Source organism: Castor canadensis, chromosome X (genome assembly GCF_047511655.1).
Source record: "Castor canadensis chromosome X, mCasCan1.hap1v2, whole genome shotgun sequence".
In the NCBI taxonomy this organism is placed as follows: domain Eukaryota; kingdom Metazoa; phylum Chordata; class Mammalia; order Rodentia; family Castoridae; genus Castor; species Castor canadensis.
Window position 1 is genome coordinate 115,301,778 of NC_133405.1, and position 144,179 is coordinate 115,445,956.

At 37.0% G+C, this 144,179-nt stretch overlaps 1 protein-coding gene across 2 annotated transcripts; it reads left to right on the forward strand.

Annotated features, from left to right (window-relative positions):
- The first annotated feature begins 6,336 nt into the window (after positions 1-6,336).
- Nr0b1 (nuclear receptor subfamily 0 group B member 1) lies at positions 6,337-85,131 on the forward strand. 2 transcript variants are annotated; one of them, XR_012444194.1, is made up of 3 exons: positions 6,337-6,442; positions 29,908-30,021; positions 84,588-84,717. XR_012444194.1 is itself a non-coding variant. In XM_020160876.2 (2 exons), exons 1-2 carry the CDS (start codon positions 80,692-80,694, stop codon positions 84,830-84,832), a joined length of 1,407 nt encoding a protein of 468 aa, XP_020016465.1. In that variant the 5' UTR covers positions 80,671-80,691; the 3' UTR covers positions 84,833-85,131. The 2 variants fall into 2 exon arrangements, 1 of the variants encoding a protein (XP_020016465.1); XM_020160876.2 differs by lacking the exons at positions 6,337-6,442; positions 29,908-30,021 and adding an exon at positions 80,671-81,853 and having other exon boundaries at positions 84,588-85,131.
- The last annotated feature ends 59,048 nt before the right edge of the window (positions 85,132-144,179 follow it).

Here is a 144,179-nt window from a genome sequence, read left to right on the forward strand (position 1 = left end):
GTAGAATTTCATTGTGTTTAAATATCACATTTTCTTAATCCACTCATCAGTAGTGGGATATCTTGGCTGTTTCCATAACTTGGCTATTGTGAATAGCACTGCAATAAACATGGGTGTGCAGGTGCCTCTGGAGTGGGATTGCTGGATCATATGGCAGATCTATGTTTAGTTTTTTAGGAAGCCCCATGTTGTTTTCCATAATGGTTGTACTAGCTTACATTCCCACCAGCAATGTACTAGGGTTCCTTTGTCCGCACATCCTTGCCAACACCTGTTGTTGGTGGTGTTTTTGATGATAGCTATTCTAACAGGGGTTAGGTGGAATCTTAGTGTGGTTTTGATTTGCATTTCTTTTATGGCCAGAGATGGGGAACACTTTTTCATGTGTTTTTTGGCCATTTGAATTTCTTCTTTTGAAAAAGTTCTGTTTAGTTCAGTTGCCCATCTTTACTGGTTCATTGATTTGGGGGAAGTTTAGTCTTTTGTGCTCCCTGTATATTCTGGTTATCAGTACTTTGTCTGATGTATAGCTGGCAAATATTTTCTCCCACTCTGTGGGTAGTCTCTTCAGTTTAGAGACCATTTCTTTTGTTGTGCAGAAGTTTTTAATTTCATGTTGTCCCATTTGTCCATCCTTTATCTTAGTTGCTGAGCTGCTGGGGCTCTATTGAGGAAGTCCTTGCCTATACCTATTGCTTCCAGAGTATTCCCTGCTCTTTCCTGTACTAACTTCAGTTTCTGGTCTGATATTAAGATCCTGGATCCATTTTGAGTTGATACTAGTACAAGGCAATAAACATGGATCTAGTTTCAGTTTTCTGCAGGCACATGACCACTTTTCCCAGCAACATTTGTTGAAGAGGCTGTCTTTTCTCCATTGTATGTTTTTGGTGCCTTGTCAAGAATAAGGTGGGCATAGCTGTGTGGATTCATATCTGGGTCATCTATTCTGTTCCACTGGTCTTCATATCAGTTTTTGTGCCAGTACCATACGTTTTTATTGTTATTGCTTTGTAATATAGTTTGAAGTCGGGTTTTGTGATACCTCCAGCATTGATCTTTTTGCTAATTGCCTTGGCTATTAGCAGTCGTTTGTGTTTCCAAATGAACTTTAGTATAGATTTTTCAATCTTTGTGATGAATGTCATTGGGATTTTGATGAGAATTGCATTAAACATGTAGATTACTTTTGGTAGTATAGCCATTTTTACTATGTTGATTCTACCAATCCATGAGCACGGGAGATTTTTCCATCTTCTGTAGTCTTCCTTGATCTCTTTCTTCAGGAGTTTGTAATTCTCCTTGTAGAGGTCATTCATATCCTTTGTTAAGTTTACTCCTAGGTATTTGATTTTTTTGAGGCTATTGTAAATGGAATTGTTTTCATATATTCTTTCTCAATTTGTTTGTTGATGGTGTACAGAAAAGCTAATGATTTTTGTAAGTCATTTTGTATCCTGCCACCTTGCTGAAGCTGTTTATGGTGTCTACGAGTTTTGGGTCTTTGAGGTATAGGATCATGTCATCTGCAAATAGGGATTCTTTGACAGTTTCTTTACCTGTTTGTATTCCTTTTATTTCTTCTTCTTGCATAATTGCTCTGGCTAGGAATTCCAGGACTATGTTGAATTGGAGTGGTGATAGTGGGCACCCTTGTCTCCTTCCTAATTTTAGGGGAAATGGTTTCAGTTTTTCACCATTAAGTATGATGTTGGCTGTAGGTTTGTCATATATAGCCTTTACAATCTTGAGGTACATTCCTTCTATTCCTAGTTTTCTTAGAACTTTTATCATGAAGTAATGTTGGATCTTATCAAAGCTTTTTCTGCATCTATTGAGATGATCAAGTGGTTTTTGTCTTTGCTTTATTAATGTGCTGTATTACATTTATAGATTTGTGTATGTTGAACCACCCCTGCATCCCTGGGATGAAGCCAACTTGGTCATGGTGTATGATCTTTCTGATGTGTTGCTGGATTTGCTTTGCCATTATTTTATTGAGGATTTTTGCATCAATGTTCATTAAGGAGATTGGCCTATAGTTCTCCTTTTTGGATGTGTCTTTGTTTGGTTTTGTGATGAGTGTAATACTGGCTTCATAGAATGAGTTAGGCAGTGTTCCTTCCCTTTCTATTTCAAGAAACAGCTTAAGGAGAGTTGGTATCAGTTCTCCTTTAAAGGTCTGACACAATTCAGCAGAGAACTGTCAGGTCCTGGACTTTTCTTTTTTGAGAAACTCTTTATTGCTACTTCAATTTCATTTTGTGTTGTAGATTTATTTAGGTGGTTAATATCCTCTTGGTTCAATTTTGGATGGTCTTAAGTATCTAGAAATTTGTTCATTTCTTCAAGATTTTCAAATTTATTGTAATATATGTTCTCAAAGTTCTCTGATGATTTCCTGGATTTCTGTGGTGTTCATTGTATCACCCCTTTTGCATTTCTGATTTTACTAATTTGGGTTTTTTCTTTCCTCATTTTAGTCAGGTTTGCCAGGGGTCTATCACTCTTCTGTATTTTTTCAAAAAGCCAGCTTTTTGTTTCATTGATTCTTTGTAGTTTTTTTTGTTTCTATTTCATTAATTTCTGCCCTTATTTTTTATTATTGCTGTCCTTCTGCTTGTTTGGGATTCTTGTTTTTCTAGGAGTTTAAGATGTAGCATTAGGTCATTGATTTGAGACCTCTCTGTCCTTTTTAATATATGCACTCATGGCTATAAACTGTCCTCTTAGGGCTGCCTTTGCTGTGTCCTACAGGTTCCGGTAGGTCATGTTTTCATTTTCTTTAACTTCCAGGAAACTTTTAATTTCCTCTTTTATTTCATCAATGACCCACTGATCATTGAACAATGTGTTGTTCAGTTTCCAATTGTTTACCTATTTTCTGCTGTTGTTTTTGTTGTTGACTTCTAGTTTTCATGCATTGTGATCAGATAGAATGTATGGGATTAGTTCTATTTTCTTATATTTGCTGAAGCTTGCTTTGTGCCCTAGGATATGATCGATTTTGGAGAAGGTTCCATGGGCTGCTGAGAAGAATGTATAGTATGCAGATGTTGGATGAAATATTCTGTAGACTTCAGCTAGGTGTATTTGATCTATGGTGTGATTTAGTTCTAGAATTTCTTTATTGATTTTTTGTTTGGATGACCTATCTATTGATGATGGGGGGTATTAAAGTCTCCCACTACCATTGTGTTGGAGCCTATATGTGCTTTTAAGTCCCTCAAAGTATGTTTGATGAAATTGTGTGCACTGATGTTGGGTGCATATAGATTGATAATTGTTATTTCCTTTTGGTGTATTTCTCCTTTTATCAGTATGGAGTGTCCTTCTTTATCTTGTTTGATCAATGTAAGTTTGAAGTCTACTTTGTCTGAGATAAATATTGCAAATCCTGCCTATTTTTTAAGGGCCACTGGCTTGGTAAATCTTCTTCCAGCCTTTCACCCTAAGCCAGTGCTTATTTCTGTCAATGAGATGGGGCTCCTGTAAACACAGACTGTTGGATCTTCCTTTTTAATCCAGTTTGCCAAACAGTGTCTTTTGATGAGGAAGTTGAGTCCATTGACATTCAGTGTTAATATTGATTGATATGAGGTGATTACTGCCATTTATTTGTTTATGTTCTTTCAGGGTTTGATTGTGTGCAGCTGAATCAATGTTATTCTCTGTTTCCTTGTCTTTTCTTCTTCTGTGTTTTGGTACTGCCTGTCCTCTCATGGTTTTGTTTGCTTTCATTTTCTGTGTGCAGAATTTCTTGGAGAATCTTTCATAGTGGTGGCTTGGTGGTCATATATTTTTTAGTTTCTGTTTATCGTGGAAGTCTTTTATTGCTTCATCAATTTTGTATGATAGTTTTGCTGGGTAGAGTATCCTAGGGTTGAAGTTATTTTCAGTCAGTGCCCGAAATACTTCACTCCCTGCCCTTTTTGCTTCTGAGGTTTCCATTGAGAAATCTGTGATTTTGATGGGTTTACCTTTGCATATTATTTGTTTTTTCTCTCTTACAGCCTTCAATATTCTTTCTCTGTTCTCTGTGCTTGTGGTTTTAATGATAATATGTTGTAAGGAAATTCTATTTTGGCCAAGTCTGTTTGGTGTCCTGGAAGCTTCCTGTACCTGAATGGGCATAACTTTCTCTAGATTTGGGAAATTTTCTGTTATATTTTATTGAATATATCATGAATCCCTTTGCTTGTACCACTTCTCCTTCAATGCCCACGATTCTCATGTTTGGTCTTTTGATGGAGTCTGTGAATTCTTGCATGTTCCTTTTGCAGGCCTTGAGTTGTTTGATTAATAGCTTCTCAGTTTTTCCTTTAATTTCCATTTTATCTTCAAGTTCTGAGATTCTGTCTTCCACTTGTTCTAGTCTGCTGGAGTGGCCTTCCACTGTGTTTTGCGTTTCTTTTTTTTTTTTTCTTCATTTTTCTTTTATTATTCATATGTGCATACAAGGCTTGGTTCATTTCTCCCCCCTGCCCCCACCCCCTCCCTTACCACCCACTCCACCCCCTCCCGCTCCCCCCCCTCAATACCCAGCAGAAACTATTTTGCCCTTATCTCTAATTTTGTTGTAGAGAGAGTATAAGCAATAATAGGGTTTTTGCTGGTTGAGATAAGGATAGCTATACAGGGCATTGACTCACATTGATTTCCTGTGAGTGTGTGTTACCTTCTAGGTTAATTCTTTTTGATCTAACCTTTTCTCTAGTACCTGGTCCCCTTTTCCTATTGGCCTCAGTTGCTTTTAAGGTATCTGCTTTAGTTTCTCTGTGTTAAGGGCAACAAATGCTAGCTAGATTTTTAGGTGTCTTACCTATCCTCACCCCTCCCTTGTGTGCTCTCACTTTTATTCTTTCATTCTTTTTTCTGAGGTTTTCCATGTCATGGGTCACTTCCTCTTTAATATTGTCTATTTTCATCTTTAATTCATTTATCTCTCTATTTATAGTGTTTTCTTTCATTTTGTTGTTTATTTAGGGCTCTTATGAGTTCATTTATTTGTTTCTGTGTCTTCTTGTATTCTTTATTTTTGGTGTCTTGAAATTTCTTGAGAAATTTGGTACATTTTGGTTAACCATATCTTGTACATTTTGGTTAACCATATCTAATATCATCTCCATGAAATTCTCAGTGATTACTAGCACAATTTCTTCTTTGAGGTTGTTCTTGCGGACATCATTGGGTTCCTTGGCATCATTTATCTTTGTTCTGTTGGAATCCAGAACTTGGTATCCATTTTCTTCATTTCCATTTGAATCCTGTATTAAATTACTTTTTTGGGGAGAATGGTTTCCATCCCTTTTCTTCTTCCCATTGCTCCACTTGGTATTGTGAAACTATGTTCTTGATGGGCTAGTTGGTGGTTTCAGTGACCTGTTTTCTTTCCCTTGATTTAATTTTTGTTTTGTGGCTGTCTTGAGATTTTAGCTAAGTGTGTGTGTGTGCTATTTCTGTCCCTGGTCTGGGTGTAACTTAGTATTAACTAATTCACAGGTTTAATACTTACCAGTAGTTTATGTGTTATATACAAGAGCCCTTGGTGGTAATATCTATAAGCAGTGGGAGTTGGAGGGTTAATGTTTGTAATGCTAGCTATCGAAACTTGGGCAGTTGGATAGGGTGGCACTAAAGGTGGAGATGGGATGTGGGGTGCATTTGTGGGGAAAGCAGTGTGGGGGCTGCTGTTTTTGTGGTCCTTGTGTGTGTTTGGGTATCTTTCTGTTGTAGAAGAGGGTGTTTGTGTTAGGGATTACAAGGGTTTGGGGTTGTATAAAGTTGGTATAGTAAGTTATTCAATGGATGATGAGTGTGAAGGAGGGAGGGGTAGTCTGGTGACAGGTTAGGGGAGAATGGGAGGGAAAAGTCAGGGCTGGGAGAAGAGAGTGGGTGAGAGGGAGCAGAATGAGTTGTTGGATGGGGGCACTGGGTTTTAGCACAGGGGAAGGATGGAGCATGAAGGGGGTGAGAGTAAGGATGAGAGGTTGATGATGGTTAAGTTGATAGTATAGAAAGAGAAAAGAAAAAAGATAATAGAAGTAAAAGTAAAAATAGAAAACCCACAATAATAAAACTAACAAGAAACAAGCAAACAAAAAACAAAGAAATCAACAAGGAGAGATGGAGAAACAAACAAGAAAGAAAAGAAACAAAGTAACAAACGTACAAAAAAACCTCCGGGTTCAGGAACAATAGAATTTTAGTCTTAGTTTAAGTTCTGGTATTACTCCTCCAGCATCCAGTCCTGGTGTTGGTATTTAAGCAGAAGCTCTGTCATCTTGCCAGGTGGTTGGCCTGTGGGTAGTGTTTTTTTCTTCTGTCTTTCAGTGGCAGCTGCTTGGTCAGCTCTTCCCTCAGTGAGGTATGGCAGTTTAAGTTTGCATGCTGTCCCAGGCTCAGATCAGCTCTGTAGTCCACCAGCTGTGTTGCTTTGGAGGTAGGTGACTTTTCACTGTGCTTGTTTACTGGGGGCTTGTTTCTTTTCCTTGTCCCCTTTCTCTGGAGCAAGATCAGTGATCCGTCCACTGCACCCCCTGCCCACCTTCCCCCTTCCCCACTGTCAGCATGTTGTGATGGTTAGCTGTTTGTTTTTAAATTTTGCGGAGCTGTTTGACTTTGAGTGTTGCTCACTGGCTCAGGAGATGAGTTTTGTGGTCTGTTACCTGCCCTGCTTCAGGCAGTGGCTTATCACCTGCCTGCTGTCAGCCTTCCTGCCTTTCTAGCTGTTTGTTTACTGATAGTTTGCACAGAGATTAGCTCCTTTCCCCTCCCCACTTCTCTGGTGCACTTTCAGCATTCCCACTCCTTCCACTGTGTGCTAATTTTTGGTTCTTTGTTTATCATTCAGTTTTTTTTTTTTGTGGGGCGGTCAGTCTGCCCAGGGAACTATGCTAGTTTATCCCAAGGGTGTCTAGGAGAATACTGCATGACGCTTGGTGCTCACTTGCCGAATGTCTCCCAGGCAGGTTTGGAGCCGCTGGTGGCAGTGGTAATGGTGGTGGCAATGGCAGCCCACCTGTTTTCTCAGTGTAATGTGGTGTGGAGAAGCTTTCTACAGGCTAGGGGTTGAGGGTGTCAAAGTTTTGATTCTCCTTGGTGCTTTATTTCTGCCAAGTGTTACCTCCAGCATCTCAGCAAGGTTTTGGAATCATGGAGCTCACGGTTTCTTGTTCTGCACCCTAGTCGCCATCTTCGTTCCTTTTACTTTCAGATCTTTTGAAAGCTCAGCAAAACTGGCTGTCTTGGACTTTTCATTTCAAGTTTACTTCTTCATTTCTGAAATTTGCCTTCCTCATTCCTTTCCTGAAACTATTTCCCCTAAGATACCTCCTGATCTAGTTGCAATTCTAATGTACATTTCTCAGTCTTTTATAAATGAACTTGTCACTGTTTTTGACACTGCTAATTGCTTTCTCTATTTAAAATGTAATATCATTTTATGATTATAAGAGCAGTACTTGTTCACTATAGAATATTTAGAAAATACAGAAAAATATTATCTGTAATAACATTAATTGGTGACAATTGATGTTAACAGTATGTAATGCATACATATATTCATCAGTACTTAGAGATATTAGTGTAGACATAGATATATGCTATTCTGTACAGTAAATTTACCTTCTCCACCCTCCTTTTGTTGGCAGTACTGAGATTTTAACTCAGGCCCTCACACTTGCTAGGCAGGTGCTCTTTCACTTGAACCACACTCCCTGTGTGTTCAGTTATTTTTCAGATATTGTACAGCATTTTTGTCAAGGATGGTCTTAAACTTCCACCCTCCTGATCTCTACTTTCTAAGTATATGGGATTACAGGCATGTGCCACTTCACCTGGTTTACCTGCTCTTTCATATGTTATATTGTGAATACGTTCCCATCTCCTCAAATATTTTTTGAAGATGCTTATAACTACTGCATGATAAATGGATGATTGGATGAATTGTTATCAATTTAGTCGTTTGCCTACTATTGGATATTTGATCTGCTTTATCTTCTCTACTATAAATAATAGTGCTATATACATCCTTGTACATAAATCTTTGACAATTTCCTTGGGAATATTTGTTTAGAAAAAAAGTATTATAGAAGAATTATTGAACCCTAGTAAATAAATCTTTTTTAGGTTTTACCACACAATGCTGAATTGACTCTCAGGAAAGTTGTTGTGATTCATAATCCCATTTACAATGAATATGAGTGCCTGTTTTTCTTTTTTTGTCTTAAAACTTTCTACTCTATTTCCATTATAATGTCACTTATTTCCATAATAATATCCTTTTTGTTTTCCTCATTCTTACTTTGTCCCCCCTTTTGAGTTTATATTCCTACTTGTTAAAAGTTGATACTTTCCATAGTTTATATTCTTAGTCCAATGCCCCTTTCACTTTCTTATTCCCTAGGGTTAATTCTTCTACTTTAATAGTTTCAATTTCTTCCATTTATGCTGAAAATTTCCAAATGTAAAACAGTAGACCTGGCCAATCTCCTGAACTTTAACTCATGGATAGAACCATCTATAAGGCATCACTTTTCTGGTATCCTACAAAAAATCAGCAACTCAGTCTAGCAAAAAATATGTGTTAGGAGCATAACCTGTCAAGGGCTTGCTCAAACTTAAGACCTGGGATAGAGGGCACATATTTACCTTTTCTCTCTTAGCCAACTCCACCGCCGCAGTCCATGCCACAATCACATGGAGAGAAGACTCAGTTTAATGTTCACCTAGCTGAGAAGAGAATATATTAAAGATTGGAATATTCTCAAGTTGATTGTTTTTTCTCATTTGAGAAAGAAATATTTGATGGATTTGGTTGTTGGTCAAAGTTAGTTAAGGATAAAAGTGGGGCTGGGGGAATAGCTCAGTGGTAGAGTGTGAGCAGAGAATGCACATAACCTTTGCTTTTCTTGGCTTGATGTCCAGCACCAAAAAAGTAGGGTTGAAATTTTATTTCTTCTAGCTCATAATAGTGCTCTTTCCCTTGAAATTTATGTTTAGCCTATATCTTTGCATATGCTTGAAAAAAATCAGCAAACTATATAAAAATTATAAAATTTAAAATCAAATTACCTTTAAGCTGGAAGGCATACTTTACACAACCAGTTGGATGCCTTCATTTTGTTAGTTAATCATCTGGAACCTAGAAATGTTGCATGACTAAGTCAAGAAGCATGGTTAGTTGGCAGCAGAGATTACTAAAATTCAAATCTTCTACCTCTTGTTCTAGTATGCATTTCACTACATGGATGTTTCCACATGTTCTTAACCCTGGGGCTCTGAGAAATATCTACAAAAAGATCCTTAAACACAAGTAAATTTTGGAAAATCTTGTATCCCTAGTATCATAACTTTTAGAGAATCATAGGATTTCATTATGGCATTCATGTACTCCAGGCACTTTTACCTTTGTGGGCCACTTCTTCCACAGAAAAATAGTTATATATATGTATATAGATAGATAGATAGATAGATATATGAGTGTGTGTGTGTGTGTGTGTGTATCGCTGATATAAAGACTAATAAAATCCAGGCTAGGCTAGATTTGTTATATCATCACTATTATTTTTATTATTTTCATTTTAAAATACACTATTTTGAGGACTCCTAGAAGTGTTCTGGGCCACAGGCACTGTGCCTGTTGTGATTAGTGGACAAGTCACATTCACAAGTCCTATTCATAATGCATGATAAAGAAGTCTTGCAAAGAAAGAACCTTTTTAGTTTTGTTTTATTTATCACTTCCCAAATTTTTACTCACAAGGTCCTATTACCATATCAAAGCACACTGGTGTTCTATAGAACCTGATTTAGAAAAACATTCTGTCTTCTCAAACTGCAGTGATAATCACTCAGCAAAAACGTACATAGTGATACAAAATCAAGTTATTCTGGATTTGGCTGTGGTTGAGATCTCTGAATTAGCTGTAAAATACTCATAAAAGCCTCTTTAAGATGTTTTATAGACCATGCAAGCACATCAAATTCTCACAAATAGTTCATATTAATATATGGAATATTTGACAATTATATTTTATTAACACATCTTTCTAGTACATGGGAATGGTAATGCTATACCATTAACTCATGCTTTTGCTTCTTAAGATAATGAAATAAAATTAGAGTGCCTATAAAACTAGATTTTCAGCTAATTTTTAGAAGATGGTAATAGAAATTTCATGAATTAGAAATGACAGTATTCATTGCATATAGTGACTAGTTTAAGAAGTAGCCCCATTTTCTGTGTTTTTATGATTCTTTTGACACATTAATGTGGAACAATCAATTAGTATCTGAAATGCTTTTGATAACTGTTAACATTTCTTTTAAGAAGGTCTTAACTATTTGTTATGAGGTATAAAAGATCAGTTATTAACTTATAATAATCAAATACATTTTAGAACCGTACTTTGATAGAGATCCTGTGGTATATTGCCAGGTGATGAGTCTGGACAATACCACAGTGACAAATAAACAAATAAATAACCCAGTATTTAACATGATATTTATGTTTCACTCACAAAGGTGCCATGCGTCTAAAACTCTGATGCAGGTTGTTATGATCTTGCATCTCCATCAACTCAACATGAGAACACTTCCACAATTACTATGAAGAGAACCCTGGGAGGTCAAATACTGATTATTAAGTACTTTGGTCTGGAAGTGACAGCTAATATTTCTACCCACAATCTATTGGCCAGACCTAATTATAGTCCTCCCAAGGTGTAAAACTCCCATGTATCTGGAGGGAGGACAGAAGTGGATATGGGGAACACAGTTGTCTCTATCACAGCAGTCTTTAGATAGAAGCATTGCCTTTTTGCTTGCTCAAAGACTCAACTTTGGTGCTCTTTCAAAAAAATATTTTTAAAATAGAGTAAGAGCATTTACGTTTTCTACATGAATTTTGAAGCAATTAATTAACTGTATATGCATAATTTTAGGCTTAAAATCAATGGTCACCTTTATGTGACCATATTATTATGAAAAAGTTAAGGTTAATAACCACTATGAGTACCTAAATTTATTTTCCTAGTATAATATCATATTCAGCATTTTTATGGTAATCTAGATTTCTAGATCTAGACTTCTCGAAATGGAACATTTTCACCAAGATCAACTGGGGTGCCTGGTAAAAATGAAAATATTTATCCCAACCTATATAATTAGACTCTGTGGAGGTAGGAAATTACATGCTGTCTTTGGAATTACTATGCACACTGGTGCTTAAGAATGTTTGACAAAGAAGGACCATTGATGAAGAGGTGGTCAGTACTGGGGAAAGGAAAATAATAGGCTTTCTTTAAATCCATCTGTAGAGTAGAGTTTGCCTGGTTGAAAACAAGATCTGATTTGACTCTTGTTAGTCTTGATCAGCAGAAATCTCCAAGAGCAGGCTTCTCATGGGAATACCCAATTGTCAGTTTAAAAGGCAGATCCATTCACTTTCATAATCCTTGGATCTACATTGAGCAAAAAGCTAATTCAAGGATCTTCAGTTTACTTTGATGTTTTTATTTTTGCCTATTACCTTTTCTAGATACCTTTGTTCCCTAGATGGTCTCATCCCATCTCATTATTTCAATACATTCTGATTCTAACTATAAATGCATTCCTCCACTGAATATCTTTGCTAACCCCAAACAATTCCCTGTTCAACATTTCATTCATCTGGCTAGTAGGATTTTTGATATTAACATGTTTAAAATTGATCTCCTGATGTTTTTCCCAAAAACTTGTTCTTCCCATGAATTCTCTCCCTATCTCAGTTTATGGAAACTTCATTCTATTATTGGTTCAGGCTAAAGTTCTTAGAACCATAGTTGACTTCCATTTCTCCCACATATCTACCAACAAATTATCTCAGCTTTGCTTTTAAAATATACCCAGAATGTGATCATTTCTCATCTACCTTCACAGTTACTGCTCCAGTCTAAGCTGCCAGCATTTCTTGTCTGCCTAATTGCAATAGTCACCTAAATGGTGACTAAATTCCCTTTAGTCTATTCTCAACACGACAGCCACCATGATGCTGTTAAAACATTCAGACAGATTATAGCTACTGTTACTCCCAAAACTCCCCACATGATGCAGAAGAAAAGCCAAAGTTCTTCAAATGGCCTGCAAGCTCTTGCATGATCTGGCCCTTCTTTCAAAAAATTTCCTTCTATACTTTTTCTTATTCACTAATTTAAGACATCAATTTTTTTTCATTTCCTTAAACACACAACTCATGGTGTCTCCTTGGAATGTCCGTATGTTCTATTGCATCAGCTTGGATGATTTCTCATAGGTAGTTGGTGGTTTACCTTATGATCTTTGTTCAAAGAGTATCTTCTCAATGATATCTTCCTTGTATACCATGCCTAAATGTCATCCTCTTCCCAAACACATATTCCTTTTCTGCTTTTCTTTCTCCTTAGCACTTGTCACTATGAAATACACTGCATTTTATTTAAATCATGTTTATTATCTGCCTCTGTGTCATCACATTTAGTGGTTCATGAAAGCTTTTGAAGGGGATTTGTAAACTGATGTATATCAGTGTTGAGAACAGTGCTTAGCAATGCGGTCAGTCATTCAACAGATATCTTTTGAAAGAATGAATATTTATCTTCTAATGATACCCAGTCATAGATTCACACAGCTCTCATATCTACATTTTATTGATGTGTTCATGAGCTGCTGTTTGCAATGGATTTCTGTACATCTTAAGACTGAAAATTGGCCAGGCGCTGCTGGTTCACGCCTGTAAGCCTAGCTACTCAGGAGGCAGAGATTAGGAGGATCACAGTACAAAGCTGGCCCGAGAAAATAGTTCACAAGACCCTATATTGAAAAACCCTTCACAAAAGTAGGACTGGTAGAATGGCTCAAGGTGAAGGCCCTGAGCTCAAACCCCAGTACCACACAAAAAAACCCAGAAACTTTTCACTCAAAATTGTCAAAAATAATTCAGAGCTAAGTGCCAGAAGGTGAACATAATGACCAGAGTTTTAACTGCCAAGAACAGAAAATTCCAAGGAATGAGATAAACAACTTATGAAAACACAGAGATATTTGGTTGTGGTAAGCAGTCTTTAAAATGGTGCCCACTTATCTTTGCCTCCTGATAGTCAAGAGAAATATCCTTCCTTTCAATGTGGGCTCAACCTAATGACTAACTTCTAACAAAGAATATGGCAAAAGTAAAAGCATGTCATTTCTGAGATTAGGCTACAAAATGAGACCAGTTTTGTGTTGCTTGCTTTCTCTCATTTTCTCATTCCGATTATACAAAATTTCAAGTTATGAGCTACCCTATGAGAAAGAAAAGCTCATATGGCAAGGAACTAAGGATCACCTTGGCCAATAAATACTGAAGGACTGGGACCATCAGAGAAACTGCCTGTGAATAGCTGAATCTTCCAACAATCAGAAGGAACTACAGAGCACATTCCTCCCCTTCAAAGTTTTTAGATGCCTGGTATCCTAATACTTCAATTGAAACCTGAGGGAACTTGAGTGAGAGAAAATCCATTCCCAGTTTCTTGACCCACAAAAACTATGAGATAGTAAATATTTGCTGTTTTAAGCTGGTAAGTTTTTGAGTAAATCATAGATAACTAATACAGTGGCCATAGAGAAAAATTTATAATCACATACCAAAATATCTTTTAAAGAAATATGAGTGTGTGGTGATAAATGGGTGATAATTTTGAGGGAGGAACTATGCTCATAGTATTTATCAAACTGGTTATAATTTATTAAGTTCACAAGTAGTTTATTGAGAACCAATGTAGCAACAGTAGAGTTCAAGAAGTGATAGAGTGATGAATAAGTATGTACTGTAGTAGAATTTATAATGCAGTGTGGGGTGAGGATAATGGGCACATTATTAATAATTTCAGGCAAAGAATAAAACTATCTGGGTGATGTTTTATAGACAGACTGGCCATTGGAGTTGGGACACCTCCATTGAAGGTCTCTTTGTGTTTGCAACTATTGATTTGAATTCTGACTGACAAGAAAAACCCAGCAATGGGAAAATTTCTGTACAGAACACTACAGGCAAAGGAATGGAAAATGCTGAACTGGCAATAAATGTGTCTAAGAGTTAAATCATGTAACTTGTTTAGATGCAGTAAAAAGCTCTTAGACAGTTTAAATAGGGAAAAGCAATTTATCATTTTAAGTATCTGGTCATTCTGGCTTCTGTGTGGAAAATGTGGTGAATGAGGGATTAGGGAAAAAGACACAGTTATCTGGCAATGACATTGAGAATGGTATCTCATGGAAACAATAAGTAGTTGGTTTATTCACCAGGATTCAGGTACTTTTATCAACAATGGAGCACACACTACCAACTTCTTGGCTGAGGAGAGATTGAGACAATGAAAGTCTCCTAAGTAAGTCTTATGTACTTATCGGTATAACTTGACTGATGGACAAATTGATTTGTGCAAAGGGTGATATTAGGGGAATACAAAGAAGCCAAATTTGTTGTCAGCCCATTTGTTGTTAGGACAGTCAGGTTTACTTCTTTTATTAGCCAAAAGAACATTTAGAGATATATTAGACTTAATGTTTTGTACAACTTCTCATTGCTCAAGAAGAAAATGTGATTGCAATGGTTTTAAAACAGCTGTTAGAATTTTCTTTTTGCATTCATAAGTAAGATTTTTATGACCTTGAAGACTAGCTTCACAGCACTATAAGCCAATTAATGTTAAGCATCGTCTCGTTTAACCTTGGTAATAAGTATTCCACATAGAAATGGTTCTTCAACTCCCGTATATGCTGATTAGGACTCTAAGTCAAAATAACTTACAAGAAGTGATATACTTTGTTGATTGGACTTATCAATTTCAATAAGAAAGATAATGATGAAACGAATCGTGGGATGAGAAAGTTGAAATGCTTCTTCGACAAACTGCTAGCTTGATGCTGACTCATTGTCTGAAGGTCTCGTGGGAAGTGAGGTGAGAGAGAAGTGGATTAGGAAGTAGACACAGACTTTCCAAGTCACCAGAGTACTTTAAGTATTGTAAAAACAAAAAAGTCTGGAAACATAACTTTTTGTAATTTTAGCACTCAGGTGGGGAACATCAATACTAAAACAGTATACCTTTGAGTATGTGTGTGAGGAGGGATGGTATATTAGATTCCTATAGCTGCTCTAACAAATTACCACAAATTGGTGACTTAAAGCAATAGAAACTTATTCTCTCACAATGCCAGAGTTCAGAAATCTGAACTCAGGGTATCAGAAGAATTGGTATATCCTGAAAGTTCTGAAGGAGAATCTGTTCCATGCTTCTTTTCTAATTTCTGGTAGAAGCAGCAAACCTTATAGACACATAACTCCAATTTCTAATTCTGAAATCATATGGCATTCTTCCTTGTGTATCTTTGAGTCTCAGCTTTCCCTCTTTTGTTTTAATGGACACAACCACTCTGGATCTAGGGACTACTTCAAGTCCAGGTTGACCTCATCTTGAGATCCGTTACTTAATTGCATCTGCAAAGACTCTATTTCCAAGTAAAGTCACATTCACAGGTATTAGGGTCTTTGGGGATGAGATACAATTCAGTCCCCCTAATGATGGCATATAAGTATGGTTAAGTTTAAGATGCAAAATGTAGAAGAATAATTTGGGAGGTGAGTTAATGAACTTTTTCTAATCACAAAATAAGTTAGTTTTTATTTTAGCATATTCACAAATAGAAGTAAACAGAAAATAAACATTTAATTTAAAAAAGATTATATCTTGGTCCAATAGAAAAGAGTTATTTTTATGTGACCACTAAATAGAACTAATTTAAGGTTGTTTTCAAAGACAAAAATGAAAGAATAACATATATGGCACATGTCTATAATTTGTAATTGCACTGCTTGATAAATTTTCACAAAGTGCTACATGCACATGGTGAACAAAGTGAACATACTTCATGTAAATATAACATATACAAGGTAATGAACGTTAACAGCACCCCCAAAGTCTTTCTTGTGATCCCAGTCATTATTTGCATCCCTGAGTGTAACCACAATCCTGATTTGTAACCCTTTATAGAACATTGCTCTCTGTTATATATGCATATATATACATGCACATATATACATATATGAATACATAACAAAGAAATGTATATATATGTGTGTGTATGTATATAATTTTAGACAGAATCTCACTATGCATCTGAGGCTGGCCTTAAACTCATAACCCTCCTGCCTCAGCCATGGGATTAGCAGTATGTACCACCACACTTAGTGATAATATACTCTATTTTCTTTTATTTATTTATTTTTATTTTTGCATTGCTGGAGATCAAGCCCAGAGCCTTTGCATGCTAGACAAGTGCTCTACCACTGAGTTACATCCCCAACATATTTCTTCCCATTCAAAAATTCTGTATAAATGAATCATACAGTATATTGCTCTTTGTAACTACTTATTTTTGTCATATACAATTTTGCTATATTATTATATCACAATTTATTAATCAAATCTACTACTGATGAATATTTGAATTGCTTTCAGATTTAATTATTACAAATAGTGCTACTATGGGCATTACTGTATATGTTTTTGATATATATGTTCCCATTTACTTTGGGTATTTATGTGAGAGGAGAAAAATTGGCTCATAGGGTATGCACATGTTTGGTTTTAGTAGAAACAGCCAAACTTTTTTTCCAAAATGGTTGTACCAGCTATCATTCTCATCAACATTGTTTGAAAATTCCAGTTCTTCCATATCCTTGATAGCATATGATATTAGCACTTTCATTAAAATTTTAGTCAATATGGCAAGAAACTAAATTATTATATGTTTTGAATCAACTAATGAGCTATACAAATGAGAATGTATTTGACATTGATGCTAGGAACAAGAGTTACAGGGATAATGGTATTCAATCTATAGAAAAGTAATACTAGTTGAACCTGGAATGAATGATATTTTCACTATCATAGTAGCATTCTTGGTAGCTATACTTAACAATCTTTAGATAAAAGATATAAACTGAATATTAGATGGAAAACACTCGCAGCCTTGACAATGTAATATAAAGAAAAATTGATAAAAGGTGGGAGGTGGAAGGAAGAAATGGAAGAATTTTATATCTCCATCTCACAAGGTGGGTAGTAGAGAGATAACAGTTAAAAGTTGATAGAATATGAAATAGAGTTTAATTATATTCTTTAAAGTCAAGCAATAGAAAAATCCTGAAGGTAATATACTTAAGAAAATAGAATAGATGCATAAACATACTAAGTTATCTATAATTACCGAGGTAAACATCCAAAGAACTAGAGAATGTTAAAAGAGGTTGTCACTGGAGAATGCTCTCAAGGATGGGATTGGTGAGGCCTAGTGGTAGTTGCCTTTCATTATGATCCTTTCTATAATACTTGTTCACTATGTGCATGTAGTACTTTGATATAACACAATGAAGTTTTTAAAGTAACAATTAATTGGAGAGATGATCATCTTTAATCCTAGTGTCAGTGATTTCAGATCTTATTTTGGAAAGAAGGAAGAGAGAGAAAAGAGAGAATCATGAGTGACAATGAAAATATACTATGCTATTAAAAAACTGTGATACCAGAAAAGAAAATTAGGAAAGATAAATGATGGGAAAAAAAATCAATGCCATGTTGAAAGTAAATCTTAAATTAAAACTCTTATTTTATTTACTTAGGACATTTCCTTCAAAATTCCATCTGGATTGAATTAGTTTATAGCTTGAATACTTGGACAACAGACATATGCTCCCTGTATGGGAGAATATGATGGTTGCCCCATCTTTTAACTTTCTAGGTCAATCCACTGTTTTCAGATAAATCTTACTATCATACTGATCTTATTATTCCCTGCTTATAATTTTCAACTGGGCCCCTCATTACCTATTCAATTAAGTATTAAATCCTCATTTTGGCATTCTATGCACTGAATAATATGGCTTCAACATACAGATTTCATGTCATTGTGCTACTGGCAAGTATTATGATGGAAATTTGAACTGAGGCATGTCTTTGAGCCTTGTGCACTTTTACTCTATACTCATGTGAAACTTATATGTGCATATAGAGATAAGCATAATAGTCATTGCAGCATTGCTTGTCAGAATAAAAAATTGGAAGTAACCTAGATGTCTAATAGGAGGAGGTGTTAATAAATTGGGTTAAGGTTCATATAATATAAGAATAGGAAATAATTAAAATAAATGAAGTAGGTCTCTACCTCTCAATGCAAATGAACGGGTAAAACAAAATCTTGATTGAAAATAGCAAGGTTGCATACAATCCAATTCTGTTTACAAAATGTTCAATAATATGCATATGTTACAACCCACCCCAAGAAACTATCAGTAAAATTTAGATCAAAATAAGGAAGGTGGTTATTTCTATGGAGAAGGGAAAATAATTGAATCGAGAAGGATAACAAACAGGCATCAATTCTAGTTAAACTGTACTTCTTTAAAATGAAAAGTCCACCAAGCACTGGTGGCTCATGCCTGTAATCCCAGCTACTCAAGGGGCAGAGATCAGGAGGATGATCATGGTTCAAGACTAGTCCAGAAAAATAGCTCATGAGACCCTATCTCAAAAACACTTAACACAAAGAAGGACTGGCAGAGTGACTCCTGCCTAGTAAGTGTGAGGCCCTAAGTTCAAGCATGAGTTCCACCAAAAGACAAAAAGAAAAGACCAGCTGGGCATAGTGGCTCAAGCCTGCAATCCCAGCTACTTGGGAGGGGAAGATCAGGAAAATCACAGTTGAAAGCCAGCTCAGGCAAAAAATTCTTGAGATCCCATCTCAACTGATGATTGCATATGGTGACATAACCCCTTTCATTCCAACTATGTGTAGAAGCACATATAGGAAGATCACAGTTCAGGATGGCCTGGGCATAAAGCAAGACCCTATCTCAAAAATAACAAAACCAAAAAGGACTGGTGATGTGGCTCAAGTGGTAAAGCATCTGCCTAGCAACCACCAATACTGGGAAAAAAAAGAACAAGAAAACAAGGTGGCAAAGAATTAAAATTGGTAATTATAGCATCCTCTTATGTCTCCTCTGCATATTTAAAATGCAAAAAACTGTAAAAATACATATGTAGAAAAACAATAGAAAATACATAATATTCAAATATTTTCTTGCAGTAATGGTATGATAGGTGATTTTGTTCTCTTTTGCTTATATATTTTTTCATAATTAAAATACTTTTGATTTCTAGTTTATACAGTCTAACATGGAATGAGTTTTGGAAGTTATCCCTTCCATTTTCACAAAAAGAAGAAAATCTTATAAACAAACTGAAAACCTGTAAGTCTCACTAGGTCCATCAGAAATTTGTGGTCACATGGCAAATCACTTTCTCATAACCTGGAGACACATATGATACAGAGAATCACAGTTTATCAAGAAGAGAAGCTGTTGCTGTATCTTAGTAGGAACACTTAAGGGATGACAGTCTAATTACTGCAACTTGTGTGTGGGTTGGATTGAGAGAAAAAAATCCCTTGTGGCCGCTATATTAGAAGAACTCCCATATATTGATGATTATTACCTCTGGAATCTTGTCCAAGTTCTTAGGCTGAAACCTGGAGAAAATCCACTTGTGCTTCTGGTATGGGTAATGGTGGTAGGAGTAACTATAATCAAAGAGCCCAGAGCATTTTGTTCTTAATCCTTCAAGGAGATTAGCTTGCCAAAACCAAACCCACTTTTGTTTTCCCATAGCCTAATGGAGGAAGGTAAATATCCAAGCAGCCACTCTACAGTTCCTATATTTCACCTCATGGGAGAGGAAAACAGAAAAGCACTTTTGAAGGTCACAGACCAGAGACACAGGCTTACTGAAAGATTGACAGAATACTTCCCTTCTCCTCACAGCTAATCACCACTTCAATCTGGTCCCTGAATTATAATAGGGCACTATAGCTGAAAATACTAAAGGCCTCACTCTATTTCAGGACTCTAGGCAAAGGTCACACACACACACACACACACACACACACACACGTGGACATTTTAATCTATGATGCCACAGCTACAGAAAACAGTAAACAGAGCCTAACTCCTACCTAAACATAAAATCTTGCACTAATGCTTATTTACCTCAGTTACTTCTACCCAATATATCATGTCTGCCTTTTAAAAAAGTTACAAGGCATGCTATGAGTCTGAAATCACAATCTAAATATGCAAAGCAAGCATCAAAACCAGACTCAGATATGGAGGAGATTTAGAATTATCTGACTGAGAGTTTAAAATGACTACGTTTTTAAAAATATTATTTTTGACTGAATTATGTTCCCACAAAATTATTATATTGAAGTCCTAACACTCAGTGCCTCAGAATGTATTTGGAGATAGAGTCTCTAAAGAGGTAATTAAGTTAAAATGAGATCATGAAATTGAGTCCTAATGTAATATAACTGATATTCTGAAAGAAGAGGAAATGAAGACACAGCCACAAATGATGAGAAGACCACGTAAAGACACAGGGACAAGGTAGCCATCTACAAGCCTGGGAGAGAGGCCTCAGAACTACCTTAATCCCCTGCAAAGGCAGGGCCCCCAATCCCCAACAACTTCTCCCTAAACCCCAACTCTTATTTAACGATTCTGTCACCTCTTAATATCACTACATTGGAGACCAAGATGCCAACACATGAACAAACAACAATAATAAAAGCAAACAAACAGGAATGAAGAATAGCCTTGATAGCATCATGAGCAGAGAGGACACAACAGAGAAAAACATCAGTGTTGAAAGGAAAACTCACCAACCTAGACTTCTGTACTCTGCAAAATTATTATGCAAAAGTAAAAGAAATAATTTTTCAGACAAGCAAAACTTGAAGGAATATTCCAACAACAGACCTGCCTTGTAAGAAATGTTAAAAGAAACTTCATAAAGAAGGAAAATGATGTAAGCCAGAATCTCAGGTCCACCTAAAGAAAATATGAGCCTTAGAATAGAAATAAATGGGGCTCCAGGTGTAGCTGGAGATATAGAGTACTTGCTTAGCCTATTGAAGACCCTGGGCTTGATCCCCAATACCATCAAAAAGGGGTGGGATAAGTGAAAGTAAAATAAAATACTATATGTTTTCTATTCATAATTGATCCAACAGGTAACAGTTTGTTCATAATAATAGTAATAAAGTATTTGGTGATTATATCTTGTCAATATGTGAAATGACTAATAGCAATATAATAATGAATGGGATGGAAAAATTGGGTATTCTCTGTTATAAGCTAGCTGCACAATTCATGAACTAGTATAGTGTTAGTTGAGAATGTGTTATATTATATGTAAGTGCATATTGCAAACTCTAGGGCAAACACTAAAAAATTAAAAAAAGAAGTATAGAGAAATAGAATTATATAATATGCTCAATTAAAACCTGAGAACTAGTGGAATACAAAAGAAAAGAAACAAAGAACAAAGGCAAAGAAAATAATTGAAATTATGAAAGATAATCTATATCAATAATTATGCCAAATTGGAATAGTCTGAATACATGAATTAAAAGAGAGAGCTGTCTGAATGGGTTGAAAAAAACAAGACTAAAGTAGATGTTGTTTATAAGAATCCACCTGAAATATAAAGACATAGAGGGGAAAATACATATCATGCTAACACTAATTGAGAGAAAGCTGCAGAAGCTAAATTAATTTTAAACTTAGCCATCTTTGAGCAAGAAAAATGATCAGATATAAAAAAGAGCGTTATATAACTGTAATGGGGTCAATTCTCTAAGAAGACATCACAATCGTTAATTTTTCTGTTCCTAACCAAAGGGCATCAAAATACCTAAGGCTAAAACTGATGGAACTATAAGAAGAAATTGACAAACTTATTATTATAGTTGGAGACTTCAACACTCCTCTTTCAGTAATTGACAGATCCAGCAGGTTGAAAATCAGTAAGGATATAATAGAATTGAACAGCAACATCAGTTAGACCCAATTAATATTTATAGACTACTTATGCAACAAAGCAGACTACATGTTATTCTCAAGCTGATATTAGATGTTTGCCAAGATAAGACTACAATCTGGGTCATAAAACACACCTTAACAAACTTAAAAGAATAGAAATCATGCATGTATACTCTCAGACGACTATGGAATTACAATAAAAACAAAAACCAGAAAGCTAGATGGAAAATCCCAAAAATATTAGGAGTTAAATAGCATGTTTCTAAAAATGAACATTCTTATTTTGTAACAAGAAAATAAATAACAATACTTAAACCTATAAACCCATGCTTTAATTCCTTAGGAGTAAAACATAAATTTTCCTCTAACCATCGAGAAGTATTTTCTACTTCCTCGGCAGAAGAAGTTAAAAGCCATAATTTAACTTTCTCTAAGCCTATATTGTAAATCACTATTTTCAGTTTCTCATAATTTTATGGAAATTTCTTCTTTGAGGCTTAACTATTTTCACTTGACCTTATCCCAGAGGTGATACACAATTTGGAAGAGTTCACATTTCTAGGGAAACACTACCTTTTCATTTTCAAACTTATATGTAAATTGGTAAACTGACCTAGTGAATCTACATTTAAAATACTTGCAATGTGCCTCTGGATAAAATATGAGACATTATCTTTAATAGTGTGACGTGCCTCTTTAATCTTTCTTCCTATTCACCTATAAAGGAGGTAGCAGTGTTGGAACATGAATCCTGGAGATAAGTTTCACTATGTTTCCTTAATGCTCCAAATCTAACCATTTCAAAATCTGATTGTATGGTCAAATCAGTTGTCACATGAATTTGAATTATCAAGTTCCTTCATTTAGAAAAGAAATAAAATAAGGCAAAAGACTTATTTTTGGCCAATTGCAGAATGGAGTGGAACATATTATTTAGAATAGGTCTAATTCCTTTAAGAATAACCCCAAGTATCAGTTCTTGATAATGTAAACTTTACAGCAATTATTTCAGGCCAAGCAGCTTTTATGGGCAACCTCCTATAATTAGTGACTCTAGTATTAAGACATTTCCTTCTCATGTATTAGCTTAGGGATCTTCTGCTGGCTGCTCTCTATTGAGCCAGGAGACAAGGGAAGCTAGATTTGATTGGTGTGTGATGTATTGAAATATCCACACAGAACCCCATTAATATGTACAATTAATACATATTAATCAAAAACAACTTTTTAAAAAGGGCAAAAAAAGAACTTAGAAAACCTTATGGGAGATTTTAATGGCCTACCCTCCAACTGAGAGTATATAAAGTGTCTACCACTCATTGTACAGAAGAAGATATTTATAGTCTTTCTTTTTTTTCCAGGAAGAAAACGAAATGGATGCATGAATATGCACAATTGTTTCTGCCACAGGAGGAAAATATAGAGAGCTAAAATGATGTCTTCTTGTTTGTGTTTCTGTTATGCTTAATGGGCTGCAGAATCTCATACTAGGGTTGGGCATGTTTTCCTTGCTTTAAGTTGAAACCAGAATGTCAGTCTTCTATAAAAATTCCAGAGGGAAAATCAAGAGAGAGGAAGGCACAGCTCTGTCACTTACAGATAGTCAGATGATGAATACCCAATGAAGACCAGTCTCTACAATCTTCACTCTATACTTACTAGTTAAGAAATTGAAAGTCAGTGGTTATGGACCACAATAAAAAGCACATGTTGAGACATTGGTAGATATATACTAGAGTACAAGCTTTCCATCTCCTAGCCCAATAATTGACTTTTCACTCATCCAGCTTCCCAAGATGTTCACACAAAGCTCAATAAACAACTTTGCTAGGAGGATAGAAGTGGCTTCTCCATACATTTCTAACAATACCCAAATTAGGTCAGTCATTTTTATTCCACATTATTATTACCATATCTTGAAATGATAACATTGACTATAATTCCTAAAACAAGGATTTCAACAAGCAAACTAAACTTTAAATGACAAACTGAAGAATTAAATAAGAAAATGTTTAAGTCTTGTCCCTCAAAGTCCTTAAGCACACCTGGCATCTTATTGTCAAAATGTAGGCTTCTACTTAAAACACATGGAAATTTAAAAGAGAATTCATCAAATTTAAATAGTGTCTAAGAAAAAGTGAAAATTGTTATGTTTATTATATTTTTGAACAGTCCATGAATATTTCATAATTTAATAATTACATTGATTTAGTTTGCTCTTTTCTCCTGATCTTCAATGCTTCTATTATTTTCAAAGAAAAATATCCCTTACCAATTAAACATGCTATTATCATAGGATATTCTACTATTTGCCCATCTCTTTTTTTTAATCATGGAAAATGTTATTATGTTAATGTTAGCTTCTCCAGTAACATAGATCTAAAATATTTATCAATAACTTAAAATAGAACAAAACTGTCATTTAACGCATTTTCCATGAATTGTATAACCAGAAAGGACCTAGACCTTGTTACCCCAACCCCTCAATCTACACACTCTTTCAAATCATTCAGTAAGATAGCACTGACTTCCATGTGTCATGCTCTAGATATAGCAGGGTGGGCCAGGTGCTGTGGCTTACATCTGTAATCCTAGCTACTCAGGAGACTGACAGCAGGGGGATCGTGATTCAAGGTCAGGGTCAGTCTGGGGAAAAAGTTAGCAAGATACCCCCCCAACCAATAAAGCTGAGGGTGGTGGTGCATGCCTGTCATCCCAGATATGTGGGACATATAAGCAGGAGAATCACAGTCTGAGGCTGGCCTTGGGCAAAAACACAACATCCTGTCTGAAAAATAGCTAAAACAAAAAAGTGGGGGAGACCACGGAGCATGGCTCAAGTAGTAGAGCATTTGCCTAGCAAGCAAGAGGCCCTGAATTCAGACTCTAGTACTAAAAAAAAGCAGAAAAGGAGCAGGGTGCCCAATAAACAAAATCTCTTCTTTCATGAGGTTTATATTATAAAGGGGTAAGCAAAATAGAAACTAAATCAAATAGTAAAAGAAAGAAAACAGCATGGCAGATAATAAGCTATCTAGAATTCCAGGGAAGAGAGGGTTTGCAAATTTAAATAGGTATTCTGGCTTTGAAGAATGCAAGAGAGTAAGCCATGTGAATTTTGAAGGGAAAGCATCTTGCTATGTGTGTTCATGCCTCTGTGTGTGTGTTTGTGTGTGTGGAACTCAATGCTATAGAGACTAAACTCATTTAACGCCAAAGAGTATTGGGGTTAGAACCCAGATATCCTAAATCTGAGTTTGATTTTCTTTATAAGATGCTATGTTATCAATGTCAAATTAATTTTCATCAAACAATTAATCATATGTTGGCATTTATTTTATTTCTCAGCTCATGTTTATTTATTACCCTCTGTGCATGGAGCATTGAACCAGATGCTTTGGCAGAGAAAGGGCAACTTTCTACTTTTTTATGAATTTTCACTTATAGATTCTCATTTAATCCCTAACATGGCCCTTTGAGGCAGCCATTATTATCACTTACAGACAAGAAAATGGGGTCAATGACATTAGCTAACCTGCACAAAAAACCTCCTAGCTAATAAGTGACAATTAGAATTTGAACCCAGTTGACTTACTCCCAAACACATACAGTTTCTACCACATCATGCTGATTGTGCATATATATGTGTGTTTTATTGGTTTTGTCTATTATTTGTTTTACAAAGGAAAAATTTCTTAAGAATAACTATGACTCAGTAATTTCACATTCACATCACTTTCAAACTGAAGTTAAACGTATCAGTTATTTGGTGATTAATAAACATGCATGGAATTTAGTTAGACCTAGAATCATTCAATTCAGCACCAGAAAACTGTATACAGAATTCTAAAATGTAGTTCAGCTTGCTTCATCTTGAGTCTTTCCTCCTCCTTAGCTGAGTGTTTATTTCTTATTTAATTTGAATTGCATCATTAGTTTGTAAATTAATAATACATTCACATGACTCAAAATTCAAAAGTTTCAAAGGGAATGGGATAAAACATCTCTCTGCCATTCTGCTCTCCAGCCTTCCAGTTTCCCACAGAGGAAATCAGTTTGTCCTCCAGTTCCTCATGCAACCTTACAGATAAACATTATGTGTACATCTAACTTCTTGGATGAAACTGGAATTTCCAAGAGCAGATCAGAGTGAAGCCAAGAGAAATAGGATGTGACTAAAATTCCTGTCAACCCATAGAAAAAAGTTACTCAAAGAGAACATAGCACATATTATTTAATTTGGAACATCTCTGTCTTACATTCTACATCATACTCTCAAACTACTCTTTCCTAAAGTGCATCTCCAGTCATGTCAGCTACCTCTCAGTCTTCCAGTGATTTCTCATTTCATACCGGCCCCACAGAGGCCCCCGCCCTATTGTCCTGTTTTGTACATAATCTTTGGTTTTTATTTTTTCTCTGCTTTCGAGTAGTTTCAGTAAGGTTTGCTTGGCATTGACCATGAATTAGTATGACAATACCTAAAGGCTTCCAAATTTTTTTGATGCAGACAATTGATTTTTTTACCTTATGGGCCATCAAGGGGATGGAAATTATCCTGCGGGGTCAAGTGTTCATGACTGAGGGATTTCTGAAGATGTGAGAAACTCCCAGGCAAACCAGGCAAGTAAGCTACCCCACCCAGGATACTGGCAGGTGTGCTCTTTTAGGGTTTTCCAAGGCACTGGAGAGCACTATGAACCTTTTCGCTCCCATGCTTAAAGAAGACAAGAGGAGGTACAGCAGGTGTGGAGTACAGTTTTAGTCCTGGAAGCGCTGATATCGCCATGCTTTCTCTGTGAAATAATGTGGAGTTTTACTGCCATGGGTGATGTTCTTACTCCCTGTCTGCTCACCAAGAATTATCTACTTCTCATTTCCTCTAAAGTCAGGAAAAAGACAAGGGTGTCCACTATCTCCACTGTTATTCAATATAGTGCTTGAATTCCTAGTCATAGAGATAAGACAAGAGAAAGAAATGAAATGAATGCAAATGGGAAAGGAAAAATTCAAATTACCCCTATCTGCAGATAATATGATCCTATGCTTAAATGACCCTACAGACTCCGCGAAAAGCTATTAGATCTGATAAACACTTTTGGCATAGTAGCAAGATACAAAATCAACATACAAAGGTCAGTAGCTTTTATATATGCCAATAATGAATAGGCTAGAAAAGAAATCAGGAAAATAATTTTATTTATAATGACCTCAAAAATACCTAGGAATAAACATAACAAAAGAGGTACACAGCTTCATAAGAGGAGTACAGACAGGATTTCATCCTCCACTCACCAGCTAGGTTTGGTGCCTTTGTAAAATGCACACAATGAATACTTGGCAATCTTGGAGTAAAAGGTACCTCTACATCTTCTTTCTCTGCCACACAAACAATAACATGAGGACCCTTTCAAATCTGCAAAAGTATTGAATTTTGCTTGGGTTCTGCTTTACAAAAAAAGATGAAACAAAGACATAGACAATTCATCATTTCAGGAGAAAACCAGTGTAGGAAAGCCAGGGTAATCACCTATTTTCTAGATATGAGAGCATAAATCGTGCTCTTGATTTCTCCCAGGAAGCTTCAAAACTTTTAAAGTTCCTGTGATCCATCTTCTATAAAGTATGAGTTAGAGCCACTTATTTGACACATCTGGAATTGCTACCATCACTTGGAAGGGAGGCTTTCAAAAAAACCATAATCAAGTTACAAATGTTTGACACCAAATTGACAGCACAGAGCTGCTACCAATTCTCATAAAATGTTTGGCTTGCACGGAGAAATAAGACATGTTTTAAAACTACCAATTTCAAGCACTCAAATAATCCTAACATAATTAGCTCATCCCTAAAGTGGAATCAGATTGAGAACTATCTCACTGTAACATATTAACTTGCTCCAATAAATCTTCATGAATTCTAGTATAGGGCTCTAAGTTATGGAGAAAGGTGATTTTTCTTTTATACTTTTTGGGATATGGTCCATAGGAATGGGACAAAAAAGACATCCTTTAAAGCAACAAAAAGTTAATGACCCAGGAGTGATCAAGACCATGGGAGGAGTGAACTTTGCCTTATTTCCAGTTGAGCTTTACAGAAAGAGTTAGTCTTTGCCAAATGCCTTTCAAAGCTCTGTGTTCAGCCCATGTCCAATAATACTGTAACTGGGTCATTACCCACACACTGCCAGACCAGTGTTTCAAAAAGAACTGATACAATCTCATAGACAGTTAGTCAAAACTCCTCTCCTGACATCTCCAAAATCCATACTGGTTGTCAGGAGTTATTTTACTTGTGGAGGTGGAGTGGGGAGAACTGACTTAAGAATTAACTGTTCAGTGAGTCAGGAAACAGTAGCAGAATTAGATGTGTTGGAGAAATATAAAGGAACTACAAGAGGAGGATGCTCTTGGAAGCTGAACGTGGTAAACAGGGCATGTGCATTCACAGAAAATGAAACTATTGCTCATGCAACATCCAGGTGGACATTGTATAACTCATTTCTCCCAACTTCTGGATACTTTAGTATTCCAAAGAATTTTTGCCAGGAAAATTAACTGCAGAGAAAAACTAAAAGCAAAGCAGAGCTTCAGTTATTTCAGCTTTCTCATATCTAGAAGATTGTATTCTAGAAGATGGCTGTTCATCCTGCCTTTTCTCAGCAAAACCCACCCAGTTAATAAATACCTTTCAGTGTATTTTGCTTGAGATCATTTCCTTGATGAGAACTTAGAAACTGAGGCTGACTTTTACCTGTGATGCTTCCCACTCTCCCAGTTGCTTGCCTCATGGTGTATAGTGGGAAATAAAACAAATAATCAGAAAATTTACAGCTCGGGGGAGGTCTAATAGTTTCTGGGATCAGGAAATAGGGTATATTAACTTAGACATGATAGTTTTTATCTCATGCTTAGCACATAACCTAGTATACAAAGGGCAGTCAACAAATGTTTGGGGAATAAATGAAATGTTTTTGCTAAATTCACACAGAATTTACACTTTCCTCATGCAAGTCATTCAATCTCAACTCATATATTAAAAATGTTGTCTGACAGAAAAGATGGGTTTTATTTATTTATTATTTTTTAATATCCAGAATAGCTTTCAGTAACAATCACAGGAAGCTAAAAATAAAGAAATAGTCAATATCAAATCAAAGTTTTCAATTTTATCAAATAAGGAAGATAATGCTACTTCTAAAACATCAGAAAGAAAGGAAAAATAAATTTCAATTAAGGTATCACTTTTATAATGCATTTCAGCTTGATACCTTTTATTTCCTCAGAAGAATGGGAAGCTCTCTAGAGGAGCCACACTGATATAATTCTGTAATGTACATGGTAGGCATAACCAGCAAGTGAATGATCTGGTGGATAATGACTTTTGTTGCTTAACAATAAGTGTGGGCACATAAGGCACTGAAGTCCAGTGGCAAAGTGTCTGAATTTTGGAATCTGGTATCCTGAACTTGATTCCTGAAAACCTCTGCTAGCTGGATTCCTAATTCTAAACGTTTAAAATGAGATAAGGCAAGTGACATGTCAATACCCTGCCTCACATGCAATAAATGTGTGCTCATGCTTGATACCATCATTATTTGCTACATGAATCATGAAGAAATGAAATGGGACTATTTTAACCACTAGGTGATTTTTTTCTGTGACAATAGAGTCCAATCTTTAAATCTAATTGTAATTTCTAGGAGTGTTAGTTTCCTTCAAGAAGCCATAGCTTGTGCAATAATAAAATAATAGGCATTAGGTATAATGCAAGTCCAAATAATTCATAATCTGAACAATTACTACTTTCCATCTGCCTTTTTATTTTCATTTTCAACTAAGTGCCACTTTCTTTTCATGCTGTTATCTGAATAAACACTTAAATAAAAATAAATGAAAGAGAAATTCTCAGGGCAACAGTCATGCCCAGGATTAATGCAGTATTGTGTTTGCCCTTTAACATAGGTGGAGACATCTCTGAAAGCAAGGATTGATGGCTGCAGGAAACAGAAGATGCACTTCAACTGTACACGTTTCCTGACTGATCAGCTTTGAATGACCTTCATATAAAACCCAAAGGTATTTATTGGCCTTGTGCACTAACACATCTCAAGTGAAGACAGCTGCCTTTCCTCACGGCACAAGTGAAAGGTTTTAGATTAGGAAGCAGATGAGGTTAAACTACTTCATTATTTACTCATTGGGGGAAAAATCAATTTCTGGAATATAATCCTATGGACCTGACTGGCACCAACAAGGAGCATAAGTAATCACAACCCTAAAATAAATATTCGTTCATGCCTCAAAAAGACTCTTACACTAACTATTCACCTTTATGCATTAAGGTATCAAATAACCATGCAAACCAAACTCAAGGTTAATGGGCCTCTTTTTTGAATATGTCACTGAAATGGGATGGTGAAAATTCTGCTTATATTTTTCTGACCTTGCAAAATTCATACATTATATGATCAAGGCTATATATTTCTTATCTCCAGTTAATACTAAAATTTTTATGTATCAGAAAATATTGAAACAATAAACACCACAGAGCAAAATAAAAACCAATTACAATAAGGAATTCTCATGTTGAAATTCAATCAGCCACAAATTATGGTACAGTATAATATGTATATGAAATTTTAACCCTATCTCCAGAGCTGGAATCCATAATGACCCAATCCTACTTTCCTTCTCATGGAAATTTGAAATACTTTTCCTTCCAGGTTTGCCCTTTAGCAAGGATGTCCTAAGCTTCCATCATGTCGAATTTAGCCTTGCGAGGATTTTTAATTAACAGCGATGATCCACAAGCCATGATTTATATGCAAGAAAGATGCCCTATTTTATCTTCTTTTCCCAGGCTATGATATATAGATGCTTCTAATAAGCTAAAGATAAAAGTGGTTTGGACCAAAAAGCACCTATTTTCTCAAAGATGCACATTAAGACTACAGCTGTCAACAAGAGAATAAAGTAGAACCCAAATGACAGAAAATATAAAGGAAGTAGAAAATGATCAAGGTTTAGTTTATATATTTATGATAACACTTTTTTTCTTGAATTACTTAATTTGCATTCCACATAAAGCACTGTATTTAAAAACTTGGGTGAGGGGTTATATGAGGTATTTCTGAAGAAATATTCTATCTTAAAGAAAGATTCTTAAATTCACTTATTCAAGTTCATACTTCTCATGAGGCTGTCCACTTACTGCAATCATATTGCTCTAATTGAAAATATGGTAGCATTATCTTTTCTGGTATAACCATCAGAGACCATGGCATATTCTTTTGAATATCATATTGGGAAATCATATTTTGTGGATAGACTGAGAATATGAAAATCTATCCTCTAGTCCTAGCTCTGCTACAAATTAGCTTATAGCACTTACCTTGTGCTGTCACTTAATTTCTCTGGGGTCATGGATTACTTTAATATATGAAGGTGTGATTGTACTATATTACTGCTATGGGCCTTTCCAACTATAAAATTATACAATTTTGTGAATTGATATTTAGAAATAGCCAGAAAGTAGTGTTGAAACTGGAGAAATATTAATTTCTATATTCACAAAGATAAATTCTTATGAAGTCATTCATTCATTCAACAAATATTTTTTCATTGTCTTGTGTGTCAGGCTCTCCACTTCGTGTTGGAGATACATCAGTGACCCAAATAACAAGCACTGTCTTTACAGAACTTTAATTCTATCTGGAAAACACATATGATAGACAGTGACTGCAGTAAATAAATCAACTATGATATATTGTAGAGTAAATACAATGGCAAAACTAAAAGTAGAGTGAAATAAGGAGAATGGGGAGTGTGGTGGTTGGGGACTGGGAAGGGATGGGTAGGTGGCAGTATTAAGTAGAGTGATCAGAGACATGCTCATTTAAGAAAGTGAGTTCCAAGACATGGAGACCAGGGAATTAACAAAATAATATCTAGTTGAAAATGATGCATACTGTATAGCTAAGGCCAAATCCCTCAGATAGAGTCATGCATGTCTTATTTGAGAAGGAGAAAAGACATCAGCTTAGCTGCTTAGCTGGAGCAGATGGTGCCTAGAGCAAGTGGTAGTGGAGGAGGAGAGATAGCTATCAGGCATGATCATGGAGGACCTAGTGGGCCTCTGTAAGGACTTTGGAATGTATTCCAAGTGAGACGGGAGCCATGCCAAGGCTTTGAGTGGAGGAGTGCTATAATCTGACTTATATTTATAGTGGATCACCCTAACTGCTATGTTGAGAATATTTATGAGAGAACAAGGTAAAACCAATGAGGACATATTTGTGCTTATGTATTCTGTAGAATGTCTATGAAGCTGATACCAAAAGGGTTGCAGCAGTACTTTGTGGAAGACATGTTGGAAAAGTAATTTCAAATACTAGCTAGATTCATAAATTCTCAAGAATTTGCAACAAAATCAATTATAAAAGCTACACCCCATACATTTCTATTCTCTATATTCCCATGATATTCTGTTTAGGCTAATGATAAAAACTTTCAGAAGTGAAGACAATGATCACTATTTAAAACTATTCTTGGGTAAGTAGTCAAATCTTCCAGCTCTGTGAGAGCATTTCAGTGGGCAGGAGGCCACTTGTTCATAATAGAATGATAACTGTTCCTTGCATTCTCATGTATTTGAAGTATAAAGAACCCTTTCCAATTCTTCAAAGTGCTTTCTATTGTCTCACCTTGCTCTTTCATTTAATAACAAATTCCCTTTCTTTAATCTTGTTTAATAGGTATTAAAGCACATTTATTCTTGTCCTTGGAGAAAATTAATAAGACCTCTGCATATCTTAGTAAAGTCATGGTTCTGGCTTTAATAAACACCTTGAAACTGTTGCCCTATTGGTCATTGTCAGAGCATACCTTGAATAGAAGATTGTTCTGTGATTATTACAAGCTTGGCTGAGACAAGTTTGCTTAGAAAACAGTCAGCACATCTGTTTTGCTTTGTTTTGAAAAATCGAGATCAGCACTGTCCAATGGAACTTCCCGTAGTGATGGAAACATTTTTTAATCTATGCTGTTTAAAACTGTGGGACCAGCAACAAGTAGCTACCTAGAACTTGAAATGTGGCAATGAATTTTTGATTATATTCAATTTTAATTTAAGTGGTCTCATAAGGCTATTGGCTACTGTATTGATTAGCTTGGTCCTAAATCATTATTATAGATTATGGCAGACTAGCCAAGAGACATTCCTATCCCATATTATTTCAGTATCTCTTAGAAATTCTTCTATTGAGTGGTGTTTGATATTATTTCACAGTGACTCATTTAAGAACATTTTAAAAAGTAAGTAGTTGTATAAAATCCATTGCTATATTCTCCAAAAGGAAGGTGTTGAGGTCATTGGTAACCATGTAATATACTATTACTCAGTACTAGGAAAATATGTGGTTGTGCTAAAAACCTTGTTTTTATCATGTAACTTACTGTGTTACATTTTTACATTAGCCAATCCATCTCTAGCAAGTATCTACTATACAGAGCCTCTTGAGCTACTTTCCTGTGCTTATTTTACTCTTAACCTTTTTGCCTTGTTTCTGACCTTATATCCTTTTTGCCTACTCATGTTTATTTTAAATGGCACATGGTAGTATTGTATTCATTTCTATATTACACAAACAAGTATGATAAAAAAAAATTAAAATTCTGTTCTTTTGGAAAATGTATTCAGTCTCCTCAAAGTGCTAACTTCCCAAATCTTTAATTTTTACCATTTTTGTTTTCTCTAAATTATTTTGAACTTTTACATATGATGTGCCAATTGTTGATCCAAAACTGAAGCTATGACACTCACAACATCTTAAAGATGAAAATGAGAATAAAAAAGAATTATCATATATGTAAGTCAAGTTAGATCACAATGCATTCATTTCAATATCATGCTTTCTATGTTAGTAAGACATTTTGAAATTATAAAACTTTCATGTGTATTCATTTTTGTGAAGATCTTGAGCTATAATAAGAAGGTAGCATTTTCATCAGGATTGAGAGCATGTTTTGTTTAAGAAAATCGACATGTCAGAAAATGGACAAGAGTGGTTTAGTAATGTGTTTTTACAACATGTGTGAGTGGGTGACATAGTAATCATTAAATAAAATTAACCATTATTCATCTGTCTTGGATTGGGCTTGCTTTATGATTTTTCAATACAATGATATATGACTGTTTTCAGAGCCAAATTGCAAACAACTTGATAAAATTCATGATGTAGTTTCTGTCATCAGAGTTTCAGATAATTTGCAAAAGTTTGACTCAGTTCCTTATTCCTCGGCTTAAAGAAAATTCTATCACTTGGAAAAATATCCATCACTTGCTATGCTTACAGCTTGCTGAGGAGTTACAGAGTCTTTATCTAACTGCTTATCATCACAACATGAATTGGGCATTTCAGTTCATCACTAAGAAATCAATTCACAAGATGAGAGAGTGTTTGTGTATCCAGATGTGTTCAAGTGTTCTAAAGGGCCATGGACTGATGAAATACAAGAGCTAAAGATTTGAAGCAGGTGAATATTCTAGAGTTTGAGAGGCAGAGACAATGGTATGCACTTACTCAACAATTTAACTTCTTTTTAGGCACAAATCACATTTTCAAATCTCCTTGCATATACGTTGGTACCATTCATGCCATAAAATTTGATTAACTATTTTTTATCTCATAGAATTTCTAATCAAAAGCAATTCTGTCTCTCACTGAATTAATCTACTTAATTTGAGTATACTCTGAAATTTTAGTCATAAATTTATCTTTGCTTTCCCCAAATGCCATATTTTCTATCTTGATTTTTTACAGATGTTTCTAAAATGAACACATTATTTTCTTTTTGTCTCTATTGTAATAAAGTTGTTGCACCCTTTCTGCACTATGTTCTGTCATTTTCCTAGGATGGCCCAGGCACACAACACTCCATTGATGTGCTGGAGTGAGCTTCTGGTTCCTGATAGCTGAGGGTGTGCATCTCTTCTCAACATTATGTTCAGTGATGTGAAGTTGATAATTTAAAATAACTCATAGTATTTACACCATAGGAACTGGCAAAACTCTACAAATCAGAATACTTATTTTACAGAGAGCCCACTACACACTATTGATGATAGCCCAAAGACATGCTACAGCAGCTGAAGGTACAAGCAACACAAATTTGGTGTTACTGAATAGGGGCCTGTGAGGTAGACAGCAGCAATAGCTAATAACGTGCTAATACTTAAGAGACCAAGTCAGTGTTTGACAAAGGGAGAGTGGGTGCATTTTGTTCTAGTGAAATTCTTGCTTTTTTTCTTTGTTTTTTTAAATTGGGATATACTCATTATACAGGGGAGGACTCATAGTGACAATTTTAATTAGACTTATATTGTACATTATTTACATTGCCCCCATAATCTCTTCCCCTCTAACCCCTCCCCACCCCACTTAAAGCAATTATAAGACATTTCTTAGTTCTGTTTCATATAGGTATATGAAGTCCATCTGCCATATACCATCACCTTAATCTCCTTCCTTCACCCTCCCCCCTCCCACTAGTACCCTCCACACACACTGTACCTAATTTACAGTCCTGGTTTTTGGTATTAGTATTTAAGTTGATGTTCAAAGGGGTGTCTCAATGTATGCCTACTGTGGGTGTGCTTTACTTTGATCTGTTCAACACTTTCCATTACTCTCCCTTATCCCTTTACCTCCCACCCCCTATTTTTCAACAGCTTTCAATACACATCCTTATATCCTCTACCTTTTCATCTGATGTTATACAATATTACTGATGCTCTATCATTTACTTTTCCTTTCCTTCTTTGCCTGAATTCCATAGAGTAGTTCCACAGTTACAAACATGTTCTACATCTGAGTTTGTATATGATCATGCTTGTTTTTGTGTATATGTTTATCTTGGGATCTATCTTCCACATATGAGAAAAAATATGCAGCTTTTGTGTTTCTGATCCTGGCTTAGTTCACTTAGCATGATGTCCTCCAAACCACATGTCAATATTCCTTATGGAATAAGGAATTTCTTGATCCATTGATCAGTCGTAGGGCATGTGGGTTGTTTCCAGAGCTTGGTTATAATGAATAGTGGTGCAATTAACATTATTGTACAGGTGTCTCTACTGTATGCTGTCTTGCGTTCCTTTGGTTAGATGCTCAGGAGTGGTATCACTGGATCATTTGGCAGTACTATCTCTAGTTTTTTGAGGAATCTCCATACTACTTTCTAAAATGGTTGTACTAATTTGCATTCCCATCAACAGTGTATAAGAGTTCCTGTTTCACCACATCCTCACCATCATTTGTTGTTCTTATTACCCTTGATTATGGCCATTCTAACTGGGATGAGATGAAATCTAAGTGTTGTTTTGATTTGAATCTCTTTTATCACCAGGGAAGTTGAGCACTTCTTCATGTATTTACTGGCCATTTATTCCTCTTCTTTTGAGAATTCCCTATTTAGTTCATGTGCCCATTTCTTCACTGGGGCATTGATTCTTTGGGGGCTGAGTTTTTTTTGAGTTCCCTGTAGATTCTGGATATTAGTCCCTTATCAGATGAGTAGCTAGCAAAGATTTTCTCCCATTCTGCTGTGGACTGTCTCTTGAGTCTGGTGACTATTTCCTTTGCTGTGCAGAAGCTCTTTAGTTTGATACAGTCCCATTTGTTTATTGTTTCTCTTAGATGCTGAGCCTTTTGAGTTCTGTTTAGGAAGTTGTTCCCTATACCTATCTGTTCCATTGTATTTCCTACTGCTTCCTGGAGTTGTTTAAAAGTTTCAGGCCTTATGTTAAGATCTTTGATATACTTTGAGTTGATTTTGGTAGAGGGTGAAAGACAAGGATCTAGTTTCAGTCTTCTATATGTGGATATCCAGTTTTCCCAGCAACATTTGTTGAAGAGACTGTCTTTTCTCCATCATGTGTTTTGGGCTCCTTTGTTGAAGATCAGTCAGCTGTAGATGTGCAAGTTTATGTCTAGATCTTCTATTCTGATCCATTGGGTCTTCCTGTCTGTTTTTGTGCCAATATCATGCTGTTTTTATTATTATGGCTTTGTAGTATTGTTTGAAGTTAGGAATTGTGATGCCTCCAGCATTGGATTTTTTGCTCAGAATTACTTTGGCTGTTTGACATCTTTAGTGTTTCCCTATGTAGTTCATGATTGATTTTCTATTTCAGTGCAGAATGTCATTGGTATTTTGATAAGGATTGCATTGAACATGTAGATTGCTTTTGGTAGAATGGCCATTTTCGTAATGTTGATTCTACCAATCCTTGAGAATAAAAGCTCTTTCCATCTTCTGATGTGTTCTTCAATTTCTCTCTGCAGTCGTTCATAGTTTTAATTAAAAACCTTGGTTTCTTTTGTTAAGTTTATCCCAAGGTACTTTACTGTTTTTGAGGTTATTGTAAATGGGGTTGTTTCCCTGGTTTCTTTCTCAGTCTGCTCATTGTTGGTATATAGAAAAGCTGCTGATTTCCGTATGTTAATTTTGTATCCTGCTACTTTGCTGAAAGAGTTTATGATTTCTAATAGTTTTTTGGTAGAGTTTTTGGGGTCTCTTAGGTATAGAATCATGTCATCTGCAAATAGGGATAGTTTGACTTCTTTCTTCCCTATTTAATTCCCTTTTATTTCTTGCTCTTTTCTTACTGCTTTGGCTAAGAATTTCAAAACTATATTGAAAGGGCATAAGAAAGCATGAAAGAATGAGCCCTGTCTCATTCCTGACTTTAATGGGAATGGTCTCAGTTGCTCTCCATTTAGTATGATGTTGGCTCTAAGTTTGTCATAGATAGCCTTTATTATGTTGAGGAACATTCCTTCTATTCCTAGTTCCTTTTGGGTTTTCATCATGAAACAGTGTTGGATTTTGTCAAAGGCTTTTTTTGTATCTATTGAGGGGAGCATGTGGTTTTTATCCTTGCTTCTGTTTATGTGCTGTATTATGTTTATGGATTTATGTCTGTTGAAGCATCCTTGCATCCCTGGAATGAAACTGACCTGGTCATAGTGTATAATCTTTTTGATATGTTGTTGAATTCTGTTTGCCAGTATTATGTTGAGAATCTTTGCATATATATTCATGTATTGATTTATATATATATATATATATATATATATATATATATATATAAAATTATATTGGTCTATAATTCTTTTTTCTTGTTATGTCTTTATTGGGTTTTAGAATGAGTGTAATGCTGGCTTCATAGAATGAGTTTGGCTGTGTTCCCTCCTTTTTTATTTCCTGGAAAAGTTTGAGGAGTATGGGTGTTAATTCTTCTTTATAAAGATTTGGTAAAATATGGTCATGAATCCATCAGGTCTTGGGCTCTTTTTGTGGGGATAGGACTATTTGAGTGTTTAATATCTTCTTGATTCCATTTTGGTTAGTTATATGCATTTAGGAATTTATCCATTTCATCTAGATTTTCCAGTTTACTTGAATATACATTTTCAAAGTCCTCTCTAATGATTCTCTGGATTTCATTAGTATTTGTGATTATGTCCCCTTTTCATCTCTGATTTTATTAATATGGGTCTTCTGCCTCCATTTTGTCATGTTGGCTAAGGTTTTTCCAGTCTTGTTAATCTTTTCAAAGAAATATCTTTTCATTTTATTAATTCTTTGTATAGTTTGTTTGGTTTCAATATCTCATTAATCTCAGCCCTGATCTTTATTATTTCTCTCATCTGCTGGTTTGGGGTTTGGTTTGTTCTTGTTTTTCTAGGAGCTTAAGGCACATCATTAAGGTTATTTATTTGAGAGGTCTTTATTTTTTTAATGTAGGCACTTATAACTATAAACTTTCTCCTTAGCATGGCCTTTGCTTTGTCCCACAGATTCTGGTAGGTGGTTCTTTCATTTTCATTGGATTCTAGGAACTTTTTGATTTATTCCCTTATTTCTTTAGCCACCTATTGGTTTTTCAGCAGTGTGTTGTTCAGTCTCCATGTGTTTGAATATTTCTAGGATATCTTTTGTGATCTGATGTGATTCAGGGGGTTATTTCTATTTTCTTGAATGTGTTGAGACTTGCTTTGGGTCCTAAAATATGATCTATTTCAGAGAAAGTTCCATGAGCTGCAGAAAATAATTTGTATTGCCTGGTTGTTGGGTGAAATACTCTGTACATATAAACCATGTCTATTTGGTCTAATGTGTGGAGTAGCTCTGAAGTTTCTTTGTTGATCTTTTGCCTGAATGACCCATCTGTTGATGACTCTGAGGTATTCAGGTCTCCCACTGTCACTGTGTTAGGGTCTATCTATGCTCTTTGGACCATTAGAGTTTTTTTAATGTAGATGGGTGCCCCTGTGTTTGGTGCATATATGTTAACATTTGATATGTCCTCTTGATGAAATTCTTGCTTTAGTCCCAGATTGGGCAGTGAACCAAGAGGCTGATCATCTTGAGTATAATGGGGAAAGAAATCAGGCTTTTAATATGAAAAGCATAATACCTAACATCATCTAGGAGAATTGGATAAGTAACAAAGTTCAGCTTTTGCTATACATGGGAAAGGCGATTCTCCTGTCATTTCAACCTCAAAATGACTTTATATTACTGAGAGAAATTAAAATGAGAGACACATCAATCTTCACAATTTTCTGTGTATGTTCTAGATGTGAATTAGTACTCAGAAGTAAATAGCTAGGAAGCTAAGCTGTTTAACATTAAAAATTTAGAAGCATAATAATCAAATGGTAATATAAATTCTTCATACTGGAAAAAAATCAATGTTTTACATATCTTTTGATTTACTTATATATTATTTGCAACAGATCTCTTTGTTATATGAATCCTGTAATTTTGACTTAAAAAGTACAACAAATTGGAGTCCTGTTCTTCACATTGCAAGGACAAGATTCAGCTAACAGCTAACTCTTAAATAATTGAAGAGGAAAGTAGGTCAATGCCATGTATTAAATGACTAGTGCTGAAGATAGCTATATCAGCTATTGTGATTTTAGAGATGCATCTCAAAGATGTAAAGTTATAAGCTACCTTTGGAGCTAGTCTTTTGCTTCATTTAAATGTATGGAATTGACCTCAAAGATTATCCTCATATTGAATTAAATATTAACTTGGTTCTGCTTCATCATTTAATACATGGCATTTATGTTTCAAGACAGAAAATAACTTTTATTGATTTTAAAACTCTAATTACAATAGAGCTCCCTAACAGTCTGTCCTTGGAACATGATAATTACCCAGACACTTTTACCAACTGTGCACTATATTACACTTGGACCTAATTAAAAGTCACTCACATGAAGTCATGCCCCTCTTATTCCACCACTCATGAACAAGAACAATCATGAAAGAATCTACACATTATCACCTACTACTCTCAGGCTTTTAGTTCCTCTACTCTGAAAAGGGTCATGCCATGGTCACCAGTAACCTACATCAAACCAATCCCTATGATCATCAGTTCCTACCTTCCTTGACTTCTTGAAAACTTTTCTTCCCTTGGGTTTCCAGATTTTCTTCCCACCTCCCTGGTTGCTCCTTCTCAATTTCCTTTGCTAACCCATCCTCCTCTTCCTGACCTCTAAATGACAGAGTATCCTAGAGTAGTCTTTGTCCCTCCTTGAAGGTATGAAATTGTCTTTATCTGTAAATGACAAAATTTTATACATAGAAAACCTTAAGGCATCTCCAAAATCTACTAGACTGATGAGTTAGTTCAACAAATTTGCAGAGTACCTGGTCAACATATGAAAATGTTTTGTATTTTTGTATGTAGTAATGAAAAACAATTGGAAATTGAAATTTATATCATTTAAAGCAGCATCCAAAAATAGGTTTGTCCCTCTGTTTTAATCCACAATCTATTCTTTGGTGATAGTACAAGTTTGTAACTTTAATATTATCTTTAAGATGATAGCTCCAAAATTTACATCTCTTGCCCTGGTCTCTTTCCAGAATACCACACTCATTTATGAAACTGCTTGCTTCATATTTCTACTGAGATTAAAAAGCATAACTTCTTTTTTTTTTCAGAGTAATTTGTCTTTTATTTTTTAATGTATTTATTTTTCTCTTTTACTATAAGAAAGCTTTACACAATAAGATGACTGTCCCACATGGACTCAAATGTATTTCCTCTTCATGTGATTCTAAAATTCTGCTTAAAAAGCATAACTTCTTAATTCCTCTCTCAAACTTGTTGTTCATCAGTGTTTCCTACCTTATGTAGTAACTCTGCTTGTCCATATGTTCAGATTCAAAACCTGTGAGTCATCTTTAATTCTTTTCTTTTCCACCCCTCTTCCAATCTATTAAATCATGTTTTCTCTTTCTTCAAAATATAGCTTCAACTTGATCACTTCTCACTGCTTCTACTTCATTGAGATAAGACTTTTACAGTGTGAGCACAGAGCTTGAAAAACATGTTTTCTCACAGACTCTTTATCTCATCCATCAGCATATCTTGTCAAGCCTATTTTAAAATATATTGTCAATCTCTGCTTCTAATAACTACATAGCTAGCATTTAGCCCAAGTCACTGGCATCACTGGCCTGGAAACCATCCATAACTTCTTACCCCTACTTTCACACTTACCTCCCTTTATATAGGGTGAAAAACATGAATCAGATGAATTATTTCCCTACTTAGAATTCTTCATAGGTTTTACAATATTGCATACTTCAAATAAAATCTAAAGTTCCCATTATGAATTCAAGAGCTCTATATGATCTAGGATTGTCTACTTTTCTGAGTTGTTTATCTCACCACTCTCCCTTTCATTCTCTTTGCTCAGTCACACTGGCCCTCTTGCTACTCTGTGAACACACAGATCTGCTCTTGCCTCAAATGCTGTGCTGCATGTTTCTTACACTTATCTAGCATATTTCCACTGAAATTCACCTGGTTTACTTCTTCCTTTCATGTTGGCCTGAAATGATAACTCCTCAGAGAGTTGTAAACCTCTGCCATGTAGGTTCAGTCCTTACCACATATATAAGTGGAGAATAAAATTAGAGTAGATATTATTGCTGTTACAGAGTTCAAAAATAAGATAGCCAAACCTTTAATCATTCAACTTGGAACACTTTAAGTTTTCTCTGTGTTTTATTTTATTTTTTAAATTTACCATAAATTTAACTTTTTCATTGTTATACAACTGTGTGAATTTTCCTTTTTTTTTTTTTTGGTGGTTATACTGTGGTTTGAACTCAGGGCCTCATGCTTGCTAGGCCGGTGTTTTACCACTTGAGTCATGCCTTCAGCTCCAAGCCTATGAATTTAATAATTTGTATTACCAGCATGACAACCATTACATAAAACACTGCCGTAATCTCCCTTGTGCTTGCCCTTATAGTTATATTGTCTCCCACATCTACTCCTGACAACAACTGATCTGCTCTCTATCAATACAGTTTTTAGGGAATGACATATAAATGGAATCATACAGCTTTAGTAATGGCTTTTTCACATTGAGCACAATTCCCTTGTCATTCACCCAAGTTTTGTTTATCACCAGTTACTTCTTTCATTGCTGACTACTAGTGCATTGAATGAATATACTACAGTTTATCCATTCACCCAGTGAAGTGTAGTAGAGAAGGGGGCCGGAAAAGAAGCAAGTCTGTGTTCTGATAATGTAGCAGGGGAAGGGGGTGGCAAATCAGGGAGATAAAACTTAATCTAAACGTGAAGAAGGTGTGGGGGGGAGATGAAGTAGCCCATAGAGTTGCATGCAACCACGTATGGGTTAAACCTTGCTTTTTGTTTCTGTAACCTGCTTGCAAAGGTATATGAGGTAAGGCCCCTTTGTTCTTGGGGCTTAGCTTTTGGGCTCAAGTCTGCTGAGTCTGTGCCAGCACAATAAAATGTTCCTTCCTGTGAACTGCCTCTATGTCCGTTTCCCTGCTTGAATGTCCTGCAACAAAAGTACATTAAGGTTGTTTCCAGTGTTTGGCAGTTTATGAGTAAAACTTCTATGGACAGTTACGTACAGGTTTTTGTGTGAACATAGTTTCTATTTCTATAGGGCAAGGATCAGCAAACAAAATACAGTACTCAGGCCAAATCTGACCCATCATCTGTTTTTATAAATGTTTCATTGGAGTTCAGCCATATCCATTCATTTTCGTATTGCCTTTGGTTGCTTTTACTCTATAACAACATAATATAGTAATTGCTACAAAGGCCATGTGGCTTACAAAGTTTAAAGGATTGACTATCTACCTCTTAACAGAAAAAAAGTTTGCGAACTACTGCTCTGGGATAAATACACAAGAGTGTAATTGCTGTGTGTCATATGGTAAGTGTGTGCTTAATTTTAAAAAGAAATTGTTAACAATGGAATTCTATGCAGCCATGAAGAAGAACGAAATGTTATCATTCGCTGGCAAATGGATGGAATTGGAGAATATCATTCTGAGTGAGGTTAGCCTGGCCCAAAAGACCAAAAATCGTATGTGCTCCCTCATATGTGGACATTAGATCAAGGGCAAACACAACAAAGGGATTGGACTATGAGCACATGATAAAAGCGAGAGCACACAAGGAAGGGGTGAGGATAGGTAAGACACCTAAAAAACTAGCTAGCATTTGTTGCCCTTAATGCAGAGAAACTAAAGCAGATACCTTAAAGCAACTGAGGCCAATAGGAAAAGGGGAACAGGTACTAGAGAAAAGGTTAGATCAAAAAGAATTAACCTAGAAGGTAAAACCCACGCGCAGGAAATCAATATGAGTCAATGCCCTGTATAGCTATCCTTATCTCAACCAGCAAAAATCCTTGTTCCTTCCTATTATTGCTTATACTCTCTCTACAACAAAATTAGAAATAAGGGCAAAATAGTTTCTGCTGGGTACTGGGGGGGGAGAGGGAGGGGGCGGAGTGGGTGGTAAGGGAGGGGGTGGGGGCAGGGGGGAGAAATGAACCAAGCCTTGTATGCACATATGAATAATAAAAGAAAAATGGAAAAAAAAAGAAATTGTTAAACTATTTTTCAGAGTGACTGTACTATTTGCATTCCCATGGGAAATGTGTGAAAGTACTTGTTTTGCACACTTACTTGGTATAGTCAGTATTTCTAAAATTTTTCTCATTCTAATAGTTGTACAGTTGTATCACATTGTGGTTGTAATTTGAAATCCATGAGAATTAATGACATTATGCCTTGTTTCTTCATAGTCATATTGTCCCCCACATCTACCCATGATAACCACCAATCTGTTCTCCATCACTATAGTTTTGGATATTTTTGGATGTCATAAATGGGCTTATACACTATGCAACATTGATAATAGCTTTTTTACACTGAGCATAATTCCCCTGCCATCAATCTATATTGTGTTATTAGCAGATAGTACTTTTATTTATAAAAATTATTTTCCATTCCTACATTGTCTTCGGTGAAGTGTCTGCTCAAGTCCTTTGCTTATTTCTTACTAAGGTTTTTTTTTTTCCATTTTTTAAGTTGAGTTTTGAGAGGTCTTTATATATTCTGGATACGTGTAATTTTTGTAAGCTTGTACTCATCAATGTTTTTCTTTTATACATCATATGTTTGGTGTTAAGAAATCTTCACCTATACTCAAGTCACAAAAATATTCTCCTATGTTTTTTCCTAAAAACTTTATAAGTAAATTTTTTAAAAATTTAAGTGTACAATTCATTTTAAGATAAACCTTGTATAAAATATAAGGTAGATTGAGGCTAAATTTTTAAATTTTTTTATTATTATAGTTGTGCTGGGTGGGGATACATTGTAGCATTTACTGTTTTTTGCACATGGATTATCAATTGTTCCAAAATCATTATCTTTTGTTGATAAGGGTATATTTTCTCTATTGAATTCTTTTGTACTTTTGTCAAAAATTAAATTGCCATATTTGTCAGTTTCTTAACTATTTCTGTCCATTGATCTATGTGTCTATACATCACCTAAGGCCACACTTACTTGATTTCTGTTGCTTTACAGTAAAACTTATTATTGATTACAGTGATTGTTTCCCACTTACTCTTCTTTTTCAGAATTATTTAAGCTATTCTACTTCATTTTTACTTCTATAGAAATTTTAGAAAGTTTGCCTATATGTACAAAATTATTTTAGTTGATATTATTTTAAAACTATCAGGAGAATCAACATTCTTAACATGTTATTTTCCCAATCCATGAACACAGTATGTATCTCCATTTATTTATGTCTTTGATTTCCATGTTGTTGCTATTGGGGTTTTTTTGGCAGTACTAGGGTTTGAACTCAGGGTTTTGCATTTGCTAGACAAGTGCTCTTCCTTTTGAGCCATACCTCCAGCTATCTTTGATTTCTGTTTTAACTTTTTGTAGTTTTCAACATGCAGATCATGTACATATTTTCTTAGATTCATTTAAAAGTTATAGGGATATTCAGATTCTCTAGTTGACATTGGATGAGTGTTGGTGATTTTTTAGTTTACAAGGAATTTCTCCATTTCATCCAAGTTACTGGAATTTATGTTCATAGAATTCTTAACAATGTTATCGCATTATTCTTTTCTTGTGCATGGAGTCTTTAGTGATACTACCTTTTCATTTCCAATATTGGTTAATTTGTTTCTTTCCTCTTTCTATTTCTTTATAAGACTTGCTAGCAATCTATTTTTACTTTTGTCAAAAGCCAGATTTTGTTTTCATTTTTCTCTGTTGGTTTTGGTTTTAATTTTATTGGTAGTGCTCTTATATCTGTTATTGCCTTTTTCTGCTTACTTTGATTTTTCTCTTCCTTGTCTAATTTCTTAAGATGGCAAATTAGGTTATCCATTTGAAAACTCCCTTCTAATATAAATATTTAATAGCATAAATTTCCCTCCAAGCACTGATTTAACTGTATTCCATAAATTTCAATATGCTGTATTTTCACTTCAAATTATTTTCTAATTTTTCTTAAAACTTCCTTTTGGATGCATGGTGAAGCCTGTTTTTTAATTTCTAAGTGTTTAGCTATTTTCTAGTTTTTCAACTGTTATTGATTTCTAGCTTAAATGCATTATGATTAGAGAACATACATTGGATTATTTCTATTCTTTTAAATTTAAGGAACTATTTATGACTTTAGATGTAATCTATGTTAAATGTTCCATGTGTATTCTGCTGTTATTGGGATGAGTGTTTTATAAATGTCAATTAGATCTAGATTTTGTTTAGCTTTTCCATATCATTGCTGATTTTCCATTAGTCTTATCTATTGAGTGATGAGTGTTGAAATTTCCACTGTAATTCCAAATTTGCCTATTTCTCCTTTATGTACTGTTAGTTCAAATGTTTGAATCATTAATGTTATGTTCATAAACATTTAAAGTTATTACATCTTTTTGGAAAATTGGCTCTTATTGCTATGTATTGTCAGTCTTTGTCCTTGGGATGTTGTTTTGCTCTGAAGTCGATTTTTCTGACATTATTATTGCTTCTTCTGCTTTATTTGCTTCATTTTTATATGGCATGGGATTTTTCTATCCTTTTGGTTTTATCTTGCCTATATTCTTGTATTTAAAACAAATTTCTTATAGATATTTGTATCTATAAGAAATATCATGGATATATATATATATATAAATGTGTCATAATGAAATTCATTATTTTGTACAACTAATATATACTAATTTATAAAAAGAAGATGGAGAGTGAAAGGAATCCTTGTACACTGCTGATGTAAATGTAAATTAATCCAGCCACTATAGAAATCAGTTTGGAAGTTCCTCAACAAACTAAAAGTACAACTACTACATGATCCTGGTATAAGACAAGTATAGCATGTTTTTTCTCATATGTGCAATCTTGAGAAGGGAAGGACATGAAACCATAAAGGGGACTGTTAGAGATGCAGAAAGGGAAAAGTGGGGATAAGAAAAGGTAATGGGAGCTGGGTACCAGTGATTCACACCTGTAATCCTAGCTACTCAGGAGGCAAAGATCAGGAGAACTGCAGTTCAAAGCCAGCCTGGGCAAATAGTTCTCGAACCCCTATCTCGAGAAAACCCATCACAAAAATGGGCTGGTGGAGAGGCTCAAGGTGTAGGCTCTGAGTTCAAACCTCAGGACTGAAACAAAAAAAAGAAAGAAAGAAAGGGTAATAGGGGCTGAATATGATCCATGTACATTGCATTCATGTAATCAGAATGTCATAATAAAACTCCATACTTAGGACAATTAAAGTAACAAAAATGCAATTCTCCTGGTACAAAAAAAAATAGCATGGAGCTAGGTCAAGATCTTTTGTATCCATTACATCAAATGTTGTCTTTCGTGTATTTAGAATATTTATATGCATGTACTTTAGTGATATAATTTACCATTTTTTTATTTTTTTATTTTTCCATCTTAATATGAAAAAAATTAATTGGGTGGCACTGAAATTTGAACTCAGGGTTTCTCACTCACAGGCAAGAGCTGTCCTGCTTCAACCATGCTTCCAGCCCTATGCTATGTAATTTTAGATTGCTTTTGGACATTTTGAATATCACATTATGAGATTCTGGGTCTTGTTTAAATTTTATAGATGATGTTAATACTTTTGTTTTAGCAGGTATTTGAACTGGTTAAGATATTTTTGTGATAGCATTTACTTTGCCTGGTGAGATTCAGGTTGCAGTTTTTAACCTATTTTCTCTTGGATGTGGTACCAATATCATTCCAGGTGTTAATTTCACAGGCTTTGGGAACTGTCTCACATTTTCATCACCCACTGGTTAGTTGGGGACTTAGGTGAAGGTCTATTAGTTCCGTTCTTAAAGTCTTTGATATCTAAGATCAGACACATGTATGCATAGGTTGAGGGTGAACCTGGGAGTTTATAAACAGCTTTATTGAGTCTCTTTCTCAAATTCTCTTCTATTACCTTTGTGCTTCCTGATTCCCTGCAGTTCCAGGAAGGAGGTGGTTTTAATTATTATGCTAGAACAGGTATAAATTGGGACTGTCCCAGCAAATTTCGTCATATGTTTATTATGAACATGGAATTGGAATCAAAATCAGCTAAGCTACTCTATGGCTATCAAGGAGAAAAGACTTTCAGGTGTGAACCAGCTAAATTTTGCCTTCTTCCTAAAATATTTGTCCTTGTTCTCTGTGGGAACAAATGTTAGTGCTTTCTCTAGTGAGAGCAAGTTTCTTCTTAAGTGGATTGTGAAGTTCTCACTGGTGGGGATGCTTAATCTAGGAGATGAGTATCGGGACACCTGCTCTATCATTCATCACACAGAACCAGAAACATATGTCTTCTCTAAACTATAAGGTAGAGCAGAAAGTAAGAGACAGGGAAGGACTGAGGCATGTCACGTTTTCCTCATATGGGAAAGGGTTAAGTTTCCTGGGGATTCTGGAAGGAGAATGGGGCAATTATGAAGTGACAGTTGTACTTAATAGGAATGTGGGTCTTCCTTTTTTCATGGTCATAGGGAAGGTGAGTCAGATAAAGGCATAAACTCTTCCTGTGGCACTGTTATGATCTGTGAGAGCTACCCCACTCTTCAGTAAAATACCCATTAATGTTTGCATCCTAAACCACAATAAGAAGCACTAGAGTTGAGTAAAGGAGTACCCCTTGAGAAGTATGTAGGATGGATGTTCTTATATATACGATACTTAAGGGACACCAGATTTTTGGGACATACTAGAATGTAAACAATGGGCATTATAATGTCCACAGAAGAACAATACATGTGTATTTTCTATCATCATACCTTTAAAACATATAAATTTCATGTATCATAATGAAAAAAGAAATTCAGTAAAGCTGCTATCTTTCTGGGAGTAAAATCTCACAAAACACCAAAGATGATTAATTTTGATTTTTATTACACATATCTAGGCCCAGTGATGTTTGAATGAATAAGAAAAGAATGCATATTTCTTTCATAAGTCATATGCTTTTTCAAAAATTATCTTGTTTGTTTTCATTTCAGTAAAATCATTAATTTTGTTATTGGAATTGAGATTTTCACATAGTGTACCAATTGATAGAAATGGTTAAGGGAGGGGGATCCAAGATGGTGACTAGGTAAGGAAGCAGAAAGCCTAAGTTCCATGACTCCAAAAACCTCCCTGAGATGTTGGGGCCATACTTGGGTAATTCTGAATGCTTCTAGCCAAAATAACTGCCATCACATTAGGTGCAAATAAGCACCTAATTTAATTGTATCTAACAGCTATGACCCATGGTACAGCCAGCAAGGCAGGTCCAGTCCCGGGGAAACCCTCCTCCCCCACAGTGATTTCTCCTTTTTCTTTTTTTTCTCTCTTCTCCTTCCTCCAAAAAGCAGAAATAGAGCATCAACCAGAATCAAACTTGACATCCTGAATCCCTAGCCTGTGGAAAGCATCCCAATGCCACACTGCACTAGGAAAAGTTGGCACAATTTCTCTCCACTGCTGGCTCCAAACTTGCCTGTGCATTGATTAACAGAAATAACAGGTGAGCACCACACTACGTGGGACTCCCTTATCCATCCCTGGGAACATAAACCAGCACAGCCACTGAGCAGACTGATACCCCCAACAAAACTGAAAAACAAACAGTGAACTGTAATCAAACATAGACAGTGGAGGGGGTGGGGTGGAACACTGAACCTGCACTGGAGAAAGGAGGTGGGGCACAGAGCTAAACTCAACACCAAACTCTCAATAAATAAACACAGGAAAGGCTGAGAATGGGTGGGCAATAAACCATTCCCTGAAGCAGGGAAAGTAGCGGATTGCAGAGCTGATTTCCTGAGCCAGAGAACAGCATCCCAAACTGAACTGCCCCAAAAAACTGAAAAACAAACAGCAAAAACTGTCATCAAACACTGACAGCAGAGGGGATGGGTGGCACGCTGAACCTGTCCCAGAGAAAGGGGACAGGGCAAGGAGCTAAACTCAGCACTGAATTCTCAGTAAAAAACACAAGAAAGGCAGCTAAGGCTGAGAGCTGGCAGGTGATAAGCCACTCTCTGAAGCAGGGAAAGTAGCAGATTGAAGAGCTGATCTCCTGAGCCAAAGGGCAGCATTCAAAACTGAACTGTCCCACCTCACTGTGGGAAAAGCAGACCAAACAGCTGAAGCTGAAGGATAACACAGCTGTCAGCTAGGGAAAACAATAGCTCTGACCACCCTGCATGATCTGGCAAACATACCTCACCTCACAATTTCAATTAAACTAGTACAGAAGAACAAAACACTACTCACAAGCCAATCACCTGGGGAGACCACATCAGAGCTTCTGCTTATATGCCAACACCAGGGCTGGATGCTGGAGGAATATCTCCAGAACTTAAATTAAGACTGAAATTCTATTTTTCCTGAATCTGGTGGGTGTTTTTCTTGTTTTAATTTGTTTGTTTGTTTGTTATATTATTGTGGGTTTTTAAATTTTTATTTTTATTTCTATTTTCTTTTTTTTCTTTCTGTACTATCAACTTCACCATCACTATCTTCTCGTCCTTACTCTCACCCCCTTCACCCTTCCTCCTTCTCCTGTGCTGCAGTCCATTGCTCTCCTTCCCAACTACTCTTTCTGCCCCTTCTTATTCACTCTCACCCCCCTCAAATTTCCCCTCCCATCCTTCCTTAACCTGTCACCACACTACCCTTCCCTCCTACACATTCACCACTTACTGACTAACCTACTGTACCAATTTTACACAACCCTACCCCCTACAATCCCTGACACAAGCACCCTTCACTACAACAGAAATATACCCAAACATACACAAGGGCCACAAAACCCAGCAGCCCACACATTGCATCCTCCACTCACCCACCCCACTTCCCACCTCCCCTTTTAGTGCCACCCTAACCAATTTCCCAAATTTCTATAGATATCCTAACAAACATTAACCCCCCCAACTCCCACTGTTTTTAGATAATAACACCAAGGGGTCTTCTATATAATATATAAACAACTAGTCAGGCATTGAACCTATGAATTAGTTATTGCTAAAGTACTCCTCCAGGACAGGGATGGAAATAGCAAACCAACTGAGCTAACAACCAAGACAGTCACAACACAAAAATTAAATGAAGGGAAAGAAAACAGGTGACTAAAACCACCACTTAGCCTATCAAGAACACAGTTGTAGAGCATCAAGAGGAGTGATGGGAAAAAGAAGAATGGATGGAAACCACTCTCCTCAAAAAAAAATAATTCAATTCAAGACTCAGAGGGAAATGGAGAAAATGGATATCCAGTTCCTGACCCCAACAAAACAATGATAAACAACATTAAGGAACCCAATGATGCCCACAAAAACACCATTATAGAAGAAATCTTGCAAGAAATCATTGAGAATTTCATGGAGCAGATTCTAGACATGGTTAACCAAAATGTACAAGATGCACTCAAGAAATTTCAAGACACCAAAAATAACATGAGAAGACACAGAAACAAATAAATGAACTCAGAGGCACCCTAAATAAACACAAAAGTGAAACAGAGAACACTGTAAATAGAGAGGTAAATGAATTAAAGATGAAAATAAAAAACATTAAAGAGGAGGTGACCAAAGATAAGGAAAACCTCAGGAAAAAAAATCAAACAGAAACACAAAACACAGTGGAAGTCCACTCCAACGTACTAGAACAAGTGGAAGACAGAATCTCAGAATTCGAAAGTAAATAGAAATTAAAGAAAAAACTGAAGAAATGGTAGTCAAAAAACTCAAGAGCTGTGAAAGGAATATGCAAGAACTCACTGACTCCACCAAAAGACCAAACCTGAGAATCTTGGGCATTGAAGAAAGAGAAGAGGTCCAAACAAAAGGGATTCATAATATATTCAATAAAATAATAACAGAAAATTTCCCAAATCTAGAGAAAACTATGCCCATTCAGGTACAGGAAGCCTCCAGAAAACTGAACAGACTTGACCAAAATAGAACCTCCCATGGCATATTATCATTAAGACAACAAGCACAGAGAATAGAGAAAAAATACTGAAGGCTGTAAGAGAGAAAAAACAAATAACATATAAAGGTAAACCCATCAAAATCCCAGCAGATTTCTCAATGGAAACCTTACAAGCAAGAAGGGCATGGAGTGATGTATTTTGGGCACTGAATGAAAATAACTTCAACCCTAAGATACTCTACCCAGCAAAACTATCATTCAAAATAGATGGAGCAATAAAAGTCTTCCATGATAAGCAGAAACTAAAACAATATATGACCTTCAAGCCACCACTACAAAAAATTCTCCAAGGAATTCTGTCTACAGAATATTTAATTCAACATCTGCGCAATACACATTTTTCTCAGAAGCCCATGGAGCTTTCTCCAACATTGATCATATCTTAGGGCACAAAGCAAGATTCAGCAAATATAAGAAAATAGAAATAATCCCATCCATTCTATCTGATCACAATGCACTAAAAGTAGAACTCAACAACAAAAACAACAGCAGAAAATATGCAAACAACTGGAAGCTCAATGACACATTGCTCAATGATCAGTGGGTCATAGATGAAATAAAAGAGGAAACTAAAAGGTTCCTGGAAGTTAATGAAAATGAAAACATGACCTACCAGAAACTATGGGACACAGCAAAGGCAGTTCTAAGAGGAAAGTTTATAGCTGTGAGTGCATATATTAAAAAGACAAAAAGATCTCAAATAAATGACCTAATGATACATCTTAAACCCCTAGAAAAACAAGAACAAGCAAATACCAAAACAAATAGAAGGTGAGAAATAATAAAAAAAGGGCCCATATTAATGAAATAGAGGCCAAAAAACCATACAAAGAATCAATGAAACAAAAAGCTAGTTCTTTGAAAAAATATACAAGATTGACAAACCCATGGCAAATCTGACTAAAATGAGGAAGGAAAAGATCCATATCAGTAAAATCAGAAATGAAAAAGGGGAGGTAACAACCAACACCAAGGAAATCCAGGGAGTCATCAGAGACTACCTTGAGAACCTATAGTCCAATAAATTTGAAAATCTTGAAGAAATGGACAAATTTCTACATACTTATGACCATCCTAAACTTAAACATGAGGATATTCACCACCTAAACAGACCTATAACACAAAATGAAATTGAAGCAGCAATAAAGAGTCTCCCAAAAATGAAAAGTCCAGGACCTGGAGTTCTCTGCTGAATTGTATCAGACCTTTAAAGGAGAACTAATACCAACTCTCCTTAAACTTTTCCATGAAATAGAAAGGGAAGGAACACTGCCTAACTCATTCTATGAAGCCAGTATTACACTCATCTGAAAACCAGACTAAGACACCTCCAAAAAGGAGAACTATAGGCCAATCTCTTTAATGAACATTGATGCAAAAATCCTCAATAAAATAATGGAAAACCACAAATCCAACAACACATCAGAAAGATCATTCACCATGACCAAGTTGGCTTCATCCCACAGATGCAGGGGTGGTTCAACATATGAAAATCAGTAAATGTAATACAGCATGTTAATAGAAGCAAAGACAAAAACTACTTAATTATCTCAATAGATGCAGAAAAAGCATTTGATAAGATTCAATACAACTTCATGATAAAAGCTCTAAGAAAACTAGGAATAGAAGGAATATACATCAACATTATAAAGGCTATATATAAGAAACCTACAGCCAACATCATACTTAATGGAGAGAGAATGAAACCATTTCTCCTAAAATCAGGAACAAAACAAGGGTGCCCACTCTCCCCACTTCTATTCAACATAGCCCTGGAATTCCAAGCCAGAGCAATGAGGCCAGAAGAAGTAGCAAAAAGAATACAAATGGGCAAAGAAACTGTCAAAGTATCCCTATTTGCAGAGGACATGATCCTATACCTCAAACACTCAAAAAACTCTACCCAAAAACTAGACATCACTAACAGCTTTAGCAATGTAAGAGGATACAAAGCCAACTTACAAAAATTGGTAGCCTTTCTATACACCAACACTGAACAAATTGAGAAAGAATATATGAGAACAATTCCATTTACAATAGCCTCAAAAAAATCAAATACCTAGGAGTAAACTTAACAAAGGATGTGAATGACCTCTGCAAGGAGAATTACAAACCTCTGAAGAAAGGGACTGAGAAAGACTACAGCAGGTGGAGAGATCTCCCGTGCTCATGGATTGGTAGAATCAACATAGTAAAAATGGCTATACTACCAAAAGCAATCTACGTGTTCAACACAATTCCCATCAAAATTCTAATGACATTCATCACAGACATTGAAAAATCTACCCTACAGTTCATCTGGAAACACAAAAGACTGTGAATAGCCAAGGCAATATTGAGCAAAAAGATCAATGCTGGAGGTATCACAGTACCCAACTTCAACCTATATTACAGAGCCATACCAATAAAAACGTATGGTACTGGCACAAAAACAGATATGAAGACCAATGGAACAGAATAGAGGACCTGGATATGAATCCACACAGCTATGCCCACTTTATTTTTGACAAATGTGCCAAAAACGTACAATGGAGAAATGGCAATCTCCTCAATAAATGTTGCTAGGAACAGTGGTAATCTACCTACAGAAAACTTAAACTTGACCCATACCTAGCACCCTGTATTAGTATCAACTCAAAATGGATTAAAGACCTTAATATCAGACCCAAAATTTTGAAGTTAGTACAGAAAAGAGCAGGGAATACTCTGGAAGCAATAGATATAGGCAAAGAATTCCTCAGTAGCACTCCAGCAGCCCAGCAACTACAGAAAAGATTGACAAATGGCACTACGTGAAATTAAAAGGCTTCTGCACAACAAAAGAAATGGTCTCTAAATTGAAGAGACCCCCCACAGAGAGGGAGAAAATATTTGCTAGCTATACATCAGACAAAGGACTGATAACCAGAATATACAGGGAGCTCTAAAAACGAAACTCCTCCCAAATCAATGAAACAATAAAGAAGTAGACAACTGAATTAAACAGAACTTTTTCAAAGGAAGAAATCCAAATGGCCAAATATATACATGGAAAAATGCTCACCATCCCTGGCCATAAAGGAAATGCAAATCAAAACCTCACTAAGTTTCCACCTTACTCCTGTTAGAATAGCCATCATCAAAAACACCACCAAGAAATGTTGGTGAGGATTCTGGGAAAAAGGAACCCTTATACACTGCTCTTGGGAATATAAACTAGTAAAACCACATTGGAAAACAATATGTAGGCTTCTTAAAAAACTAAACATAGATCTGCCATATGATCCAGTAGTCTCACTCCTAGGGATACACCCAGTGGAATGCTACTCAGGTTACTCCAAAGGCACTGTACACCCATGTTTTTTGCAACACTGTTCACAGTAGCCAAGTTGTGGAAACAGCCAAAGTGCCCCACTACCGAAGAATGGATTAAGAAAAATGTGGTATTTATACACAATGGAATTTTATTCTGCCACAAAGAATGATATTTTGTCATTTGATTGTAAATGGATGGAACTGGAGGACATCATTTTAAGCCAGGCTCAGGACAAAAATCGTATGTTCTCCCTCATATGTCGATTATAGACCTAAAACAAATGCAGTAATATTATTGGACATGGGTCACAAGCTAAAGGGAGAGGAATATGGAAAGGGAAGGAAACCTAAAACTTGAAAATGTTTCATGTGCTCACTGTAGAAGAGCAAATATAGTAACCTTAAACTGGCAGAGGCCACTATGAGAAGGTGACTGGGAAGTAGTGAAGAAGTCTGGTAGAGATGAACCAATTCAGGTTGTAATACACATGTGCATGGAAGCAAGGCTAGGAATCTCTCTGTACAGCTGTCCTTATCTCAACTAGCAAAAACACTATGTCTTTCTTATTATCTCTTATGTTTTCTCTTCAACAAAATTGGAAAACAGGGCAGAACAGGTTCTGCCTGGAAGTGAGGAGTGGGGGGGTTGGGGGCAAGGGGGAGAGATGGCCCAACAATGTGTACACATATGATTAAATGTATAAACAATTTTTAAAAAGAAATGGTTAAGGCAAATCTGTTCAGTAGAGATATGGTCCCCTTTGTGAGTTCAAATGTTCTAGTAGCCACATTAAAAAAGTAAACAAAACAAGTGAAATTAATTTTAATACTATATTTTATTTAAAACCCAATATATCAAAATAGTATAATCCCAATATGTAATCAAAATATTAATGAACTATTCAATATCATTTTTCTATATTAAATCTTAAAATTTCAATGTGTATTTTACACTTATGGCATATCTCAATTTGGAATAACCACATGTAAAGTGTGCAATAGCACTTCTGTGGCTAGTGGCCATTATATTAGACTAACAAATCAACTTTTTTCAAATATATAAGACTTCTTTTTCTTTTTTTTATTTTATTATGGCTGTACTGGTGGTACATTGTGACATTACAAATATCCTTATAATATATCATAGTTGAATTCACCTTCTCCATCATTCTTCTTTATTCTCCCTCCCCCCAATCCTGGAATAGTTTCAACATGTCTCATTTTTCCATTTACACACGTAAGTACATAACATTCAGCTTCCCTCACCTTTTCTTTATATCCTCTCCCCTTCCACTAGTACCAACCTCTAGGCAGGACCTGTTTTATCTTCCTGTTCTCCATTTTTGAAAAAAGGTAACAAATGTACTTCTTTTTAAAGGTGTACAAGTTTGTATGTACTTTCCTTGAAATATAAATTAAAATAAATGCAAAACAAAAATTTTAATCGTGTTTCACATGTTTTCAGAAAGGCCTTCTCTTCAAAATGTTTAAATTTATCTAAGATTAAAATACAAATATAGCTTCTAATTAGTGTCAAAATTTTGTCAAGTCTTTTAAAACAAAACTGATATTTTCTATAATTTTTGAAATTTCAATTAAAACTTATGAAATATCTTCAAAAAAGTAAAAAGCTCTGTGTTTCTACAATTCAATGTTCATCTAGTTGTCAAAAACTGGTATCATAGTTCATACATACTTCATCTTATTTTAGATATATAGAAAATTATGTAATATGACTCGATTAATATTGAGAAACAGCTCCTGAGACTATGTTCTAATTTATGAGGACCTCCAGATCTACAATTTGAATGGAAATAAAAGTGAGGAATAGAACAGTTAGACACTATTGGGAAATATTTTGCAATGCAAAAATTTATTTCATTCAGGCAGAAAGAAAGGATATACTTTGTAAATTACTTTGTCTTTCTTGCCTAAGTTCTTCTATCACTCAAATCATCCCTGAAGTCTGAAGCAGGACACAAACTCCATCTCCAATGATAGCCGTGGGATAACACATATGGCATCCAGACAGCATAAGGCAAGAGATATTTCTCTGGGATTTGATGGTTTTTGTCAGGAAAGTGCATGTTTATAATGAATGCTGGGGCTCTGCCAGATTACTGAATTCTTTATCTTTTTGTTATTTAAGGGTGTCTGTGTGTGTGTGTGTGTGTGTGTGTGTGTATAAGAGACAAAAAGAGAGAGAGGAAGGGGGGAGGGAGAGACAGAGAGAAACAGAGAGATATACGTGGGTGAAGGCAAACATTCCCTGTTGTTTGGGTCTAAGAGCAGCAGTACTGCTCTCAAGCCATCAAGCAAGATAACACAGATAGCTTATTATGAAGTCATGCTGGTTAAAAAGCATGCTTTTTATCTTTGTTTTCACTCCCTGCCTCATTACCTCTTTCTTGAGACTGCATGACTCAATAAAGTATCATCAATAAGCATTTGCCTTTGGATTTATTTTGTGCAGAACTCAGACCAAATTTACTCTTCAAAGATTACTGGAGTCTCATGATCGCATTGATAGATTTTTTTCAGCAACTTGAGAAGAATTTATTTGAACCCAATGATTAAAATAAATTTAAACACCTACTGTCATATCTATTTTTTTAAAAACCAAGCCAACTATCATTGCTTTCAGCTAATTCTCACTGTCAATGTCTCTGTTTTTTGGTAAGCATTTACTGGGGACTTACTATAAATTAGCCATTATCTGCTAAGCACTTTGCTTGCATTACCTCATTTGATTCAAATAACAAGCTTATGAAATAGATACTATTATATTTGTATGATAGATAAGATTGAGAATTGACTAGGTCAGGTAATTTGCTCAAGGTTACTTGTATAAGATCATATACCTGGTGAACGATGTATGTGAATCAATTCCTATTTCTGAATACAGTCTGTATCCTTAATCATTGTACCATGATATCTATCTGGGACAGAAACTTCTGTCATTTTCTTTAGTGTTTGGATAACAGTAATAATTTCTACCTTAGTCACTACCCTTTCATCAATCATTCAGTATCATTGATTATTGCTCTGCATGGTCTCCATGTATCTTTAATTGACTCTGAAATAGTCATAAACTGAGGCTTATCACCTAGAATGACTCCTCTTCCAATTTTGACTAGAGACCACTCTCATTCTACTATTTCCCACCCACGATCCTACCAAATGTGTATCTTTCTCTGCCACTGGAACCCTAACTTATCTAAAAATTTTAGTTCTACTTGCTTCACCTTCATTTGGGCCCACTTTGAAAATTATCAAGCACCATAGGTACTCTTGCCTCTGTTTCTAAAGGCTCTGTAGAAGGGAAAGCACAAATATCTCATTACCTGGGCTTTGAGAGCTCTTGAATAATTTGTTTTCAAAACATTTTTTTAAGTTTTTACAAAATCATACTAATTCTAATCATGATTTTTAATCATCCATTAAGTGATAGCAAATGCAAAGAAATCTTTTTTTATTTTTGGTGTTGCTGGGGTTTGATCTCAGGGCCTTGTGCTTGCTAGGCAGGTGCTATATCACTTGAGCCACTCTACCAACCCTTTGTGTGTGTGTGTATGTGTGTGTGTGTGTGTGTGTGTGTGTGTGTGTGTGTAGGAGATATGGATATATTTGTTGGGGAAGAAGGATCATAAAGATGTGGGAAGCTATATATTTTGGGTTCAGTATTTTCAGTGGCAGTGAAAGAATAAGCTGGTAAAGACTGCCACCTTGTCAACTCGATTAAATCTTTCTTTTTCTTTCCTTTCCCCTTCCTTCCTTCCTTCCCTCCCTCCCTCCTTCCTTTCTTTCTTCCTTCCTTCCTTCTTTACTTCCAATTAAATCTTTCTTTCATTTATTTCTTTCTTCCTCTCTTTCTTTCTTTCCTTTTCAAGAGACAGTCTTGCTATGTAGCTCAGGTAGGCCCAGAACATGTTATTCTCCTGCCTTCACCTCCTGAGTGCTGAGATTATACAGGCATGTAGCCCCATGCCCAGATCGATTCAATTTCTTGACAGCAAATATTTCACAAATTTTATTTTCACATTTCCAAAAACTAAAGTAAAGCTTTACCCAGATCTTCCAGAAAAGGAAAACATAATTGTTTCTTATAAGATGACAGAAAAAATATAGTAGTTCATCAAGAGAAATAAATCTGACCTTAGCTGTGAACTTTGGAGAAATCTTAGTCGTGTTGGTCTTCATTAGAGCCTGACCTTTGGTGAGGGATTGGACATAGGTCTGTGATGAAGGCATTCAAGTTGGCAAGCCACTGGTATCAGAGACAACTGCCAATAAGATTTTAACCTTAGAACTGAAATTCAGATATTGGTCCAGGCTGGAGTAAGTTGACAAAAATAGATTTTTGCCTGTGGAGTTATTAATGCCACATGATACAGTTACCAGAGTGGTTGAATAAGGGAGGTAATCGTTTCCAGGAAAAAGCAAAAATCCAGTTACCAAGACAAAGCCAGAATTAGAACTAGTGACTTGATGTTGAGTATTAAAGTAGAACATATTAAATGTTTTATGAATATAACTCAGGGGTTCTAAATCAGAGGTTCACATTGGGATTACCTGGAGAGCTTATAAAACCAACTAAGCCTAGCTACTACCCCTGGAAAATCTGATTTAGTTGACCTGGAGAGGGGTGTGGACATCACAATGTATACAGGGCCACTCCTGATGGATAGCTAATTGAGAACCATGACTTAAATTAGAGTCTATCACAGAGTTGGAAATGAGACTGGAGAGAGAGTGTTCTTAATGTTCTTATATTTCTAGACTAATTGGATAAAATCTAATTTCATCATTTACCTGCACACCCCTCCAGAAACTACATGCTCTCTGGCTTTCTATGAATTTCCAAATGTTTTAGGCTCAAACTGTTTAAGCTATTTACTTAAAACGGTATGTTTCTAGCTTCCCATTACTTCTCAGCCTTCATCTTACCTGATGATCCAACAAATTATAACTGGACATGTTTTTCTGAATATATTTCCAAAACATTTCTTCTCTCCACTCCCACTGTGATCAACTATACCCACAGCACAAGTAATTCAAAACCATGATTACCTATCGCATAAATTATATCAATAGTCCCACATGTGATCACCCTGATCTCTAGTTTTTAATCCTTTAATATCCTAAAAATATTATTAGGAAGATGGTATTCTATATGTATCTTCCTAATACTTCTGTCTTCATAACACAAAATTTCTCAGTTTTAGGAGCTCCATCATATACTGAAAAAATCCTCAGCTTAACATTAAAGACCTTTGTTAAAGAGTCTGTTGAATCCCCTACCATACATTCTCAGCTCATCTGAGTTCACCTAATGTGCAGGTGGAAAGTTTCCAAAATGTCAGATTTTTATCTCAAGTACCTGTTTTTCCATTATTATCCGAGGGATTTCTCCATCAACCTGGGAGCTTGACTAGCTGCCTGTATTTGCAACCTAGAGGCATATTGGTGTAGTAGCACTTATTCCTCAAGTTTCAACCAATGGGAAATGAGACTTGCCAAATGATTATCCGAACTTCCTCATCCTCTTTCTCTGTGTTCCTTATGGCGTGTCAGAGAGTTTCCTACAGGGATAGTGGTTGGCTACCAGTTTCCACAGAGGCTACTTACTCATCAGTGAACCATGTTTTTTTTCTTTTCTCCTTTCATGGTTTCACTCCCTCATTTTCCCTTCCTAGATTAGATCCTGAGTAAACTACCTGCACCTATGTCCTTGCCTCAGGGTCAGTCAACACAGACCAGAACCCTTGTGCCTTTCACCACATCTGATCCTTATTAACCTTAAACCCCACTCTGTGCTAAGCTGGATGACTTGAAATTCCCAAAGGATTTTTCTCTTATCAGTCTATTATTCACATCACTCCCTTCCTTAGAAAATCTTTCCCGCCTTTTAAAGAGTACCACCTTCCTTATCCACCTCACAGGCAACCTCCATGAAATCATGCCCAGTGTTCCAAGACCAAAGAGATTTCTGGAATGTTTGAACTTTCATAACTCTCATAGCACTCAGTATAATTCTCTTATTGGATGTGCCATTGTGTAGCTGCCTAATATCCTCATAAACACACACACAGGCATATGTACACATTACAATATACATTGCTGTTCAAACTGTGGATAGAAACAAAGCTTTTTTCAGTCTTTAGACAAGCAGGTTTGAAGATAATTTTTCAACTATTAAACATAAAACAAATACAAACTCTTATCTAATGTTTTGTGGCCCACAGACATGGCTCTTCAAAAACAGAGAGAAAAAAGGAAAGGTTATCATTATTATCTGACTTGATTGTTTTCCAGCCTCTATGACAGGAAACTTTTTATAATAAAAACTGGTACAGGTTGAATACAGCTATTATAACTTTAATTGTTAAATGCCAAGTGATAAGGATGAATAATATTATAATTCTCCAGTTTAGTAGACACATTTAGATTGGTGCAAGTTTTATATTGGTAGAAAAATAAGACATGGCCAAGACATAATTTTAAAGCATTCAATAAAGGATAGGGCATTATTTCACTAAATCTATATGAGAATTCACTTTTCCTTTGAAGTAAAGAGTGTGGTTTTGTCTCTTAAGATTGATTATCCACTAGCTGTTGGGAAAGCATTAAAATGACATACACAATTCCAGGTACAGTTAAGATCAACATTTCTCTCATTGTATAATATACTCAATCTTTTATATAGTGCTCTCAAAGTTCTTTTTCAAATAGGATTCAATCTAACAAATATTTATTGAAACTCATATATATAAGGCCTTGTGTTAAGTTGTAAAGGGTACAAATGAGGATGAAACAAGATCCTTGCCCTCAAGGAGTTTTCAGATACCCTGGACCAATTTATTAATGGTCATCTTTTGCATGAAACTACCTTTTTAGTGGTGTGAAGGATTTAAAAACACATGGCATAGCTGCTAGAGGCAAAGCTTGATTAACCCGAATGTTTTATGTCTCCAAAGAGTCAATGAACAAGACAAGAAAAGGAAATCCTAGACTTTTATGATCTAGTCAATTAAAAGAGAATTTAAATTTAACCAAAAGAGTTGAAATTACTTTGTCATTTTGCTTTTATACTAAGGAGTACCTTTAAAGATTTAATGTTACTGTAAACCAAACAAATTCTCAATTATGTATGACAGTCAACAGATGGCTAGAATATATATCCTGAAATAGTAAAATCCTGTCTGAGATTAAAAAAATAAAAGATGCCTTGGACTGAACCAGAAAAAGCACTGTCATTAATCATGCTAGGAGGACAATGACTATTAATTGCAAAATTAACAAGAAACTTTGGTTCTCCCAAGCTATATAGCAGTTTTTAAATGCCGTAACAGTCATCCTTCCACCTGCTGCCCAATTTGAGTGTTTACTGCTTTCTTACTGATAATGTACTTAGGCACACTGTTATTCTTATCTATTATTGGGAGTACCCAATTGCTAAACTGCTGTTCATTCACAGCAGTATTTAATCTCTAGCTAATACTCACTACTTCTTCTGATCCCACCTCAGAAACAATAACCAGTCTCCAATTGATCCCCAATTCCCTGAGACCCCTGCCTTCACAAAATCCTTCAGCAGGAACCCAAACATCACAAAACATGTATTCATCCTTCTTTATGTTTACAGCAGCAATGAACAGTCCCTCTGGGTTGTGTCCCTCATTTTGGTGATTCAATAAATATGATTCCGTCTGACTACAGATTTGGCTGCGGAGATCTTTGGATTAGGTTATAATAGCACATATGCCTAGGTAGCATAGCAAATAATGGGCTGGAGACATGGCTCAAATGCCCAGCAAGTGCATAAGCCCTGAGTTCAAATCCCAGTACTTCCCCCCAAAATAATACTTTAACTCCAACAACTTAACTCAACATACTATTCATAGATGACCAAAAAGATAAAATACATTTTAATTGTTCAAAAATCTTGCATAGTACCTGACTTCAAATTGTATTATAGAGATAAAGCAAAAAAGGCAGCATGGGTCCTGGCACAGAAATAGATATGTAGACCAGTGGACTAGAGGATCCAGAAATATGCCCATGCAGTTAATCACCTGATTCTCGATGAAGACAGCAAAAACATGTCAGAGAAAAGATAGCTTCTTCTACAAATAGTTCTGGGAAAACCGTATCCACATGTAGAACACTGAAACTAGATCCCTAATTCACTCTGTACCAAAATGTATTCAAAATGGGCTAGGAAATAATAGCAAGAATTTACAAGTGAGATTGCATCAAATTAAAAAGTTTCTGCAACAAAAACAAATACCAGAGTGAAAAGACAGCCTACAGAATGGGAGAAAATCTTTGTCAGCTATTCATTGCACAAGGGATTAATATCCAGAAAATATAAAGAACTCAAAAATTAAGCACCAAAAGAACAAATAATCCAATCAATAGATGGACAAATGAATTGACCAGACAGTTCTCAAAAGGACAAATGACCAACAAATGCATGAAAAATTGTTCAACATCCTTAGTTATAGAGAAAATGCAAATCATAATTACACTAAAATTCCATTTCACCCCAGTCAGAATGCATATTATCAAGAAAACAAACAACAACAAATGCTGGTGGGATGTGGGAGGGGAAAGAAAGGGACCCTTATACACTATTAGTGGGAATGTAAAATAGTGCAGGCACTATGGAAATTAGTGTGGAAGTTTCTCAAAAAACTGATAGTGGAACTAACATATGATCCTGCTATACCACTCCAGGGTATACATCAAAGAAATGTAAGTCAGCTTACAATAGAGACACTTGCACACTCATGTTGTACTATTCACAAGAACCAAATCATGGAATAAGCTTCGGTGTCCACTAACAGATGACTAGACAAAGAAAGTGTGGTGTATATTCAATATGGAGTACTACTCACCATAAAGAAGAATGAAATTATTTCATTTTCAGGAAAATGGATAGAACTAGAGATCATCATGTTAAGTAAAATAAGCCAGACTCAGAAAGACAAATATCACATGTTTTCTCTGATATGTAGAATCTAGATATTTTTAAAAAGACATGAAAGCAGAGAGACTACTTTTGTGGGGGGCATGGGGGAGATCAGCAGGAGGAGAAAGGAGGACAAGAGAAGGTGGTGGGAGGTGAATATAATCCAAGTTTGTGAGTATGAAAATGTCATGAAGAAATTCACTATTTTGTACAATTAAAAAGATTTTGTAAAATTTGTCTTCATAGATGATGGTTCTTTCCTTCCTTCCTTCCTTCCTTCCTTCCTTCCTTCCTTCCTTCCTTCCTTCCTTCCTTTTCAATCACATTCTTTTCCCCTCCATTTTTAGGTATAATTGACAAATAAAATCATATATATTTAAGGTATATAGTGTGATATTTTGATATATGAACTCATTATGAAATGATTTTCACAATCAAGCTAATTAAGATATTTATCTCCTCACATATTAATCTTTTGTTATGGTGAGAATACTTAAGATCTAATTTCCCAGCAAATTTCAAATATGCAATACAGTATTATTAACTATAGGTGTCATGTTATATATTATACCCCTAGAACTTCTTCATCTTATAACTAAAGTTTCTACCCTTTGACTAATATCTCCTTATTTTCCCCCAACCTCCTGCCTCTGGCAACCACCATTCTACCCTGTTTCTTTTTCTTTTCTTTCTTTCTCCAGGTGAGCCTCAAACTTACAATCCTCCTGCCCCAGCCTCCCAAGTGCTAGAATTACAGATGTGCATCACCGCACTCAGCTTTACTTTCTGTCTTTGTAAGTTAGGCTTTTCTAGATTACACACATAAATGAGATCTTGCAGGATTTGTCTTTCTGTGACTTACTTATTTCACTTAGTATAATGTCTTCCTGGTTCATTGATGTTATCACCAATGGCAGGAATTTCCTTCTTCTTTTATGGTGAGATAATATTTCCACATATATACATATATAAAACATATACATGTACAAACTCAAAATTTCTTTTTTAGTTGAGCCACATATAACAAAATCATAAAAAGCTTGAACATTTGGAATAAGAGATAGAGAAGGGGTGGCAAGGTAGAGTAGGATATTCAAGACTTAGAAAAAAAGCATAGGTCTTTTCACACATTCTATAAAATAACAGTTATTTTAATATAGTGGGACATATTCTATACAAGAGAAGTCTGTTGACTCCAAAATCCATTTTCTTTTCTCTTTCTTCTCTAGTTTATCAGAGCACACAACTATGTGGAATGAAGATCACTTTTTCCAGTTTTCATTCAGTCAGGTTTGTCTTTGTGACTAGGTTCTGTTCAATGATATATAAAGAAAATGGTGGCATATTACCTTCCTAGTAACCCTGTTAAAAGAGACATTTTACCACTTAATTAGTGATAAAAATTGGCATATCATCCGTATACATGCCGATTGGAATATGGATTTGATGGATGGAGCTAAAGCTGACATCTTGACTGGAAGGTAGTGGCCTAATAATGATGATAGAGAAAGAATAGAGAATGATGTCCAGGCTGGGCTGTTAATGAACACAGAGATGCTTATCAGCCATAGAGTTTCCATCCTTGATAACTACAGATAAGATAGAAATGGACTTCTATGTTGTTCAAGGTACTATTATTTTGGATTGAATGATTGCCATAAACAAGCTTAACCTTAGTCAAATAAAGAAATAATAAGATACATGGAGGGAAATCAAAATGAATTGAACATTCCAAAAGTTTTTAACAGACTTTTAAAAATGAAAAAGAACATGGGTTTCAAAGAACATATATTCAAAAGGGTATATAACACAATGGCCAGACAGATATTCCATAATTGCCTTGGGAAGGAGAGAAAAGATATCAAATACTGTATTTTCACTTAAGACACCATTTGAATGCTTTAAGTACACATTGTCACTGAAGATAATGAGAATTATAACTTAGTCAAAAATATTGTGATGATAGAATACTCCAATAAATATAAAAGCATCTCACTCAGATTAGGTTTACTTGGACTGATTGGTAAAAAGGTGAAAAAATATGGCCTACTTCATAATTTTGTTCTGCCAGATTGTTTTGATGAAGAATACTTAATACAAATTGTTTCTGTCTATAAACATAGGGAAAAGAGGAGTTGGGTTTCTTTTTATTTTATTTTCAAGTAAATATACTTTTAATTTTTTTCATTTTTATTTATGTATTTATTTATTTATTCATTTTTGTTCATTTATTCACATGTGCATATATTTTTTGGGTCATTTCTCCACCCTGCCCCCCTCCCCCACCTTTCTCCTAACCTCAGTTTCAGGCAGGTCCCGTTCTGCTCTTATCACTGATTTTGTTGAAGAGAAGACACAAGCATAATAAGGAAGACAAAGCGTTTTTGCTAGTTGAGTTAAGGGTGGCTATACAGAAAGATTCCTACTATTGCTTTCATGTACCCATGTGTCACGACCCATGTTGAGTCAACGCTAACTGATCTTTACATTGGTTCCTGATCCCCTTCTCATGATAATCTGTCGTTTTAAGGTTTCTGTATTAGTTCCTCTGCAGTGGGGACATCAAACACTTTCATGTTTTGGATTTTCTACCTATTCCTATGTCTCCCGTATGTGCTCTCCCCTTGTCATGTGATCCAAGTCCAACCACATTGCTGCATTTGCCCTTGATCTAATGTCCGCATATGAGGGAGAACATACGATTTTTGGTCTTCTGAACCTGGCTGACCTCACTCAGAATGATGTTCTCCAGTTCCATCCACTTACCTGCAAATGATAAGATTTCATTCTTCTTCATGGCTGAGTAAAATTCCACTGTGTACAAGTTCCACATTTTCTTGATCCATTCACCAATAGTGGGGCATCTTGGTTGTTTCCATAACTTGGCTATTGTGAATAGTGCTGCAATAAACATGGGTGTGCAGGTGCCTCTGGAGTAACCTGTGTTGCATTCCTTTGGGTATATCCCCAGGAGTGGGATTGCTGGATCATATGGCAGGTCTATGTTTAGATTTTTAAGAAATCTCCAAATTTTTTTCCAGAGTGGTTGCACCAGCTTGCATTCCCACCAGCGGTTCCTTTTTTCCCACATCCTCGCCAACACTTGTTGATGGTGGTGTTTTGGATGATGGCTATTCTAACAGGGGTGAGGTAGAATCTTAGTTTGGTTTTGATTTGCATTTCCTTTATGGCCAGAGATGGTGAGCATTTTTTCATGTGTTTTTTGGCCACTTGAATTTCTTCTTTTGAAAAGGTTCTGTTTAGTTCAATTGCCCATTTCTTAATTGGTTCATTGATTTTAGGAGGGTTTAGTTTCTTAAGTTCCCTGTATATTCTGGTTATTAGTCCCTTGTCTGATGTGTAGCTGGCAAATACTGTCTTCCACTCTGTGCATGGTCTCTTCAGTTTAGAGACCATTTCTTTTGTTGTGCAGAAGCTTTTTAATTTTATGAAGTCCCATTTATTCATCCTTTCCCTTAGTTGCTGGGCTGCTGGGGTTCTATTGAGGAAGTCTTTGCCTGTACCTACTTGTTCCAGAGTGTTTCCTGCTCCTTCCTGTAGTAACTTCAGTTTCAGGGGTGATATTTAGGTCCTTGATCCATTTTGAGTTTATACTAGTCCAAGATGGCGACCAGAACATAGCCACAGACCTTCTGACCTCCGTGATCCAGGGACTTTGACAAGAAGCTGGAGACTTGCTTGAATGAGGTAAAACACCAGGGAGAGCTGAAACATCAGCACTCTGAACCCCTAGCTCCTGGGAGGCCTCTCCACACCACCATACACTAAAAGAATAGCAGGCCAAGCTATTGCATGCCAAGCCTTGCCCCATAGGCCCACGGAGCCGCTGCTCCATACCCCGTGGGATCTCTGATCCTCCAGCCCTGCTCTTCTGCCCCACCAGGGCTGTGCTACCCCAAACTCCCACCCCTCAGACCTGCAGGGTTTCTTTTTAAATGCATGCAAACTGACACTCATAATTGGATACACAAAATGTGGATTAACTTAACATGTCTGTAAACAACATTGGTATTGTCAATTTTCCCCATTTCTCCCAGTGACATTCATCAATTTTCAGTTCCTTGAACATGTCAAGATTTTCCCACCTTGAGGGCTTTGGCCCAGTTGTACTTTCCAATGGAACAGCTCTCCCTGCTTCAGTTAAATACTATGTACACTTCAGAGCCTGAGTTATGAGTGACTTTCAGATAAAATGTTTCCTAAGACTCTTAAATTGAATGAACTAGTCCACAGTAACTGGGATATATTTGATGCTCAATAAAAAATTCATTGAATCAACTGTCATTCAATGATGCACAATCAAACAATTGTCAAATACTAATAAGGCACATGGAAAGTATTACAATCACACCAAAGAAAGAGAGACAAACTCTATTTGAGGGGTTTGGAGAATGCATTGTGTATGAACTAACACTGAATTTGAGTTTGAAATGCTATGTAACCATGCAAAGATTTTTTTTAAAAAAAGAAAGGGTATTTTAGAAACAAGAAACACCATATTCAAAAGTATAGAGGCATAAAATAAAATAAAATTTTAAAGTAGTAGATGTAGGTGGTGGAATGATGAGAGGCACTGAGACCAGTTGGGAATTCAGTGTTATAAAATAATCAAGATATGATGAGGATTCAGGCTAAGGCAGTCATAATACCTGGCCTTTTTCACCCTTCTTACGACTTCCTTAAATGACAGGTGCATATACTGATGCCCTCAACAGGGGAACAGAGCAAAGAGAGTGACTCTTAGTTTCCTGAAGTCACAATTTTCCAAAGGTGATTTTGATACTGGCCCCTTTCCAACCACACTATTTTATATACTGAATTCTTGCTATTAAAGGCTCTGTATTTTGGTAATTCCCAGTGTCTAGCTTACCTCACACATGTTTCAAGTCTCACCCTTTTCTATCACCACTTCTGTTCCATCTCTTTATCCTTCTGCTAATCTGATAAACTGAAAAATATAAATGTGATCATGAGACAAAATATTTCCATTAATTACAGTTCTAATTTTTTGCTTTGATCTGTGAAGTCTTCTGAAAGCAAAAATGAGACTTCATTACCTTAAATATAACTACTTCTTCACATTGTTATTGCACAGTGAAGATCATGCTGGATTTTATTTTTAAGAGCAATGATTCTTGACCTTAGTTGCTCATTTGACTTACCTGGAAGTTTATCAAACTCTCTATGCCCATGTCATATCTCATACTAAGTAAACAAGGATAGCAATAATTTTTAAACTTTCCTTATACCAAAGTACACCAAATATTTGAGAGGGAGAGCTCTTACAGGATTCTGAAGCTTAAATATGCATACAAATTGTCTGAGGATCTTGCTCAAATGCAGATTCTGAGTCCATAGGTATAGGATGAGGCCAGAGATTTTACATTCCTAAAAAGCTCACAGTTGATCCTGATGCTGTTGACCTGAGGACCACACTTTTTTTATTCATTTATTCACACGTGTGTACATTGTTTGAGTCATTTCTCTCCCAGCCCCTCTCCCCACCTCACTTCCAGGCAGAACCTGTTCTGCCCTTATCTCTAATTTTGTGGAAGAGAAGACATAAGCATAATATGGAAGACAAAGCATTTTTGCTAGTTGAGTTAGGGACAGCTATTCAGAAAATTCCTACTATTGCTTTCACGTACAAATGTGTTACAACCCAAGTTGATTCATCTCTAACTGATCTTTACACTGGTTCCTGATTCCCTTCTCATGTTGACCTCTGTCAATTTAAGGTTTCTGTATTAGTTTGAGAACCACACTTTGTGTAGCCAGGACTTAGTGCACCCTAATGTTCTGCTATGAAATCATTTTAGGATTTTTTTTAATTGACCCATAATAATTATACATTTTATGGAGTAGAGTGTGATGTTTCTATACATGTATGCAATGCATAGTGATCAAACCTGGGTAATTAGCTTTTCCATCTTCTTAAACATTTACCATTTCTTTGTGTTGGGAACCTTAGAACTCCTCTCTTCTAGTTCTTTACAAAATCTATAATAAATTGGGCTGCAGATGTGGCTCAAGAGGTAAAGCACCTGTCTCACAAGTGCAAAGCCCAGAGTTCAAACTCCAGTACCACCAATGGCACCATCCCATTCTTCTAAAATCTATAACAAATTAGTGTGGACTGTACTATCCTACTGTGTTATAGAATATTACAACTTATTCCTTTAATGTAACTGTATTTTGGCCCCTGTTATTTAACTGCCCTGGATTCTTCCTTCTTATCTCCCTTCATAACTTTTAGTGACCAATGTATTTTCTGTTTCCACATATGAGTAAGAACATATGGTATTTGTCTCTCTGTGCCTGCCTTATTTTACTTACCATACAGCCCTCCAGTTCCCTTCATGTTGCCACTAATAACGGAATTTAATTTTTATATGGTTAAAAATATTACATTGTGTGTATATACAAAATTGTCTTAATCTACTTATGTGTTGATTCCATATACTGGCTACAATGAATAGTACTGCAATAAACAAGGATTGTAGATATCTCTTTAATAGACTAATTTTATCTCCTATGGCTACAAAGTCAGTATTGCTGGATCATATGGTAATTCTATTTTTAGATCTTAAGGAACCTCTGTACTATTTCCCATAACAGCTATACTAATTTGCATTGCTACCAACAGTGTACAAGAGTTCCCTTTTCTCAGCATAGGATATTTTAAATGAAATACTATAATCTGTGATTGTCAAGAAACATTTTTTCTTCCTCATTGCCCACAAGGCTACATCTATAGTTTTACTTAAGTATGCATCCCTTGTTTGGCCTTCCCTTTTACATTCTAAGTAATTGATTGAGTGCTAATGAAAAGCCGAATACGCTTTACTTCATGTGCTGAGATTTGCACATGAAGAAGTAATGCATTACATAATTTACCCTTTTAATAGGACTTAATGGCCTTGAAATGTGAAAGTCTATGCTCAACTGACCCTTAATCAAAGAATTTTAAAAGGATACCTAGTAAATTAATGCATAATCATAATAAGAATGTTAAATGAACTTTTAACAGATGCCAAACAAGTTAAGCCCATTTAGAATGACCTTTTCTGTCTAAAAAGCAGGCATTTATTAAGAGATTAAAGTTGATCTACAGAACTAAAAGATGCCAACTGCACACCAGTTACTTCCTTCTCACATACAATTCTAGACACAAGAGAAGGAGAAAACTGTTTACACTGTTTCAAACTAGGGTTGATGGATTTGAACAGAATTGCTATGAAAAGTTTCATTTCTTATTTGTGTGTGTGGCCTTGCTTATATGTGGAATACCTATTTCAAATGCATCAATCTTTAGGATATGGTCCTTAATGACATCTTTGACTTCTATTCATCAGAACTCAAGCTATAAGGAGATAGCATAAGTTTCCCTTTATCAGCCTGTGCACCAGTTTCTACCATCCTTAACTTTGTGAACTTCAGACCTCTTTTGACTCAGTCCCTGGAATAGTCCCTGAAATTGTACAACTACTTTTTTAAAAGTTTAAAATTTGAGACGGGGTTTTGCTATTTTGTTTAAGGTGACATCAAATTTGCTGCATAGTCCAGGGTGGCCTTGAACTTATGATCTTCACTGCTAGGATTACAGGTTTGAGCCACCACGCCTGGCTTTATTGCATGGCTTCTAAATAAACCACCCACTCTCTCTCTCTCTCTCTCTCTCTCTCTCTCGCTCTCTCTCTCACACACACACACAGAGTGAGAGAGAGAGAGAGAGAGATTCATGTTTGATAAACTGTTGTCTAGGAGCTCATGGGTTGAGTTAATAGGTGAAACACACACATTTACCTTCCCTCATAGCATCCTATTGGAATGACAAAGTAAATAGTATAGATGGGATAAATCCAATATAATGATGGGAAAGAGATTTGAATACAGTTTTGAAGATGGAAAGGAGATATAGTTACATTGATAAATGAGGGAAGAGGAAAACATAACTAATAAAATACAAAGGAAAAGCACACAGTTTTTCTCATGCAAAAGCTCCTGAGAGGGTTGGCATTTTCCACCTGGAAAAGCCCTGAAAGACACTTTCAAAGCAGAGAGGGAAGACATGGAGGGAAAGCAGGAGTGGATTCCTGGATAGGTTTTTCAGGCGAGTAACTAAGGGGCTGTCCATGCAATAATTTACTATGCCAACAGGAGAATGAAAAGAAATTCCAGGAAGGCAGTCATGTACAGTAGGCCAAGAGAATAACCAGACCAAATATTCATCACTTTCCATGTTCCAGGCATTGCTCTCAGTTCTAGCAACAACCTGAATGCCTCAGTCTCTAGTTTCATAGAATGTACATTCCCATGGTACAGGCCAACAATAAACAAATAATCCAACATACATGTGGCTAATGATAAGGGACAAGAAGAAAAAGAAAGCAATCAGCAGAAATAAAGAGTAGGGAGGTGATATTCTAGACAAGGAGGTCAGGGAGGATCTCTTTAAGGATGTGGCATCTGAACAAAGGCTTACGGAAGTGAAAAGAAGGAGTCATGTGATACGGAAGACTGCAGGTTTGAGGACTATCAATGAGGTCATGTAGCAAGGCCTAATAAGTGAAGAACAGAGTTGTAGAGAGAGCCAAGAACAGAGCTGGGGCATATAACACTATACGTTTCTAAATGTGATGGAAAGGTGTATCTATCATCTATCTATCTATCCATCTATCATCTATATCTATCTAGCTAGCTAGCTACCTATTCATACATCCATCTATTTATCTATCTGTTATTATTGTTGTACTGGGGGTACATTGTGATATTTACAAAAGTTCTTACAATATATCGTAGTGGAAAGTTATTGATGGAAAGCCTTTAGATAGTGGGCACTCACAATCTCACATATCCTTAAGCATCACTCTTTGTGTGGAGAATCAGTTGTAGGCAAGCAGGAATGGAAGATCAGGAAGGAGGTTATTGTAGGAAGTGAAGTCAGACAAGATTCTGGCCAAGGGTAAGGTGGTAATGATGGTGAAGTATTGGATCTGAGATACATTTTGAAGGAAGAGTTGACAAAATTTGCCACTGGGTTGGTTGGGTGGATTGTAGGATATGAATGAAGTATAACTGACAGAATAAGAGATCAGAAGTCTTCAGGAATCAAGTCTTGGTAATGTTAACTTGAGTACCTCAATCTAGCCATGCCTCAAACCTCAAGAGGAGGCTGGTATAGTTTCATTTTAAAAATTTCTGCCTAATAGCAAAGCATTAAGAAATATGCAAGCAATACAAGGAATGCCACACCCTGACTTTTGCAGAAGTAGTGGCTCATGGCAAAATTATGTTTTTTAAATGGGTAAACAGTGATGTTTACTTCAGTGTCTATAAGAGAATAGCTAGTAACACTGTTGAATAAAAGCTCAATCAGGACAAATTATTATCCAGTGCTGTGTAAATGTTTTTGCCTGCTTTCTCCCTTGCTTATCTAAGGAACTGCATGTCTTAGAACACAATGGCAACATGGTTTTCAAAGATAAACAAGCTCAGCAGAAGACTGCAGAAGTAGTTCTTGCATCATTTCAGCCAACTCTTCCATATCAGGTGGATTGACCTCCTGGAAACCAGTAAGGGGTGAAGGACCATGAGTTTCTTTCTCAGATGTCTCTGATTTCCTGCCTTATACTCTTTTTTTTGATACAGGATGTTACTATGTATCCTAAGCTGACCTGAAATTCACTATTTAGCTGAGGCTGGCCCTTGAACTCTCGATACTCCTACCTCAGCCTCCCTGAGTGCTGGGATTATAGGTATGCACCACCATACCCAGTTCTGCCTCTTTGTATCTTCTTGCCCATACCTTTGATTCCTCATATAGGTATACGGACAGCTGGAGGAAACTCCATGATAACCTTTAATGTTGGCAGATGGAAACCAATGGATAAATGCTGCTGCCACCTCTTTTGGGTGGACAATTGTGGGATGCATTCTATATATGTCTGAGCAGATCCTGATGGAATTGTTCTCTGTTCCTCACAGCAGTGACCATGGTTATTCACTTTAATATTGGCTTTTCCTCATTTCCAGTTTCTTTTCTCCTGCACCCTCACTACTACTTCCAGTCCTCATGTCATGCTCTGCTTCCAAGAACTCAAGCAAAGGAAGCCTCTTTTATGACCCAGCCATACCCACTGTAGCAAAAGCATCAGTTTTGGAAATAGAGGTTCTGATTCTCTTCATTACAAGCATTTTGCATGCTGAAAATAAATTCATTTTTGTTTATTTACATTTTTTGTTCTTCATGTGTTTGTCATTGTGGGTTCAGAGAAAGCAACTGGGTTGAATGGCACTACTAATGTTAAATGCACTTAACTCTGGACCTACTTATTGACTGTGGTGATTCCTTATTTCCAGCACATCTGTCACATATATGTACAGAAAATTTTGAATGGACAAATTTAATTGGGAAATTTATCACTGCAGAAAATCTGATGCTTCTGACTTACAGAAATTATGATCTAGCTCTAATAGCTCAAATTTGTGAGGCACTGTTAATGTTTTTAAAGACATATAACATTATTTCATACATTAAACAACTTTTTGAAGTAAACACAAAATATATTTATTCTCAGATTTGTTAAACTAGAAATTGGAGCGGTTAAGACAGCTGGTATTTGGCAAGAGGGAGGGCTGGCTTAATTGGTAAACCCCACACAATCATAGGAAAGGAGTAAAGGCTGGGTAACTAATGAAGTTAAAAGATAAATAAGTGTGGAAGAAATGTTTCACTCATAGCTCTGCTCAGCAGTTGTTTGTAGAATGCCTTTAATATGCGCCACAATATAGACCGTATGTATAGTGATTGTATAGAGTAAGTTGCTAAGAAAAGTTGGAGGACCAGGCCTGCTGGCACATGTCTGCAATCCCAGCTACTTGGAGATGGAGATCGGGACTGTGGTTTAAGGTCAGGATGGGCATAAAGATAGTGAGACCCCTATCTCAACCCATAAACTGGGTGTGGTGGTGTATGCCTGTAATTCCAGCTAGACAGGAGGTATGAATAGATGGATCAAGGTCCAAGCCAGCCTGGGCAAAACTCACAAGACCCTACCTAAAAAATAACTAAAGCAAAAGGAGCTAGAGGCATAGTTCAAATGGTACAGTACTTGCCTGAGTTCAAACTCTAGTACTACCCCACAAAAGTTGGAGGTTAAAAGGAAGGAGATATTACATCCCCCATATAGGAGAGGGGTCTGTAAGTAAAATTACCATTGTCAAGCATGCAGGACCTTAGAGTAATGATTTTCAAACTGACCAATCAAATCAATGGGCAATAAGTTTTAAACCCGCCAGTGACTTGAATGTATCAATTAGATAATTTGGTCAACATCTGATAACAGTATGGATTCATAATTGGCAGACTTAGTAAAACTAAATCAATTTGGTGAATGCTCTTCCTTAAATGGAGTGGTTTCTTGATTCAGGAAGTTAGTTTTAGAATATTTCAGGATTACTGTGAGCATAAAAGTCATGATTCCATCTCAGCAATCGTGTAACCCCTAAGAGATACTGTTGCCTTCTTTGTAGCTCATATGAATGAAACAAATAATGATGACTTGATCTTCTTTAGGAGTTTCATGAATCAGCAGCTAAAAACTATTGATTCTTCCATAAACGTGGCTTTCAACATTCTAAGTCTTGGAACACAAAGGAGAGGGGCTATCTCTTGGGTTTTATCAACTACAATTGTCTACAATAGTGTTTATACAATATTTTGCCTTGAAAAATAAGGAAAACACTATTGGTACTCCCTGTCATTTCTTTACTGAAGAAACTGAATTCTAAGTCATTCCAGCTCTGCTAAGCCTAGATTGAAAATTCATATCATGTTTCAAATCATCATGCCTTCTCAGGTCAAGTGCAGCTTGCTGTCAAAGGTCAGTTGTACAATTTTATCCAGCTTTATTCCCACCTGGACTTCACTCCTACATCCTTTAGTGTAAACTGCATTACTTTGAAGTTGAAGGTTGCATTCAAGCAGGCAGAACAGCTCACTCCCACCCTGAGTTGGAACAGATAATGGATTCCACAGAGCAGGTGTCCAATTGGCCAAGGTCATCACACAATGAGTCAGTGTAAATATCCAAATTGCAGTTGTGGACAAATTCAGCATATGACAGGTTCGTTTGATGAGTGTCCTTTTGTCTAGCTGTCACAGTGGTTTGTGAACATGGAACAAATCAAATGAGAAAGCACGTGCCAGCTATAGAAGGTTATGCCTTTGTTAATCTTGTAGCACCCAGCAAGCTGGCATTACTTGGTACAAAACACACTGGTGTATCTGGATGATTTTAGTCTTCAGGAGCTATTAAAAAATAGAAAGTAGAAAGATGAAGTCAGTTTTCTCTTGATGTTTCCAAGGATGAATACTTGTGAAGGACAAGCAAGCAAGCTCTCCTTAGAAACAAGGGATCCAAAGAGCCTAGAAAGTCCTTTAGAGTTGCAAATGGAAGATCAGATCACAACTTTAAAGAAAAAAACAAGAAAATCAGAAGACACTGCTATTAGGAAAGAACAGGAGCAATAACAACTATATTACAAGTTTATGTTTCTCAAACAATGCCTAAAATTCAAAGAAATATGTGAAGTATGAATGATTAAGCTCAAACAAAATGGTTTTAGATTCCCATGATATTTTGATGTGTTATTGAGATGAAAGAATTTTAGAAAAATCTTTGAAGGAATTAGGTAAAGTGCACATACTAAAACTAAATTCTAGCAGTTTCTTTTCTGATTTTATAGGCTAATGTAATGTTAAATGCTTTGTTCAATATTAAGTAATTAGAAAGTAAATGATTGTAAATTTAAGTTACTTATGTTTCAATGTAGTAGATGGGCCAGCAAAGATTTTTGTAATTGATTATAATGAGAAAAAATATTATAATCCTTTAAGGATTTAGAACAGGGTGTACATATTAACACTGGTTTATACAATTTTATTATTTCACAAATGAGAAGGCTGAGGTTAGACATGTTTGAGAGTCCATCTTACCCCAGTCAGAATGGTTATCATCAAGAATACAAAAAGCAACAAAAGCTGAGGAGGATTGGGGGAAAAGGAACACTTATCATTGTTGATGGTTATGTAAATTAGTTCAGCTACTATGGAAATCAGTATGAAGGTTCTATGGAATCTAAAAATAGAACTATCATATGATCCAGCCATTACACTCAGGGGTATATATCCAAAGGAATCAAAGTCAGCACACAGTAGAGATAAATATCTGCAATATCCATGCTTATCATGGCACTATTCACAATAGCCACATTGTGGAATCAGCCTAGGTGCCCATAGTGGAGGACTGGATAAAGAAAATGTAGAATATATATACAATGGAGCTTGATTTAACCATAACAAAACAAAATCATGTTGTTTGCAGAAAAATGTTTGGAACTGGAGATCATCATGTTAAGCAAAATAAGCAAGATGCAGAAAGATGAGTGTTACATTTTTCTCTCATATGTAGAGAAAGAGAGAGAGAGAGAGCGAGAGAGACTAGAAGAGGGACTATTAGGGAATTGGAGGGACATCAGGGCAAAGGAGAAGGGGAGGATAAAGGAGGGTAATATGGGGGTGGGCACTTTCAAAATATATGTGTGTATGAGATCGTCACAATGGAACCTTCTACTCAATAATTAATAAGTGCTAATAATATTAACAATAAAAGAACACATTGGGAGGTTGAAGCTTGTTTCCAGGAGTTTGAGATCAGCCTAGCAACGTAACAGGATTTCATCTCAAACACAAACAAGCAAAGAAAGAAAGAGTATACAAAAAAAGTAATGTTATATCTTTAGAATGGAAGAGCCCAAATTGAAGGCCAGGTCTTTTGATTATTAACCCAGTTCTCATGTTACTTTGCCACAGTGCTTGTAGCATTCTGATATCAAAACAGGCTTCCAGAACAATGAGTCTAACAAGGCCTGCTAAGCTTGTTTTTTTTTTACCAGGATAAGTACAGCAGTAACTATGTGGGAATGCTTGGCCTCTGTTTCAAGTCTAGGGTTATAGCCTCCTCCTCAATTTCAAGAGGTAAAGTTGGCCAAGAAATATGTTGTTTGAGTATCTACTATGTATCAGACATTGTACTAATTGCTAGGTACAGAGTGACAGATTCCTTGCCCTCAAGGGATTGTTGCACTGTTTGGGAGAGATAATCCACAAGCATTGAATAACTAACTAAATAAATCTTTAGGTGTTAGGAAGAAAATAATATCATAACTAGCATGATCAACTTAAAATGGAAACTCCTGTTTTTCAGATAGGCTGGTTGGTGGGTTCATTAAACAGGAAGATTGTTAAGTAGAAAAAACAATACCCCAAATAGTAGCTTGAAAACTGGAAATGGCAAATAATGAAGTGGACAATGAGCTAACATCATCAATATATGTTATTGTTGTGGGCCAGGTGACCCATCCAGTATTTTGAGTCTGGGCCAAGAAATGTGTACCTGTAGAAAAAGAGGGTCAAAAGCTTCTAGGCAAAGGGGTGAGCTTCCCTAAGAGAGATTAGAACTGTGGTGGTGTTGGTGCCATACCACCTCTTGACCCAGAAGTTATCCCATGTTGTCCTATTAAAAAATAAGAAGAAAAGAACCTAACAATTATCATGTTTCAAACATTCTTCTAAACTTTTTACATTAGTTAATTAGCTCACATATGAGGATTATCTCATAGATATTATTGTCTACTTTTTGCATATGAAGAAACTGAGGCATAGATGTCTTAAAGTAACTTCCCTGTGATAAGCTGAGTAATGCCTTCTCTGCTAAAGATGTCCACATCCTAATAATAAGAACCTGTGAATTTGTTATCTTACAGAGTAAAAGAGACTTTGCATATGTGATTCAGTTAAAGATTTTGAGATGGTGATACTGTCTTGAGTTATCTGGGTGGGTGTAATACAATCAAAAAGATGCATGAAAGAGTTAGAGAAGGAGATGGAAACAGAAGTTGGTATGATGTGGCCAGAAGCCAAGGAATTCAAGTAGCTTCTAGAACTTGGAAAAGGCAAGGAAATTAGAGTCTACCCAGAGCCTCCAGAAAGAAACGTCACTTCGATTTTAGTGCAGCAAAACTGATTTCAGATTTCTGGCTTCCAAAACTGTAACACGATAAATTTTTGTTGTGTTGCCTTAAGCAACTACATTTGTGGTAATTTTTTTATAGCAGCAATAGGAAAGTAATACATTGCCCAAGGCCACGGAGCTACAAAATAACAGGGCCAGGATCAAAACTGCAGCAAACTGGTGCCTGTGAGAGATTGAACCACTATGCCATAGGACCTCTCACAGGCAGAATAAATTTTTAAGTTGAAAGCAAAATGAGGGTCTCCTTCATTTTCCTCTTATGCTCATGGGCCCCAGAGAACCTAAAAAAGGAAAAAGAAAGAAAGAAAAAAAGAGGATCCTAAATGGACTAGTGTATGCTAATCCCCTTTCCTGCTCTACATCTTCAGTCCTGGATCCAAGACATCACTAACATAATTCCTTCATTTTAGAGAATAGGAATGTGAGGACCAAAGGATTGCGATATTGAACTTACAGGGCTGGTTGGTAAAACAATTAGCTAATTACACAAGGAGCATGCGGTGGTGAGAGGAGACTCACTGATCTCAGTGCTTGTGTGGAAGGACGGAATGTGGCAAATGAAGACCAGGAACCAGGCTTCCAGTTGCTTGTAGGTATCATTATTAGCTTAGGAAGGGTGGCAGCAGAAACAATTACACACTTACCAATATAATTCTTCCACAGGGATCAAAAGGTCTCACTGTAACAATTGTGTTTATTCCAAAGTTTCAGCTATTTTTACATCCTGGTCGCTTCCCCCCAGCTAACACAGCATCTAGGACACAGTGGGTGCTTATAAATATTGATTGAATTAAACAGAATATTTATGAAAGCACACTTCCGCCAGGGCTTTTCAAATGTTAAGGTGCACGTGAATCCCCTGGGGACATCGTTAAAATTCAGGCTAGAAGTTCTTCCTGGGCTTGAGATTGGGCATTTCTACTGAGTTCCCATAAAATGCTGATGCAGCTGGTCTATACTTTTCAAGGTCTCAGAAAATGAGCCCTCCCTATCGATATACAATATATAAGTCCCACAAAGTGTGATAATTTAATGAAAGTTTACAAAGACGGCACAGAAACAGAGTTTTCGCCTTTTAGGTATCCTGCTTCCCCCAATAAAGGGACCAAATTAGATGTCAGGGTTCAATGGAAAGAGTTGGAAAAGTGCCCCAACTCCCTGCTCTAGGCGCTGGGCTCCCTTCTTCCAAAGGCAGGGGACGAGGTAAAGGGAGGAAGGAGGGAAGTGTCCAGGAGCTCCCACGCAGCCGCTCCTCTCCAGTTTCCAGCTTCTAAGGAGTATTTGCCCTTTTGAACCTCCGAGGTCACGGGCGAACACATGGAAGCGCAACGCCGCGCCCCCCTCTGCGCCCTTGCCCAAGCGGAGGAGGCGGACGCGCTTGCGTGCGCGCTCAGTATAAATAAGTCTTAGGCTGCGGCCAGTGGGCAGAACTGGCTGCGGGAGCTGCGGGCCATGGCGGAGGAGGACCACCCGTGGCAGGGCAGCATCCTTTACAATATGCTGATGAGCGCAAAACAAACACATGCTGCTCGCGAGGAGCCCAAGGGGGCTCCGTGTTGGGGCTGCTCTTGCGGTGCCGACCCCCGCGTGGGTAGAGAGGGGCTGCCAGGCGGGCGGTCCGTGGCGCTCCTATACCGCTGCTGCTTTTGCGGTGAAAACCACCCGCGGCAGGGCAGCATCCTCTACAACATGCTCACTAGCGCCAAGCAAACGCACATGGCTCCCGAGGCACCCAAGGCGCGGCTGGGGGCTCCGTGCTGGGGCTGCTCCTGCGGTGCTGAGCCCCAGATGCGTGGAGAGGGTCCGCCTGGCGGGCGAACCGTGGCGCTTCTGTACCGCTGCTGCTTTTGTGGTGAAGACCACCCAAGGCAGGGCAGCATCTTATACAGCTTGCTCACGAGCGCCAAGCAAACGCACGTGGCCCCGGAAGCGCCCGAGGCACAGCCAGGAGGCGCATGGTGGCAACTCTCTTACTGTGCTCAGAGGCTGAGGGGTAGAGAGGGGCTGCCAGGCGGCCAGGCCATGACGCTTCTGTACCACAGCTACTTTTGCGGTGAAGACCACCGTCAGCAGGGCAACACCATCTACTGCATGCCTAGGAGCGCAAATCAAACCCAAGCGGCTCCAGAAGGGCGACTGGGGGCCCCCTGGTGGGACACCTCCTGTGGCGCGCAACGCCTGGTGACCCTCAAGAGTCCACAGATAGTCTGCGAGGCTGCCTCTGCTGGCCTGTTGAAGACGCTGCGCTTTGTGAAGTACTTGCCCTGCTTCCAGGTGCTGCCCCTGGATCAGCAGCTGGTGCTGGTGCGCAGCTGTTGGGCGCCCCTGCTCATGCTAGAGCTCGCCCAGGATGATTTACACTTCGAGACTGTGGAGATTTCAGAGCCCAGTATGCTGCAGAGGATCCTCACCACCAGGCGGCGGGAGACCGAGGGCCAGGAGCCACCGCCCCTATCCACACCGCAGCCACCTTTGGCATTGCCTCGAGAGGCTGGGCAGTTGCCCTCGGCCGCCGCGGTCCGAGCCATCAAGAGCTTCCTGGTCAAGTGCTGGAGCCTGAATATCAGTACCAAGGAGTATGCCTACCTCAAGGGGACTGTACTCTTTAACCCGGGTAAGAGTGCTAGCCTTGGGTGTGGGCTTTTCTCGCGTCAGAAAAGTTTTGGGCAGTGCCTCCAGGACCAGGCACTAAAACAGTTTTCGGTGATGGTGGGGGTGTCGGGGAACAGGTGAACAATCGCGACTAACTCTTGGGGGGCTGATTCTGGGAACCACTCCTAGTGGGTGAGCTGCTGCCGAAAACTCAGCAGGGAAGGGGGTGTTTCTTGATGTTTCTACTTGACTTTCTACGGTGCAGAAACGTTTCTGCCTTCATGGGCCATAGCCATTTCTTTTTCTCTAGCTTTCTTTAAAATTCATCTGCATAACTTTGAAGAAGTTTTTGCTCACTATGAATGTCTTCCTGAAACTCCATTCTTAAATTTACTAGAACCTTTTAGTTGGCGGAAATCTATTAAGTCTGTGAGGAAAGGAAGCGTGGAAAGAACCCCACACACCATCTCTTGGGGATGCTGTCAGGACACTGGACTTAGCGTTTCACGGATCTTCCTTTGGTCATTTGTATGGTCCTAAGCATCACAGACTCTCCCATCCTCCTTGTCTCTGTGAATACCAGGTTGGCAAAGTGCAGGAAAAAGTCACAGTAGAGAGGGAGGGGCAGCACTACTATATTTTAAAGTTTAAAGAAACCTTAGGGACCGCCTAATCAATCCTGCACCCTTCCCCCCACCCATTTTTACCAAGTGTCCCATCGAGTCCCAAATTCCTTTACAACAAAGTAAGTGGCTGATATATTATGGCACCTGAACGTCTTCTCTTCTGGGCCTAGTGAGATGTCAGCTGCACTACATTTTCAAGTTTTCTGTTGGGTGCTGGGCACGGCCCCCACGCAGTACAACTAAATCATAAGAGAACATCTGCAGCCTTCTACTACTACAAGAATCATCTTCAACTAGCATCTTTCTAGGAGAGTCACAAGTAGGGAGGAAGTTCCCAGGCAACTTGATTTTTTTTCCTTATGCTTCTTCTTTATCTTCCCTCCAGACACCAGGAGTCTCTATGTCCCTGCCCTCTGCCTAGCATTTTTTGAGGAGGTATAGAGCAGTATTTGTCAGGATAATAATTCATTCAGACCTTGGACCAAGAGTCCTTAGCTTACCCCAGTTAACTATTACAGTTCACCCTTTTACTTATTCGATTGTTTTCCAAATTTGCCTGTGCATAAGGAGAGCTTGTGTGGGGAGAGGGGCTTACAAGTCTTTCCAGTCTCCTCCCCCAGGAATTTTGATGCAATACCTCTGACCCAAGGTCTGCAAATCTGCCTTTATAATAAGTGTCCCAGGTAATTCTTGGAGTCCTCAGACAGTGTTATTAATCATGTGCTATGTTCTTTTGTCTATTGGGTTACAAAAGTGAGACAGCTTCTTAGCATCCATAAGTTTACACTTCAGATATTCTCCCTCTTCCCTTGATCCTGTTTTGCATAATTCTGTATGCAAACATCCCTCCTCCCTTATTCTTAAACTGTTTTTCCAAATCCTGTTAATATGAGTTCAACCCACTAAATTGGGTGTTTGAAATTAGAAATGCACTTACACTTGGGGAAAAGGTGCTGTCTTTAAGTATGTGGTCTTTGTTGTTGTTTATCCTTTTACATTCCCTTATCTTTATGTTTAAACCCATAAATATATATGCATATATATGCACACACATATACATATATGTACATGTTAAGCATATAGGTTTAAACCTAAAAACATGTATACATGGGTTTAAACATAAGGACATGAATAAAAAATAAAACATTATTATCATGGAGGAATAAAAGAAATTTTTTCCCATTAATACAAAGGGCTTTTTAAAGCAGCCTCCCCTTACCACCTTCTTTATAAAGCTACATGCATGTAATCTTTCCTGCATTGTATTTCATTCACTTTCACTTAAGTATAACACTGCACTGCAAGAAGGCCATGCACTTTTTATTTGAAAAGCTGCTTCTACACCATGTTGTAATCCATGATGTTTTCGTATTCACTTTTTGTCCTTTTAATGGCTGTTTAAGAGAATGCTTTTAAAACATCCTCTTATGTTAGTATTTTTTAAGGAGCCTTTTGGAACACTCATTAGAATCATGATATTTTAAACTTTTTCCCATACAGAAATCATGGTACTGTGAGCTAAGTGGTCAGCATTAGCTTTCAAATTATTATGGGCCTCTTGAATAATATTGGCCCATAGGGGAATAATTAAAATGAAACATATGAGTCACAGTTTGTAGCTGGACAATCAGTTTAATAGTGGGAAAATTTCAAGGAAGAATGGGAAAATTTCAAGGAAGAATAGCTAAATATTTGGCATCTGGCAACATTTCTTGTCCTTATACAATGACCTGTTTCTTACGGGTAAAAGGTAAAGTGCTGACCTCTTGAAATAGCATTCATTTCTTCATATTTGCTTAGAAAGTGAACTGAAGCAATGATTCATTCATCTAGATTCTTTTGTCATTAAATTAAGTGTGTCTTTGTTGACTCAGAGCTAGTGTTTTATAAATATGTATATAAAAACCTAATTACTATTAAATAAAATAATCACATGATACTTCATTCTTAGAAATGCTGCTTCTGAAAACTTAGAACTGCTTTGGCATTTTCTCTTTGTTCCAGAAAGCCCTTTTAATCAGGAAGCTTGAGCACTTGTTTAATGGGGAAGATACAAAAATGAATACATTTTAAAAGCTAGCAAGTCGCTATGGTGAGTGGTTTCTAACCAAGAGATTTTTCTCCCTCCAGATCTGCCAGGCTTGCAGTGCGTGAAGTACATTCAGGGCCTTCAGTGGAGAACTCAGCAGATCCTCAGCGAGCACATCAGGATGACACACAGAGGGTACCACACCAGATTCGCCGAACTGAATAGTGCCCTTTTCCTATTGAGATTCATCAATGCCAATGTCATTGTTGAGCTGTTCTTCAGGCCCATCATTGGCACAGTCAGCATGGATGATTTGATGCTGGAAATGCTCTGTGCAAAGTTGTGAAGGCATGTGAGCCCCCGCAAGCACATTTCACTGTGAAAGAAGTATAAAGAGCTAGCTGTAGGTAGAAGAGTGTGAAATGTTGTGAAAATAAACTTTCTGGTTATTTTTACATGCATAGTATATTTGTACTCAATTAAAGAAATACTTTAGTTACAATGTAAAAATCCTCTGTTCCATACTGTTTCTTGCGAAGGAAAACATTTGCTCACAGGTATCATACCTCTGTACAGCTTTAGCAAAAAAGCAGGGTACTATGCTAATAAGCTATTTTCACAAATATAACCTCTTTCTCCATTGAACTTGCTTAACTAAAATTTGTAATATTAAGTTTTAATAAAATGTAAGCTGTTAACCATTACTTGACTGAAAGAAGTTTCATTGGGATTTAACCTAACAATATAAGCAAAAGTGTGTTCATCAGTAACTTCATGACATTTAATGTTGCAACACACCAGTGTTGATGACAGATGGCTGTGCTCCATCTTCATTTTCCATTTCTGTCAGCTGTGTGGAAAACTGTCTTTGTACCCACTCAGAATCAAGTGGCAGTCAGTGTTCAGAAAGCGACCTGAAAGTGAAATAGAATTTCGCAGTTTTATTTTGGGATATTTATGTACATAATTACAGATTTTAGCTAAAGTTCCACAAGAAATTTACATTTTTATAAGGAGGGGTTATAGTTTCAGAAAGCTCAACATCACTATAAAACCCTAGTTAGATACCATTTTTTAAATTGTCACATTGAACAATCAGTATGAAATTATAAAATGACTTTATTACTGCCTCTTGCTTCCCTTTTAAATAAAATCTATAGAACTAGTTCTTCATTGTCCTGGGATAAAATTTAGGGCTATACATCAATTCACTTACAGGTAATAAATTGCCAGTTAGTAATTAGTAATTAGCAATGGTGAATCCTATGGATGACTTTCATGATCAGGCTCTGAAAATAATATAGCAAATAATATGCTTAGGATTACAAAGAAATGAATTATGTAAAATAATTAAAATGTTAAAATATTTAAAATTACATGGGGCATAGTAATATATGTACTTCTTTATCAACACGTGAAGTAAGATACTATCTGCTGGCAGGTTTAATATCTACCTTCCTTACAAAGCAGTGATCAATATAATTGAAATTTCAAGATACTTGCAACATCTGTAATGTGATAAGAAAATACCAGAGATTTCCAATGGTGGCTGTGTTGGGGAACCCCAATATTACCATCCCATTCAGAGATTTACTAGTTTCATGGAGCTCAGTATATGGTTGTGTTCTGGACTAAATTATTAATTACAGTGACATAGTAAAGATATTTAACTGATGCTAAGGGTAAGACATGGAGAATGTGGAGGAATGGGATTTGTGCAGGCTTCCTATGCTTTCTTCCTCCCATCAGGAGTCACACAGGGTATAATCTTCCCCAGCAATGAAAACTCAGCAATATTTCTGCCCAGAGCAAGCCTTTGAGATTCAGAGTTTAGAATTTTTATTGAGGCTGGTCACACAGGCATTCTCTACCTAACATGATCAAAACCACAAACATAGAAAGTAGGTGCTCAGCATGAGCCTCATTTGTTTTCACAAACAGTCTAGGCATAGTGAGTCACCCTTATGAGTCATGGCAGGGTAAGAACACTTCCTAAATCAAAGTTTCTACTAAAGACAGCAGTCTCAGGTCTGCTATGTTAAGTCTTTTTTTGCACAATCTACATTTTGACCTTTTGCCAAGGTGTCTTTACAGAAGAGTTATTATTGGTAGGACTAACATAGCAGGGTGAAACCAACCAGCAGTATTGATCTAAGTATCTTGGACTTAATCCTTGAAACAAATCCCATTAACCATAGGGCTGTCACAGGCAGCCAGGTAGTTTTCTCCATCAGTTCCTTAAGAAACTTTTTCACCTGGCTCCAGCACAACTCTAACTAGTAAGTTGAAGCTGACCTGAACAGCCTTCAGGACTTATATACAGTGTCCTGATATTCAGGGCACATATGAAGTACAATCTCTAAGGGCTCATGTGGTCCCCTGGAGACAAAGAGCTGGGGGTTTAAGGGCACCCCAAGCAGGAACAGGATATGCTTTGGTCAGATAGCCCCCACACATCCTAGGGTACTTGGTCAGTAGTAGTGATTCAGTATAGTCTGTGGTTCCAGAAGGACTGCCCAAGGCTATCTGTCTCCAACCGTTCTGTCAGTGACAGTAGTTCATCTTTTTTGATGAGTGTGGATGGCATCTGTGGGAACCATGCAGGAGCTGCACCCCTGTCATCTCAGAGTCATACTGACATGTGCCTTCTAGGTTCAGCCACTGCTTGCAAAGGCATTATGGTGAATTTTTCTTCCAGAAGAGAGGGAAGCTTCCAGAAATCGCTAAAATAATCATTAATGCCCTACTCTCTTCCTTGAGCCTCCCTCTGTGCCAGCTTTTTTTCTAATTGTTACAAAACCAGTGAGCCCCATTCAGCAATCCTAACTTTACAATTTTTCCTAATCATTTTTTTCACCCAGACTTTTTGTCTGCAAAGGTTGTGCACAAGAAAGACTAAAGTATTTTTCACCAAATATTTTAATGCAACTTAACCAGTAATACACATCATGTTCAGGAAATTGTCAGGGTAAATTCTGGATTTTTTGATATTTTTTTCAAAATGGGTTAACACACCCCTCCTCATACCAACTCCCTCTTCTTTAGGGGGGTACTGCGATTTGAACTCAGGACTTCATGTTTGCTGGCAGACACTCTATCACTTGAGCCACACTCTGGCCCTTTTTGCTCTGGTTATTTTGGAAACAGGATCTTACTATTTTGCCTAGGCCAACCTGGACCACAATCCTCCTATTTATACTTCCTTCACTAGCTAGGATAACAGACACACACCACAGCACTCAGCTATATGTGGAGATGGGGGTCTCGTAAACCATTTGCCCGGGAAGGCCTGGAATCCACCTAATCTCAGCCTCCAAGTAACTAGGATTCACAGGTATGAGTCAATGGTGCCTGACCTCCTCATACATTTTGTCTTGAACTTTTATCCAATAAGCAACCTACACAAGATTAATTCCATTCTATGGACATCTGCAGTGAGTGACCAAAGTGCCTTACTCTAAGGTGTGTACAACAGAAGAAAGGTGAGGGAAGTAGTGTCTGGCTATGAGTGTTGCAAATGGCAAGGGATCTGAAAAGTGAGACAGAAGGTAACAACAGTGAGAGTGAGGTAACCCTGCTGACCAGGGCGGACAGAGGGGTCGCACTCTAAGATCACAGGACACTGTCTGGCCACAGGACACTCTATGGTGTGTCCTGCCCCAAACGGCAGTTTTAAGCAAGAATCACAAATTAAGAATGCAATTAGGCTTTTATAGCAGAAACATAGATTCCATCAGCAGATCCATTTCAAATAGTCCCATAAGAGAACAAGTTCTTTCCCTACAGAATCCACAAGCAATCCAAATGGTCCAATCAGCATCCATAATGTTTTATGGCTTATGACCCCACAGAGGGGTGTCTTCAATTTGCAACACTCTGAAGATAGTTCTGTTCAGTGAGCCTGTGCCTGCTTTTGGTTTAGCAGGTCTCTGTTGAAATTGAACCAGCCCATAGCAGACAGTATTAAGTTTTGGCTTGCAGTAAGGTCCAGAAAATTAGGATCTGTGAATTCAGAGTTCCAAAAAAGCCAGAGGCTTTTCTTCAGCAGCAGCAAACACAATAGACAGACCCTTGGTGCCAAGTCCAAGTAAAAACAAGGTTTTCCTAAGCACTGTTTACCTGGTCAGCTCGGATTGCCCAAATTGACCCATGTAAAATATGCACATTAGCCAGAAAATCATTAGTCCCTAAGGGCAGAAATCTGATTTTACAGGAACTTATTAACAAAAACAAACAAATAAGCAACAAAAATCTCCCTCAAATCCCACTTTTTAAAACTCCAAAAGCGTATCTCCATCTGGAGATCAGCTCCCTTTTCCCAGAGGCTCCAACAGTCAAAAATATCATCATTTTCAGAGCCTTGATTCCAGTGCCAAGAATTTCAGTTGCAATCTGCCCACCTGTGGCCAAAGGCTGTATCCCATGAACACGTTTTTTGCAGCTTTCTGTGATTGAGATAAATAACCCCTCTAGCATTTATGAAATTATAAGCATATAATATTTTACATCAACTTTTGTCATACATCCAGATGCAATAGCCACAAACACAAAGCTGTGATTCAAAATTCCTTTTCTTTTCTCATTACAAGTTGACTCAAACCCCTAAGCAATACATTTGCCATTTACAGGGATCACATCACAGCTGGAGGAGAACCCAGCTGCAGTGAAAAGGAGGGGAAGGGAGGAAGCTGCAGCAGCAGCTAGGTTGAAGAAATAGCTGGAGTACAGTTTTCCTCCTTCCCTTTCCCTCTGTTTTAACTAATGCCTTGCTGAAGCTTTGGGAGCTGATTTTAGATTCTCTCCCTCATACATGAAGGAGAAAGCAATTGTAAAATGAATTTTATCATTTTTGGCTCATCCAAAGCCTATTGTGAGGAATGTTTTGGTCCTTTGTCCTAGGGGAGACATACAGAGATAGAGATTGAGAGACAGAGATGTGTATGTGTTGAGAGAGAGAGAGAGAGCAAAAAAAGTCATCATCTGCCTGGGTTGTGGTATTTTCCTCTCACTTTAGCAGAGCCACCTGTACATGGCCAAAACATCTTCGGGATCCAGAGAGCCAACTCTTCTGAGGATGAATCCATTCTTTTAAATTCCATAGGTAGCTTGTATCTCTGGCCATAGGCAGCAGTTCAGGTGCTGTTTCATACTATGATTAACTCCATAATCACCAACATACCAGGGTTTCATCATTCCTTGTACCACTCTCTCTTTCTACAAATAATACTGAAGCTATATTTTATTTTATTAATCTTTTTGGTGGGACTGGGTGTTGAACTCAGGTCTTTGAGCTTGCAAAGCAGGCACTCTACCACTTGAGCAACATCTCCAGTCCACTTTGCTCTGGTTAGTTTGGAGATGAGGGTCTCAGAAACTATTTGCCCAGGCTGGCCTGGAACCAAGATCCTCCTGATCTCAGCCTCCTAAGTAGATAGGATTTCAGGCATGAGCCACTGATGCCCAGTTCTGAAGCTATATTTAAGTGAGTTAGGGTCATTATAGCAAACTCCACTATTGCCACAACTGTGTTGGCTGTCCTGAAGTCCACTCTCACATTCAGATATTTGCTAAAAGGTCTCCTAGTACTCCACATGTGGTTGTATCCACAGCTATGATTTATTGCTGAGATGTAGTAAGGATATATTATATTGTGGGTCATATGCAGAAAAGACATGGGCAGAATGTGAAGGAATCTCTACCTTTTGAGATTCGGAGTTTAGGGATTTTCACTGAGTATGGTCACATAGGCACTCTACCTAGCATGTACCACAATTGCAAATACACAGAAATCAAGTAAGTGTTCAGTGTGAACCACCTTGCGTACATAGTCCAGGCACAGTGAGTCACTATTAAGAATTAGGGAAGAGCTGGTTATGGTGGTACACACCTATAATCCCAGCTGCTCCAGAGGCACAGATGGTAAGATTGTGGTTGTGGTCCTGGTAAAAAAAAAGAAAAGTCAGGGAGGTGAAAAATACTCCAGAATTAAGTTCTCAGATGTCAGCCAAACACCAGACTTGCAAATAGACCATTCTATGTTCCGCAGTCTCAGACCTGCTATGGTAACTCTTTTCTGTTCAGATACTGACAGTGCTACTGTGTCATGTTACCTACATTCATAATTAAAGGAGAGACTAAATTTCAGTTAAAGGCTAATGAAAATAAATATGTAACTATTTTTCCCATCCACATCCATTGAACCCTTGATTTCTATCCACTGTTTTCTGGAAGAGATGGGAAGTTCATTGACTATTGAGTTAGATAGAACCTCTGAAAGTTAATAGCCCATTTTTCCCCCAGCCTGACAACTTCTCAAGCTAAATACCTGCAATGAGCATCTCATCTTTCACCACACTTTGCACTTCTGTTCCTACCTTCAACAGCTTGCATTGGCAAATACCCAGAGGGCTGGGAGACATTAAGGAGGAAAAGGCAAGCAGAGCAGAAGAGTTCTTAGTGATTGATGTCAATCTTGTAGTTTTCTCTGGCCATAACAGGGTTCTGACTCTTCTTGTGTGTGTTCATAGATTATTTTGGGAGCTTCTTCCCAACCTCCTGCCCTCTCTCTCTACTACAACTATTTCTATATTCTTTCTAGTTTATACATCTCCTTTGTCAGTCCCCAGATATCTACTTCCCTCTGTAACTTCGTTCTACTAAGTTGTTTTCACTCCTCTCAACAACTTCTTTGGACAGGAGGTAAGATAAACCTATGACAGTGTGTTTGTGCTCTCTCTTGAAAGAGAACAGTTGTTTTTGCTATCATTTTGGAAGTACTGGGCTTTGAACTCAGGGCCTTGTACTTTCAAGGCTCTACTGATGGAGCCTTGCTTCCAGCCCTATTGTTGTTTTGAGACAGGGTCTCTTGATGTAGTTCAGGCTGGCTTCAAACTCTCCATCCTCTTGCCTCTGCTTCCCAAGTGCTGGGATTACAAGTGTGTGCCAATATGCCTGGCAAAACAGTCTTTGGTTTTTTTTTTTGCTTTGGCAAATGATGTGAGTGTACCCATTTCATGTTCTACCATTCTGTGTTCTCCCTAGCCTGTCTGTTGCCCTTTTAGGTTTCCAGGTTTGAGTCAGATACTAACCCATGATGTTCCCCAAATTGCAGAAGATGAAGATTACCTTTTAAAGGTCCTTCTATTGACTTGCGTTAAAAGAGGAAATACCCCTATCACTCCACTTTTGAGGTAGATACCCTCAACACACAAGTGGCTTTCTCAAACATTTCTTTCCTCCCTTTCAATTTCCAGTCTTTTTATATGCTTGATGAAAACTGTATGGTTCCTGCCTCATGAGTTCAAACCTCACTAAGCATCTTATTTTCTTTGTGTCTCAGCAGAAACTTGCAGTTGAATCCTGTTTTCACACCCAGGTCCTATTGTAGATTCATTGTTATTTTCCTAATTATTGGACCTGTGATCAACATGTAAGTCTAATGAGTCTTTTCTTGGCATACATGATGATTTCAGTCTTTGCCTCACTTCTATTAAACTTAACCCTCACCTGCTCTTTCATTGTACCATTTTTAAATCCTTTCTTTTACAACACAATAAGGGCAAAGTATAAGAAACTATTTACATATTTCACAAATACTGATAGGGTATACTAAGATGGCAAAGCTTTGGAAATCAACTGTTAGCTGACAGGCAGCACAGTCATGAGGAAGCATCAAACGTTCTTACCTCAGGTGATGCAGAAAGTTCATATTTAGCACAGAAAAGGTAATTTGGTGGTTCCAGTGTACATTTTCCAAGAGATGACGGTACTAACTTAAGGATTACTTTGATTTATAACATTCTTCATTTAAGCTACTAATACCAACAGAAAGATTCACAGGTTAGTCAAAATTACTAAGTTAGATTTACTTTTTCCTCCCATCTTTCCTTCATTTATTTCAAATAATATTAGTCATAAACAAGCAGTGAATTGAAGAAAAGGAAGATTTTCTCTACTGGGGTTGGAAGAAAACTATGGAATGGTTCTTGGTAGGGAATTTCTATCTGGAAATATGAAGCTGGTAGAATGATGGAGGTGGGAGAGCAGGTAAAAGGGCTTGACAAGTAGGTAGAAAAAAGTCTTTGGAGAAAAGCCTTCAAAACTTAAGTATGCAAGATTGATGTGCAAGATGGAGTGGTTCCAAGAACCTGAAGAATTAAAAATCAGTGGTGCTCAAGTCCCTTATATAACATGGCTTAGTATTTGCAAAGAACTCGCATCCTCTCTAGATGACTTAAAATGTCTAATACAAGTGCTGTGTAAATAATTATGATGTTATATTTTTAAGGAATAATGGCAAGAAAAAAAGTATGTACATGTCCAGTACACACGCAAAGATAATAGGCCTAACTGCAGTTTTAATCTGCCACTGGTTGAAACCAAACATATGGAAGCCATGGATCCTGAGGTCTGGCTGTACTACTTAGAAATGCTGTCTGGGTGGCTGCAGTGGCGCTAATCTTTTTCTATCATTAGTTGACAGTGTCTTCTGTAGAGCTATAATTTCTTTTCCTTTTGCAATTAGATGATGTATGGTGAAATATAGCCACTAAAGTGAAGGTGAGTGAGATATTTCTCTGACAAGAATATGTGCGTATATTCTGTATCATGATTTCAAACCTCACTTGGCATTTTATTTTCCTTGTGGTTTAGAAGAAACATGCAATGGAATCTTATTTTAAACATCCAGTTACTTCTGTGTATTCATTAATGTTATTTTCATAAATAGTAAACATAGGATCAACATGTAAATGTAATTAGTGCTTTCATTATATGTATGAAGCCATTTAAAATTAATTTCATATATATAATGAGACCTTGCATATATATTAGAAAAACTGAATATATATACAAATATATACACACATATATAAAATCACTTAAAATTCTTCAGAATTGTGCATTTAGGCACCATCACACCAGTTAATAAGTTATAGGTATAAACTAAAGATGCTAACATTTAGTGTTTTAAGATAATAATTTCTGGGAATTGGGTAGATATTGTTCATTTAGTTTTATACATGTCCTTCAGATCAACAATGCCAAATTAGACTTTTTTTCTAGCCTGGTCATGGGTTTCTGTATGAGTAAGTGATGACCATTTCTGACCTTAATCCTGATGTTTCAGGTCAGAAAACTTTGTTATTAGACTGTATGCTCAATCTTAGAGCAGAAGGCCAAAAGTTCTGGCAGAGATTTTAAGAGCATTTTAAGTGATTAGAGAAAGATATAGAAAATAATATGTAAAAAATAAGAACAAAAATAAGTAGGTAGAAAAGAACAGAGTGTGGGGGACAAACTAAGCATGAAAAAGAAAAAAAACACTTTATTCTTACATCAAATAAATATCAAATTTCCCTAAAATAGTCTATGTTGTTACATTGCTTTACTTTAGATACTTAGAAAAAAATGTAGTCAATTTCAAGTAGAAAAAGCTAATATTTATTGCGCTATGAACCATTTTGAATGTTTTTCATGAAATGTATCTTTCAATCCTTGCAATAGGTCTACAAGTTAAATCTCTTCCCTGAAGAAGAAATCTAGTTTCAGCAATTGGCATTTTTTAAGACTTCATCAATAGTAGAAGTCACAACTAAAATTTCAAAGTAATCTTGTATGGTGAGAGTTTCTGAGTTCCTCCCATACCACACTGTCTTCCAATTGACCTGTAGAAGATTAATGGGAGTAAGCACATTTCTGACACTTTTTCAAATACAACTCATTTTAAAAAAATCTGGATACCTAAGATCACTTTTGTTTTTTGACTATGGGAAAGTCTGATTTGGCTTCTGAATAGTTTCAATGAACATATCTTCCAAACCAGAAACTGTTACACAAAGTTTTACAGAGAGTTTCATATTTGTATATTTATATTAAAAGTCTGAGAAAGACATAAAATATAATAGGCATTTATTTCAATGTTTAACAACTCACCTTAATTGAAAAGAGAAATAAATTCACATTAAATAAGGTCTCATTTGAATACAAGAAGCATAAGTCTTTAGAAAACACCTTATCTTTTAGAGCCAAATATTTTTGTTGCTTCTAAGTCTAGCCTTTACCTTTGCCAATTTAGTCACAATCCTTATTTAGCTAAGGACTTTGAAACCATTTCATGCTCCAGTGAGTAAAGGTAATTAATGTTAGGATTTTTGACATTTAAAAACACACGTAGAGGATTTAATAACATTGATGTAATTACAATGCTTTAAGTGGTAATTTCTTTTCTTACCTCTACAAAGTAATTGTAATAGAGTCTTATGCTACTATTATCATTGCTGTTTAAATTATAAACAAAAGATTGCCAAAGTGGAAAATGTATCCTAATTCAAATTAGGCATAACATGTAGAATATTAAAATACAAGGAACCTTGCTTCGTTTCATTCCAATACAAAATAAAAGTGATTACTTTTGATTAGCCCCAAGCCCCCTCATCCATATATTTGGTTAAATACTATGAATAATTTATTTGGGAGTCTTACAAGGGACAACATTTAAGCAGTAGATGAATGACAAATCCCTTCCAATCTATTGATGACCTGTTGAATCTGTGATTCCATAATTGACATGATAATGGGAGTTCTCACTGGCCATACCAAAAACACCACAATGAAACAAAATCCTCTGGTTTTTAGACAGTGACATTATCTAGTTTTAAAATTTTAACAAAATATTATGGGGTCTCCATGCATCAGTCACAAAGTAGCTTCCTGTATAACCTGGATCACTTTTAGGAGGCAAGCTAGGTTTCCTCTACCCCACCATAGTTCACATCACTCCTTATAGTCTTATATCTATTCTATTTTACTCCTTTGACTAATCTTCTGAGCTTCCAAGATCATGGGCATTCATTTAGATCATGGAAGACAACATATAAATATGTTGGTCATTACATTAAAACAAACTTGGACACCTAAATCAGATTAATTATATATGTGAGGGCGCCAATTATGAATTTCTCAACTCTCAGGCCTATACTCCTCTTCTTTGCCTTTCTTTGTGATATGAGAAACACATGCTGTAAACATTTCTCTTTTACCACTTACAATGTTGGCTTCAACCAAAGTAAAATCATAGGGGGCACAGCAAGGCAATGACAGCAGGAAGTACTGATCTTCCTTTCTCATCAAGCAACACAGGAGAGGATCAGGTAGAGCCAGCCACACCCCTGGGCAATACTCTACTCACTGGCCTGCCAGTTATGGTCTATTTTCTCTGGTGTCTTTGCCCCTAGAGATTGCCTATTTCTGCTCTCTTTAAAGAGATCTGAACCTCAGTCTTTGCAGGACTGTCTGCTAAATTATTGTTACATTGTTGACTCTCCTCAGCCTAGATGCTTGGTCTGTTTTGAACTTGCTATCTCTTCATCCCCTTAAGTACCTTTAATTTGTTAGTAATTTTTATGTTAATAATATATATTCAAAATATTGGCACTGTTTCTTTTTTCCTCACAAGACCTGGATTGATAACCTGAGCAACTAAAGCATAGAGAATTTTATTTCAGATAAGATGCACCAAAATTTCTTGTGGACAAAGTTAATAAAGATTTATAAGAAACAGAAGCACAAGTTGTTATATACCAGGTTGCACTTCTATGTAAATAAATTAAAGTCCACTTAAAATATTATTTAATATCAGTAAGCTGAAATGAATAGTAGAAAAAAATGGCTAGGTTTCTTACAATGAGGAAGCTCATTGTAGCTGAACAATATTTGGCCTGAGGTAACTGAAACTATTCTGAACAATAATTTGAAGAAGAGTAGATCTCCAGGGATACACACACACAGGTGCATAGAAAACTCTGCAGGTGAGATATTTCCCTTAGTCATCACTTAATCCACATGCCAAAAAAATGCCAGGAAGTTACAATTGGGAGGATTGGGTGTTCTTCATTCTCAAAACATTATTTTTTTTTTGCATATAGGTAAGGATTTCTAGGTCAATAACAATTTTGATTTCAGCATGCAATTACATTCTCTTTGCTTGAGTTCCTCTGAGTTATGTGCAAGGTTTCCTGCTCTGAAGCCACTGTATATTTGTTTTTCTGCTCTGGTTTCATTGCCTGCTGATGGCAAGTTAAATTATGAAAAACCTTAATGTTTAATTCTGTCAAGATGTTGATGTCAGAGAAAGGTAAAGTTACAAATTAAATAGTAGTACGAAACCTGAACCTAGCTTTACAAGAAAGTGCCCTTATAATCTTTTTCTTCTCTCCTTTGATTAGAGTGGAACTTAGTTGAATGATACAAGGATACAAGTAAGGCAGCCCTGTAAACTCATCTGTTAACTGTTAATATGAAGGCTTTAGCTAGAAATTTTTCATTAACAGGAAAAAAAATAAAAATAAAATTTCTCAAACAATAAAACTGGTTTCCATATGATTATCCATTTATACCAGATATTCTCCACCTCAAAATGGTATTAATATTCATAATATATAAAGAACTCAAAATATTAAACATAAAAAGTCCAAATAAATCAATAAATGGCAAATGCTCAGAACAGACACTTCTCAAAAGAAGTACAAATGGCCAATAAATGCATTGAAAATGTTAAACATCTTAAGCCATCAGAAAAATGCAAATCAAAACTACACTGAATGTCAGAATGACTATCAACAAGAATACAGGAAGTAATGAATGCTGGTGAAGATACCAGTAAAAAGAACCCTTATAAATTGCTAGTGGGAATGTTAATTAGTGCAGAAACTATGGAAATCAGTATGAAGATTCTTCAAAAATTAACGATAGAACTACCATATGATCCTGCTATACTACTCCTGAGTATATATGCAAAAGAATCAAAGTCAGTTTACAATAGAGATACCTCTACACCCATGATTACTGCAGCACTATTTACAATAGCCAAGTTATAGTCTAGGTGCTCATTGTTGAATGAATGGATAAAGAAAATGTATATATACACAATAGAGTATTATTCAGTTGTAGAGAAGAACAAAATCATGTCATTTGCAGGAAAATTGTTGGAAACAATAATCGTCATGTTAAGGAAAATAAGTCAGAGTCAGAAAGACAATCATCACATATTTTTAGAACAAAAAGATGATTTGAAAGTACAAAGGGGTCCATTAGAGAAAAGGAAGGAGATGGTAGGGAAAGTAATGGAGGGTGGATATGACCAAAATATGTTGCAAGCATATATGAAAATGTCACAATGAAACCCATTATTCTGTATAATTAGTATCTGTTAATAAAAAAGAATAACTTATGTTTCATCTTTAGAATATCTAAACCCAATTTTTTTTAAAAAACATGTTAAAAAACAAATCAATAGCATTGGGAATCACATGACATTTGCTGCAGTTGAGATCATTTATTTTTTAAAGGAAATAATAATCATCAATCTGTATGCACCCAATGTCAACGCACCCAATTTCATCAAACATACCCTGAAAGACCTAAAAGCGTATATAAACGCCAACAAAGTGGTTGTGGGAGACTTTAACACCCCATTATCATCAATAGATAGGTCATCCAAACAAAAAATCAATAAAGAAATCCAAGATCTAAAATATGCAATAGATCAAATGGACCTAATAGATGTCTACAGAACATTTCATCCAACCTCTACACAATATACATTCTTCTCAGCAGCCCATGGAACCTTCTCCAAAATGGATCATATCTTAGGGCACAAAGCAAGCCTCAGCAAATATAAGAAAATAGAAATAATACCATGCATACTATCTGATCACAATGCAGTAAAAGTAGAACTCAACAACAAAAGTAAAGACAAAAAACATGCAAACAGCTGGAAACTAAATAACTCATTACTAAATGAAGAATGGATCATCGATGAAATAAAAGAGGAAATTAAAAAGTTCCTGGAAGTCAATGAAAATGAAAACACAACCTACCGGAACCTATGGGACACAGCTAAGGCAGTCTTGAGAGGAAAGTTTATAGCCATGAGTGCATATATTAAAAAGACTGAAAGATCCCAAATCAATGACCTAATGATACATCTCAAACTCCTAGAAAAACAAGAACAAGCAAATCCCAAAACAAATAGAAGGAGAGAAATAATAAAAATAAGAGCTGAAATCAACGAAATAGAAACCAAAAAAACCATACAAAGAATTAATGAAACAAAAAGTTGGTTCTTTGAAAAAATAAACAAGATCGATAGACCCCTGGCAAACCTGACTAAAATGAGGAGAGAAAAAACCCAAATTAGTAGAATTAGGAATGCAAAAGGGGAGATAACAACAAACACCATGGAAGTCCAGGAAATCATCAGAGACTACTTTGAGAACCTATATTCAAATAAATTTGAAAATCTAAAAGAAATGGACAGATTTCTAGATACATATGATCATCCAAAACTGAACCAAGAGGAAATTAATCACCTTAATAGACCTATAACACAAAATGAAATTGAAGCAGCAATCAAGAGTCTCCCCAAAAAGAAAGTCCAGGGCCTGATGGATTCTCTGCTGAATTCTATCAGACCTTTAAAGAAGAAGTGATACCAACCCTCCTTAAACTGTCCCATGAAATAGAAAGGGAAGGACAACTGCCAAACACATTTTATAAAGCCACTATTATACTTATCCCAAAACCAGGCAAAGACACCTCCAAAAAGGAGAACTATAGGCCAATCTCCTTAATGGACATTGATGCAAAAATCCTCAACAAAATAATGGCAAACCAAATTCAGCAACACATCAAAAAGATTATTCACCACGACCAAGTAGGTTTCACCCCAGGGATGCAGGGGTGGTTCAACATACGAAAATCAATAAATGTAATAAACCACATTAACAGAAGCAAAGACAAAAACCACTTGATCATCTCAATAGATGCAGAAAAAGCCTTTGATAAGATCCAACATCATTTCATGATAAAAGCTCTAAGAAAACTAGGAATAGAAGGAAAGTTCCTCAACATTATAAAAGCTATATATGACAAACCTACAGCCAGCATTATACTTAATGGAGAAAAATTAAAACCATTCCCTCTAAAATCAGGAACCAGACAAGGATGCCCACTATCTCCACTCCTATTCAACATAGTACTGGAATTCCTAGCCAGAGCAATTACACAAGAAGAAGGAATAAAAGGAATACAAATAGGTAAAGTAACTGTCAAAATATCCCTATTTACAGATGACATGATCCTATACCTTAAAGACCCAAAAAACTCTACTCAGAAGCTTCTAGACATCATCAATAGCTATAGCAAGGTAGCAGGATATAAAATCAACATAGAAAAATCATTAGCATTTCTATACACTAACAATGAGCAAACGGAAAAAGAATGTATGAAAACAATTCCATTTACAATAGCCTCAAAAAAAATCAAATACCTAGTTGTAAACCTAACAAAAGATGTGAAAGACCTCTACAAGGAAAACTATACACTTCTGAAGAAAGAGATTGAGGAAGACTATAGAAAGTGGAGAGATCTCCCATGCTCATGGATTGGTAGAATCAACATAGTAAAAGTGTCGATACTCCCAAAAGTAATCTACAAGTTTAATGCAATTCCCATCAAAATTCCAATGACATTCATTAAAGAGATTGAAAAATCTACTGTTAAATTTATATGGAAACACAAGAGGCCACGAATAGCCAAGGCAATACTCAGTCAAAAGAACAATGCAGGAGGTATCACAATACCTAACTTCAAACTATATTACAAAGCAATAACAATAAAAACAGCATGGAACTGGCACAAAAAAAGACATGAAGACCAGTGGAACAGAATAGAGGACCCAGATATGAAGCCACACAACTATAACCAACTTGTCTTTGACAAAGGAGCTAAAAATATACGATGGAGAAATAGCAGCCTCTTCAACAAAAACTGCTGGGAAAACTGGTTAGCAGTCTGCAAAAAACTGAAACTAGATCCATGTATATCACCCTATACCAAGATTAACTCAAAATGGATCAAGGATCTTAATATCAGACTCCAAACTCTAAAGTTGATACAAGAAAGAGTAGGAAATACTCTGGAGTTAGTAGGTATAGGTAAGAACTTTCTCAATGGAACCCCAGCAGCACAGCAACTAAGAGATAGCGTAGATAAATGGGACCTCATAAAGCTAAAAAGCTTCGGTTCATGAAAAGAAATGGTCTCTAAACTGAAGAGAACACCCACAGAGTGGGAGAAAATATTTGCCAGCTACACATCAGACAAAGGACTGATAATCAGAATATATAGGGAACTTAAAAAACTAAATTCTCCTAAAACTAATGAACCAATAAAGAAATGGGCAAGTGAACTAAACAGAACTTTCTCAAAAGAAGAAATTCAAATGGCCAAAAAACACATGAAAATATGCTTACCATCTCTAGCAATAAAGGAAATGCAAATTAAAACCACACTAAGATTCCACCTCACCCCTGTTAGAATAGCCATCATTAGCAACACCACCAACAACAGGTGTTGGCCAGGATGCGGGGAAAAAGGAACCCTCTTACACTGTTGGTGGGAATGTAAACTAGTACAACCACTCTGGAAAAAAATTTGGAGGCTACTTAAAAAGCTAGACATCGATCTACCATTTGATCCAGCAATACCACTCTGAGGATATACCCAAAAGACTGTGACACAGGTTACTCCAGAGGCACCTGCACACCCATGTTTATTGCGGCACTATTCACAATAGCCAAGTTATGGAAACAGCCAAGATGCCCCACCACTGACAAATGGATTAAGAAAATGTGGTATCTATACACAATGTAATTTTATGCAGCCATGAAGAAGAACGAAATGTTATCATTCGCTGGTAAGTGGATGAAATTGGAGAACATCATTCTGAGTGAGGTTAGCCTGGCCCAAAAGACCAAAAATCATATGTTCTCCCTCATATGTGGACATTAGATCAAGGGCAAACACAACAAGAGGATTGGACTTTGAGCACATGATGAAAGAGAGAGCACACAAGGGAGAGATGAGGATAGGTAAGACACCTAAAAAATTAGCTAGCATTTGTTGCCCTTAACTCAGAGAAACTAAAGCAGATACCTTAAAAGCAACTGAGGCCAATACGAAAAGGGGACCAGGAACTAGAGAAAAGGTTAGATCAAAAAGAATTAACCTAGAAGGTAACACACACGCACAGGAAATCAATGTGAGTCAATGCCCTGTATAGCTATCCTTATCTCAACCAGCAAAAACCCTTGTTCCTTCCTATTATTGCTTATACTCTCTCTACAACAAAATTAGAAATAAGGGCAAAATAGTTTCTGCTAGGTATTGAGGGGGTGGGGAGGAGAGGGAGGGGGCGGAGTGGGTGGTAAGGGAGGGGGTGGGGGCAGGGGGAAGAAATGACCCAAGCCTTGTATGCACATATGAATAATAAAAGAAAAAAAAAGAAAAAAAAATAAAAGATCTACCATTTCTATAAAGAAGAACTCTCCTGTTATTTGAGTCTTTCCTTGTGTTGCCTCCCTCTTTCTAAAATTTAATCTGATAGTTAAAAATCTGTCTTCTTTTCAAATAAATTTATTGAAATAAATTCCAAATAATCCTTTCTCCAGGAAACCATTTTATCTGTCAAACAAGATCATTTCTTCTCCTCCACAATACTTCCTAGGATTTTTTAAAATTTTATAACATCAAGGAGTACCATAGCAGTGAAAAAAATCACCTTCCTGTATATTTTGTGTCTTTTTTACACTAATGTATCAGGAAGATATCATACTGCTTTATTGTCATTAATGAGAACAGGGAAAGGAGGTTAACTTGGATTATATTTCCTAAAAGATAAATATAATTACTTTGAGAATGAAGCCAAAACTAACTTTTTCATTGAAAAATTATGAAAGCTAAAACCCTCAGAGATTTACAGACAAAATTATAGCCTGCCTCCATGCTATGTTTGGAGCACCTGTCTCAAGAATCCATCTCTCCTTATAATATGGAGTTTTGATGGAAGTGCAAAATAAGTAGTCCTTCCCCATTTCTTGTAGACATGATATCCTCCTCTTCTGAATAGTAGCAGCTGCCTGGACCCCTGTGGAAATCTCTTTGCAAATTTCCTCAGAGTGCAGTGGACAAGCAGCAGCTGAAAGCAGTCAGGAGTGGGGAATCCTTGCTTGTCTTCAACAGGGAGAGCAGTTTCTCTGGCTCTAGGCTGCAATCTGTCTGGCATACAGAATTTTTCCTGATGTCCTTATTGTAAGTCCAAGAAGACAAACAAGGTGTGGCAATGCAGGGTGGTTTCCCTCTACTACAAGATATCCTTCAGTAACTCCTCTTAGCTCCCAGGTGAACTTCCCAAGAGAGGCTCTCCACCTCCCAGTTTTGCTTATTCTATGTAAATGTATGTTTTAATATTCAAGGCAAGAGAAATTAAGTCTAAAAGATATAAAATGTAAATAGAAAACACTGTGCATGGGATAATACTATGCTTTTTAAGTCCAAGAGCACAGCAAGCCTTGGTCCCAGTACTGCATAGAGACCTACCTTTCCTTTTCATCCCTCCTCTTTGCTGCAAAGCCATAGGGATGTCAACCATTGGATGTTTACTTCCCAGTAATTTCTTAGAACTTTTACAGTGGCCCTTTCCTAAGTGTTCCTAGACTTGGGTCACACTTGTGTTCTTCAGTACTGGCTTCTGAGGTAGAGGGATGAGCCATCTTCACTCCTGTGTTCATTGCAGCACTATTCACAGTAGCCAAAATGTGGAACCAACCTGAATGTCCACTGAAAGATGAATGGACAGAGAAAATGTGGTATATACATGCAATGGAATAGTATTCAGCCTTTTAAAAATGAATTGTGCAATATGTGACAACATGTGAAACATCCAGGACATCTGCCTAAGTGAAATAAACCAGTCACAGAAAGATAAATTCTCCATGATTCTACTTTCATGAGAATGCCAATGACCTGTGAGCACTATGGTCAATTTCAGTGGCTGCCCTTCAAGTTAATCTGGGATCAGGAAGAAATTATTTGATCTGTATCCCTCCATCCAGTTCCCAGGGAACTCACTAGAACTCACTAGCCTCCTGTGGAGCAGAATATTTACTGATGGGTCTTTCTGGTGTACTATTTTCTCTCCTTAACCCCAATTTGGGCACTCTAAGATGCCAGCAGTCCCTACCCTGACTCAGAATGTCCATCTCAGCATCAATTTTTGCTTCCCATAATAGAGACCACAACGCTCTTAAAGACCTTGTGATGAAATTTCGTGAGGTGCTTTTAGCACCAAATGTCTCCATTTTTGAGATAGGATCTCACTATGTAGCATAGGCTGACGTGGAACTCATGATCTTCAGCCTCCAGAGTGCTGGATTCACAGGTGTGTGCCACTGCACCTAACTTTTAATTTTAAGTTTTAACATGATCGCTAGCCTCATGTCTCTTGTTTACTATCAGGCCTCTTCAGCGGAAGTTCAAAAACTAACACGACTGGGTCAGGAGAATAGGGAGGAACCTCGAGCTTGAGAGGCAATGAATCATCCCATGACTGCTCTCTGCACCCATCAAGATTCTCAACCCTAGAAAGTCAATCCCAGGGATTCACATTAAGTAAGAGTTAAACTTATTGATGAAGAAAAGAAGAAACACTTAGCCTGTTATTACATTGATTAAGGTGTTTAGGAGAATTAAGTAAATGCCAACTTAGTAAAATGCCTTCCATGGTTTTTTTTTTTCAGTTTGAGCAAAACTTTGTTGGGTTTGGCTGGCCAGGATCAACTTCCACCTGCCTAAAAGCACTCAATAATTTTTGGAGTAATTTCTTACTTGTTGAATGCAGTCTGGTAGACTATGAAAAAGGTTCTGTCCTCCACTAACCAAGAAATGGAGAGATAACCCAATCTGAACCAGGGTAAATCTTGGTTCAGGGCAGAGGAACAAAGATTAATAATGGATAGAATTGAATTGTATTCCCACTTGGGGTGGAAATGGGAGGGAGGGAGGGAGAGAAAGAGGGAGAAAGAGAGGGAGGGAGAGAGAAATTGAGATTCTGCGCATCCCAACTGCTGATTCCTGCTTCCCAGTTTGAAAGACAGTCTTGGTTCTGGCCCATTTCAGAGCCTAGCCCCTGTTAGCCTCTGATAGTTTTCCACATGAATGCTATTTAACTTTAGCAAAATAAGATTATTTCTGTTGCTAAAAACTGAAGAGATTTTATTATATAATGATACTACACAGAAAAAGAAGTCATGGAATAAATACTGATATCTCAAGTATATTAGGCCCTTTTTATCTAGTCCATGGTTTGCCTTACAATGTAACAAGATTAAACACCAAATATATCAACATTAAGTATATAAGCGAATCTGCATTTTTTTGTGAACTTCACTGAAAAAAGCCTGCAGCAATTGAAAATATTTTGGACACTTGAAAGAGAGCTGACAAACAGTGCCTTGGAATGGTTCTAAACCTTAGGCATCAACAAACTAAACGATGAAAACATCAACTCCCCCTTTTCCCTTTTAGATAATATTGCTTTCAAACACAAGTGTAATCAGCCACACACTCTCTGAATGGAAAGCTAGGACAATTTGTTCTCATATAAAATTTATACTATTAATTGGAGAATTTGCAGTGCTTTGAAAAGATAATTTCTTTAAAAAAGATTTGGAGGTAAATACTGTGTACACATGTATGTAAATGGAAAACAATACCTGTTGAAACTACTCCAGGAATGGGAGAAAGGGAGAATAAGGGAGAATGATGAAGGGGATGAAATCAACTACGATATATTTGATATATTGTAAGAATCTTTGTAAATGCCACAATGTATCCCCACCCAGCACAACAATAAAAAAAGGAGAGAAAAGAAAACATTTTACATAATTAAAAAAATTTGGAAGTGAAAAAAAATCAAGTAACAATTTTGGAATAAATTCACAAACTGATGTTCTTTATCATGTAGAAATGTGAAGGTCAGGGTGTTTTCCTATATATGGCCCAAATGGTTTATGGTGAAATTTCTTCAAGAAATGTAAGGACCTAAATACACAAAAACCAATAAGCAAACCATGTTGAAAATATGGTGGCATCATAACTATGCCTATAAGATGAAAATCAACAATAGTAAATGTTACCCCATTGGAGATCACTATGGTATTTCTTGTCACTATAATGAATCTAACAGTCAGTGATTTGTTCTCCAATGGAATTGATTGCCCCAGATTAAACAATTATATTTGGCAAAACAAAAAGACACACAAGGAGGCAAGATTTTCCCAGCTGTCAGCTTCTGGGAACAGAGATTGTGAGAAGAAAATTTATCTGTCCCATCTCATGCTAACTACCAGGCTGAAGATAACTGGAATTTTCTACACACTGAAATTGTTTTTTCTCTGTGTTATTTTGGAAAGCTGAAAGATTTTCCCAAAAGTTGAATGCTTGGCTTATATGGCTTTATTGTAGACTAGTGAATGATCCTTTGGACAGACCTCAATTCAACTGAAACCTGCCTCAGTTGCATTTCCTTTGGTTTATAACTTCATCTGTGGTTTACCTTATCAGCTGGAGAAAGCTAGAGGTTGACCGCCATGCAATTTGTTGACTAAACAGTATAGTTACCAGAGCTGGCATCGTAGAAGGCTCTTAACAAGCTTTATCAAATTGAACCTTGAAAGCAATTCTGAAAATTATGTACTAGTACCTACATTTTAGACTTTTTTTTTTAAAAAAAGGAAGATTCAGAAGAGTTATGTAGCCTGTCTGAGATCATACAACTAGTAAGAGATTGAGATCTAACATAAGCCAACACTCCAAAACTTGTGTTCTTAGACCTTTACTGCATTACCTACCTAAAACAACTATCAATCATTTTACTTTAGAGCTGGAAGTGTACTCAGATTCAATAAATTGCAGTAAATATTTGAAGAGTCTTTAGATCCAGGCAGCTTGACCTTCATTCCTACTTTAGTCTCTTACTCAAGTGTGATCTTGGGAAAGTATGGTAATTTCAGCTCTCTGTGACTCAGTATCCTCATCTGCAAAATGGGGATGATAATGCAATGTACCTAATAAAGATTCTGTAAAAATTAAACATATAAAATCCCAGAAAGCTTTTGGGACAGAGTATGGCACACAAGTATTCCATAAATTCCATAATTATCTAACAAAGTTTAGATATTATTATTCCATCATGTGACTGCTAGTGATATGATTACCCTTGGCAGCTTTGAGTAAGGTAAGAATTCTGGGGGTACCAGATTTTAAACTGCACACTGATGTTCTCTTGAGACCTCTCATTGATCACTTAGCATACATTGTGTAGCTACTGTAAATGCTCAATATCAAATTAGGCAGGCACAGGATGAAAAGCAATGTAAGATAGTTTTACTGTCCATGAAGAAGTTCTATCTGGGGTTATGTTTTAAAGGAAAAAAGGCACAGGTAAATGACAGAAGCTAAATAGTTGATTGGCTATCTACCAGGAGTCTTCAAACCATGGAAATAATTTGTAGGGTTTGTCATTTTTCAGCTTCTGGCCCTCTCTAACTTAGGCTCAGAAATCCATGCTCCTCAGTTGGCCTTCTAGTTATATATTCTAGCCTAACAAACCACCTCGCAATTTAGTGGCTTCCACCAATAGTTATGTATAATTTCTCACAGTTTCTGTCCTCCAGGAATTGGGGAAAAGTTTAGGGTCTATCACATGATTGCAGTCAGGTCACAGCTGACATAGGTTGAGGGCAGAGTGGGCAGCTTTTCTCTCACTTCATGTAGTCTCATGCCTTCTCCATGTGGCTTCTCCATATGGCCTCTCAAATCCTGTGGTCTCAGGATAGCCAGACTTCTTACTTGGTGGTCAGGGTTCCAAAGATGAGTTTCCCTAAAGCCTTTTCTCAGCTACCAGAGTTACTTCCACCTCATTCCCTTTGTCAAGGCAGTGACAAAAGCCTGCCTGGTTTCAAATGGAGAGGACATGGACCCCACCACTTGATGAGAAAAAGTCAAAGAACTTGTATTATTGTTTTAAATTACTGTGTCAAAGGGCTGGTTATACCCACAATGTATCTAAAAGTTCATAGAACTATCACATGAATTGGAAAGCAAATTCATAATGAGAAAATTGTCAATCAGACCACATTCTTAAACCAGTGTGATGTACCCATTTTCACCCAGTGGATATATCATGCTGTATCAGAATGCCAATTGTTAAATATGGAATTAGACAATAATAATGAAAAAAAAACTTTGGGGCCAGGCATTGTGGTACATGTCTATAATCCCAGCTACTCAGAGGGTAGAGGTAGGAGTGTTGTAGTAAGGCCAGTCCCAGGCAAAAAGTGCAAGACCCTATCAAAAAAAGTAACAAAACAAAAAAGGGGTGTGGGCATGGTTCAAGTAGTATAGTGCCTGCCTAGTAAATACAAGAACCTGAGTTCAAACCCCAGTTCCACCAAAAAAAGAAGAAAAATGTTTGAGATGTTTAATGTCACCAGAAATTCATCTCCTCATTGCTGGGAGTCATGTTGACATGACTGGGCTTTTGTTGTCCCAGACAATGCTGCATTGATGGTGTCCACATCTGCTTGTTTTTTCTGCCTTTACCTAAAATTTTTGTTGGCAATCATATTTCCTCTAAATTGAACATTTTAAAATATGATAATATCATACCTTCCTTGTTTTGCCATCCATCCTGAAAAAGTGTCTCTTTAATGCATTTTTATAAATTTGCACTTAGAGGACAATATTACCTATGTGGCTGGTATAAATCTAAACCTAAAATTTATCTTAAGAAATATTCAGTTATTTATTTCTTTAAATCAAATCAAAACTGACCTCCAAATGCTAAACCTACAGGGCCTGAGAGATATTCTACTGTAACCATTTTTCAGTCTTCCCCTCTCCTAATATTGTCCCAAACTTCTGGATCTAATTGTGACCTCTGAACTGCTCAGCGTCCTTATGATTCTCTTTGCTGTTCTTTGCTATTCTCGAAACAAGAATCTTTGTCAAGGCTGGAAACTGTGTAGCTTAAGTCCAGCCTCCCCAGAGCACTACTCAAATCCCTGTAAAATTGCCATCAAGTTATGTGTTGATTCTTGTTGTCTCCAGAATCTACCATGCTCTGTTTTCTTCATACTCTCAGCCCCTGTAAGACTAGTCTGTTTGTCCATTTCACTGTGGGCCATCGAGTGTTGTATCTTTAATACACTGAAGCATTTCAAAATACAGACAAAATAATGAGAGCCAAAGGCTTCAGGTAGGTGCTGCAAAATCTCTGAGACCATAAATTAGAGAAGAAATTCTCTTAATTAAGCTCTCCTTATCAACTACCCTCTTGATTAAATGAAGCCCTGCATTCCCTCTGTTAAGCATTTGGACTGACTCCCAGCATGAATTGAACATGCCTGTCCAGGAGGCATATCTAGAATATCCCGCCTCTCTAAGTTCAGACTAGTTGAGTTGTATGTTTACCAAGAATCTGCTGCACTAAATAGCCAATTTAGTTAAGCTTATTTTGTTACTGTAATTTTATGTTGTAAGTAAATACTGTGTAATGAAATAAGTATGAATACAAAATTAAATATTTTGAAAATACCCAGGAGGGGTTGCTAAAATATAAACTACTGTTAAATTAGGTGTGAGCAAGAGAACAAGAAAGTTTTAAAAAATCATAAAAATATAAAGTGATGCTGCACTCTAATTGCTCCCTAAATATCTGCAATGTATCACTATTTTTTATAAAGACAAAAAGTAGATATTGTAAATTAAGCACATGGACAAATATTTTTACAAGAAAATTGATAGGGAAATTTAATCAGTAGACTTGGACCAGGAAATTTTTCCTAGATAGAAGGGATTCAGGGCCTAATCAAGAAATGTCTTACCCCAGCAGGATTTCATAATCTCTGTAAATCAGTGATTGATGAGTATTTTCCATTCCTCTTTGTCCTAAATGATAGTTTTTGTGGTGTTTATCCTGTTTCTTATCACTGCACATCCAGTGGACCTCTGGATCTATGAAAAAGTTTAGAGCAGCTAGAGATCTTGGATGTTCAACTGGATTTGGTGACTACAATGGGCTTAAGTTGTCTTGCCTGAGGAAAGGGAGAATGTGTTCCTTATGCAGGCAAAATCTCAAAGCAGTACTTAGTAATAAGGACAAACTGTGGAAGAAGCTGTTTATTTGTTGTCAAATTGATGTCTTCATCCTGGGGACACAGCTAGGATATACCACTGAGTGTAACTTCTTACCTGGCAGTTGGGAGTGGGCATACAATGGAGCTCTCGACATTGAGATGTGAACAAAAGTGATATGTTCTCTTTTCAAACTGATACATACAAAGTATATATGATGCTCAATGCTTAATGCAGATGAGTACAGTTGTCATGGTAGTCAGTTGTGGAAGATAGGGATTATTATCAGTCTTCGATGCAGATACTTGCAACATAAGGAGTCTTAGGCAGTTTCAGATTTGCCTCCATGTGTGGCAGGTAAGAATCTTATTTAACAAGCTCAAATCTACAAGAAATATTCATTTGCTATTTTATTAGCCTATTTTAACAAACTTAAATCTAAACCCAAATTCAAGCTCCATTCTGCCAGACTGGCAAGAAATGCAATTTCAACTTTATTAAGACTCAGATATGCTTCAGTCTTGTTTGTGACTCCCTTGGTGAGTATGGGAGCCCCTATACCAGATGCAGATTCTGTGAGCACATCACAAGCCATCCTCCTGAGTGCTGTCACCTCTCCGGAAGGCAATCTCTGAGTTATGTACAGATCCTTGCTCTTATCAAGGCTCTTAACTTCTGGTACTTTTCCAACTTCAGCCCTGCATCTTAACCATGTTATTCTTCTTTTCCTCTCCCTTTTAAAAATCATCTCTCTCTCTCTTCCCATGTGTACTATGGGAAAGGTAAAAAATATCATTTAATGGTCAGAGGTTTCACAAAGGGCAGGGAGAGACAATAACTAGCCATCCTATCTATGAGTTCTGTAAGGACACAGGCAAAGTGGCAAACTGACTATTTGAAATGATGGAAGAGAAAAAATATTGCAAAAATCATTACTACTTTAAATGAATGATAATGGCACAAGATATATAAAAACACACTAGAGTTGCTCCTCAAGGTGTATTTGGAGCTAGTTTTCATGGGTAAATCTCAGCTAATACTTCACTGTTATGTAAAATAGAGAATATTAATTTATAAATGACTGATAAGTGATGATTGCTCATATGAATTGAATGACATTCTGAGAAGAGCACTTGCAAAGTAGTTGCTGTACTGCTTGAGTCACACCTCCAGTCTATTTTGGTCTGGTTATTTTGGAGATGGAGTCATACAAACTACTTGCCCAGGCTGATCTCAAACCATGATCCTCCTGATCTCAGCTATCCAAGTAGCTAGGATTACAGGCATGAATCACTGGTGCACAGCCTCAAATGTTACCAGTTTTAAGAAGTATAATAATAGTTTCAACATGTTTCATTTTTCCACTTACATTAATGTGTACATAATATTTCCACCATATTCACCCTTTTGTACCCTGAAGAGGAGGGAGGATAAAGGAGAATGATGGAGGTGGTGAATTCAACTGATATATTGTAAGAACTTTTGTAAATGTCATAATGTACCCCAGTACAACAATAATAAAAAATTAAAAAGAAGTATAATAATGACTACTTTGTGTACAAACTCCGTGAAGCTATAAAAAGTGAATGATACATGAAAAAAGAAATCCATTAATCTGAGAGTGCAAAATAAACTGAGGGAGAACAGAGATAGGCACAGAGCACTAACAATTTTATGATTAGAAAAAAATGAGATGGAAACATCCAACAAATACCAATTACAAATGAAACATAATGAATAATGAAAAATATATGGTGAATATGTGAGTAACAATTGTGAATATTGAGATACGGCATCATGGGAACTGGAATTAAACATGAACAGTAAATACATAGAATGTTGTAATAGTGGAAAATGGTTGAGTTCATTCAGTTTCTGAGATAGATACTTACTCTGTAATGAGAGATGCTGCCTGGAAGATAGGAGACAAAGAACTCCACAAAACATAAATGATTGTACGTATCACAATGGCACTTGTCTCAATGAGTCCCTACATCAAATCTCTGCTTGGAATTGGTTCTTAGTACTTGAATACTCAGTCAGTATAAAATGTGTTCCTGCTTTATTAATAATTCTTAGAACATGCTGAGATGGTGCGTGTTGAGGCAGAATATCTTGGCTCTCATATGTCTAAATTCTCAGGAAATACATTACTCTTACCTGCTCCATCTTACACGCATACACTAATGTGATGAATGAAACAGAGAATAAGATAAAATGTGTAGTTTATCTGGGGAATAAGGTGATATTTATTAATAATTTGTATTTAAATTGTGATCAAGCATTCAATAATCATTTACTGTGAAAACTATCAAAACAATAGTTATAATAAAAGAAAAAAAACAATAGTTATTGGTGCAGGATCTTTGGCTTAAGAGAACTGGTCTTCATAGGGATGATTTTATGGAAGAGATATACCTTAATAGGGCATTTTGAAAATTCTATAGAATATTAGGAAGAAAGGAGTATGTAGTAAAATCCCAGTAATCATTTTGAGTGTGACAGCATTTGTAAATTTGTATATTTTGATCGTTACTGAAAAGGAGAGTTTTTTGGAGCACATAGAAGACATCTCTCAATGCAGCTTAATAATAACATTTTAGGCTTCCAATTTTCAGCTTGCTGGAGGCCAAGCTTCAACTTTCTTCAGTTGTCCTATATCTAGGATTATCCAACACCACCTGCCTCTACTATGCTACTTAAATTTGACCCCAGTGAGATCAAAGAGTACACTGAGATGCATCAATGGGGAAGTTTGTGCCAAGTCTGACCTGAAACCCATCTGTCTCCAAAAACAACATACCAAGGTGTGATGATGACATGTCAAGGCAACTGGTGACTGGACAAGTCTAAGAGTTGCAGTAAAACTGGCCATTCAGGAACGTGCAGAACAGGCCCAAATTGAGGGAATTCCTTCTGCCTCCACCCTGATCATCAAAGCCCTCAAGGAATCGCAGAGAGACAGAAAGAAGCAGAAAAACATTTAATGCTATGGAAATATTACTTTTGTTAAGGTTGTTGACATTGCCCAACAGATGGCAGCACCAATCTTTAGCCTGAGAGCTGTCTGGAATCAGTCTGTGGGCTGCAGTGTTGATGACTGCCATCCTCATGATGTCGTAGATGACATTAATAGCAATGCCTTGGGATGCCCAGCTAGTTAAGAAGTATAAAGGAAAATATTTCAGTAAGGGAACATTTCAATATGTATATTATTTATGCTTAACAAGCATTGCATTAAAATTTACATAAAATCAATATTAAACTTGATCTAGTGTTTGTTTTTATCCCAAAGCAGTTGCATTGAACAAAAAGCTCCAGAGAAATTTAATAATTGACTGCTGTGCAGAACCATATACACATAGTATATAGAAATTTATAACACACACATATATATCATATATATAAAATTATAAATGCACACACATACATATATGTGTGTAAGTCCTCAGAGAAAGTGAAAGTGAATGCAATGGGTAGAAAAGGCAACACAAGAGAAAATGAAATGGTCATACTAATTTCACAGAAGCTTACAAAATGTAATAGTCCACAGAGACTACATTTATCATTTAAATTAGTAGAAATTAGGAATATACAAATATTCACAAACCAGATTTAATTCAAAATATTTCAGGACACATATACCATCACTACTTGCAGACTTACTTCTTTAATAAGCATGAGAAAATGAGCAGGCTTTCATGACTAAGTGCATGTGAATACCATTTCAGAATTGGACCTAAAAAATTACAAATACAACATGTTACCTATACTGACAACAACCAACAAAATAGGCTAACAAACCTATTTATATTAAATATATATTTAGAGTCTGTATAAAATAACTAGGATCTTGGAAGTACAAGAGAGGAACTATTCTCATTCATTGTAGCAATTGGTTTCACAGTATCACTCACAAATGTTCAGACACCTTCTGCTTAAACACATAAAATATCTCACTATTTCTCTAAGAAATGTGTTTGTACAGATGAGATTTACAAGAAACTTTGCATTCTGTTTAACTAGAATTTGCTTCCCTGGCACTTTTATTTTTTGATCCAAGTTTTGCTCTATGACATCTTCAGGAAAATAATTTAATTGAAATTTGCACAAATAAATTATTAAGTTATTAAAATGTTAGGGTAAGTTGAACATAGCGGTGCGGGCCTGAAATCACAATGCTTGGGAGGCAGGGGCAGGAGGATCATGAGTTTGAGACTAGCCTGGTGTACATAGTGAAAACTTGTCTCTAAAAAAAGTTAATGTAAGATATTAATTGCAAATTTTCCTCTCTTAATATCTATATAGGATTTCTTGGGGGTGGTGGGGAGAAAACAATCTAAGTCCCTTAGCTGATTATTCACCTCAAGAATATAAAAGAAGTAAGAGTGACTAGAAAGAAAAATTATTAGTGATCTTTTCTTTGGGAAAAATTGATTGGGTACTAGACATTACTCTGTTTCTGTGCATTTTCACAATTTTCATCTATACAACTGAAGTTAAAGGAAAGGAAAAATTATTGAAGGTCACTTGGAGAAGCTTGAAATGTGTTCCCTGGAGTTAGAACAACTTTTGACAGAAAAGTATAGAGGTAAGAAACTAAAAGTATCTGTTTCTTTCTGTCCATTTGGGGAGAGTGTGCTTTAATGGGAAACGGAATACTTCCATTGATAGTGCAACAAAATGCAAGCGTTCCATGGACCAGAAGGGATGTGCAAATGGAAGCTGAATTTAGGATGTTTTAAAAGAATCCCAACTCAAAGGTCTATTTGCCATGGCTAAGTGAAACCAAAAGAGTTAGGGTGAGTTACCACTGGAAGCAGGATCTAAGGAGACAGTAGTAAGGTGCCAGCTGGAAGGGACATCTCCAATGCTAAGATATACTGTGGTAGGTTCTGGGGAGTTGTCACCAAAGAAGCATCAAAACCCTCATAGCAGATTGATTGTAATAATGTCCCCAATTCCTCATCCTCTAAGAATCCAAGCCATTTGCAACATAACACTGAAGCAACAGAGAAGCATTTCTTCCCCCAACCTTAGAATATACCCTGAGCTTGAGACTTGGTTTGGCCAATAGAATGGATTCTAAAGTGACAGTGTGTCAGTCCTGACTCTAGGCCTCAAGAAACTATGCCTGCTGTTGCTGCTGCTTTCTCTTCCTCTTCTTCTTTCTGTCTTTCTTCTTCTTTGTCAGTCTAAGGTGAAAACAAGAATCCATAAATTGAGTAAAGGATTCAGATTTTGACTTAAATTGTAGTTGACTTTTAATGCCTGAAATTGAGACTGTTCACAATCAAGAATGACTGGAAAAACCCTTTAAATGTGCTCATGTTTGGAAAAGCTCTTCAATTCAAGCAAAAAAGATATGATATACATAGATCTAGGGCAAATACAGCAATGTTGTTGTATTTGGGTCACATGACAAGGGGAGAGCACATACGGGAGGTATGGGGATAGGTAGGAAACCCAAAACATGAAAGTTACTGATGTCCCCACTGCAGAGGAGCTAATACAGAAACCTTAAAGTGACAGAGGTCAACATGAGAAGGGGATCAGGAACCAGTGTGAAGATCAGTTACAGATGAATCAACTTGGGATGTAACACATTTGTACATGGAAGCAATGCTAAGAATCTCTCTGTATAGCTATCCTTAACTCAACTAGCAAAAATGCTTTGTCTTCTTTATTATGCTTATGTCTTCTCTTCCACAAAATTAGAGACAAGGGCAGGTTCTGACTGGAAGTGAGGGGGGAGGGGAGAGAGAGTGGGGACGGGGGCAGGGGGAGAAATGACTCAAACATTGTATGCACATGTGAATAAATGAATAAAATAAAAGATATGATATACAACATTTGAAAGACACAGATATGGAAAAAATGAAGTTTGTCATTTTAATCCATGAAATATAATTTGTTAAAGAAACTGCCTATATGTGTATTTTAGTTATAAATATCATGCTTTTTAATTTTTCCTCTCTTTTAATAACACACATTCATATAGAACTTTACTGCTTCTAAAGCATATCTACATCTGACATTTAAATTTAACACTTCAGCAATCTCTTAGATCAGGATACTAACTAGTTTTATGGATGAAAAATAGGAAAAAGAAAGCAACAGCTCTAAGTTTACTCAAGGTAAATAGCATCATTGGGGCACAAACCAAAGATCTTCTGATTTATAGACCAATTAAATTTCACTACCTCCCTATGCTTTTTTCTTCTCTTGTGTGTGTGACTTATGTCTCTATCCCTATTGGTAAAAGGGCCTTTGATATCAGAATCTCAAATTCAACTATAATACATTGTAAGAACTTTTGTAAATGTCACAATGTACAATTAAAAAAAGAAAAAAAAGAATATTTGATAGAGTGGGCCACAGAAATAACAGAGGTGGGTTGCATCTAATCATACTGGTTTGAACTACATGTAAATAAGCAAAATTTTGCTCTTGATTTCATGCCCCCTGTGCTCATTAATAGCCCTGCAATGTACATTTCACAAATTTTGATTTAAGAGACTTTCTTATAAACTGACTCTTGGATGGAAAAGATCACATGTATTTACCAATATGTTCCTAAATGGTCATACACTGAGTATCATAATATATAATTTACATAATGTATATAAAAAGAATCATCTACTAAACATCATTGTGATTGAGTCATCTTTGACTTTGACAGCTTGGTGAGGAGTCTCAACCATAAATAGACAGTGTAATCTCTGCCCAGGTACCTTGCAGGGAAATCATGAGGATACTTAGAAAACTTAAACATGCATGTGTTTTTATAATTTCTTAAATGGTACACAAATTCAGGACATCTCACCCATGACTGACACTAAGTTAATTCTTGCTGACTATATTATGTCATTTATAGTTAGGGTAAAAAAATAAGAGAGATTACCTTTATATTTCTGTTTTGGTTTTAAGAAAAAAATAACACTTTTCAACTCCTATACTCTCCTAAAATACTGCATTATAACCCAAGAAAAATTCCCATGTGCTCCCAAATCACAAAAGAAACAGGAAAAAAAGCATTCTGTACTATTACTGGGCTCAAGCATGTCTTCTCTGAGATCAGTCATTCACACCTGTAGTGAACTATCACTTGGGCGTAGTCTTGCTTCTACATGTGTTCTCTCAAGGAAAGTTGTAAACTCCTTGAGAACAGAGTAATGTTTTTTTTACTTCTATTCTTCATGGCACCTATCATAGTATTTTGTAATTTCTAATGAATTAATTTTCATTATTGTTGCTGCTGCTGATTTTTTCCCTACTTGCCAATTCTTCATGGGGAAGAATTTTGCCAAATGTTCTACTTCATCAGTGGAACATCACTCAGTCTAGCAGCTCTGCTGTACCTATAAAAACAACTCCATTTACCTCTCATCCTGTGTATACTGTCCCACTTGGGAGAAAGGAAATAGGAGGACAGAGATCTTTGTATCAAGGCAGAGCAGGAAGCCTTTTGTATGCTTCCTGAATCCTGCCATGTAGGCAGACACCTATGTCCCTCAAGTCTAAAGCCAATTATTCCTGTTAGAGTGAACTGCTCATATTTAATAAGCAGTGAATTATGTTTGCACTTATTTATCCCTGAGAACTTCACCTGGTTGAAAATGTATTTGTGTTATCACTGAGGCTAATGATTTGCCCAGTAATGTGTGCATGGTGTTTTCCACTCCACCTGGACAAAATTAGAAGCTGTTTCAGCTGCAGCCTGGGAAAATATACTTGGCAACTCCTATTGACATCACTAATAAAAGAAAAAACTTGCCTTTACATGCTATTAGTATCTACATTCAAATTTAACATTTCATATTCTGGAGTTTCTAGTTCATCACCTATGAAAAAGTGAGAATGACAACTGTTCTTCCTGCTTAAGATAGGGCTTATATTTTTTATGAGGATCAGATATGGTGCTGAGTGACAAAGTCCTAGAGTAACACAGAATCCATCCTCCACCTTTGATGACAAGTATCAGACTGGACCTGGAAAGAATTTCCTAAAATGTCCCCCGCCCTAATGCTGCCCTTAAATTCTTGGTCCATGGTGGCATGAAGCAGAATTAGATGAAAAAGATACAATATTTCCAGTTTTAAAGATTCTTGTCCACAAGATTTGCATCTGTGCAAATAATGGATTTCTGCACAATCCCAGGAGCAATCTTGCACATTATAATCGGTTCCACTCCATTACCCAGTTATTTTGTACCTTCCCAGGTTGTTAGTCAAATCACTCTACTGCCTAGCAAGTTTCTGATTAATCTGGATTTCACTAATTACCTCACAGTCACATGGATTGGACTGAATTGCTTTTTGTAGTCTTTTGCTGTACGTTTCAAATCAGTTTCCATGGAATCTATTGCAAAGACACTGCCATTTCTTCCCTGACGAGTCTTTCCACAGGAAGAACAGCCAGGAACTATGCTTTAATTCTTGCTCATAGAGTCTCTCAGGCACATTATCATTCCTTCATGGAATCAGGGATGTGTTTAATAAGAAAAAATATTGAAAAAATAATGAGTCAGGCTGTGATACTGCTACAGTGACATGACTGGGGAGAGATGGGTTCAGGTAGATTGGATTCACTAGAATAATAAAATAAATGCTGAGGGTCAAGCCCTAACTCCAGTTCCAAGCCTAGAAACCTCTGATGATTATCTTCCAAGAAGCAACACTGCCACCTGGCTGTATAACATCAAGAAACTGTAGATGTCTTCCTTTTATAACCAAATCATCCTGATATTTAACCTCCTCCCCGATTTCCACATTCTCTAGATTTCTGGCATTCTAAAAGATTCCTATAGTATCCCTAGGAATACAAAGTGCTAGGGCACAGAATCAGAATTAAATCATTGGAAAAGTTCTTAAGAACCATGCAAACCATTATTTAGAGATCATAAACATTAAACCCAAAATGGAATCACACAGTAATGTGATAATGTAGGTCTCTGATGCCCTGATCCATTCTATTTTCAGTTTTCTGTGAAATGCCACCAGAATCCAAATCCACAGTCACAACTACTATTAAAATGCTATATAAACTTTGAGAAAAAGCAAATAAAGGAGTGTGAATGTTTTGGCAATTTGTGAGCTATCAAAATTTGTTGAGAAGAATCAGTCAGGCTTTACTCCCTTGAAATGTTTCAACCCTAAAAGTGCCATTTGCCATAAAACACACCTTCTGTGATTGGCCCATTGAGAATTTTCTTAAGCATCTCTTTAATGTTGCAGTTTTATGCCGGAATTTTGCATGTATTTTCTCTGCAGTCTATAATGGTTCTCAACACAAAATCCTACAGCGGAGGTAGATTTAAAACTCCAGTGGCTTTGTAATGAATGGTTGATTTGGATAAGCTGAATCACATTTTGAAGGATTCTTTTCCTTGTGTGTTTTCATTTAGCATTGGCAACAAGAATGACCTGTGTGAGATTCAGAAGTTTGAAGTGGAAGCAGTAAGATAATTTTCATGTTGGTCTGTTGGTTTGTTTTTGGCAGTGCTGGGGTTGAAATCAGGGTCTCATACTTGCTAGACAGGTGCTCTACTACTTGAGCAATTCTGCCAGTCTTGTGATGGCTTATTTGTTAATATGAGCAAGAGCCAGGCCCACAGCTCCTCTAGCTTTCATTAGAACTTTTGCTCCAGCTTCTTCAGATGCTGAGTTAGAAACAAGTGCAGACTGATGGTAAGAGCACCAACTTTTCTTGCAGATGAGGTTGTAGACCTGGAGATAAGGAGGGGCCAATGTGGGTTCTTGTGATGCAGATGCAGGATCAAGCTTATTCCTTGCAGCTGAGAGTGTTCTGTTTATCTCTACTTGACAGCCATCTTTCCTTCTGACCCCTGTCCTGTGACTCCTGGCTCAGCACCAAACAGAAAAAACAGTTGAGAAAAGCTTGACAATTAGATATGGTCAAATCCTTATAATAAAACTTTTACTTCATTGCCAGAAGTTCTGTTTCTCTGATGAAACCCTGATTGACCCACTTTTCATGTTCCTGTTCTTAATTGACAAAAGGAAAAGTGCAGGTGCTGTTAAGACCCCATAACAGAAATAGGCAAGTTGCCTGATATATGGGAAACCTAAGGTGAGGATTTGAGAGGAAAAAAGACTAAAGAGGGATACACATCCCTGAAGTTAAATGTTTTTAATGTAATTTTTCTTTTTGGTGGTACTTGGGTTTGAACTTAGAGCCCTGCACCTGCTAGGTAAGCACTCTACCATTTGAGCCATGCCCCAAGCCCTTAAATCTGTTTTTGAACTAGTGGAGAATTGTTTCAGTCAAAGTTTTCATTTAAATGACTACTTTCTTATTTCTGATAAGCACCTTGGTTCTTTTTTTTTATTTTTTTAGTTTTTCATTTTTCTTTTATTCATATGTGCATACAAGGCTTGGTTCATTTCTCCCCCCTGCTCCCACCCCCTCCCTTACCACCCACTTCCCCCGCTCTCTCCCCCCCTCAATACCCAGCAGAAACTATTTTGCCCTTATTTCTAATTTTGTTGTAGAAAGAGTATAAGCAATAATAGGAAGGAACAAGGGTTTTTGCTGGTTGAGATAAGGATAGCTATACAGGGCATTGACTCACATTGATTTCCTATGCGTGGGTGTTACCTTCTAGGTTAATTCTTTTTGATCTAACCTTTTCTCTAGTACCTGGTCCCCTTTTCCTATTGGCCTCAGTTGCTTTAAGGTATCTGCTTTAGTTTCTCTGCGTTAAGGGCAACAAATGCTAGCTAGTTTTTTAGGTGTCTTACCTATCCTCACCCCTTCCTTGCAGCACCTTGGTTCTTATTCCTCATTTTATTATAGTGAATCTCTTGACTAATGATGTTAAGTTGGCAGTAAAATTTGTGTAACTTAGACTGTTTCCTCATATTCATAGAAGAACAGGGACATTACTCTGAACATCTGTTCAGCTAGACTGATTAGCAGTGGCCAAATAAATCACATTGAAGTACTACAACTACCTTGTCGGCCCAAATCAAATTTTATTTATTTATTTATTTAAAAAAAAATTCTCTCTGGACAGAATTTATTAATTTTTGCATAGATTTTTTTTCAAGTTGTTTTATTTTTTAATATTTAAAAAAATTTTTATTTTATGCATATGTGCATACAATGTTTGGGTCATTTCTCCCCTCATCCCCCACCCCCTCCCTTACACCCCTGCCTCCTCCCTCTCCCCCACTACCGCCTCGCTACCCGGCAGAAACTATTTTGCCCTTATCTCTAATTTTGTTGAAGAGAGAGTATAAGCAATAATAGGAAGGACCAAGGGTTTTTGCTAGTTGAGATAAGGATAGCTATACAGGGAGTTGACTTGCATTTCTTTCCTGTACATGTGTGTTACCTTCTAAGTTAATTCTTCTTGAACTAAGCTTTCTCTAGTAACTGGTCCCCTTCTCCTATTGGCCTCAGTTGCTTTAAATTATCTGCTTTAGTTTCTCTGTGTTGAAGGCAATAAATACTATCTAGTTTTTTAGGTGTTTTACCTATCCTCATAGCTCCCTTGTGTGCTCTCGCTTAATCATGTGATCAAAGTCCAATCCCCTTGTTTTTTTTTTTTTTTAATTTTATTATTCATATGTGCATACAAGGCATGGGTCATTTCTCTCCCCTGCCCCCACCCCCTCCCTTACCACCCACTCTGCCCCCTCCCTCTCCCCCCCACCCCCTCAATACCCAGCAGAAACTATTTTGCCCTTATTTCTAATTTTGTTGTAGAGAGAGTATAAGAAATAATAGGAAGGAACAAGGGTTTTTGCTGGTTGAGATAAGGATAGCTATACAGGGAGTTGACTCACATTAATTTCCTGTGCGTGTGTGTTACCTTCTTGGTTAATTCTTTTTGATCTAACCTTTTCTCTAGTTCCTGGTCCCCTTTTCCTATTGGCCTCAGTTGCTTTTAAGGTATCTGCTTTAGTTTCTCTGTGTTAAGGGCAACAAATGCTAGCTAATTTTTTAGGTGTCTTACCTATCCTCACCTCTCCTTTGTGTTCTAAAGCTTTTATCATGTGCTCAAAGTCCAATCCCCTTGTTGTGTTTGCCCTTGATCTAATGTCCACATATGAGGGCGAACATACGATTTTTGGTCTTTTGGGCCAGGCTACCCTCACTCAGAATGATGTTCTCCAATTCCATCCATTTACCAGCGAATGATAACATTTCATTCTTCTTCATGGCTGCATAAAATTACATTGTGTATAGATACCACATTTTCTTAATCCATTCGTCAGTGGTGGGGCAACTTGGCTGTTTCCATAACTTGGCTATTGTGAATAGTGCTACAATAAGCATGGGTGTGCAGGTGCTTCTAGAGTAACCTGTGTCACATTCTTTTGGGTATATTCCCAAGAGTGGTATTGCTGGATCAAATGGTAGATCAATGTTTAGCTTTTTAAGTAGCCTCCAAATTTTTTTCCAGAGTGATTTTGCTAGTTTGCATTCCCACCAGCAGTGTAAGAGGGTTCCTTTTTTTCCTGCATCCTTGATAACACCTGTTGTTAGTGGTGTTGCTAATGATGGCTATTCTAACAGGGGTGAGGTGGAATCTTAGTGTGGTTTTAATTTGCATTTCCTTTATTGCTAGAGATGGTGAGCATTTTTTCATGTGTTTTTTTGGCCATTTGAATTTCTTCTTTTGAGAAAGTTCTGTTTACTCCACTTGCCCATTTCTTTATTGCTTCATTAATTTTGGGAGAATTTAGTTTTTTAAGTTCCCTATATATTCTGGTTATCAGTCCTTTGTCTGATGTGTAGCTGGCAAATATTTTCTCCCACTCTGTGGGTGGTGTCTTCAGTTTAGAGACCATTTCTTCTGTTGAGCAGAAGCTTTTTAGTTTTATGAAGTCCCATTTATCTATGCTATCTCTTAGTTGCTGAGCTGCTGGGGTTCCATTGAGAAAGTTCTTGCCTATGCCTATTAATTCCAGAGTATTTTCTACTCTTTCCTGTACCAACGTTAGAGTTTGGGGTCTGATATTAAGATCCTTGATTCATTTTGAGTTAATATTGGTATAGGGTGATATACATGGATCTAGTTTCAGTTTTTTGCAGACTGCTAACCAGTTTTCCCAGTAGTTTTTGTTGAAGAGGCTGTCTTTTCTCCATCGTATATTTTTAGCACCTTTGTCAAAGATAAGTTGGTTATAGTTGTGTGACTTCATATCCAGGTCCTCTGTTCTGTTCCACTGGTCTTCGTGTCTGTTTTTGTGCCAGTACCATGCTGTTTTTATTGCTATTGCTTTGTAATATAGTTTGAAGTCAGGTATTGTAATACCTCCTGCATTGTTCTTTTGACTGAGTATTGCCTTGGCTATTCGTGGCCTCTTGTGTTTCCATATAAATTTAACAGTAGATTTTTCAATCTCTTTAATGAATGTCATTGGGATTTTGATGGGAATTGCGTTAAACATGTAGATTACTTTTGGGAGTATAGATATTTTTACTATGTTGATTCTACCAATCCATGAGCATAGTCTTTCTATAGTCTTCCTCAATCTCTTTCTTCAGAAGTGTATAGTTTTCCTTGTAGAGGTAGTTCACATCCTTTGTTAAGTTTACAACTAGGTATTTGATTTTTTTGAGGCTATTGTAAATGGAATTGTTTTCATACATTCTTTTTCGGTTTGCTCATTGTTAGTGTATAGAAATGCTAACGATTTTTCTATGTTGATTTTATATCCTGCTACCTTGCTATATCTGTTGATGGTGTCTAGGAGCTTTTGAGTAGAGTTTTTTGGGTCTTTAAGGTATAGGATCATATCATCTGCAAATAGGAATATTTTGACAGTTTCTTTACCTATTTGTATTCCTTTTACTCCTTCTTCTTGCCTAATTGCTCTGGCTAAGAATTCCAGTACTATGTTGAATAGGAGTGGAGATAGTGGGCATCCTTGTCTAGTTCCTGATTTTAGAGGGAATGGTTTCAGTTTTTCTCCATTAAGTATAATGCTGGCTGTAGGTTTGTCATATATAGCTTTTATAATGTTGAGGAACTTTCCTTCTATTCCTAGTTTTCTTAGCGCTTTTATCATGAAATGGTGTTGGATCTTATCAAAGGCTTTTTCTGCATCTATTGAGATGATCAAGTGGTTTTTATCTTTGCTTCTGTTAATGTGGTTTATTACCGTTTATTGATTTTCATATGTTGAACCACCCCTGTGAATGGCTATCTACGGCTGTGGCTTATCTGCCCGCTGCTGTCAGCCTGCTGTTGCTGGAGGCTTTATTTATGCAGATCTCAAGAGTGAGCTTAACACTCCCCTGGCCCCTCAGGCTTTGTTTACTTAGAGTTCTCCTGGGCATGTCCACCACTGCTACAATCTTTCTCCTTTACCAGGACACAGGGAAAGTAACACTGCACCTGCTTTCTCATGCCAGTGTGTTTATTTACAGTTCATGTGGGAAGTGGGCCTTTCCCCTTCTCCTGTGGAGTTTTCCTCCCACTGCCACTTTTACAAGCTTTCCTGCTCCTGGTTGCTGGGCGTGGGCTGCTGCTCCTGCCTTCTCCAGCTGGCTTGTTTATTTACAGTTCTGTGAGGGATTCTCCCCCCCTTTGGTGCTCAGGGTGCCCACCCTCTTTGCCACGTGTCTTTTTTGTTGTTATTGCTTATTATTCGGTTTTTTTTCTTTTTTCCCTGGGTGGGGGTCAGTCTGTCCAGGGGGCTATGCTGATCTGGCCCAGGGTTGTCTGTGGGAGTACCGCATTCCGCTTAGCTCACCTTGTGGTCTGCATCTTCCCAAGTGGTCTGGGCACTGGCATCTGGCAGTGTGGAAGCGGTCCTGGTTTCTCCATTTAACGTGATGTGGGGATGCTATGCATGGGCTGGAGGTGTGGAGGAGTCAAAGTTTTGCCTCTTCTCAGTGGTTTTTCCTGTAAGGTGTATTTCCAGCATCTCTCTAAGATTTTACTTTAGGAAGCATGCTTTCTGCTTCCTCCCTCTAGCTGCCATCTTGGAATCTCTCACAACAAGATTTTTAATTAAAGTTTGACAAAGTAATTTTAAAAGCCATCTGATTTTTTTTGATGATACTAAGGCTTGAATTCAGAGCCTCACACTTGCTGAGCAGGTGCTCTACCACTTGAGCTACATTACCAGCCCCTTAAAAGCCATCTGAAAGAACAAGTATAGCAAACAGCTGAGAAATATTGAAAAAGAGTACTGAGAAGGAATGTTTCCTATTATATCTTAAAATATAATTTAAGTATATAATTATGAAAACAATATATTAGTGCCAGACAGATTTATCAATGAAACAGACTCTCATTTGTGTAAAATTTTTTATTATGACAGAGAAATGATTAATCTCATAAAGTTGCATATAAAATACACAATTCAAGATATTAGAAAATATTTAATATATGGTATTACAAAGTATTATTTTTACAATGCACAAATCAGCTTCATGGCACTTTACTGTAATTCTATAATATATATCATTTTCAGAAATGTATACATTTCTAAAAGAAAATGTATCAAATTATTAACAATAATTCTGTTGAAGTGCTTATAATGCTTAACTGATCTTTGGGTGATAGGAATATGGGTGATAGTTTTGTAAAAAGTAAACACATTTTTGAAAAATATACATTGGATTTATATCATTTATAAGATCCCTGGCAGTGGTAGAGATTGGAGTTTGAGTGGGAGTTGGGAAAGATGGACAGATCAAAATGTGTAGAGGAGTGGTAAAAATAAAAGTTGATAGGTTAGTGTTAGTGACTGACTTAATTTACCTCAGCTGTCGGGTTAAAAATCACCTTTAAAAATTTAGTGGTGTCTATCATCAAGAGTAAGTAGAGTAATACCCATTTACCTCAAGAGTCTAACTGGAACCTTACAGTAGAGGGCATAATTAGGCAGAGCCTTTTCAGCAGGCAATGTCCCTGTATCAAAACAAATGTACTTTACTCACAGGACAATCATACAGGTCATCCACAAGAAACTCTTGATTTTTATTGTTATGCTTCTAAAATTTGTGGTTATCTGATTCATTCCTTGACCATAGCAGACAAATTGGAAAGAATTGCTCGAGCTGTGAGAAGCATAAAGATAGTTTAAGAGAAAGTAAGGAGGCAAAGAAAACACATATAGCAGGAAGCAAAAATAATTTCAAGATACACTAGTCAATATCAGAGTTGCAAGCTCAATTAATCAGGATTGAAATGGCAGACTCCTGAATAAGAATTTCAAGTCTGAAATTCATAACACAAGCCACCAGACTGGGAACTAAGGTAAATGTTAATGTGTTAATGTTACAGTTTCAAGTCTGAAATCTGCAGTGCAGATCATAGAGATTGTAAACTCAGGCAGGGTTTCTATGTTGCAGTTGTGCAGTTGAATTCCTTCTTCCAGAAACGTCATTATTTGATCTTCTGACTGGATGAGATCAGCCATACTACAGAGAGTAATCTGCTTTACTTAAAATCTAGTGATTTAAAAGTTAATCACATGTAAAAAATACCTTCACAACAGCATCTTGACTGATGTTTGACCAAATGAATTGTCACCCATAGCCTTATGTCAACAACAAAAGTTAACAGTTGGAAATAATAAAAGCTGGGAGGAGGAATCTAAATTTTGAAATATCATGTTGCCACTAACTGGAAGAAATAAAGAAGTGATGGTAGTTTAATGGAAAATGATGTTTTATGTTTTTTTCACACTGAGATTGAAATAGCCATGAATCAATCAGTTGGATTTGTGTTTAACATTTTGTAGGTTCATCGGGGCTTAGGATAACAGATCTGGAAGTTGGCATTGTATAGTTAGTAGCTAGAACTGCAGGAGTAGATGGAGTTTCTTGAAGACAGTTGTAGAGAGAAAAAATTAGTGGACTCTGGATATGGTAACTAATGTTTAAGGGATGAATTGAGAAGTCTGTTGAGATGAAGAAAAAGACAGCCTGAGAAATAGAAATCCAGGACAGGTTAGTGTTTTAAAAGGCAGCAGACAGTACTATGCTCATCAAATCGAGCTTCATGCTATGTCTTTTTAGGTACAAGGATATCTCCATTTCTCAGACACCTTGCAGCTAAATAGGGTCATAAAATTAGTTCCAACCAATGAAATGGGAAAGAAAGTGACTGGTTTGTTTTAATCAGAAAAAAGTTCCTGAGACTTCTGGCCTCTCTTCCCTGCCTCAGTGAGCAAGGGAGTCCCAGATGGTGGAGCATCTGTCAACCTGAGTTCTGGAGTGACAATGTGGAACAAATTCCTAATGCCCTTCTATCCCTGATAACCACTGAACATATAAGGTCATGAAAAATAGACCTTTTTATGGTAAGATGCTGACATTTCAAGATTCATTTGTCACTCTGCTATTATGTATTCTATTCTTGACTGATACTGAAGCTAAGGAACTAGCAGGTTTAGCAAAGGAGGGAAGAGTCACACAGTGTCATATGCAATGTAGGTCCAGGAAAGAAATTTTTCTATACATTCTCAAATGTGGAATTTTTTGAGTCAACAGGTAAAAGCACTTGAAGGGCTCCAATTATGACAGTTTGATGGAGACTTTCCATTGTTATTTGGCTTTAGCTAGCAAGCGTGTTATTAGATGGGCAAACCAGTTAACTTGAACTGAAAATTGATATCACTACATATATACATAGATATACATACGTTATAATATATCATCCTTATAGTTTTACTTGAAGTCTTGTGGTGAAGATAAAAATGCTGACTGAATATTTTTATTATAAATTTTTATTAAGATATATTCATTATAAAAGGGGGATTCATAGTGATGATTCCAGTTAGACTTATATTGTACATTATTTATATTGCCCCCATTGTCTCTCCCCATCAACCCCCTCCACACCCCACTTAAAGCAATTGCAGGAGGTTTTTTAAATTCTGTTTCATGAAGTCTGTCAGTCATATACCATCACCTTAATCTCTTTACTTCACTCTCCTCCTCCACTAGTACCCCTCCCAGCACATAGTGTGCTTATCTTACAGTCCTGATTTTCACTATTAATATTCAAGTTGACATTCAAAGGAGTGTCTCAATGCATGCCCACTGTGGGTGTGCTTTACTTTGGTATGATCAATTCCTTTGAAAACTCTCCCTTACACCTTTACCTCCAACCCCCAGTTCTTCAACAGTTTTCAAAATACATGCTTATAGCCTCTACCTTTGCATCTGATGGTATACAATATTACTGATGCTCTATCATTCTCTTTTCCTTTCCCTCTTTCCCCGAGTTCCAGAGTAGTTCCACTGTTACAAACATGTTCTACATCTGAGTTTGTGTATGATCATGCTTGTTTTTGTGTATATGTTAATTGTTGGATCTATCTCCCACGTATGTGAGAAAATGTGTCTTTTGTGTTCCTGATCCTGTGATACTAACTTCACTTAGTATGATGTTCTCCAATTGCATCCATTTACCTTCAAACCACATGTCATCATTCCTTGTGACTGAGTAATACTCCATTGTGTGTATGTACCACAAGTTCATGATTTATTCATCTATTGTAGGGCACCTGGGTTGTTTTCAGAGCTTGGCTATTGTGAATAGTGCTGTAAAGAACATCAGTGTGCAGGTGACTCTACTGTGTCCTGTCTTGCATTCTTTTGGGTAGATGCCCAGGAGCAGTATCACTGGATCATATGGCAGTTCTATCTCCAGTTTTTTGAGGAATCTCCATACTGCTTTCCATAGTGGTTGTACTAACTTGCATTTTCACAAGCAGTATATAAGAGTTCCTGTTTCCCCATATCTTTGCCAGCATTTGTTGTTATTACCCTTGATTATGGCCATTCTAACTGGGTGAGATGAAATCTAAGTGTTGTTTTGATTTGCATCTTTTTTATAATCAGAGAAGTTGAACACTTCTTCATGCATTTATTGGCCATTTGTACCTCTTCCTTTGAGAACTTGCTATTTAATTCATTTGCCCACTTCTTCATCAGGGTGTTGAGTCTTTGGGGGCTGAGTTTTTTGAGCTCCCTGTAGATTCTGGTTATTAGTCCCTTATCAGATGAGTAGCTGGCAAAGATTTGCTCCCATTCTGTGGGCTGTCTCTTGAGTCTGGTGACTGTTTCCTTTGTTGTGCAGGAGCTCTTTAATTTGATGCAGTCTTATTTGTTCATTGTTTTACTTAGATGCCAATCCTGCATGTTTATGGGGTCAATTTGCTTGGAAAACTTTTTTCCACCTTTTAACTCTAAGCCAGTGTTTATTTCTTTTCTGTGAGTTGAGTCTCTTGTCAGCAACATATGATTGGGCCTTGTTTTTTGACCCAATTTGCTATTCTATGTCTTTTGGCATTGAGGCCATTTACATTCAGTGTTAATATTGAGAGGTGCCTGTTGTTTCTAGTCATTCTTATTCCCCTATTATTTAGTTTTGCCTATTCCTTGATTACTGGTCTGCTTATTCAAGAGGGTTTATTATTTCTTGAGTCTTCCTGTCTCACTCTAGTTTCTTCTTCTATATGAAAAAGTCCTTTAAGTATCTTCTGTAGTGTTGGCTTGATTGTCACAAATTCATTTAATTTTTCCTTGTTGTGGAAAGTTTTAATTTCTCCTTCAAATAGGAAGGATATTGTTGCTGGGCAGACTAGTCTAGGTTGACAATTGCTTTCTTTCAGGGCCTGAATTATGTCTTTCCATGACCTTCTTGCATTTAAAGTTTGAGTTGAGAAATCTGCTGCTATTCTAATGGGTTTGTCTTTATACATGACTTGTCTTGTCACTTTTGTAGCTTTCGGAATTCTTTCTTTGTTCTCTGTGCTGAATATTTTGATTATGATCTGTCTGGGGTGTCTGTTTTGTGGTCCTGGTGGTTTGATGTTCTGTAAGCTTCCTGTACCTGGGTGACTCTCTCTTCCTTGAGGTTAGGGAAGTTTTCTGCTATTATTCTATTTAATAGTTGTAGATGCCTTTCGTTTGTATCTCTTCTTCTTCTTCTACACCCATGATTCATAGGTTTGATCTTCTCATGGGATCCCAGATAGCTTACATGTCCCATTCATGTTTTCTTAGCATTATTTCATGATCTTTTAGTGTTTGGCCTAATTCCTCTACTTTGTCTTTCATTCTTGATACTCTATTTTCAATTTGCTCCTCTCTGTTCCCAGGCTTCTGATTGTGATATTTATTTGGGATATTGCATTGTTGTTCATTTCAGGTTGATTATTTTTCAGGGTTTCTGTATCTTTATTGATTTCGTCTTTCATATCCTCTTTCATATCCTTCTCAATTGTTCTTATGGTTCTCATTGAAAGTCTAGGGGCCACATTTGGTGAAGATCTTTGTTCTGTCACATTTTAAGCCCCTTACTGAGTCACAACTGTCCAAAGCAAGTCATATCACTGAGCTTGAAGATAATAAATAGAAAAGTACAATTTGCCCATGATGTGGCCTTGACAAAAAAAGAGGGGTGTGTGTGTGTGTGTGTGTGTGTGTATGTGTGTGTGTGTAAGACCTTGGACCAATAATTGAATCAGTCACAGTGTATTTCATTCATTAAAAAAGTCTATCTAGCTGGGTGCAAGGTGACTCATGCTTAGTTACTCAGGAGGCAGACATCAGTAAAATTGTAGTTCAAGTCCAGCCCGGGGAAATAGTTCAGCCTATAATACTCAACACAAAACAGGACTAATGGAGTGGCCCCAGTGGTAGAGTGAATGCCTAACAAGCATGAGGCCTTCAGTTCAAACCCCAGTACCACCAAAAAAAAAAAAAGAAAAAGAAAAAAAATGATCTACAGGTTGATGTGTATGTTGGTGTGTGCGCATTTGCTCGCGTATGCAATCTACATTTCTTCTGAATCACCACCCTATTACTATAAAATGGAGACACATCTACATTTAAATATGTTATGGTAACAGTTATCTTTTCTGCTCAAGCAGGAATCATGGCACTTTCAATATGTCCCCTTATTTCTGTTACCAAAGAAATGATTTATATATTTTCATAGACTATCCTGTCAGTAGCAGTCACCTACTTGCCTTGGCCTTGACTTTGGTTCATGCTTGGCTAGAACAAACATCCTCTATACTAAGCTTTGTGTATTTCTGGTTATTCCCTTAGGCTAAATTTCTAGAAGTAGAATTGCTTGGAAAAAAAGTTAAGGCTAGCCCACCTGCACAAATCTCTTTGTGCCTTAGTGTGAATTCTACCAGACCTTTAAAGAAGAACTAATACCAATAAAGGAAATGCAAATTAAAACACACTAAGATTCCACCTTACCCCTGTTAGAATAGCCATCATTAGCAACACCACTAACAACAGGTGTTGGCAAGGATGTGGGGAGAAAGGAACCCTCTTGCACTGCTGGTGGGAATGTAAACTAGTACAACCACTCTGGAAAAAAATTTGGAGGCTACTTAAAAAGCTAAATATTGATCTACCATATGATCCAGCAATACCACTCTTGGGGATATACCCAAAAGAATGTGACACAGGTTACTCCAGAGGCACCTGCACACCCATGTTTATTGCAGCACTATTCACAATAGCCAAGTTATAGAAACAGCCAAGATGCCCCACTACTGATGAATGGATTAAGAAAATGTGGTATTTATACACAATGGAATTTTATGCAGCCATGAAGAAGAACAAAATGTTATCATTTGCAGGTAAATGGATGGAACTGGAGAACATCATTCTGAGTGAGGTTAGCCTGGCCCCAAAGACCAAAAATCCTATGTTCTCCCTCATATGCAGACATTAGATCAAGGGCAAACACAACAAGGGGATTGGACTTTGATCACATGGTAAAGTGAGAGCACACAAGGGAGGTATGAGGATAGGTAAAACACCTAAAAAACTAGATAGCGTTTGTTGCCCTCAACGCAGAGAAACTAAAACAGATACTTTAAAGCAACTGAGACCAATAGGAGAAAGGGACCAGGAACTAGAGAAAGCTTAGTTCAAGAAGAATTAACTTAGAAGGTAACACACATGTACAGGAAAGAAATGCGAGTCAACTCCCTGTATAGCTATCCTTATCTCAACTAGCAAAAACCCTTGGTCCTTCCTATTATTGCTTATACTCTCTCTTCAACAAAATTAGAGATAAGGGCAAAATAGTTTCTGCCAGGTAGCGAGGGGGTAATGGGGGAGAAGGAGGGGGTGGGGGGGTAAGTGATGAGGTGGGGGGAAGGGGAGAGAAATGACCCAAACATTGTATGCACATATGAATAAAATAAATATTAAAAAAATTAGAGGTAAGGGCAGAACAGGTTCTGCCTGAAAGTTAAAGGAGGTGGGGTGGGGGGAGAGGATGGGGGTGGGCAGGTAGAGGGGAGAAATGGCCCAAATGATGTATGCACATATGAATAAATGAGAAAAAATAGTTCCTGGAACTTAATGAAAATGAAAACATAACCTATCAGAACCTATGGGACATAGCAAAGGCAGTTCTAAGAGGAAAGTTTATATTCATGAATGTGTATATTACAAACACAGATCTCAAATAAACCAACCTAATGCTACATGTCAAACTCCTAGAAAAACAAAAACAAGCTAAACCCAAAACAAGCAGGAGAGAAATAACAAGCAGGAGGGAAATAATAAAAATAAGGGCCAAAATAAATGAAATAGAGACCAAAAAAAACCATACAATCAATGAAACAAAATGCTGTTAATTTGACAAACCCCTGGCAAATCTGACTAAAATGAGGAGGGAAGAGAACCCAAATTAATACAGTTAGAAATGAAAAAGGAGCATAACAACAAACACCAAGGAAATCCAGGGAATCATCAGGGACTACTTTGAGAACCTATATTCAAATAAATTGGAAAGTCTAGAGGAAATAGACAAATTTCTAGATATATACCACAACCCAAAACTAAACCAAGAGGATACTGATCACCTATAAAGATCTATAACATGCAATGAAATTGAAGAAGCAAAAAAGAGTCTCCAAAACAAGAAAAGTCCAGGCCCTGATGGATTCTCCACTGAATTCTACCAGACTCTTAAAGAAGAACTAATACCAACTTCTTTTTTTTTCTTTTATTATTTATATGTGCATACAAGGCTTGGGTCATTTCTCTCCCCTGCCCCCACCCCCTCCTTTACCACCCATTCCGCCCCCTCCCTCTCCTCCCCACCCCCTCAATACCCAGCAGAAACTATTTTGCCCTTATTTCTAATTTTGTTGTAGAGAGAGTATAAGCAATAATAGGAAGGAGCAAGGGTTTTTACTGGTTGAGATAAGGATAGCTATACAGGGAGTTGACTCACATTAATTTCCTGTGCGTGTGTGTTACCTTCTAGGTTAATTCTTTTTGATCTCACCTTTTCTCTAGTTCCTGGTCCCCTTCTCCTATTGGCCTCAGTTGCTTTTAAGATATCTGCTTTAGTTTCTCTGCGTTAAGGGCAACAAATGCTAGCTAATTTTTTAGGTGTCTTACCTATCCTCACCCCTCCCTTGTGTGCTCTCACTTTTATCATGTTCTCAAAGTCCAATCCCATTGTTGTGTTTGCCCTTGATCTAATGTCCACATATGAGGGAGAACATACGATTTTTGGTCTTTTGGGCCAGGCTAACCTCACTCAGAATGATGTTCTTCAATTCCATCCATTTACCAGCGAATGATAACATGTTTAATGCAATTCTCATCAAAATTCCAATGACATTCATTAAAGAGATTGAAAAATCTACCGTTAAATTTATATGGAAATACAAGAGGCCACGAATAGCCAAGGCAATACTCAGTCAAAAGAACAATGCAGGAGGTATCACAATACCTGACTTCAAACTATATTACAAAGCAATAACAATAAAAACAGCATGGTACCAATACTTCTTAAACTTTTCCATGAAATAGAAAGGGAAGAAACACTGCCTACCACATTCTATAAAGCCAGTATTAAACTCATCCCCAAACTGGAACTACAGGCCAATCTCCTTAAGAATTATATAGAAATCCTCAATAAAACAATGGCAAACCTAATCCAACAACATATCAGAAAAATCATCCACCATGACTAAGTCAGCTTTATCCCTGGATACAGGGATGGTTCAACATATGCAAATCAGTAATGTAATACAGCATATTAACAGAAGCAAAGACAAAAACTACCTGATCATCTTGATAGATGTAGAAAAAGCCTTCAATAAAATTCAACACCATTTCCTGATAAAAGCTCTGATGAAACTAGGAATAGAAGGAATGTACCTCAACATAATAAAGACTATCTATGACAAACCTGTAGACAGCATCATACTTAATGGGGAAAAACTGAAACACATTTTAAAGACTAACATCAGGAAGGAGACAAGGGTGCCCACTCACTCCACTTTTATTTAACATAGTCTTGGAATTCCCACCCACAGCAATAAAACAGGAAGAAGAAATAAAAGGAATACAAATAGGTAAAGAAGAAGTCAGACTGTCCCTATTTTCAGACAACATGACCTTATACCTAAAACACCCCCCCCAAAAAAAAACTCATACAAAAACTCCTAGACACCATAAACAGCTTCAGGAAAGTAGCAGGATACAAAATCAATTTATAAAAATTAGTAGCCTTTCTACGCACCAACAATGAACACAATGAGAAAGAATATAGGAAAACAATTCCATTTACAATAGCCTCAAAAATCAAATATCTAGGAATAAACTTAATAAAGTATGTAAATGACCTCTACAAGGAAAACTGCAAACCATTGAAGAAAGAAATCAAAGAAGATTTCAGAAGATGGAAAGATCTCCTCTGCTCATGGATTGGCAGAATCAACATAGTAAAAATGGCTATCTTACCAAAAGAAATCTACATGTTCAATGCAATTCCCATAAAAATCCAATGACATACATCATAGAAACTGAAAAATCAACTGTAAAGTTCATTTAAAAACACAAAAGACCGAGAATAGCCAAGGCAATACTGAGTAAAAAGAGCAATGCTGGAGGTATCACAATACCCACCTTCAAACTATACTACAGAACCATAGCAATAAAAACAGCATGGTACTGGCACAAAAACAGATATGAAGACCAGTGGAACAGAATAGAGGACCTGAATGCACACCTAATTTTTGTCAAAGGTGCCAAAAACATACGATGGAGGAAAAACAGCCTCTTCAACAAATGTTGTGGGGAAAAGTGGATATCTGCCTGCAGAAAACTGAAACTACATCCATGTTTGTCACCCTGTACTAATATCAACACAAAGGATCAGACCTGAAACCTTGAAGCTAGAAGAGGAAAGAGCAGGGAATACACTGGAAGCAATTGGCATAGGCAAGGACTTCCTCAGTAGAAACAAGTGGCTAAGCAACTAAGAGAAAGATCAACAAATGGGACTACAAGAAATTAAAAAGCTTCTTTTTAAATTTTTTTTCTCTTTCTTCTTTTTTTTATTTATTTTTTGTTTGGCTCAAGTCTCTGGAACACATATGATTAAAAATCTTCTGTACAACAAAAGAAATGGTCTCTAAATTAAGAAGCCACCCACAAAATGGGAGGAAATCTTTGCTAGCTATACATCAGACAAGGGACTAATAACCAGAATATATAGGGAGCTCAAAAAAACTAAACTTCCCAGAAATCATGTCTGATGACCCAATAAAGAAATGGCCAACTAAACTGAACAGAACTTTTTCAAAGGAAGAAGTCCAAATGGCTAAAAAACACATGAAAAATTCTCACCATCCCTGAACATGAAGGAAATGCAAATCAAAACCACACTAAGATTCCATCTCACTCCTGTTAGAATAGCTACCATCAAGAGCACCACCACCAACAAATGCTGGCAAGAATGTGGGGGAAAAGGAATGTAAGAGAGTACAACCACTATGGAAAACAGTATGGAATCTCCTTTAAAAACTAGATATAGATCTGCCATAGGATCCAGCAATACCACTCCTAAGGATATACCCGAATGAATGTGACTCAGGTTACAACATAGGCACCTGCACATCCATGTTTATTGCAGCACTATTCACAATAGCTAAGCATTGAAAACAGCCAAGATGCCCCACTACTGATGAATGGATTAAGAAAATGTGGTATTTATACACAACGGAATTTTATTCAGCCACAAAGAAGATTGAAATGTTGTCATTTGCAGGTAAACAGATGGAATTGGAGAATATAATATTAAGTTCAGTTTTCCAGGCTCAGAAGGCCAAAAGCCTCATGTTCTACCTCATATGCAAATTATAGATCTAAAACAATTGCAACAATATAATGGAACATGGGTCATGCTAAGGGGAGGCTGTGCAAGGGAAGGATAGAGCAAGGGAAGGAAACCAAAAACTTGAATGAGATTGATGTGCTCACTGTACTGAAATGAATATAGAAATTTTAAACTGGCCAGAGCCACCATGGGAAGTAGACTAGGGTGGAGTGAAGAGGACTGGAAGAGGTGAACCAATTAGAGCTGTAATACATATATACATGGAAACAACACAAGAAAACTCCTTGTGTAGCTATCTTTATCTAAAACTAGCAAAAACGTCATGTTTCTCATTTTATCTTTTATGACTTTTCTTCTACAAAATTGGAGAACAGGAAGGCAGAACAGGTTATGCCCGGGGAAGGGGGACAACTTGCACTGGTGGGGAGCAGATGGCAGGGAAATGGGTAGGAGGAGGAATATGGTGCAAACTGTATACACATGCATATAAATGCAAAAATGATGCTTGTTGAAACTCTTCCAGGTATCAGTGGAGAGAGGATGGGGGAGAGCACTGGAGGTGGGTGGAATTCAAGTATGATATATTGTAAGAACCTGTGTAAATGCTACAATGTACCCACACCCAGCACAACAATAATTTTTTTAAAGTTAAGGCTATTTCTTAAAAGCTCTTTATAAATACTGGCAATTGCACTTTATCCTTTCACCAATGTTAGATATTATTAATTTTAAAAATTTTTTATATTTTATATGCAAGAAATACTTATTTCATTTTTATTAGTGAAGTTGGACTTTAAAAAATTTGTATTGCCCATTAAATCTGTTAATTCCTAATCAAAAAGAATTAACCTAGAAGGTAACACCCACGCACAGGAAATCAATGTGAGTCAATGCCCTGTATAGCTATCCTTATCTCAACCAGCAAAACCCCTTGTTCCTTCCTATTATTGCTTATACTCTCTCTACAACAAAATTAGAGATAAGGGCAAAATAGTTTCTGCTGGGTATTGAGGGGGGGAGCGGGAGGGGGTGGAGTGGGTGGTAAGGGAGGGGGTGGGGGCAGGGGGGAGAAATGAACCAAGCCTTGTATGCACATATGAATAATAATAAAAAAAAAGAATTTAAGAAGGAATCAAAAAAAAAATAATAATCTTTTAGCTGATGAATAGCTGGCAGCAACTTTCTCTCATTCTCTGGTCACATCTTCATTCAAATAATTGCTTCCTTTGATGTAAAGAAACTTTTTAATTTGATGTATGTCCACTTATCAATTCTGATTCTATTTCCTAGGTGATTAGAAGATTCTAATTAAAAAAATGCTTGCATATGCCTATAAAAAATTTGTATTGCCCATTAAATCTGTTAATTCCTTGCTTTCTTAATTAATTCATTCACCCATACTAAATTGTCCACTTCTTGGAGTTTTACAACTTATGACAATATTTAAATACTAAGATTATACAGAATTAAGACCAGACGGGGCCTTACTAGTCATCCAGCATCCTCTCTCCTTTTGTGCTGATGAGGCAAACTTAGAAGTAACGTATGTACTAACTTACTGTCTGTTATTTCCATAAATGTTCTGATAATTATAAATAATGTTGAGACGTTGTTTTCTTATTCTTTGAGAAAAACCATGTCTAAAATATGTTGAACAAAGAAGGTCTGCTCCAACAACACCCAAAGGAATTTTAAGGCTGGTATAGTGGTTTAAGTGGTAGGGTGCCTGCCTACCAAGCGTGAGACCCTGAGTTCAAATCCCAGTACTGCTAAAAAATGTCCAAAAAATTTAATCTTAAACTTTATAATAGCCACATTATAAAAGAAGAAACAGGTAGAAATAATTTTAATTGCATGTCTTATTTATGGGATCTTGAAGATCTCTAACCTTTTTATATGAACTATTTGAATGGCAAAATGTGTTTTATATTTGGAAGGAAGGAAGGAAGGAAGAGTCCCAGGATAAGGTATACCCTTTCAGGGCACACCCTAGTCACTTACATCCTCCAACTAGGTCAACTTCCTACCTTACACAAATAATATTATAAAGTTCTGAAGTCATCAATCATCAATGGACTAATCTACTGATGAGGCTAGAGCCTGCATGATCCAAGCTCATTCTAAAAGCTCATCAACTGGCAACCAAGCCTTTAACATATGATACTTTAGGGGTCATTTCAGATCATATACTCAAAATCTGAAGGAATTTCAGTAGGAAAAAAGACCATGCATCAATTAGAATTGTGTGCTTTTACAAAATGCGTGTTTTTATAGACAGACAGAGAAGACATTAGAGTGGGTACTCAGCATAAATTTCTTGAATAAACAGCTCTCATGTGAAAATCAATTTGGGTAAAAAATGGCAAAGCATATTTTCTCTTATATGACACTATGAGATTGTGAGATTATGACATTATGAGATGTGTCATTGGCTTACCATTTTTATTTTTTGTCTTGCAGTTCTCAAGGTTTCCCAAACCTTCCCTTTTCTTTTTTTCCCTTATTATTGTGCTGGGAATACATTGTGGCTTTTACAAAGGTTCTTACAATGTATCAAATATATCATACTTGAATTCATCCCCTCCACCACTCTCCTTTATGCCCCTCAACTCCCATGACTGGAATAATCTAAATAGGCATCATTTTTGCACTTACATACATATGTACACATTTTTTGCACTGTATTAACCCTCCTACCCCCTTTCCCCACCACATCCCCCTTTACTATGGTACCCCTGCACCCCCAGCAGGACCTGTTCCACCCTCTTGTTCTCTGCTTTTGTAGAAGAAAAGGAGAAAAAATGATAAAAAGAAAGCCATGACATTTTTGCTTGTTTAATATTTAAAGGTCGCTCACCAAGTTCTCAAAATTTCAAAAATAACATCAAAAAATCTCAAGCAAGATTATTTTAATTCCATTTTCCCTCCACATTTGAGTAGATTGGTAGTCTTGTAAGAAACCTTAGTATGTAAGAAAGGACACACACATGACCAACTTTAAAAGTAATTTATTAATTCCATACTATAAAACTTGTGCATTACAATATGTTAGTGTGTAGCACATTAAAGGACAAATACATTTGTAGAAGCCTGGGATGAGATAGTACTTTTCACTTTTTTTTTACTTTTTCTCAAGGACTTAACCTGTAGTTCAACAAGGAAGAACAGGAAAAGAAGAGTGGAAACATCAAAAGAGTACAAGACCTACTTGTTGCCTTCTGCCTCTCAAACTTGACAAACATTTCACAGACTGAGTAATGGGCTAATGAAGAGACCATTTGGTCAAGAAGTAAACATGGCAGGCCACTGAGCTCTGCCTTGGCAAATATTTGCAAATGCATACCCTTAGAGCCTTAAGATACTAAGTTGATGTCTGTATCATATGTAGTCTCCAATCTAGTGATATTAGCTTTCCTTTGCTTTGCCATCTGGTACAACGGGTTAGATGGAGACACACTGAAAATATGAAAACCAGGAGAAAAAAATTGTGGTAGTTCAGACAACAAGGGCCCAAACTGCTAAGATGGCAATAGGAATAAAAAAGACTCCAAACACTGATTATTAAATAGTGTTCATAAACCTTTAGAATATCATTCTGAACTTCCCACATTCCCTGTGCCCAACACACACCCTACATTTCACACATGAAGTTTAAGAGTGTACTTTATCTCCTGAAAGTGTTAATCTTGAAAAACTTCTTTTGCCAAACAAGATGGAATAAAAGATCAGCTTTGCCCTCACACCAGAACCAACAGTAACAAAAACAGGTATATATGAAAAGAGGTGCTTAAGACATTGGGCATCCAGCAAGAAACCACAGTGATCTATGGGATGTGAGAAAAGAAGCTACCTCTATGTTTACCCCAAATTGGATGAGAGCTATAAACTGACTAGTTCAAGAAGCTGAAAGAGCCCTCAAACACAACAGACTTGAAGAAAACACACAAAGGCACATTATAATCAAATTGCTTAGAGCCAGTGATAAAGAGAATCACTTAAGTAAATGGATGCTTCCAGAAAAGATGGCAGATTTGAAGTTTTTTCCATGTAATGAGAAGAGTCAAGATAACAAAGAAGAGACAATATTCTGAGGAGAGCGAGTAAGAGAGAGAGAGAGAGAGAGAGAGAGAGAGAGAGAGAGAGAGAGAGAGAGAGAGAGGACAGATAAAAAGCATGAGGGAACAGAAAAGCAACAGAGAGAAAAGTAGGAAATAGTCCAGGACCCCCAACCCTGGCTCCTTGCAGATGAAGAGGGGAGACTCACAGTTGCAACCACAAAGGCAAGTCTGGTGTGTGCAGGAAGTCCTGGTGACAATAGACTCAGTCCTAGATGCAGGATAAGCCCACAGTTATAGAAATCCTTAAATCCAGTGGTAGGTTTTGGTGTGTAAATGACTGTTCCTATATGGCAGGCTACCATTGGAGAAGAAATCTATTGCATCATTCCCCATATCTTAGAGGGCTGTAGCCAGGTGCCATCTTGAGAGGTAGCCTACTCTTTGAGACTGAGCTAATCCGAAGACCTGAAAACAAGGAACAACCACGAGTCAGGGAGACTGGGCACACCCTGCCACAGGTGTCTGGGTAGAAGATGATCACCAGTGGTGAGGGAGAGGGTTGAATTCAGACCCCCCCTGAGAATATAAACAGCAGGGAACTTGGTTGTGTAGGGTAGTGGTCAGTGGCCCTGTGCTCTACGGTAAGAAGCAAGCTCTGTCACCTGTGCATGACTGTGGAGAACACTGAAACTCAGCATTCAGTGCTGCCTCTCTGCCATGTGTTTTTTACTGCCAGGTGTGTCTGAGCCCAGGTCTGGTAGATCACTTGAGTTCCATAGTCTCCTCCTTCCTACAGGGTGGCTTACTGCTGAGCAGCACCAACTTGTATAGTAGAAATAGACAGGAACTACAGTAGACTGAAGCTATGAACCACTGCTCCCCACAGACCTAGTGGATTCCAATACTAGAAGACCTGGAAGTAGCTTCTCCAATACTCTTTTTAAACTATTTAAAACTTTTAAACTTTTCTTTTTAGTATTATTTTAGTATGCTTTTGCTTTTAAAAAATATTTTATGCTTTTTATGTTTTATTCCTCTTCTTATTTTAATCTAATTTTATGAGATGATTGGCTAGGAGGAGAGTGTGGATCTGTGTATATCAAGGTGAAAAGAGGTGAGCAATGAGGGGTTGGACGGTAAGATGATTGGCTACTGAGATATGCTGGGGATGCTGGAGTAGGGGAAGCACATTTACCTAGTAATGGAAAGCCAAACAGCAAGATTGAAATGCTGTGTATTGGGTAGGATTAAGTTTACACGGTTTACTTCTGCCTGTTCAGGAGTACAGCAGGTTTAAAGAAGAGATGCCATATAGAATATAAACTACTATATACACAATGTTTGATTTTTACCTCAACCTATATTCTCCTGACAGTCAAACTTGATCACCAGCCCAGATCTCTCTTCTGATATCCAAATTCACATTTTTTACTTTATACTGGACGTCTCCATCTGGACAGCCAGTAGAATATTATCGCTTACATGGCCCTGACTGACCTCATTTGTCATACTCTTGCTCATCTTTACCCCTAACTCAAACCACTGCCAACACTCATCCTCCCTTACCCTCAATCTCACCTCAGAGGAACAGCATCTACCTAGCCAGCAAACCTTCAGAACTGAGTCATTATAGACTCTCTCTCACCCTTTCGTACATTCCCTAACCTTGCCAAGCTCAAATTGTTTCCTTCTCACCATCCTCATACCCACAGCCCATGCCATTTCCTTTACTTTTGTTTCCTTAGGGTTTCACTCAGAATATGTTCAATAACTGTTTGATGAATGAATAAACGGAAAATGTAGACACTGCCTCCTGGTAGGGCTTTTGTCTCCACAATGTTGAGGGAATCTTCACAGATGAGAAACCAAGCAACACTCAGAGGTGTGGAGAACTCAGATTTTATTTTATACCAGGGAGCTCAGATTTGTACCGTGTCTGAGCATCTGAACAAAGGATTAATAGGATATTTAAAAGGCAGTGCAGGACATCAAGTTACAAGAATGTGCTCAGGTTAATTGGGGCTAGCAGTGAGTTAGAGACCTAAGGTTGTTTAGGTTAATTGGGGCTAGTCATGAGTTAGAGACCTTAGATTGTTTAGATAAGGTCAGCAGGGGAGAACTGCTTTGGAAAATTTATTTACAAGTGGAGACAAAGGAAGATGGGAATGGGTGTTTATCTCTGCATGGTGCCCTTTATCCTGGTCCTGAACTTTTTGCATGGCTTTAATGGGCAATTCCTCATGCTTTACATCTCTGGGAGCTTACCATGTTTTATGGCCCTGTTTCAAGGCTATCTTCCTCTTTATTCTCCCCTTCTTGATGCTTTCTCCACTTGTGGGCAAGCATCAACACTAGACTTTAGAAAGCCCATAAGGTTCCTGTTGTCTCAAAGGCCTTTATTGTGTTACGAAGAGCTGCAACTTTATCACCTCCATCCGGGAGCTAATAAAGTGAGTTATGGCGTTAAGAATGCATTGACCAAACACCAGTGCCAATAGAAGCATGAGGATGGGGCCAGATAATGGAATGAGCCATGATGCCCAGTTCCAGATGTTGCTTCATCTGTTCCAAGAATTTGCTAATTCCTGTCTCCTACATGCGACCAGTTCTGCAATTGCTGAGCCATATCTCTGTCTATTCCTGACTGATTCACATAAAAACAACACTCTTCATTTAAGAAAAGGCAAAGCCTTCCCTTTTCAGCAGTGAGTAAATCCAATCCTCTCCAGTTTTGGAAGACCACTGATGCTAGGAGTCCAGTTGGTCCTGCATAGTCATTATGGACCTAGCCACTTGCTCTATGTAATTTGTTAGCTCTGTGGATAATTGATTATAGTAGGCAGCTGATGAGGCAATTCCTCCTATGCCTGTTCCTATCCCAGCTGTTATCCCCAGTCCGATTAATAAAGGTATGAATTGAATAGCTCTCTTTGACTGCGTGTGAGCCACTAAAGGCATGGGGAGGGTTTGATTATTGGACACTATGTTTATCTGGGGGGTGAGGAATGCTAATGTACAAACACCCTTCCAGTTAGCTGGCAAGCACTGATAGGCAAGGGTCCCGCAGACAAAGAGGATTCCTGGGTTGCTGCACCATAGCTTGTCAACTGTACATCTAATGGCGGTAGCTGTACATTTTTGGACTTGAGCACACTGGTCAGCAGCCAGTTTCCCAACGGGATAGTATCCTTTTGAATTGTAGATACAACTAGGGGGCCCTCTGAAATAGCTGTATATTTTTTACTTTGGGTTTGTATTGGGAGAGTTGAGAGGAGTTTCATGCACACTCTGGTTGAGGAGGCTTACCAGGGTTGCTACATATTAGAGAGGACCTAAGGACATTCAGAGCCAGCAATTGCCCGCCAATGGTGGGTTCGTAAGATTAAGGAGGCAGTGGGTTGCATTTAACAAGTTATACTGTTGAGGTTTCAAGTTAAGGTTCCCTGTTCTGGAAGGAAGCCTCAACGGGGGTCGTGGTGGGGGCAGATCAATGTCTTTTGCAGGCTCTTGTCCACCTAGGCAATCACCTTTGGGTGGCCTTCCAGTTCTGTGACTCTCCCCTTAGTAAATTTATATCAGGGTTGGGTGGAGGGGTAAAGTGCCCAGACATAACGAGGTTTATTTCCTCCCCTTGTCATTTCATCATTCCATGCCTTTAAGGGGTCCCATCTTTCTGCCAGCAAACCGTCTGCCCTATAGTGCCCTTGTTCTTGCAGGACCCACTTAGACCTGTCAGCTTTCCTTTATAGTAAATTGTCCCTTCCCTGATGCATTCAGAAATTGATATGCTGCACACAGGTGACAGATATTGAAAAAAGGTGAAGGGATACCACAGTTTTCCCTGGAAGGAAAGTGGCCTTACACAGACTGAGCAGTCATTCTGGCCACTCAATTGAACAACCTCAAAATGTAGCAGAGTTAGAAGGCAATAACACATCAGAGTTGCTTGAGATTGGGATCTGGACTACAGATAACACCGAACAGCAGTTAGGCTTCCAATTATGAGGAGATAACAGAAGGCTACTAGTAATCTCTGGCCTATGTTCCAATCCTGGGGAGCAGTAACAGGCAGTCTTAGAGCAAACAGTATTGCAACAATGCTAATCAGAAGGATGAGGTATGGGTGACAGAAAAGGGGATACATCTGTGTCCTGGTGGACAAATCTTCAGGCTTCTGCCGTGTGTTGACCAAACCAGCTTTCTGGATGTAGCTGGAGCAGGACTGGAGATCTCTCGGTTGATGGCATGCCACTGTGACAATCCTCTGGAACCTTAATCTGAGGAGGTTAGTTGAATCACGGACAGCCTGCCAGTCATTGGGGTCTGTGGGGGCAGCAGCCTTCTTTATTTGGGAGTGATGAATCCAAGGAGTAGTTCCTGTCACTTTAACAGTCATGGGAGTTGCTAATATTACTAGATGGGGGCCTGTCCAACTGGGTTGGGGTGGTTCCTTTTTCCAATATTTTATCCATACCATATCC

Bases quoted from the DNA above. Each gene is read 5' to 3' on its own strand.
- Nr0b1 (XM_020160876.2), top strand. From the start codon at position 80,692: ATGGCGGAGGAGGACCACCCGTGGCAGGGCAGCATCCTTTACAATATG. The intron at 81,854-84,587 runs GTAAGAGTGCTA...TTCTCCCTCCAG, and splicing joins GACTGTACTCTTTAACCCGG to ATCTGCCAGGCTTGCAGTGC.